We start from the raw sequence: 144,179 nt of genomic DNA, 5'->3' as shown, positions 1-144,179 counted from the left end.
TGGTGGTGTGGGCGAAAGATGTGGGAGTGGGCGGCTGGGATGGGCGGGTTGTTTTGCACGTTGTGCGCGCTGAGGCGCGGTGTGGGCGGATTGGGTGCACGGATGGTGGGTGGGGGAGGGGGGGTGGTAGTGGGTTGTGGTGAGGGTGTGGTGGCATGGGCGGAAGATGTGGGAGTGGGCGTTGAGGGGGAGGCCATGGAAGGAAGGGGTGAGGGTGAGGGAGGGGTGGTGGGGGAGGCGTCAGGTGAGGTGCTGGGGGTGGTGGCGGTCTGGGAGGTGGAGATAGTAGGGGGGACGGAATGGGAGGGTGAGGAGGAAACATAGCACTCATATGTGACTATGGAGGGTGGTCAGGAGCCGAAGGGGGCTGGGGGTGTCGGGCTGGAGCTGGGAAGGTGGACGTGCGGAAAGGCCGCACGTGCCGGTTGTAGATGTACGGGGAGTGCCGTGGTAGTTTACGACCACTTGGTATGGGTTGGGGACTTTGGTGATGGTGTGGGGCCCCGTGAAACGGGGGGCGAGCTTGTGGGGAGTGGGAAGTTGGGCGACGACGACTGTGTCGCCTGGGTTGAAAGGGTTGGTGGCTGTGTCGGGTTCAAGGTCTAAACTCTTTTGTAGGTGGTATATCCGCCCTTTTAGCAGGTGTAGCAGGTCTGTGGTGGGAGCGGAAGCGGGCAGTTGCACGTGATGGCGTAGGAGTAGTAGGAGGGGGGTTTCGCCAAAGATTCTTTCGTGGGGGGAAACCCCGTCTTCTCGGGGGCACGAATTCATGCCCCACTGGACAATTTTTACACGTGCCGGCCAATCGTCGTCTTTTGTAGCCTCGCTTCTGGTGCGTAGCTGATTGGTAAGGGTACGATGGCTACGTTCACATACCGCGTTCCCTTGGGGCCAGTATGGTGAGGAGTGGGAGATCTTGTACCCGAAATTCTGGCCAGTTCGTCCCAGACTTTTCCGGAGAACTCGGGGGCATTATTGGAATGGATGGCTTGGGGAATGCCAAAGTAAGGGAACTCGTGTCAGAGTAGGGCATCGGCGACAGCGATGGCATGATGTTCCTTAGCTGGGCAGGCTACTACGAATTTGGAGTACGTGTCTACAAAAGTGATCACATATTTATATCCAGATTTAGGGGGAAGAGGGCCTACTACGTCGATCGCCAGGAGTTGCCAGGGCTTGTGGGCGGTGATATGGCCAGATGGCCTGGCGGTCCGGATGATATCTTTACCAAGCACGCAGGCGCGGCAAGTCTGGATAATTTCCTTGGCGAGGGTGGAGGGGTTCGGGGCCCAGTAAATATCATTGAACACCTGTAGTAATTTTTTGGTGCCCAAGTGGATGCCGTTGTGAGCGTGTAGGTAGCGTAGGGTGTCACGTGCCGCATCAGGGGTCAAGAGGATGTGCCAGGACGGGGTCAGAAGGTGGTCGCCCTGTCGGCACAGCTTGGGTAATAGGTGAGCAGGGATCCAGGGGGGCCGTTCCCTGTGGTGCCAGAGTTGTAGTAGGTCGGGGTCCGGTTGTACTGCGTGGATGGGAAGGTGGGAGAGGGCATCTGCATTGGTGTGGAGCTTTCCGGGTCTGTATGAAATCTCGTACTGAAACTCCTCTAGGGTGTCACGCCACCGGACGAGTTGGCCGTTATGGGAGTCTGATTGGCGCAGCCACTGGAGTGGTTGGTGGTAGGTGATTATCGTGACTTGGGTCCCGGAAAGATAAGCCCTAAAATATTGCAGGGCCCAGATTATGCCGAGGCATTCTCGCTTGGTGGCGGCATAATTTTTTTCGGCTGGGTTCAGAGTGCGGCTGGCGCAGGCGATGATGTGCTCCCAGCCGGCCTGTACCTGGGCTAGGACGGCACCTATTGCGGTAAGGGATACATCCGTGTAGAGGTGAAAAGGGAGGGCATAGTCGGGAAGGCTACGATGGGGGCCGAGACAAGCTTGTCTTTTAGCTGATGAAAAGCAGCTAGCCGATCCTCGGTCCAGAGGAAAGGTTCCCCTTATCGTGTCAAGTCGTGAAGCGGCTTAGCGATCTGCGCGAATCCCTTCACGAAGCGATGGCAATAGGACGTGAGTCCCAGGAAGGCACGGACGCCGTGGACATCCTGCGGAGTTGGTATGTCCGCTATGGCATGAAGCTTGTTGGCATCTGGGGAAATTCCTACTTGGGAAATAGTATGTCCTATGAACAAGACAGTTTTAGCGGCCAGGACACATTTAGAAGGATGTAGCTTGAAGCCTGCCTGGTGAATTCTAGTGAAAACTCGACGGAGGCGCTGCAAGTGGTCGGCCCAGGTCTGGCTAAAAACAATGACGTCGTCAAGATAGGCTAAACATATTTCCCAAGTGAGGCCACTCAAGACAGATTCCATTAGTCTGGAGAAAGTGGCAGGGGCGTTGCAGAGGCCGAATGGCAGGACATTAAATTCGTAATATTTGCCATTACTGGTGGAAAAGGGCCATCTTGCCTCAGTGGTAAGGGTGGATGGGGACCTGCCAGTATCCAGAGTGGAGGTCGAGGGTAGAAAACCAAGACGCCCCATAGAGGGAGTCTAGGGAATCATCAATGCGGGGGAAGAGGGTGGCATCTTTAATTGTGACGTCGTTCACACGGCGGTAGTCGATGCAAAACCGCATCGTGCCGTCTTTCTTTTTTACTAGAACGACGGGCGAGGACCATGGGTTGGTTAAGGGGAAGATAACACCTGCCGATTCCATTTCGCATACCTGATGGTCCTCCTCTTCTCTCTGTTGGGGGTTCTTGCGTCGGGAAGGTTGTCGTATTGGTGGGCCTGTCGTATGGATTTCGTGCGACATGTACGTAGTATGCCCTATATCTGCTGGTCCTGTTGCAAACAAATCCTGGAAATCCAGGAGGAGGCGGCGTAAAGTGTCTGACTGCTGGTTGGAGAGATGGTCAGGGATGGGGGGTAGAGGGGCGGGGTGGTGGGAGGAGGATGGGGCACAGGGCTCGGCTTCCTCCATCTCTCCGATGATAAGCTCTTTGGGGAGGGTGAGAGGGGATGGGGCGAGATTGGCGATGCAGATGGCGGCGTGGTGGGGAGGGAGGAAGGTGGGGGACACAAGGCAGGCAGAAAGGGGTCCGGAGGGGAGGAGGGGGGAGAACAAAACGGATGGACCTGAGGGCCTGTTAAGGGGCACCCATGCCTCATGGTGGGAGGGGATGCTAACAGCGGCAGAGATGGTGGCAGGGAAAGAGGGGGCAGGAGTGGGGTGGAAAGGCATGGGAGGGGGGGAGAGGGAGGTGAAAAGGGGGGGAGAAGGGGGGCACTGGGGGGAGGAAGAGGGTGAATCCTCCGGCCGGGGCCGCGGCGTGCATGTGCAAACGGCTGGGGTGGAACGGGGTGGGGGGCGGAACAGGAGTTGTCGGTGGCAACAGTCGATCGTGGCTCCAAGTTTTTGAAGTAAGTCTAGCCCTAAATACCCGTCATAACTCCGGCAGGAGGAATAAAAAAGGATGAATGGGTGTTGGGAGGACACTGGCTGGTGGGTGTCGACCCGTAGGGCCTGAGTTTCCCCACGGATGGGCAGGGGGCCATCCCCCGTGTCCACAAGGTGAGTGGTAGTAGGGCGGAGTGGGCCAAACCGCGATTTGTAGCGGGAGAAATAGTGGCTGTAAAGGCAGGACCTGGCTGCTCCCGTATCGACTAGTAACCTGGCCTTCACACTATTCATTTTCATCTTGTGGTATACTGGGGGGCGATACTTAGGAGTGATGGCCCCTGCCACCGTGGGTTGGTGCGGGGGCGGGACTAAAAATCCAGCTGACTAGGGCTCTCGTTCTCCTGTTCCTGCTCTAGTTCTCCTGGAGGGGGTTCGTCCACGGGCGTCAGCTCGTCCCCTGGGGCCTCGCCTTCTAAGGCGGACACTTTACGCGAACCCGGGGTTGTGATCCTGCGGCGAGCAGCTTTCAGCTGGTCCCGTATGTCATGAAGGGGGCAGCGGGAGTTGCAGCCTGTGAACTCCCACGGGTTGATAGAACTAGGTTCAGGTTTTCTCGCGGGGCGGGACGCCGACGGGAAGGGTGTGCCCAGGGCGGGCTAGGCGTCGGGGTCGGGCTGGTGTGAGGCAGAGGTGGACGCAGTGTGGCTGGGGGAGCCGGGGGTCGGGTGGGGAATTTCTTAGCAACGTTAATTTGTTGTGGAGAACGGCAGGTGGTCAGGAGGCGCTGTATCAGCTGTATATCTCTATCCATGTCTCCTGTTGGGTCATGGATAGTAAAGTGTTGCTTCACAACACTTGGGAGTACTCGGAGCAGAGTATTGAATGTATGCTGATCCCGGGTTTCCTCATCTGCCTCCGGGTAGGCAGCAGTAACCAGGCGTCTTGCCTTTAACAGGGTATTATCTAAATCCCTGTCGAATGCAAAACTATCCCATTTGGATAAAGCCACTACTTTCTCTAATGATGGGGTGATGGCTTGTACAGTGAACTTGGTAAAGTTCTGCCAGGTGAGTTCTGGGACGATTTTCGGCGCTATGTTCGCCGCCGCTTTACCCAATAGTGGTAGTGTGACTGCAATTTTTTGTTGGTCATTTTCAAAGCCAATATCCAGTAAGGGTTTAATTATTGCCAGATATGTGTGTATATCATACTGGTCGGGGTCAAACTTGGGTAACTGAACGTGCAGTTTAGTTGCCATTTTGCCAAATATTTCCTGATTACCTCTCTTCTACGCCCGGGTCTAGAACCACCGCTGGCCACCAGTGTAATGCTAGGTGAAATTAGGCTCGACTTCTCGTTACTATTTCACCTAACGTGGAGCAGGGTCCTCTTTCGAGACCGGAGCTAGTGCAATAAAGAGAGGCAGGACACAAAAACTCTAGGCAACAACCTTTACACGTATATTACCACAGTCAGACACAGGACAAGTCAGCAGATATTACAACACAATATATGGCAATATAAAACCTTATCTAGGATATGTGTATCTCGCAGGATACTTGCTTCTCTGATACTAATGACAACACAAACAATCCTAGTGTATCAGGAGTGCAGTAAATATAGGCGCGCGCGCAGGGGCGCGTGGAGGGGGTTGAGACTCACTAGGAGGAGATAGGGGAGGTGCGGGGAGTGACTTGTGACGGCTAGGAGAAAGTTATGGTAATACTGGAAGGCGGCAGATATTAGCCGTGAAATTTATATGGTTTCCACTAGCCAAAATACTTTGGTAATTGATCTTATCCTTGATTTAAACTTACTTGAGATGTGGGAGTGAGAGCGAGCGGTAAACAAGATTTTATGGGTAGCGTGGGAGAAGGAGAGAATACTATTAATACTTCCTTTCACAATATTCCTTCACAGCAATGGGGATATGTCTTTATAGGCACAGGCTTATTAATTATATAACAGAGATGTCACTCACACGTATAGTCAATCAGATCTTGTTCCACAGCGTGGGGGAAAGATAGAATACTATTAATACTTCCTTTCACAATATTCCTTCACAGTAATGGGGGTATGTCTTTATAGGCACAGGCTTATTAATTATATAACAGGGATGTCACTCACATGTATAGTCAATCAGATCTTGTTCCACATTCTCGTCCTTTAACTTCTCGCTGTGATCTGATTTACCCTGATATTCACTATATGAAATCACTGCACAATACTTACACTAGGGGAGAATCACACTTGACCTAAATCACTCATATTACAATATCACACGTATTCATCAGAGGGATAGACAGGAACATGTCATCGATGATCCTGCTGGGCTAGGGGTACTGTCAATGCGGGGCGTGCCGAGAGGGCACAGGACGAATCGCAAGGGCGTCCTCTCGTGTCCTGGACTCCCCGTGGCTTCCGGACTTGGCTCCGGCGTGTGGCCCTCGGGTCTGGGTCCGAATAGCTCCTGGAACCTCTGTGACAGGTCCCGGCGTCATGGGGGCGTAGAGAGATCACGCCCGGGTGTCCTGGGGAGAACTCAGAAAGACTGTGGGCTGTGGTCTCAAGCGTCTAGGGGCGCTGACAGGGGAGGACTGCGGCAGCGACCTCCACTGGGGTCCATCAGGTGCGTCTGCTCTAGAGCCAGGCATAGGGAACAGAGACCAGGGGAGGCTGGGAGGCCTGTCTGGGTCACTCTGGGACAGGAAGCCTGGGCTTCAATCTCCTGCCGTGGGGACGTCTCTCTACTCTGCACGCCCTCGGAGCGACCGTAGATCGTCTCACGAGGGAGGGAGCGACAATAGGTCATCTCTACCACGACACTCGGAGTGACCATAGATCGTCTCACGAGGACGGGAGCGACCATAGATCGTCTCTACCGAAGCACCTTGGGAGCGACCATAGATCGTCTCTACCGGAGCACCTTGGGAGCGACCATAGATCGTCTCTACCAGAACACCTTGGGAACGACCATTGATCGTCTCTACCGGAGCACCTTGGGAGCGAACATAGATCGGCTCTACCACAACACCTTGGGACCGACCATTGATCATCTCTACCGGAACACCTTGGGAGCGACCATAGATCGGCTCTACCGGAACACCTTGGGAGCGACCATTGATCGTCTCTACCGGAACACCTTGGGAGCGACCATAGATCGTCTCTACCGGAACACCTTGGGAGCGACCATAGATTGTCCCTACCTGAACACCTTGGGAGCGACTACTGATCGTCTCTACGTGAACACCTTGGGAGCGACCATTGATCGTCTCTACGTGAACACCTTGGGAGCGACCATAGATAGTCTCTACGTGAACACCTTGGGAGCGACCATAGATCGTCTCTACCGGAACACCTTGGGTGCGACCATAGATTGTCTCTACTTGAACACCTTGGGAGCGAACATTGATCGTCTCTGCGTGAACACCTTGGGAGCGACCATAGATCGTCTCTACTGAAACACTTTGGGAGCGACCATAGATCGTCTCTACCAGAGGGGCGCCGTCTGGAGTTTGTTTTCTAACTCCACCCTTAGCTAGCTCAGCAATTCCAGTACACGAAGGTAGTGTCCTTCTCCTACGGTGGCGGCGGCGTGGTGGCTGCATGTCCCAGGGGCACACGGCCCGGGCTGACATGCTTTGCTGTTGCCCAGAGTGATGGTGGCTGGTGGCTGCTACCCCGTGGGGTCCGTGTGGGGGTGTCGGCATATTTGTGGGCACACTACGCTGTTCTTGGCTTGCCCTGTCGTCGGGGATACTATGGTATTCTTTGGGGGCACTGTTTTTCAAGCTACTCATTTTACCGCTCTCCCCCTGTAAAAACTCACGTCCCCGTGGCTGGAAGTGGAACGCTTGTGTGTTGGAGGTGGTGTAGACGGGCTTGAGGTGTTGCAGGATAGTTTGCCAGGCAATAGTGTATGAGTTCTCTTCTTGTGCTGGGTCGTAAGTGAGGAAGAGTGTGGAGGTGGCGGTGGTAGACTGGAGGAGGTTTAGCAGGTGGTGTGGCCCGCAGAGTCGGTGGTTCCTGCCAAGGGTAGGTGCCCATACGGCCCGCTCCACTCTCATGTTGCTTGGTGTGCCTGTCGGTGTGGTTGGGGGCTGAATGCTGGATACTGCGGGTGAGGGCCGGGTTTTGTGTCGTGGTAATGCGGCATTGAGTCTCTGGGGAGTTCAGGTAGAGGGGATTTGGGCCTGATGTAGTTTGACGGTGTGAAGTCGTGGAGAGGTGGGTGGTGTAGGGGTGTGTGAGTATAGGGCGGGCGGGCGTGAGAGGCGGCTCGAGCGGGTGGTGGTGGTCTTGAGGGTCGGGGTGGGGGGAGAATTGGGCATCTGGGATGGGCGGGTTGTTTTGTGTGTTGCGGGTGCGGTGGGGCGCGGTGTTGGTGGAGTGGGTGTACGGATGGTGGATGGGGGGAGGGGGGTGGTAGTGGGTTGTGGTGAGGGTGTGGTGGTGTGGGCGAAAGATGTGGGAGTGGGCGGCTGGGATGGGCGGGTTGTTTTGCACGTTGTGCGCGCTGAGGCGCGGTGTGGGCGGAGTGGGTGTACGGATGGTGGGTGGGGGAGGGGGGGTGGTAGTGGGTTGTGATGAGGGTTTGGTGGCATGGGCGGAAGATGTGGGAGTGGGCGTTGAGGGGGAGGCCATGGAAGGAAGGGGTGAGGGTGAGGGAGGTGGTGGTGGTGGGGAGGCGTCAGGTGCGGTGCTGGGGGTGGGGGCGGTCTGGGAGGTGGAGATAGTAGGGGGGACGGAATGGGAGGGTGAGGAGGAAACATAGCACTCATATGTGACTATGGAGGGTGGTCAGGAGCCGAAGGGGGCTGGGGGTGTCGGGCTGGAGCTGGGAAGGTGGACGTGCGGAAAGGCCGCACGTGCCGGTTGTAGATGTACGGGGAGTGCCGTGGTAGTTTACGACCACTTGGTATGGGTTGGGGACTTTGGTGATGGTGTGGGGCCCCGTGAAACGGGGGGCGAGCTTGTGGGGAGTGGGAAGTTGGGCGACGACGACTGTGTCGCCTGGGTTGAAAGGGTTGGTGGCTGTGTCGGGTTCAAGGTCTAAACTCTTTTGTAGGTGGTATATCCGCCCTTTTAGCAGGTGTAGCAGGTCTGTGGTGGGAGCGGAAGCGGGCAGTTGCACGTGATGGCGTAGGAGTAGTAGGAGGGGGGTTTCGCCAAAGATTCTTTCGTGGGGGGAAACCCCGTCTTCTCGGGGGCACGAATTCATGCCCCACTGGACAATTTTTACACGTGCCGGCCAATCGTCGTCTTTTGTAGCCTCGCTTCTGGTGCGTAGCTGATTGGTAAGGGTACGATGGCTACGTTCACATACCGCGTTCCCTTGGGGCCAGTATGGTGAGGAGTGGGAGATCTTGTACCCGAAATTCTGGCCAGTTTTTCCCAGACTTTTCCGGAGAACTCGGGGGCATTATTGGAATGGATGGCTTGGGGAATGCCAAAGTAAGGGAACTCGTGTCAGAGTAGGGCATCGGCGACAGCGATGGCATGATGTTCCTTAGCTGGGCAGGCTACTACGAATTTGGAGTACGTGTCTACAAAAGTGATCACATATTTATATCCAGATTTAGGGGGAAGAGGGCCTACTACGTCGATTGCCAGGAGTTGCCAGGGCTTGTGGGTGGTGATATGGCCAGATGGCCTGGCGGTCCGGATGATATCTTTACCAAGCACGCAGGCGCGGCAAGTCTGGATAATTTCCTTGGCGAGGGTGGAGGGGTTCGGGGCCCAGTAAATATCATTGAACACCTGTAGTAATTTTTTGGTGCCCAAGTGGATGCCGTTGTGAGCGTGTAGGTAGCGTAGGGTGTCACGTGCCGCATCAGGGGTCAAGAGGATGTGCCAGGACGGGGTCAGAAGGTGGTCGCCCTGTCGGCACAGCTTGGGTAATAGGTGAGCAGGGATCCAGGGGGGCCGTTCCCTGTGGTGCCAGAGTTGTAGTAGGTCGGGGTCCGGTTGTACTGCGTGGATGGGAAGGTGGGAGAGGGCATCTGCATTGGTGTGGAGCTTTCCGGGTCTGTATGAAATCTCGTACTGAAACTCCTCTAGGGTGTCACGCCACCGGACGAGTTGGCCGTTATGGGAGTCTGATTGGCGCAGCCACTGGAGTGGTTGGTGGTAGGTGATTATCGTGACTTGGGTCCCGGAAAGATAAGCCCTAAAATATTGCAGGGCCCAGATTATGCCGAGGCATTCTCGCTTGGTGGCGGCATAATTTTTTTCGGCTGGGTTCAGAGTGCGGCTGGCGCAGGCGATGATGTGCTCCCAGCCGGCCTGTACCTGGGCTAGGACGGCACCTATTGCGGTAAGGGATACATCCGTGTAGAGGTGAAAAGGGAGGGCATAGTCGGGGAAGGCTACGATGGGGGCCGAGACAAGCTTGTCTTTTAGCTGATGAAAAGCAGCTAGCCGATCCTCGGTCCAGAGGAAAGGTTCCCTTATCGTGTCAAGTCGTGAAGCGGCTTAGCGATCTGCGCGAATCCCTTCACGAAGCGATGGTAATAGGACGTGAGTCCCAGGAAGGCACGGACGCCGTGGACATCCTGCGGAGTTGGTATGTCCGCTATGGCATGAAGCTTGTTGGCATCTGGGGAAATTCCTACTTGGGAAATAGTATGTCCTATGAACAAGACAGTTTTAGCGGCCAGGACACATTTAGAAGGACGTAGCTTGAAGCCTGCCTGGTGAATTCTAGTGAAAACTCGACGGAGGCGCTGCAAGTGGTCGGCCCAGGTCTGGCTAAAAACAATGACGTCGTCAAGATAGGCTAAACATATTTCCCAAGTGAGGCCACTCAAGACAGATTCCATTAGTCTGGAGAAAGTGGCAGGGGCGTTGCAGAGGCCGAATGGCAGGACATTAAATTCGTAATATTTGCCATTACTGGTGGAAAAGGCCATCTTGCCTCAGTGGTAAGGGTGGATGGGGACCTGCCAGTATCCAGAGTGGAGGTCGAGGGTAGAAAACCAAGACGCCCCATAGAGGGAGTCTAGGGAATCATCAATGCGGGGGAAGAGGGTGGCATCTTTAATTGTGACGTCGTTCACACGGCGGTAGTCGATGCAAAACCGCATCGTGCCGTCTTTCTTTTTTACTAGAACGACGGGCGAGGACCATGGGTTGGTTAAGGGGAAGATAACACCTGCCGATTCCATTTCGCATACCTGATGGTCCTCCTCTTCTCTCTGTTGGGGGTTCTTGCGTCGGGAAGGTTGTCGTATTGGTGGGCCTGTCGTATGGATTTCGTGCGACATGTACGTAGTATGCCCTATATCTGCTGGTCCTGTTGCAAACAAATCCTGGAAATCCAGGAGGAGGCGGCGTAAAGTGTCTGACTGCTGGTTGGAGAGATGGTCAGGGATGGGGCTGCGAGGGGCGGGGTGGTGGGAGGAGGATGGGGCACAGGGCTCGGCTTCCTCCATCTCTCCGATGATAAGCTCTTTGGGGAGGGTGAGAGGGGATGGGGCGAGATTGGCGATGCAGATGGCGGCGTGGTGGGGAGGGAGGAAGGTGGGGGACACAAGGCAGGCAGAAAGGGGTCCGGAGGGGAGGAGGGGGGAGAACAAAACGGATGGACCTGAGGGCCTGTTAAGGGGCACCCATGCCTCATGGTGGGAGGGGATGCTAACAGCGGCAGAGATGGTGGCAGGGAAAGAGGGGGCAGGAGTGGGGTGGAAAGGCATGGGAGGGGGGGAGAGGGAGGTGAAAAGGGGGGGAGAAGGGGGGCACTGGGGGGAGGAAGAGGGTGAATCCTCCGGCCGGGGCACGGCGTGCATGTGCAAACGGCTGGGGTGGAACGGGGTGGGGGGCGGAACAGGAGTTGTCGGTGGCAACAGTCGATCGTGGCTCCAAGTTTTTGAAGTAAGTCTAGCCCTAAATACCCGTCATAACTCCGGCAGGAGGAATAAAAAATGATGAATGGGTGTTGGGAGGACACTGGCTGGTGGGTGTCGACCCGTAGGGCCTGAGTTTCCCCACGGATGGGCAGGGGGCCATCCCCCGTGTCCACAAGGTGAGTGGTAGTAGGGCGGAGTGGGCCAAACCGCGATTTGTAGCGGGAGAAATAGTGGCTGTAAAGGCAGGACCTGGCTGCTCCCGTATCGACTAGTAACCTGGCCTTCACACTATTTATTTTCATCTTGTGGTATACTGGGGGGCGATACTTAGGAGTGATGGCCCCTGCCACCGTGGGTTGGTGCGGGGGCGGGACTAAAAATCCAGCTGACTAGGGCTCTCGTTCTCCTGTTCCTGCTCTAGTTCTCCTGGAGGGGGTTCGTCCACGGGCGTCAGCTCGTCCCCTGGGGCCTCGCCTTCTAAGGCGGACACTTTACGCGAACCCGGGGTTGTGATCCTGCGGCGGGCAGCTTTCAGCTGGTCCCGTATGTCATGAAGGGGGCAGCGGGAGTTGCAGCCTGTGAACTCCCACGGGTTGATAGAACTAGGTTCAGGTTTTCTCGCGGGGCGGGACGCCGACGGGAAGGGTGTGCCCAGGGCGGGCTAGGCGTCGGGGTCGGGCTGGTGTGAGGCAGAGGTGGACGCAGTGTGGCTGGGGGAGCCGGGGGTCGGGTGGGGAATTTCTTAGCAACGTTAATTTGTTGTGGAGAAGGGCAGGTGGTCAGGAGGCGCTGTATCAGCTGTATATCTCTATCCATGTCTCCTGTTGGGTCATGGATAGTGAAGTGTTGCTTCACAACACTTGGGAGTACTCGGAGCAGAGTATTGAATGTATGCTGATCCCGGGTTTCCTCATCTGCCTCCGGGTAGGCAGCAGTAACCAGGCGTCTTGCCTTTAACAGGGTATTATCTAAATCCCTGTCGAATGCAAAACTATCCCATTTGGATAAAGCCACTACTTTCTCTAATGATGGGGTGATGGCTTGTACAGTGAACTTGGTAAAGTTCTGCCAGGTGAGTTCTGGGACGATTTTCGGCGCTATGTTCGCCGCCGCTTTACCCAATAGTGGTAGTGTGACTGCAATTTTTTGTTGGTCATTTTCAAAGCCAATATCCAGTAAGGGTTTAATTATTGCCAGATATGTGTGTATATCATACTGGTCGGGGTCAAACTTGGGTAACTGAACGTGCAGTTTAGTTGCCATTTTGCCAAATATTTCCTGATTACCTCTCTTCTACGCCCGGGTCTAGAACCACCGCTGGCCACCAGTGTAATGCTAGGTGAAATTAGGCTCGACTTCTCGTTACTATTTCACCTAACGTGGAGCAGGGTCCTCTTTCGAGACCGGAGCTAGTGCAATAAAGAGAGGCAGGACACAAAAACTCTAGGCAACAACCTTTACACGTATATTACCACAGTCAGACACAGGACAAGTCAGCAGATATTACAACACAATATATGGCAATATAAAACCTTATCTAGGATATGTGTATCTCGCAGGATACTTGCTTCTCTGATACTAATGACAACACAAACAATCCTAGTGTATCAGGAGTGCAGTAAATATAGGCGCGCGCGCAGGGGCGCGTGGAGGGGGTTGAGACTCACTAGGAGGAGATAGGGGAGGTGCGGGGAGTGACTTGTGACGGCTAGGAGAAAGTTATGGTAATACTGGAAGGCGGCAGATATTAGCCGTGAAATTTATATGGTTTCCACTAGCCAAAATACTTTGGTAATTGATCTTATCCTTGATTTAAACTTACTTGAGATGTGGGAGTGAGAGCGAGCGGTAAACAAGATTTTATGGGTAGCGTGGGAGAAGGAGAGAATACTATTAATACTTCCTTTCACAATATTCCTTCACAGCAATGGGGATATGTCTTTATAGGCACAGGCTTATTAATTATATAACAGAGATGTCACTCACACGTATAGTCAATCAGATCTTGTTCCACAGCGTGGGGGAAAGATAGAATACTATTAATACTTCCTTTCACAATATTCCTTCACAGTAATGGGGGTATGTCTTTATAGGCACAGGCTTATTAATTATATAACAGGGATGTCACTCACATGTATAGTCAATCAGATCTTGTTCCACATTCTCGTCCTTTAACTTCTCGCTGTGATCTGATTTACCCTGATATTCACTATATGAAATCACTGCACAATACTTACACTAGGGGAGAATCACACTTGACCTAAATCACTCATATTACAATATCACACGTATTCATCAGAGGGATAGACAGGAACATGTCATCGATGATCCTGCTGGGCTAGGGGTACTGTCAATGCGGGGCGTGCCGAGAGGGCACAGGACGAATCGCAAGGGCGTCCTCTCGTGTCCTGGACTCCCCGTGGCTTCCGGACTTGGCTCCGGCGTGTGGCCCTCGGGTCTGGGTCCGAATAGCTCCAGGAACCTCTGTGACAGGTCCCGGCGTCATGGGGGCGTAGAGAGATCACGCCCGGGTGTCCTGGGGAGAACTCAGAAAGACTGTGGGCTGTGGTCTCAAGCGTCTAGGGGCGCTGACAGGGGAGGACTGCGGCAGCGACCTCCACTGGGGTCCGTCAGGTGCGTCTGCTCTAGAGCCAGGCATAGGGAACAGAGACCAGGGGAGGCTGGGAGGCCTGTCTGGGTCACTCTGGGACAGGAAGCCTGGGCTTCAATCTCCTGCCGTGGGGACGTCTCTCTACTCTGCACGCCCTCGGAGCGACCGTAGATCGTCTCACGAGGGAGGGAGCGACAATAGGTCATCTCTACCACGACACTCGGAGTGACCATAGATCGTCTCACGAGGACGGGAGCGACCATAGATCGTCTCTACCGAAGCACCTTGGGAGCGACCATAGATCGTCTCTACCGGAGCACCTTGGGAGCGACCATAGATCGTCTCTACCAGAACACCTTGGGAGCGACCATTGATCGTCTCTACCGGAGCACCTTGGGAGCGAACATAGATCGGCTCTACCGCAACACCTTGGGACCGACCATTGATCGTCTCTACCGGAACACCTTGGGAGCGACCATAGATCGGCTCTACCGGAACACCTTGGGAGCGACCATTGATCGTCTCTACCGGAACACCTTGGGAGCGACCATAGATCGTCTCTACCGGAACACCTTGGGAGCGACCATAGATTGTCCCTACCTGAACACCTTGGGAGCGACTACTGATCGTCTCTACGTGAACACCTTGGGAGCGACCATTGATCGTCTCTACGTGAACACCTTGGGAGCGACCATAGATAGTCTCTACGTGAACACCTTGGGAGCGACCATAGATCGTCTCTACCGGAACACCTTGGGTGCGACCATAGATTGTCTCTACTTGAACACCTTGGGAGCGAACATTGATCGTCTCTGCGTGAACACCTTCGGAGCGACCATAGATCGTCTCTACTGAAACACTTTGGGAGCGACCATAGATCGTCTCTACCAGAGGGGCGCCGTCTGGAGTTTGTTTTCTAACTCCACCCTTAGCTAGCTCAGCAATTCCACTACACGAAGGTAGTGTCCTTCTCCTACGGTGGCGGCGGCGTGGTGGCTGCATGTCCCAGGGGCACACGGCCCGGGCTGACATGCTTTGCTGTTGCCCGGAGTGATGGTGGCTGGTGGCTGCTACCCCGTATTGTCCGTGTGGGGGTGTCGGCATATTTGTGGGCACACTACGCTGTTCTTGGCTTGCCCTGTCGTCGGGGATACTATGGTATTCTTTGGGGGCACTGTTTTTCAAGCTACTCATTTTACCGCTCTCCCCCTGTAAAAACTCACGTCCCCGTGGCTGGAAGTGGAACGCTTGTGTGTTGGAGGTGGTGTAGACGGGCTTGAGGTGTTGCAGCATAGTTTGCCAGGCAATAGTGTATGAGTTCTCTTCTTGTGCTGGGTCGTAAGTGAGGAAGAGTGTGGAGGTGGCGGTGGTAGACTGGAGGAGGTTTAGCAGGTGGTGTGGCCCGCAGAGTCGGTGGTTCCTGCCAAGGGTAGGTGCCCATACGGCCCGCTCCACTCTCATGTTGCTTGGTGTGCCTGTCGGTGTGGTTGGGGGCTGAATGCTGGATACTGCGGGTGAGGGCCGGGTTTTGTGTCGTGGTAATGCGGCATTGAGTCTCTGGGGAGTACAGGTAGAGGGGATTTGGGCCTGATGTAGTTTGACGGTGTGAAGTCGTGGAGAGGTGGGTGGTGTAGGGGTGTGTGAGTATAGGGAGGGCGGGCGGGCGTGAGAGGCGGCTCGAGCGGGTGGTGGTGGTCTTGAGGGTCGGGGTGGGGGGAGAATTGGGCATCTGGGATGGGCGGGTTGTTTTGTGTGTTGCGGGTGCGGTGGGGCGCGGTGTTGGTGGAGTGGGTGTACGGATGGTGGATGGGGGGAGGGGGGTGGTAGTGGGTTGTGGTGAGGGTGTGGTGGTGTGGGCGAAAGATGTGGGAGTGGGCGGCTGGGATGGGCGGGTTGTTTTGCACGTTGTGCGCGCTGAGGCGCGGTGTGGGCGGAGTGGGTGTACGGATGGTGGGTGGGGGAGGGGGGGTGGTAGTGGGTTGTGGTGAGGGTGTGGTGGCATGGGCGGAAGATGTGGGAGTGGCCGTTGAGGGGGAGGCCATGGAAGGAAGGGGTGAGGGTGAGGGAGGGGTGGTGGTGGTGGGGGAGGCATCAGGTGAGGTGCTGGGGGTGGTGGCGGTCTGGGAGGTGGAGATAGTAGGGGGGACGGAATGGGAGGGTGAGGAGGAAACATAGCACTCATATGTGACTATGGAGGGTGGTCAGGAGCCGAAGGGGGCTGGGGGTGTCGGGCTGGAGCTGGGAAGGTGGACGTGCGGAAAGGCCGCACGTGCCGGTTGTAGATGTACGGGGAGTGCCGTGGTAGTTTACGACCACTTGGTATGGGTTGGGGACTTTGGTGATGGTGTGGGGCCCCGTGAAACGGGGGGCGAGCTTGTGGGGAGTGGGAAGTTGGGCGACGACGACTGTGTCGCCTGGGTTGAAAGGGTTGGTGGCTGTGTCGGGTTCAAGGTCTAAACTCTTTTGTAGGTGGTATATCCGCCCTTTTAGCAGGTGTAGCAGGTCTGTGGTGGGAGCGGAAGCGGGCAGTTGCACGTGATGGCGTAGGAGTAGTAGGAGGGGGGTTTCGCCAAAGATTCTTTCGTGGGGGGAAACCCCGTCTTCTCGGGGGCACGAATTCATGCCCCACTGGACAATTTTTACACGTGCCGGCCAATCGTCGTCTTTTGTAGCCTCGCTTCTGGTGCGTAGCTGATTGGTAAGGGTATGATGGCTACGTTCACATACCGCGTTCCCTTGGGGCCAGTATGGTGAGGAGTGGGAGATCTTGTACCCGAAATTCTGGCCAGTTTTTCCCAGACTTTTCCGGAGAACTCGGGGGCATTATTGGAATGGATGGCTTGGGGAATGCCAAAGTAAGGGAACTCGTGTCAGAGTAGGGCATCGGCGACAGCGATGGCATGATGTTCCTTAGCTGGGCAGGCTACTACGAATTTGGAGTACGTGTCTACAAAAGTGATCACATATTTATATCCAGATTTAGGGGGAAGAGGGCCTACTACGTCGATCGCCAGGAGTTGCCAGGGCTTGTGGGCGGTGATATGGCCAGATGGCCTGGCGGTCCGGATGATATCTTTACCAAGCACGCAGGCGCGGCAAGTCTGGATAATTTCCTTGGCGAGGGTGGAGGGGTTCGGGGCCCAGTAAATATCATTGAACACCTGTAGTAATTTTTTGGTGCCCAAGTGGATGCCGTTGTGAGCGTGTAGGTAGCGTAGGGTGTCACGTGCCGCATCAGGGGTCAAGAGGATGTGCCAGGACGGGGTCAGAAGGTGGTCGCCCTGTCGGCACAGCTTGGGTAATAGGTGAGCAGGGATCCAGGGGGCCGTTCCCTGTGGTGCCAGAGTTGTAGTAGGTCGGGGTCCGGTTGTACTGCGTGGATGGGAAGGTGGGAGAGGGCATCTGCATTGGTGTGGAGCTTTCCGGGTCTGTATGAAATCTCGTACTGAAACTCCTCTAGGGTGTCACGCCACCGGACGAGTTGGCCGTTATGGGAGTCTGATTGGCGCAGCCACTGGAGTGGTTGGTGGTAGGTGATTATCGTGACTTGGGTCCCGGAAAGATAAGCCCTAAAATATTGCAGGGCCCAGATTATGCCGAGGCATTCTCGCTTGGTGGCGGCATAATTTTTTTCGGCTGGGTTCAGAGTGCGGCTGGCGCAGGCGATGATGTGCTCCCAGCCGGCCTGTACCTGGGCTAGGACGGCACCTATTGCGGTAAGGGATACATCCGTGTAGAGGTGAAAAGGGAGGGCATAGTCGGGGAAGGCTACGATGGGGGCCGAGACAAGCTTGTCTTTTAGCTGATGAAAAGCAGCTAGCCGATCCTCGGTCCAGAGGAAAGGTTCCCCTTATCGTGTCAAGTCGTGAAGCGGCTTAGCGATCTGCGCGAATCCCTTCACGAAGCGATGGTAATAGGACGTGAGTCCCAGGAAGGCACGGACGCCGTGGACATCCTGCGGAGTTGGTATGTCCGCTATGGCATGAAGCTTGTTGGCATCTGGGGAAATTCCTACTTGGGAAATAGTATGTCCTATGAACAAGACAGTTTTAGCGGCCAGGACACATTTAGAAGGATGTAGCTTGAAGCCTGCCTGGTGAATTCTAGTGAAAACTCGACGGAGGCGCTGCAAGTGGTCGGCCCAGGTCTGGCTAAAAACAATGACGTCGTCAAGATAGGCTAAACATATTTCCCAAGTGAGGCCACTCAAGACAGATTCCATTAGTCTGGAGAAAGTGGCAGGGGCGTTGCAGAGGCCGAATGGCAGGACATTAAATTCGTAATATTTGCCATTACTGGTGGAAAGGGCCATCTTGCCTCAGTGGTAAGGGTGGATGGGGACCTGCCAGTATCCAGGGTGGAGGTCGAGGGTAGAAAACCAAGACGCCCCATAGAGGGAGTCTAGGGAATCATCAATGCGGGGGAAGAGGGTGGCATCTTTAATTGTGACGTCGTTCACACGGCGGTAGTCGATGCAAAACCGCATCGTGCCGTCTTTCTTTTTTACTAGAACGACGGGCGAGGACCATGGGTTGGTTAAGGGGAAGATAACACCTGCCGATTCCATTTCGCATACCTGATGGTCCTCCTCTTCTCTCTGTTGGGGGTTCTTGCGTCGGGAAGGTTGTCGTATTGGTGGGCCTGTCGTATGGATTTCGTGCGACATGTACGTAGTATGCCCTATATCTGCTGGTCCTGTTGCAAACAAATCCTGGAAATCCAGGAGGAGGCGGCGTAAAGTGTCTGACTGCTGGTTGGAGAGATGGTCAGGGGTGGGGGTAGAGGGGCGGGGTGGTGGAAGGAGGATGGGGCACAGGGCTCGGCTTCCTCCATCTCTCCGATGATAAGCTCTTTGGGGAGGGTGAGAGGGGATGGGGCGAGATTGGCGATGCAGATGGCGGCGTGGTGGGGAGGGAGGAAGGTGGGGGACACAAGGCAGGCAGAAAGGGGTCCGGAGGGGAGGAGGGGGGAGAACAAAACGGATGGACCTGAGGGCCTGTTAAGGGGCACCCATGCCTCATGGTGGGAGGGGATGCTAACAGCGGCAGAGATGGTGGCAGGGAAAGAGGGGGCAGGAGTGGGGTGGAAAGGCATGGGAGGGGGGGAGAGGGAGGTGAAAAGGGGGGGAGAAGGGGGGCACTGGGGGGAGGAAGAGGGTGAATCCTCCGGCCGGGGCCGCGGCGTGCATGTGCAAACGGCTGGGGTGGAACGGGGTGGGGGACGGAACAGGAGTTGTCGGTGGCAACAGTCGATCGTGGCTCCAAGTTTTTGAAGTAAGTCTAGCCCTAAATACCCGTCATAACTCCGGCAGGAGGAATAAAAAATGATGAATGGGTGTTGGGAGGACACTGGCTGGTGGGTGTCGACCCGTAGGGCCTGAGTTTCCCCACGGATGGGCAGGGGGCCATCCCCCGTGTCCACAAGGTGAGTGGTAGTAGGGCGGAGTGGGCCAAACCGCGATTTGTAGCGGGAGAAATAGTGGCTGTAAAGGCAGGACCTGGCTGCTCCCGTATCGACTAGTAACCTGGCCTTCACACTATTTATTTTCATCTTGTGGTATACTGGGGGGCGATACTTAGGAGTGATGGCCCCTGCCACTGTGGGTTGGTGCGGGGGCGGGACTAAAAATCCAGCTGACTAGGGCTCTCGTTCTCCTGTTCCTGCTCTAGTTCTCCTGGAGGGGGTTCGTCCACGGGCGTCAGCTCGTCCCCTGGGGCCTCGCCTTCTAAGGCGGACACTTTACGCGAACCCGGGGTTGTGATCCTGCGGCGAGCAGCTTTCAGCTGGTCCCGTATGTCATGAAGGGGGCAGCGGAAGTTGCAGCCTGTGAACTCCCACGGGTTGATAGAACTAGGTTCAGGTTTTCTCGCGGGGCGGGACGCCGACGGGAAGGGTGTGCCCAGGGCGGGCTAGGCGTCGGGGTCGGGCTGGTGTGAGGCAGAGGTGGACGCAGTGTGGCTGGGGGAGCCGGGGGTGGGGTGGGGAATTTCTTAGCAACGTTAATTTGTTGTGGAGAAGGGCAGGTGGTCAGGAGGCGCTGTATCAGCTGTATATCTCTATCCATGTCTCCTGTTGGGTCATGGATAGTGAAGTGTTGCTTCACAACACTTGGGAGTACTCGGAGCAGAGTATTGAATGTATGCTGATCCCGGGTTTCCTCATCTGCCTCCGGGTAGGCAGCAGTAACCAGGCGTCTTGCCTTTAACAGGGTATTATCTAAATCCCTGTCGAATGCAAAACTATCCCATTTGGATAAAGCCACTACTTTCTCTAATGATGGGGTGATGGCTTGTACAGTGAACTTGGTAAAGTTCTGCCAGGTGAGTTCTGGGACGATTTTCGGCGCTATGTTCGCCGCCGCTTTACCCAATAGTGGTAGTGTGACTGCAATTTTTTGTTGGTCATTTTCAAAGCCAATATCCAGTAAGGGTTTAATTATTGCCAGATATGTGTGTATATCATACTGGTCGGGGTCAAACTTGGGTAACTGAACGTGCAGTTTAGTTGCCATTTTGCCAAATATTTCCTGATTACCTCTCTTCTACGCCCGGGTCTAGAACCACCGCTGGCCACCAGTGTAATGCTAGGTGAAATTAGGCTCGACTTCTCGTTACTATTTCACCTAACGTGGAGCAGGGTCCTCTTTCGAGACCGGAGCTAGTGCAATAAAGAGAGGCAGGACACAAAAACTCTAGGCAACAACCTTTACACGTATATTACCACAGTCAGACACAGGACAAGTCAGCAGATATTACAACACAATATATGGCAATATAAAACCTTATCTAGGATATGTGTATCTCGCAGGATACTTGCTTCTCTGATACTAATGACAACACAAACAATCCTAGTGTATCAGGAGTGCAGTAAATATAGGCGCGCGCGCAGGGGCGCGTGGAGGGGGTTGAGACTCACTAGGAGGAGATAGGGGAGGTGCGGGGAGTGACTTGTGACGGCTAGGAGAAAGTTATGGTAATACTGGAAGGCGGCAGATATTAGCCGTGAAATTTATATGGTTTCCACTAGCCAAAATACTTTGGTAATTGATCTTATCCTTGATTTAAACTTACTTGAGATGTGGGAGTGAGAGCGAGCGGTAAACAAGATTTTATGGGTAGCGTGGGAGAAGGAGAGAATACTATTAATACTTCCTTTCACAATATTCCTTCACAGCAATGGGGATATGTCTTTATAGGCACAGGCTTATTAATTATATAACAGAGATGTCACTCACACGTATAGTCAATCAGATCTTGTTCCACAGCGTGGGGGAAAGATAGAATACTATTAATACTTCCTTTCACAATATTCCTTCACAGTAATGGGGGTATGTCTTTATAGGCACAGGCTTATTAATTATATAACAGGGATGTCACTCACATGTATAGTCAATCAGATCTTGTTCCACATTCTCGTCCTTTAACTTCTCGCTGTGATCTGATTTACCCTGATATTCACTATATGAAATCACTGCACAATACTTACACTAGGGGAGAATCACACTTGACCTAAATCACTCATATTACAATATCACACGTATTCATCAGAGGGATAGACAGGAACATGTCATCGATGATCCTGCTGGGCTAGGGGTACTGTCAATGCGGGGCGTGCCGAGAGGGCACAGGACGAATCGCAAGGGCGTCCTCTCGTGTCCTGGACTCCCCGTGGCTTCCGGATTTGGCTCCGGCGTGTGGCCCTCGGGTCTGGGTCCGAATAGCTCCAGGAACCTCTGTGACAGGTCCCGGCGTCATGGGGGCGTAGAGAGATCACGCCCGGGTGTCCTGGGGAGAACTCAGAAAGACTGTGGGCTGTGGTCTCAAGCGTCTAGGGGCGCTGACAGGGGAGGACTGCGGCAGCGACCTCCACTGGGGTCCATCAGGTGCGTCTGCTCTAGAGCCAGGCATAGGGAACAGAGACCAGGGGAGGCTGGGAGGCCTGTCTGGGTCACTCTGGGACAGGAAGCCTGGGCTTCAATCTCCTGCCGTGGGGACGTCTCTCTACTCTGCACGCCCTCGGAGCGACCGTAGATCGTCTCACGAGGGAGGGAGTGACAATAGGTCATCTCTACCACGACACTCGGAGCGACCATAGATCGTCTCACGAGGAAGGGAGCGACCATAGATCGTCTCTACCTGAACACCTTGGGAGCGACCATTGATCGTCTCTACCAGAGCACCTTGGGAGCGACCATAGATCTGCTCTACCGGAACACCTTGGGAGCGACCATTGATCGTCTCTACCGGAACACCTTTGGAGCGACCATAGATCGTCTCTACGTGAACACCTTGGGAGCGACCATAGATTGTCTCTACCTGAACACCTTGGGAGCGACCATTGATCGTCTCTACCAGAGGGGCGTCGTCTGGAGTTTGTTTTCTAACTCCACCCTTAGCTAGCTCAGCAATTCCACTACGCGAAGGTAGTGTCCTTCTCCTATGGTGGCGGCGGCGTGGTGGCTGCATGTCACAGGGGCACACGGCCTGGGCTGACATGCTTCGCTGTTGCCCGGAGTGGTGGTGGATGGTGGCGGCTACCCCGTGGGGTCCGTGTGGGGGTGTCGGCATATTTGTGGGCACACTACGCTGTTCTTGGCTTGCCCTGTCGTCGGAGATACTATGGTATTCTTTGGGGGCACTGTTTTTCAAGCTACGCATTTTACCACCCTCCCCCTGTAAAAAGTCACGTCCCCGTGGCTGGAGGTGGAACGCTTGTGTGTTGGAGGTGGTGTAGACAGGCTTGAGGTGTTGCAGCATAGTTTGCCAGGCGACAGTGTAGGAGTTCTCTTCTTGTGCTGGATCGTAAGTGAGGAAGAGTGTGGAGGTGGCAGTGGTAGACTGGAGGAGGTTTAGCAGGTGGTGTGGCCCGCAGAGTCGGTGGTTCCTGCCAAGAGTAGGTGCCCATACGGCCCGCTTCACTCTCATGTTGCTTGGTGTGGCTGTCGGTGTGGTTGGGGGCTGAATGCTGGATACTGCGGGTGAGGGCCGGGTTTTGTGTCGTGGTAATGCGGCATTGAGTCTCTGGGGAGTACAGGTAGAGGGGATTTGGGCCTGATGTAGCTTGACGGTGTGAAGTCGTGGAGAGGTGGGTGGTGTAGGGGTGTGTGAGTATAAGGCGGGCGGGCGTGAGAGGCAGCCCGAGCGGGTGGTGGTGGTCTTGTGGGTCTGGGTGGGGGGAGAATTGGGCGTCTGGGATGGGCAGGTTGTTTTGTGTGTTGCGGGTGCGGTGGGGCGCGGTGTTGGTGGAGTGGGTGTACGGATGGTGGATTGGGGGAGGGGGGTGGTAGTGGGTTGTGGTGAGGGTGTGGTGGTGTGGGCGAAAGATGTGGGAGTGGGCGGTTGGGATGGGTGGGTTGTTTTGCATGTTGTGCGCGCTGAGGCACGGTGTGGGCGGAGTGGGTGTACGGATGGTGGGTGGGAGAGGGGGGGTGGTAGTGGGTTGTGGTGAGGGTGTAGTGGCATGGGCGGAAGATGTGGGAGTGGGCGTTGAGGGGGAGGCCATGGAAGGAAGGGGTGAGGGTGACCATAGATCGTCTCTACCTGAACACCTTGGGAGCGACCATTGATCGTCTCTACTGGAACACCTTGGGAGCGACCATAGATCGTCTCTAGCTGAACACCTTGGGAGCGACCATAGATCGTCTCAACTGAAACACTTTGGGAGCGACCATAGATCGTCTCTACCAGAGGGGCGCCATCTGGGGTTTGTTTTCTAACTCCACCCCTAGCTAGCTTAGCAATTCCACTACACGAAGGTAGTGTCCTTCTCCTACGGTGGCGGCGGCATGGTGGCTCGATGTCACAGGGGCGCACGGCCCGGGCTGACATGCATTGCTGTTGCCCGGAGTGGTGGTGGCTGGTGGCGGCTACCCCGTGGGGTCCGTGTGGGGGTGTCGGCATATTTGTGGGCACACTACGCTGTTCTTGGCCTGCCCTGTCATTGGGGATACTATGGTATTCTTCAGGAGCACTGTTTTTCAAGCCACACATTTTAATATATATATATATATATATATATATATATATATATATATATATATATATATATATATATATATATATATATTGTTACGGAACAGAGAGAGATAATGAACACTTCAAGTGAGAATACTAAAATCACTACTGTCCCGCAAAGTTCCAGGTTCAAAACAAAAGAGTTAGGTAAAATTACAAGTTAAAGTTTAATGCTGAAACTAACAGCTAAACATTCATTACTCATAAGGATAATATAATGGCAAAACAGGTTACATATATGGTTAACTGAAATAGCCTCTATTAACACGAATTTAGCAAGAACAAATTTATCTAAGTTAGCCCTGATCAATGAGAAAACCGGATAATGCTCAGTTAAAGCAAGATTTTTTATTACAGATACAAAATATTATTAATAATGGCTGACACCAAAACTCTACATGAGTCAAAAACCTTACCAGGCCTACGAATTAACGTCTTAGGCCATACAGTACAAGAAGAATGGTAACAATACTTATACTCAAATTATACAGCAGCTAGATGGCTGGAGACTTCCTGAGCACTCACAAAAATACACTATACAGGGGAGGACAGAGATGTGAAGGAAATGAGGAGTAGATCTAAGTGGCAATTAAGGCAGAGACTGAGCTCATTATATAGGGGCCGGCAGAGCTTGATACAACTTGTAAGAAGGACGCGCAAATGAAGCCATAGGGGAAAAAGAGTTGACACTCCTGCTCTGAACAACAGAAAGAACGAATTACTCTACTATAAGGAGTGAAGGGGGAAGTGAGGTAGAACACGCAAGCCTGGTCACTATGGAAGCCACGAGGCGAATCGTGATCAAACATGCAGCGTACTGTATGTCAGAATTATACAAAGGATGATGAAATCATAGGCTATGTAACAATATATATATATATATATATATATATATATATATATATATTGTTACATAGCTTATGATTTCATCATCCTTTGTATAATTCTAATGTACAGTATGCTGCATGTTTGATCACGATTCGCCACGTGGCTTCCATAGTGACCAGGCTTGCGTGTTCTACCTCACTCCTCCCTTCTCCCCCTTATAGTAGAGTAAGTCGTTCTTTATGTTGTTCAGAGCAGGATTGTCAACTCTTCGTCTTCTATTCCTTCATTTGCACGTCCTTCTTACAAGCTGAATCAAGCTCTGCTGGGCCCCTATATAATGAGCTCAGTCTCTGCATAAGTTGCCACTTAGATCTACTCCTCATTTTGTTCACATCTCTGTCCTGCCCTGTATAGTGTATTATTATTTTTGTGAGTGCTCAGTAAGTCTCCAGCTATCTAGCTCCTGTATAATTTGAGTATAAGTGTTATTACCATTTTTCTTGTACTGTATAGCATGAGGCGTTATTTCGTGGGCCTGTCAGCCAGAATTAATAATATTTGTTGTTGTTGTTGTTGTTGATTCTCTCCTCATTCGAGGAGACCGGGCCTTGCTGTAGCCCGGTTGGTGGTGGTTGTCTTCAATAAGGTAAGGGGGAAGACAGGGCCTGGGGAATGCCCAGCACACACGCCCTGTTTCTCTCATTTTATCAGGGCTGACTTAGATATATTTGTTCCTGCTAAATTCGTGTTAATAGAGGCTATTGCAGTTAACCATATATTTAACCTGTTTTTGCCATTACATTTTCCTTATGAGTCCTGAATGTTTAGTTGTTAGTTTGAGCATTAAACTTTAACTTGTAATTTTACCTAACTCTTTTGTTTTGAATCTGGAACGTTGCGGGACAGTAGTGATTTTAGTATTCTCACTCGAAGTGTTCATTATCTCTCTCTGTTCCGTAACATAAATTTGGCGACCTCTTATCAGAATATTCAGGATATTATCATAAGGATATTGCTTGATATTTTGTGACTGTGATTTATTCATGATGTCTACTATTACTGCTCTTGATGAAGTCAAAGATTTTTTGTCAAATGTGCAAACAGTGTGTGATGTAGAAAACAGAACAAAGAATGAACTTAAGCTTGTTGCTCAACAATTGGGAATTGCTGTTCGCTCTCATCATTCTAAGGATCAAATTGTTGGCAGGATTAATAAAAGCTTGTTTAATATATATATATATACCATCATCATCAGCCGTTTGAGTATCCACTGCAGGACCGGCCTATCCCGACCGAAGTCGGGACGATAGAGCCAATGTATCTCTTCCAAGTGGCTTAAGCTGTCTAGTAGAGATTGTATGTAGGGTGAGAAGTCCTTGTAAGTGTAATTATAGTGTTGGAGTGGTTTTGGATGTGTTTGTAGTCTGTGAACCAAGTGTAATCGGCCCGCGCAAGCCGACTGGGTGCAAGCATACTGTACTTTATAGTAGGCGACACTGGTTCAACCACAGCACCCCTTGTGTCTGCCAATGCAGTACGTGGCCGGGTGAACACTCCCAAAGTTTATTACCCTGGCGGGGCGCGAACCCTGGTTCACCCGTGTACGAAGGGCACACTCTACCACTGTATTATATATATATATAATTACAGAGAGAGAGAGAGAGAGAGAGTGTGTGTGGATAAGTGAGGTGTTCCTTCTGATGCAATTCCCCAGTGTCCTTTGACACTCCCATATACAGGGTGAGTCAGAAGTAACGGCTGATTTCTGTTTCTACTGCTATCAGTTGATTGTTTGTTTGCCATGTGTATTACAGTGTACAAGAAGATATAAATCAGCAATAACCTGGAAAACAAAAACAAAAAGAATCAACTAAGAAAATTAATAATGCAAGACAAATATTAACATGACCTCCCAGAATCTGGGCGCTACTTTTGACTCACCCTGTAGATACAGGGTTAGTGTCTCTCTCTCTCTCTCTCTCTCTCTCTCTCTCTCTCTCTCTCTCTCTGTCTCTCTCTCTCTCATTATTTATATACAGTATAAAATCAGTATACATTACATTGATAAATAGATAGATAGATAGATAGACAGACAGATAGAAAGGTTTGTATGGAATAGTTATTACAAGAAAAATGTAGCGAATATTAGCCCCCTTTATATATACGATTTCTTATATTGTATATCCACATATATGTCTACATAACATTGTATACATGTCAGTATATAATAGAGAGAGAGAGAGAGAGAGAGAGTATAAATTCAGTATATATTAGACAGAGGGATAGATAGATAAATAGACAGATTTGTATAGAAGAGTTCTTGCAAGAAAAACGTAATGAATATGTCCACCCATTTGATATTTTCATGGGTCACTTTTGAAAAGTATCTTTGATAAATATCCCTTCGTGTTTCTTTTTTTTAGTCGTGGGTCACATTCTTGCCTTTAGAATTTGGTAAAATTAGTGTTGGAAGTGCATCATCCTCTAGTCTTCTTTGACTTGGAGGTATTGGTATGTCCTGCAGTTCATGTTTGTGTGACCTTTTAAATGCTGTTAGCTCAAAATGACGACTGCATACTCGCGCCATGTCTGGTTAAAGATGTCTTTTCTTTTACCCAAATGTATCCACTTTTGATGAACTAATTCATTTCTTGGTAATCTAAAGAAGCTGACACCCTTAACTTCTTTCCAGAGTCTTAATAACACCTGAATACTGCACGGTCAGTAGGCAATGAATTGTTGTGAACAGCACGGTGACCTTAAGAGAACTAAGCGAGCCAGCACCACTGCTGGCCGCTTGACGTCATACGCAAGGATCGACGCGTTTTCGTCCAGCCGTGGTTTGACCTGTTGTATTCTTTAGGCCTTTCTTTAGGCCTTGAGTGTGAGTGCGAGTGCGAGCGCGAGCGCGAGCGTGAGCATGAGCAAGTGAGTGTGTGTGTGTGTGTGTGTGTGTGTGTGTGTGTGTGTGTGTGTGTGTGTGTGTGTGTGTGTTAATCTCTTATGCATTAATCTGCATGGAGTGTGTTGTGTGTAAATTTATTCGTATTAACCTCGAGAGAAACAGAGAGATAGATAGAGAGAGAGAGAGAGAGAGAGAGAGAGAGAGAGAGCAATCGACCTATTATATTCTCTTGAACGAATGCCTGAATGAACCATGGATTCGATTCCAGTCTGGGGAATATGTAAGTTTAATTAGAAAGAGAGAGACGACATTCTATTATGAAACGAAATAATCACGATACCTATATTATCAGATGCTGTCCTCAACCCGTCCAGTAGATATCGACATACAGGAGTGGGACGAGAACAGAGACTAGGCAGGGATGCCAGATTATCAATATACCGTAATATTTAGTCGCAAAACATATTTGGGCTACTGTACATCCAGCATACCTACCCAGACAACTAGAATAAGAAAATATGCAAACAATATCCAATCATAGAGGAGTTTGCATTTTATCTTTGTGACAAAGAAAGAACTAACTAAAATCATTAGTATATATGATACAAAAGTTTATATGGAGAGATGTTTTTTGAATTCCCTAAGTACTATATTACGAATCTGGTATCTAGTTTCACTACAGAGTCTTTATAACGTAACAAATTTAACCTTTTTTTTTTTTTTTTAACTTCAAAACATACCGTTATTATTTTTTTTTTTTTTGTCTGGTATAGAGGGATGACTAAATATTTACCAGATACTTGCATCTCATAATTATTGTTCATAAAATAATCTCTACTTGTACAAAATTCTCCATACAGAGTTATTAATTAGAAATATCTATCTATCTATCTATCTATCTAGAGAGAGAGAGAGAGAGAGAGAGAGAGAGAGAGAGAGAGAGAGAGAGATGCTTTCTTCAGGAAGATTCTAATTTAATTAAATTTTCTAAATCACAGGGAAAAAAAAAAACTATACCAGTTTAAACCTTGACCTATAGATGTCGGTTTCCCATATACCCTTGTAAACATGTAATAAACGTCCACACAAAGTGTTCGAGCGGGCGAGCGAGCAAGTCAGGCAGTGCTGAATACTGTCTCATGTGGCTCATCAACGTTCTCTGATTTCCTGACCTGAAAATACTAAAAAGAACGTATTAGGATACAACAAAAATATTCCCTCACACTTCCTAAAACCTCTTGTATTAATTTTAGGTTTAGGGTTTGGGACCTAGCAGGTTAATAATGACTTTACTTTTTGCTCTCTCACAAAAATTACTTTCACCAAATCTCTCGGTGCTCTCCGATTCGAATCAGAAATCAGAAATTCAGAGCTTCTTTAGTCTATCACGGCATTGCATTAGTTTGACTCGGATTCTGTCAAAAATTCCCCCCCCCCCAAAAAAAAAGCCAAACAGTAGGTATTATTTGTTTTGAAAAGGCAAAACCTGGTTGTTCTCAGCAATCGTCAGAAAATACTGCTGCGCTACTCATGCAACCTTAGACCGTTACTTCTTGCGCAGCCGGCTGTTACACTAATCTGCCTTATAAAGGATCGATTCTTCGATTTACTGAAAAAATTATTGGGAAGTACGGGTTGTCTATGAAATGAAAATAACTGAGGATTTTTATGCGATTTCCATATTGGTGTCTATCTTTCATGAAACTTCAAAATTGGCTGAGATATCCCAAAAAAGTTCGCTACACTATTATACAGCTTTCCTCCCGACCCTGCCCCAATTTCTTGCTGATGCAATAAATCTTTCGCTCGGGTACATATGTCGGGGGTCCAAACTGTGACTAAATTGGCGTTCTCGCTCGCTTCGCTCGCTCGAACACGTAGACCCTCATCCAACCTTTAGCTTAAGATTTGCTGCTACCCCCTGATCCAACCTTTAGCTTGAGATTTGCTGCTAGCCCCTCATCCAACCTCTAGTTTAAGATTTGCTGCTGTGTGGATTCTGACATGACAAAAATTACTAAATGGTAGCTAGAGATATGCATCTTTATATTCTTTTGTATATAAGCTATTTATTTGTTCTTACATCAGCATAGTCTGCGCCGGTGAAATACTGTGCAAGAAAATATTGACCCTCCATACGAAGATTTACGGCTAACGAGGATTTGTTAATGAGCCATATAAACTGATGAGACTATTAACTTCTGTAAATTGCTTTCTTCATTCCATATATGTTCTCTGTACCTTTGGACTGTTTCTTTAATATTAGCTTTTCAACTCATAGTATCGTCATAACTTCTAGCTACTGGTGCACGATACTATTCAGTTGAGGGTGGGTCAGAGAAGCCCGAGTGTTAATGTTGTCTCCAATAACCTTCTCAAAATTAGATCAACTCTTACTTTAGACATCACCAGACAGATTTATTCAGTTATAGCTGAGAACAGAAGCTTAAGAGTGCCAATCTATTGAACTACAGGGTCCATCATATACTGTATATAACAAGTCGGAGCATCCTGGTTCCAAGCGGACGACGATAGGCATTTTCTCTGTAAGGAAGTGATATCTGGTGGTCCACTCAAAAATTCAACATTCCCAGTCACTTTCCAAAGTTAACTGAATCAACTCCAGCCACCTCCCAAAGCTAACTGAATTAGCTTCAGCCAACACGAGGCAGGATATGCTTACTTTTCTACAGGGTGCCAATATTTATTCTCCCCCCACCTTACCTACCTCAATTTTTTTTTTTCTCTCGCGAAAAATCACTCTCTTGCTATAGCGACATCAAACACACTATAAATGATTTCTCTCCGACTACTTGTAAAGGAAAACATGATCTTCATTATGGACGCTTTAGTTCTGTATATAAATCTTTCCTTCACAGAATAACTGAGATTTGAAAATAAACATTTTGTAAAACCGCCCGACTCAGAGGAAAGCCTTGTTTGTGTAAACGAGGGTAGACTGAATTTTTTGATGTGGTGGATGACAACCAAACCCACATTACTTCTTTGAGGTATAGGACTTCCAGGCGACTATGTCGAATCACTTCTCATTTTCAACCACCACCAAGTAATAAGAACATCAAAATAATTTCAGTATGTTATTCTATATCAATTCTTTCATTACTTTCTTCTACCTTGCACTCCATTGTTAATGATAGGTGAAAATAGTATTAATAACATTTAACTTTCCATGTATTTGTGTAATGTTGCACCCGTGGCTTGGTGTTGTTAATGGTGATTAACCCCAGTCTGACTGGCCGAGTAGTCCCACTGACGGCAAGCAAGCAGCAGTCACTGCAGGACTTTCCCATGCAGTGAACAGATGTTCTCTTGCGGCTGACAGCGCCTCACCACAACGAGGCACGAGTAATACTGTGGAGGTTTGGTTCCCGGATGAACGCAGCATTTGTGTCTCTCCCAGTTAACAGGCGTTACCACATAGGGCTGTAAATGGTTTGGGGGGTTACAGTAAACCATTAAGCATATCATTCAGTGTAGACCCACCTGAAGTGGAAAATAGTTAAAAAAAATAACAGGAAGGAATGGAAGAAGTATGAAGAAAGGAGGGCAGAAACAGAATGAAAAGAGGGATGGAAGAAGTAGGTAGCAGTACATCAAGTGAGTGGATGATGGTCCCCACCACCTACCACTATGTACACGTGTGTAGTCTTCACAATAAAGATTTTTTTTTTTTAGTTAAACATTTCAGCACAAAGATGTCTTTTCTGCTTTATCTTTGGTACTGCCAGACAACATTATTGCGTTTACGGAAACCATTTCGATCACGAAGGGTTAGGCTGACTTTCCATTAACTCCTTCACTTCAAAAGATCTCTAATTATGAAAAAAAGAATGTCAGGTTGTAGCAATTATGAGAAAACATGAGAAAACATGATACTGTTGTGAAGTGGGTACAGAAGGATAAGGGTGTCTCTACGCATTTTTTTTTTTTTTTTTTTTTTTTTTTTTTTTTCAAGATGAAGCACTTACAATCATTGGGTGTATTGCAATTGGCAATTGTCGTAGTTTGATGTCTACAGTTCCGAGTATCCTTACATTTCCAAATTTCCAGTTTGACAGGCAACTCCTTACCAACTATGTTAAGCTTGAGGGCAGTGAGTATTCAATGTTAGTGGAGTTTTTGTGCACAGTGGACCAGCCTTGGTGTCTAGTATCAGCAGTCGGACTGCAGTCAGCACTACAGCATAGCACTTGAAGAACTGATCAGGGTTGCAGCAATACCTGTTCAGCTTCCTGGTGAGAAGGTTTTTTTTTTTCTGTTTTCTTTAATAAAAGCATGGCGTCACATTCTTTCAAGTCGGTATTTCAAACACTACAATTTAGAGTCCGGGGACTGTCGCTGCAAGAATCCAAAGGACTCGCCCTTTTTATTTAGAGACTATGAGGAAAGAATGACCACTGAATTTCCACAGTCTGCTGGGAGTCAAGACTACATTATGAGAAAAATCCTCCGTCAGGTACAGTACAGATCGATGGCTGATGAAGATGGTTAGTGATGAGAATGACTGTGATTCCAAAACTACTGAAAACTCGGCATAAATGATGTCTGTTCAGCCTTTCAGAGTCTCCATAAAATTGTGATTCAGTTAAGAAATGGCTTTAGTTATGAAGGTGCTGCTCTGTGGTGGTGCTAGGTGGTGCATTCACAGTTGTGCTATTAGTGACAGGTGAATTCATAGTTGGTGCTATTAGTGATTAATGTATTCACAGTTGGTGCTATTACTGATAAGTGCATTCACAGTTGGTGCTACTAGTGATAGGTGTATTTATAGTTGGTGCTATTAGCGATATGTGTATTCTTAGTTCCTGCTATTCACTAATAAGTATATTCATAATTGATGCGATTAGTGATAGGTGTATTCATAGTTGGTGTATTAGTGGTAAATGCATTAATAGTTGATTCTATTCGTGATAAGTTACAGGTCTAAATATGTGTTTCCAGTTGATGGTAGTGGCAGGTGAATTTACAGTTGGTACTAGTCACAGGCGTACTTACAACTCATGCTACTGACAGGTGCATCTGCAGTTCGTGCTAGCAACAACTGAATTAATAGTTGATGCTATTAAAATTAAATAAAATTTACAGCTAATGCTACTGCCAGATGAACTTCGGTTGATGGCGGTAGCAGCAGTTCTCTTACAGTTTATGATATTAGTGTTCATTGCATTTACAGTAGGTAGGAGTGACAGGTGCATTTACAGTTTATAATATTAGTGACAGGAGCACTTACAGTCGGTCTTAATGACAAGTACATTTACAGTTTCTCCACTAATAATGACGGACGCTTTTAAAAATAGTGTTAGGTGCTAAAAGTCACAAGAAATGAAGTAAAAAAAAAAAAAAACATTCTTTGATGGAATGTCAAGGGAGTCATTCCCTGCTGGTGATGTCAAGGTAGAACATTGTTTGCTGACATTGTCGAGGAAAACATCCTTTACCGGCACTGTCAAAGAAGACGTTCTTTGCTGGAAAAGTCGGGATAAAACATGCTTTGTTAGATGTGTCTGTCCTTTTCCATAGGCACTTTCTGTTATTTAAAGACAGATGATCCTGCTGATACTTTCAAGAGACATTACTTTGCAGATAGTATCAAATGATACCCAGGATTAGTGAGCTAGAATGATGTGGGGATGAGTGTATGGCCGAGATCATTGGGGATGCTGCGGGTAGTTATCACATTCTTACATTTTCACCTTCCTTGCTTCTGTATCGTACCTCATTCCTAGTTTTAGCTGGGACGGTTGTCAGGATGGCGATGTCAAAGTAGATGATCTGGGCAGCTGGTGCCAAGGAAAACATTATATGCTTGCTGTGTCAATTTGGATGATTCGTCTTGGTAGTGTCAAGATGGACATAATTAGCTTGTAATACAGAGTTACCTTTCTGTGTTGGGAGTGTCAAGGAAGACCCATTACTAGAAATGTCAAGGGAGAGGCTCAGTTTTACTGCTGGTGATGTCAAAGTATATGTTCTTTGCATATTCACGAGCTGAGCTTATCCATGTTGGCTCTGGTATTGTCAAACTTGAGGAACAGAAGCGGCAAGATGGGCAATGAGGATGTACTTGTCAAGATGTAGGTCATCCAGTGGTAACCTGAGGGAGGAGATGTGAAATTTTTTTTAGTTTGATATGAAGATTGTGTGTACTTTAGTTTGGCTGCAATAAATGATCAATAAAGGACTTCTTTTTTTTTTTTTTTTGTCATAAAAACGGGTCTGATTTGGAGTATTACACTTGCTTCAATTTTAGAGCAAAGATCTTGAAATGTAGACTTTAATTTGGGCAAATAAAAGTAGGATCTGGCGAGTTAATGTGTTCTAGTCTGATTGTCAGAAATGAATGGCGGCTAATTATGTCGCTTAATAACAGGCATTTATGGTAGGTGGGGGGATCCCTATCCACCATCCACTCATTCAAAATGGTGCTGCCTTCAGGTGAATCTAGACTGAATGACAAACCATAAAGTTCGCTGAAACCCGGGAAACTTTTTACTGTGTTGGGTGCTATCATACAACCAAGTAACTCCTGGTGGCCCAGGAGGTTAATTCCAACCAAATGGGACCAATAAGGGTTTTAATTTAAGACATGGTTTGGATATATTGCACATATAATGCTACTCATGGGCTTGTGAGGCTTGTTACTTTCGTCTTAAATGTCGGGACTGAGTAGCCTAGCCTCAGATACCTACGCTTCTGATGGAGGAGAAAATGAGTGGATGATGGATGGGTAATAATAGGAAAAAAAATTAACTGATATATTCAACATTCGCTGGTTTGGGAGCTCGACAGATTTAAATGTAATTTTAAATAAACGAGTATTTTTAACGACCACAATCGCAGTTTGATCTTTATTTTCCTTAAAGAAAGTGCATTGGAAGTTGTTGTTTGGGTCCATAAAAGTTTTAATTGGAGGATTTATAATGCTTTGGTTTAGGTTCAGAATGATGGTTTATGGCCATTACTATACTTTAGGCAGGACCAAAAAAGGACTGATTTTGCGACATAACCATCGTAGGTCAGGGCAAAATATTTGTTTTCCTCAGTCCGACCACGGCAGCTCAAGACGAAATTTTACATCATTCAGTATTGCACTTATTGCTGTTTTAGGTTTAAATGAAATGGCTATGTTCGAACTTGCTCCATCGTGATGTAACTTTTGAGTAAACAAGAATACTGCGCCAGGAATGCACCACTCCCCCCCTTCTTCTCCTCTCTTCCTTCCCTCCAACCCTCTCTTTGATTGCCTTCCCCCTCTCTCATTTTCTCTGTTTATCATTCCCCCCCCCCCTCTCCCTACCACCCTATAATCTAATTCTTTATTTGTGTGAGGCTTGAAATTTATCATATATTCACTGACTCAGCTTTTAGTACTACTTCCTAGGGCTCTTACTGTTTTCATTCAGCCCTTTAGTGTTTTGTTTCAACTTCTTTCTGGAACAGCAAGTACCCTAGGCAAAGGATTTAAGGGGTTGGAGGGAAGGATTTTAAAAAATGCAAAGGTTTTCAATTCCTTCAACCTAATGTGCCTCTTCTAAAATGAAAAAGTTGTATAACATTAGGCAAAAAATATAGAAACGTTCATTCTCAGGCTGGAGCTGGTATTATACTCTTGTTAAAGATTTCGTGCATCTTATCCCTCTTTTGGTTTTCGTGCACATTTTTTGCTTATGAATCTTTTCCCCCTTGTTTTTTAATTCATAAACAAATAAACAAGCAAATACAAAATTTGTCAAGTGGTTATATATAAATTTTTCTAGTGCAGGCAAGCACAATATATGATGACAAACACCCTGACCTTTCTCTATGACGCTGACTTTTGAGTGATTGTTTTAAGTATTAAGTTTTTGTTCCTGTCTAAATCTTAACCCTTCCACCAGTTTTGGTCTAAACTGGATCAGATCTACATAAATTGCCATTGACATATGTCTTCACCTTTGATCTATTGTTCTGAAATGCAATAGATCAGCCTCTTGGTGAGCACTGAACCCTTCCATCAAGTTTGGTTCAAATGAAGCCAGTTATTTTATTCAGGATCATACACACATGGTTCGAACTTTGACCTTGCCCTTTGACTGTTTTCAAAGGGACTTCCTTAGCTAACCCCTTGTCCTCAACCTTTCAACGCCATATAATTTAAAAAGATCAAATTGTTTAAGTTGATCCTGCCATGTGGCCTCGACCCTCCACCTAGTGTATTGTTCTCAAAAACAGTATTTCAGTTCCTGGACTATCTTTGAATCCTTTCACCTTGTTTGACTGAAAATGGCTCAAAACCGTTTGAGAAAAATAAAACACTATATCTCGGTCTCATAGTTACTTAGTTACTATTATGCATACATACCTACATAATCAGTTATTGTCAAAGTAATTTATTGAGATGCTTCTCAGCATCTAAGGAATTAACGTATGAAGTACCTTCAAAGTCACTATGATTTCTTATGTCTGGCAGTGCTATACACTAACAGTTTGTCTGGATATGGGTGAGTAAGCCGTATACAGAGGCTGGTGGGAGTGTAGGTGTGGATGTGTGACAGACTATAAGACACTTCAATTGCACGACCCTTGAACTGTGGTATACTTGGTAAATGGGTCATTCACTTAGTAATGACCACAGAGTGCATTTTTTTTTTAAACAACAGAACAGAGTAAAACAATCCATACACCAGATTACAGATGTTCTCCATTAAAAAAAAAAAAAAAAAAAAAAAAAAAAACTGTAAAGATTTGACTTGAACAGCGTAGGTTGAAGTCTGGGGGGAAAACCACTCTGACGAAGGGAGCTCCAAAGGGATGCAGTTCGGGGAAAAAAACGAATTCTGGCATGCAGAAGTTCTGCAATATGGCAGAGTGACAGTTTTCAGTCATATTGCACGGGGGAAGGCATGGAGAAGTAGCACAATGAATGCAACTTCGTCTGAGCATTTGTCATTAAAGTATCTGTAAAATACTGCAAGGGCGGCAACATTCATCCTTACTTGTACGGGAGGTAGTTTATTTGTAATAGCAGGGTCAGTATTAATTCTGACAGCTTTGTTCTGAATTTTGTCTAGTTGTTTTAGTGCACTCTCTTCACATCCATTTCACAAGTGTGAGCAATATTCCAGTTGAGAGTGCACATGACTTTCACAAGTTATAGCTAGCTGCTCGTCAGGGAAGAAGCTGCGGTCTCTGTACAATAATCCAAGTTTCTGTGATACAGTTTTAGCAAGTGATCTAGCATGAGAGGTCCAGCTGAGGGCACTGTAAAGTGAAACACTGAGAATTTCAATTCTTTTAGAGATAGGAATATCAGGGGCACTGAAGGTAATATAGGAACCAGACATTATCTATCTATTTGTGCATTGTATATCTTTGGTTTTACTAGCATTAAATGAGACAATATTATAGTATTTTGTTCTCATTGTAATGGCCAAACGTAACCCCTTTAATACTTGTTGGCTCACGTTTGGATTGTTAAGATAATTTGGTGACGACCAGGATATTGTTGGCCATGCCAATGTAATATACGGGTTATGCAGCTATGTACAGGTATGTTTATGTATTTTTTTTTTATTATACAACTCTGTATACGTATTTTCTAATTATACAACTCTGCATATATATTTTCTGGTGATAGAGTTATGAATGACTTATGTACGTTTTGTGTTGTTTTATTCCTTAATATACTTATTTCAAGTGTAAATGTGAATCTTGATAAATGGGTTTCCTTGATTCAGTGAAGTCTCAAGTCAGTGCAGAAGGTGCAGAAACGGAGAGGACGGTCAGTCTGCTGTAAGCTATGGATTAGTTGTTCTAGTCATCACCACCTTTAGGATCTAGTCTTAGTCAAACTGAGTCATGGAAGTCAGAATCGGGTGTGTGTGCAAGTAGTGGGGGTATTGTTGTGACTATACGGAGCCAGCAGCCACATCAGTGCTCTATGAACGTATGGGTCATAACTATTCGATGTTATGTAATTGTTTAAACTGTTTTCATTTTCTGTACAATTTTGCACACGTACCTTAGTTATAAAACAAGTGCTCGTGGGCCCATCGGGCCCTCTCGCACTTGCTCCTGCGGAGGGCTCTCGCTCTGAGCGCTCACTTTCTTGTGCTTCGCAATCGTTTCCTAGTGCTTCTCACTCGTTTCCTCACGCTTTGCGCGCGCGTTGCGATCATTTCAGGTAATCCGAGTCACTTTTATGTGCTGTTCTGGTCTAACGTTGTCATCGGCCGTCAAGGCGACATCGATATTAAGCCATCAAGAAGTCTACAGTGAACGGAATCCTGATTTCATGCACTCACGCCGACAGCGGAGTTTTTTTTTTTTGTCAAACTTTGATCGCTCATTAAATATAGTAAAAGTTTTTCAATCGTGGTGGGACCAAGTTTTTTCACATCAGCGAATTTATTGCGACTTTGTGCCAATTTTGGTGCGATTTGAATGTGTAGTTTCGGCTGCCCAAAATACACACACACACACACACACACACACACACACACACACACACACACACACACACACACACACACACACACACACACACACACACACACACACGGCTATTGCTATATTAGATGGGAGTATTAGAGTATCACTCTGTAAATATTGTATATGAGCTATGACTAATTATAGTTTACCCTTTAAACCAGTTTTCTGTTTTGAGTGTGGGTTATTCTGCATCAGTGCTGGTGTTACCATGTTAGTGTTTCATATGTATAATTTTGTTGAAGAATAACTCATGTTACTAAGTAAACACTATATGCAAGCTTAAACTGAATGTCCAGTACATTGTATACAATGTTTCCAGTTAATCATCACAATCTTCATCAACTCGAACCATCGTCTGCAAGTGTGAAAGTATAATAAAGATAATCCATTAACCGAGACCCTGCGTATAAAATACACCTTACATCATTAACGAATACTTCGGGACGCAACAATATGACTGAAAATGCAATGAAGATGGCAGGCAATGACGAGGACGAGTCACCAAAAGTAGGTGAACGTAAGCTGACTGAAAAAGGAGTAGCGCACCATACGGAAAAAGTAAAGGCTATGGACTCTGTTTGTCAAATTAAAAGGTGCCTCAGTCAAGATGAAGAGATTAATGTCGGACATGATTAGTCACGAAGAAATGAAAAATGAATACAGTGAGTGGTTACAGAATTATGAAGAATTTTTGTCGTTATGGCGAAAATAAGCAAATGTTGTCTGAGATACCACCCGATGAACGCGATGAACATATAGACACTATCTTTGACAATAAAGATGTGTTTGTACAGTTTTAAAAGCTTGACAGAGAAATGGTTTGTTAATGGAGACTCGCACCATAAAGATAACAGGTCTGAAACATCTTGTCATAAGTCTAAGGAACTCAGAAGTGGCAATTGTGAAAGGAGTTCTTGTATTTCAAGAAGGTCAATGGATTCGTTAGCTAGCAAAGTTTCAATGGCTAGGTTGAAAGAACAGCAAAGAGCAGCAGAACTGAAAGCTTGGTCCATTGCCTTGAAGAAAAAGAATGAGTTGGCTAAAGCCAAGTTAGAAATAGAAATGGAAGAAGAGAAATTAGAGGTAAATACTGAATTAGTTATAACATAGGCTAAGGTAAAGGTTTTGGAAAATTTTGATAGCAAGGAACCATTCCAATCTGCATTAAATCCAGAGGCTAATGTATTCACTCCAGCCGTCGAAAGCCTTGTAAACTATGATGCAATGAAGACTACAAGTCCTATACATTATGAGTTCTCTAGTTAAGGAGCTTAAGAAACCAACTATATCTGTAAAGTACTTTCAGGGAGATCTTTTACAATTCAAGCCTTTTATGAGACATTTTAATTTCAAAGTAGTGAATTACTCTGACAGCAATGATGAAAAGATGAACTTAGAACAATTTACCACTGGAGAGCTAACAAAATTGTGAAAAGTTATAGTTACTTAGATGAGGACCAGAGTTATCCAGGTGATGGTCGTGGTCGTGGCCGAGGTCGGACGTGTTTGAGAGAGGCTCCCGGCAGTACAGCTGTCTGCCCATTAAGTTTAAATACTGGTCAGTGGTTTGCCTAGGCAAACTCTTTCGCCTTTGTCTGTCAACTTGTACCTTTCCTTATTGCTGGAAGTTTCCTCTCATTCAGCCAGTCCCAAAGAAGGGTGACCACTCCCAACCCTCCAACTATCGTCCAATTGCTTTAACGTCCTGTATTTCAAAAGTTTTCGAGTCAATTGTCAATAGAATTATTTTAAGGCATCTTTCATATTACAACCTTCTTTCCAATCGTCAGTACGGGTTCCGTCAGGGACGCTCTACTGGCGATCTTCTCACCTACCTTTCAGACTCCTGGTCATCCTCCTTTCGGGACTTTGGTGAAAGCTTTGCCATTGCACTTGACATCTCAAAGGCTTTCGATCGAGTCTGCCATAAATCTTTAATTTCCAAACTGCCCTCCTACAGTTTCTATCCTTCTATCTGTGCCTTCAACGCTAGCTTCCTTTCTGGTCGTTCTATAGCCGCTGTTGTAGACGGCCATCGTTCTTCTAGATCTATCAACAGTGGTGTTCCTCAGGGCTCTGTCCTATCACCAGCTCTCTTCCTTTTATTCATCAATGATCTTCTAAGCTGTACATCTAACCCTATCCACTCATACGCTGATGACTCCACCCTTCACCTTTCCATTCGGTTCTCGCAACGCCCATCTCAACAGTTACTTCAACAAACAAGGGATGAGGCTATGGCACACCTAATGTCTGACTTGGCTCGTATCTCTGACTGGGGTAAAAATAATATGGTTGTTTTTAATGCATCTAAGACTCAGTTCCTACACCTATCAACCCGACAAAATCTTCCACAGGTATACCCACAAATGTTTAATAATATTCAGCTTAATCCTGCATCATCCTTGAACATGCTTGGGGTTTCATTTACTCGGGACTTATCTTCGAAAGATCATATTACATCTCTTGTAAAATCAGCTTCCAAGAGATTGGGTGTGCTAAGCCGACTCCGCTCTTTCTTTACCCCTGCACAATTGTTGACTCTATACAGGGGTTTTATTCGCCCCTGCGTGGAGTACAACTCTCATGTGTGGGAAGGCTCCCCACATACAGCTCTTCTCAATAGGGTGGAGTCAAAGGCTTTTCGTCTCATTAACTCTCCTCCTCTTACTGACTCCCTTCAACCTCTTTCTCTTCGCCGCAGTGTTGCATCTTTATCTCTTTTCTATCGCTACTTTAATGGTCACTGCTCCTCTGAACTGTCTGCTTGCATTCCTCCACCTCTACAACTGGCGCGTAGCACCCGTTTGGCAGCAAACTCTCATCTCTTTTCTGTCCAACTCTCTAATGCAAGAGTTAACCGTTACACCCAGTCTTTAATTTATGCAACAGCTCAACTCTGGAACTGTCTCCCTCTGTCTTTATTTCCTGCTGCCTATGATCTCCAGTCTCTCAAACGCAGTGTGTCCAGGCATCTCAAAATGATCGGATCTTCAATTTGGCTCTCTATTGTATTTTGTTTTTCTCTTGGAGGGAACTGTTACTGCGGGCTCATGGCCTTTGGTTCCTTCTTCTTCGCATAAAAAAAAAAAAAGGTGGAGAGTATGAATACCAAGCAAGTGACAACAAGAGGAAGGAAGACGGATACTGGACAAGAAATGGATGGTGAAGGAGGAGGTGAGACCAGTCAGCTGACTGCAAACCTAGATGGAAGGACGGCCGGTCAAGGTGAAAAAAGGAAAGGGGAATGTCCCTCATGCAAAGTTCGTTTGCGATGTTGATTTGGTCCTTGGATGTAATCTATGTGACATGTGGCACCATATAAAATGTGAGGGTATCAATGAGGCAGTGTATAAGTTCCTGATGGAAAACTAAGAGAGTACGATTCACTGATATTGTGCTAAGTGAAGCAAGTAACTAAACTCTCCAAGAGGCGGGATATGATTGAAAAACGTATGGATGCTCTGGAACATACATCTGAGGTAGGATATAACCAAGTGAAGGATGATCTGACTAAGCTGAAGGCGAGCATCAGGGATGAAATCAAAACTCAAGTGAGCAGTGAAATGATGAGTGAGATGGACGTGGTTAAAGTAAAGTTTTATAAGGAAGTTAAGGAGATTTGCGAGGAAGCAAAGGGAGAAAATAGTTGATAAACAAGGTAATTGAGAGACTGAAGTTAAGGATAATGTTTGCATTGAAGTGAAAGAAGAATTGGTAAAATCGTACAGGGATGTTCTGTCTACTAGAGACAACAAGACTATGATGCAAAAGCAGGTGGGGCTAGGCCTAAATATAGTGATCTGGGGAGTGAACTGTTGGACAAAACTACGAGGTAAGTACAGGGCAGAATGGTCAGGAAAAACATATTGTTGTTTTGCATGGCAATCCCGAGGAACTGATGAGTGGCATGAACTTAGAATTAAGGTCTGAAAAAAATTCATGATAAGTTAGTATATGCTGACTTAAATGGGTTTAACATGCTACGGTAGTGATATAGAGCAAATCAGAAGGCTTGGTGGATACCAGGGAGCAACAGGGACAGGAAAGCCGAGACCCATTTAGTGACTCTGAGAGGATCCTTAAAGGAAAGAATAATGAGAAACTTGTTCAAGTTGATGGAAAAGTTGGAGTGACACACATGACTATGGACGAGATGAAAAAAGATAAGGAGCTTAGAGAAGAGGCAGAAAAGCTGAATACGGAGGAGGAGGATTCGGGAAACTACTACGTGATCAGAGGAAGCCCGTGGAACCTTACATACTGAAGGTAAAGAGAAGGGAAACACTGAATACAACAAGAACAGCAGCGATGGAGTAGGAGCGAGCGAGTTAAGTTGTGACAGTACTAAAGATTTTATACATAGTGTTAATGACTTGAAAATATTTAGTAATGTTGATGTGTTCAATATTGACAAGATCAGTGAGTTAAGGATTAGGTTGAGCGAGGACCAGACATCTCCAAAAGTGATAGCAGTGCAAGAGGTCAAACCAAAACATTGTCGGTATGAAAGAGATATAGTTGAGTATAGGACTGAAGGATATGAAATATTTGGAAAATATCTGGCAAATTCGGAAGACGGAAGAGGACTGCTGCTGTACATTAAAAAAGGAACTCAGTATGATATTGCAGTGTTTGACAAGGAAGCCATAGAATATTCTGTATAGTAACGAAGATTAAAGGTAAAAGCGATGTTATATTGTTCGTGTCTATTTACAGAAGTCCAAACTGTGACTTTAGAAATAATGAGAAGATGTTGGAACTATTACAAGAAATTAGTGAATACAATACAAGGCAAAAAGTGATTGTCGGAGATTTAAATTTGCCTAACGTAAGATGGGAAACCTTAACATGCAAATCTGGTGATGATAACCTTAGCCAAAGTTTTATTGAAAAAGTCCGAGACTGTTATTTTATACATCATTTATCAGATAAACAGATTTAAAGGTGCTACTACAGGAAATGCATTGGATTTGTTTGTTACGGATGATGATATACTAGTGAGTAATATTAAGGTCATGAGTCCATTAGGCAAGAGCGACCATGGATGTGTGAAACTCAAATGTGACATTGAACCACAGGAAAAGAAGTGCAAAAGGCTTGTCTATTTATGTGAAAAGGCAGACTTTAAGAAATTATGCAGGATGCTATCAATAAATTGGAATGGGTATTTGGATACCCAGGATATGGGAGAAATATGGGACAGATTTAACAAGAAATTACAAGAGGCAATCAATGAGTGTATTCCTCAAAGCATCGTACACACCAAGATACAAAGTCGCGCAACATTGTCTCTGGACTGTCTCACATCTGTCTCAGAAAAATCTAAATATGTCTCGCAAAAGTCGCTAGACACTGTCTCTGGGTCATGTACACACCGAGATACTTTATCCAGCAAAAGTCGCACGACAATATCACTAGACTGTTGCGAGACTGTCTCAGGAAAATCTAAATCTGTCGCTGGACAGTCGTGCGACAGTCCAGAGACAAGATTTCGGCTGAGTCTTGTCTCCCACTAGATATGGGAGACAATATAAAAGTTGCTCGGTGCGGAGGGATTTGGCAGTGGATGACGGAGTTTTTTTTTTTTTTTTTCATTTATTTTTAAAGTTCGCATTTAAAAATGCACACCTTCTGCCATGAGGCGTCAGTATTCACATATTTTAACATTACTTATGCATAACAGTTGTACATACATTGAATAATTATATGTATATGGTTCAATCCTAAATAATTATGGAGTTGAGAGGCGGAAGAGAGAGTTATATGTAGAAAGAAAGAGAGAGGTGAAAAGATTAGTAAGAGAGAGTAAGAAGAGAGTGGATGAGGAATTTGGAAGGAACTTGAGTGTAAAGTGGAGGGACTGTAAGAAAATGTTCTGGAAAGAGGTGAAAAGAGTAATACAGGGTGGAAGTGAAGTTAGCAGGGGAGTGAAAAATAAAAATGGTAGATTACTAGTGGATAAGGGAGAAAAAGTGAGCAGATGGAGAGAACACTTTAAGGAATTGTTGAACATAGACGATGGAAGTAATGCGAATGTAAGTGGCTGGGGAATGAGTGGGAGAAGGAGGGAGGTGAGAAGACAGGAAGAAATCAGTAGAACAGAAGTTGTGGAAACAATGAAGAAAGTTAAATTGGAGAAAATCCCAGGAATTGATGGAGTGTGTGGTGAAATGCTGAAGCATGGGGGAGAGATAGTAGTAGAATGGATGTTGAAAATGTGCAGATTGGCCTGGGAGGAAGGCAGAGTCCCTGAGGATAGGAAGTCAGGTATAATTATTCCCTTGTACAAAGGAAAAGGGGAAAAAGAAGTGTGTGGTAATCATAGGGGCATCTGTCTTCTTAGTATAATAGGAAAAGTGTATGGTAGGATACTTATTGACAGAGATAGAGAAAGAACAGAGGAATTAGTTGGAGAAGAACAGGGAGACTTTAGGAAGGGAAGAAGTTGTGTAGATCAGATATTCATTCTTAGATCTTTAGTGGAAAAGTTTCTAGACAAGGGAAAGAAGTTGTATGCAGCTTTCATGGATTTGGAGAAAGCATATGACAGGTTGGATAGACAAGGATTGTGGAAAGTATTTAAAATATATGGAGTAGATGGGAAGTTGTTGAATGCTGTGAACAGTATGTATGATGGTGCTAAGGCTGCAGTGCGTGTGGATGGTGAACTGAGTGAATTTTTCTCTTTGAAGGTTGGGTTGAAACAGGGATGTGTCATGTCTCCATGGTTGTTCAATCTGTACATGGATGGGGGAATAAAAGAGGTACAAGGTAGAGTAGTGGATGTTGGAGTGGCCCTGGTGAGAGAGGGTAGTGTTTGGAAACTCCCTGTACTGTTGTTTGCAGATGATACTGTGTTGTTGAGTGAAGACAAAGGAGAGCTGCAAGGCTTGGTAGATGAGTTTGGGAGAGTGTGTAAGATACGGAATCTAAAGGTGAATGTAGGGAAGAGTAAAGTGATGGTCTTTGAGAGAGGTGAAGTCAGTGAATGTACAGCGAGGTTGGATGGTGAGGAATTGGAAAATGTGAGTATGTTTAAGTACTTGGGTAGTGTGATGAGTAAGGATGGAGGTTTAGAGGGTGAAGTGCTTGAAAGGGTACATGCTCCTCTCAAGTAATTCATTTCCACTGCTCTCACTCTTGACTTGTTCCCCTCTAGCAAGGTCCATGCCTCGCTTCCATAATTCAGGGTAGAGATCACAATACTATCATGCAGTGACTTCTCAACTTCCATACTCACCTCCCTATTTCTTATCACTGCATTCAGTGAACCAACAACCTTCCTTCCCTGCTGTGCCCTTTCAAGCACTTCATTCCCCAAAGTTCCATCCTTAATTTATCACACGACCCAAGTACTTGAATGCACTCACATTCTCCATATCCTCATCATCGAACCTCACTGTACATTCTGTGATTTCATTCCTCTCAAACAAGATAACTTTACTCTTGTTTACATTAACTTTCAGATTCCTCTTCCTACACACTGTCCCAAATTCATTCACCAAACCTTGCAACTCCCATTCATCTTCACTCAATAATACTGTATCATCAGCAAACAGCAACACCAGAATCTTCCATATCGCACCCTCATTCATTAGAGCTACCCCCACATCCACTGCCCTACCTTGCACCTCCTTTACAACCCCATCCATGTATATATTAAACAGCCAAGGAGACATCACACATCCCTGTTTCAGTCCCACATTTAGATATAAAAAAAACTTACTCAGCCCACCATCCACTCGCACCGTAGCCCTAGCTCCTTCGTACATGCTGTTCTCAGCACTCAACAATTTCACCTCCACTCCATATATTCTTAATACCTTCCGCATACCTTGCCTATCTATTCTGTCATAAGCTTTCTCCAAGTCCATGAAAGCATACACTTTCCTTCCCTTCTCTAGATACTTCTCCACTAAACATCTTAGAACAAATATCTGCTCTACACACCCTTTTCCCTTCCTAAATGCCCCCTGTTCTTCTCCAAATAGCTCCTCTGTTGTATGCCTAACCCTATCAATGAGTATTCTACCATATATTTTTCTAGTCACATTAAGAAGGCAAATACCCCTATGGTTACCATATACTTCTCTCTCCCCTTTTCCTTTCTATAAAGGAACAATTATACCTGATTTCCAGTCCCCTGGAACCCTTCCCTCTTCCCAAGCAAATCTACACAACTTCCATATCCATTACACAAAAATCTCACCCCCATACTTCAGCATTTCACCACACACTGCATCAATTCCTGGGGCCTATCCCATCTTGATCTTCTTCATTGCTTCTACTACTTCCGCCCTACTGATCTCTTCCTCCCTCCTCCCATGTCATCTCCTCCCAGCCATTCCCCTACCACTTATACTCCTACTGCTTTCACTTTCTACATTCAACAAATCCTCAAAGTGCTCCTTCCATCTTCTCAGTTTCTCTCTCTTCTCCACCAGCAATCTATTATGCCCATCTTTCACTCCCCTACTATTTCCCCTTTCACACTGTCTTACTTTCTTTACCTCTTTCCAAAACAATTTTTTACTCCCCCTCCATTTTACACTCTGGTTCCTCCCAAATTCTTCTTCCATTTTCTTCTTACAATCTCTTCACCTCCCTTCTTCTGCTCACATATACCTCTCTCTTCTCTCTCTCATTTTCTCCCCTACCTCTACTCAATAGCCATTCACTATATGCCTTCTTCTTTTGTTTCACAGCTCGTTTCACCTCATCATTCCACCATGCCGTCCCTTGCACACCCCTACATCTCCTCCTCACTCCACAAACCACCTCACACGCTGCACCTATCTCTTCCATGAATATCTTACATACATCTTCCACCCCTTCCATCTGCTCTAACTCATACCTTCCCAATCTTTCTTCTACTATGCTCTTATACTCTGCCATTTTCCCATTATCTTACAACTTCTTCACTCTTCTCACAGGGGCTGTTTCCTCCTGTCTTCCCCTTCGTTTCTTCACCTATTTTCTTTGCAACTTTACCTTGGCCATCACTAAGTGATGGTCCGAGATTCCATTCCCCCACCCTCTCCACGCTCTTGCATCCAACACTTGTCTTCTCATTTGCTCATCCACACACACGTAATCTATCATTGCCTTTCATTCAACAAGTTCACCGTCCACCCTTCTCATGACTCTCCATGTATATCTGTGGATCATCTTATGCCGAAAGAAGGTGTTGGCTATTGCCAACCCCTTACCAGCACAGATGTCCACCAGAGCACTATCATTCCCATCTACTTCAGCTGGCACACCCCACTGACCAACCACTCCATCCACTCGTACTTTCCCAACTTTGCCATTCATGTCTCCAATCAAAAACACTCTCTCACTCCTCTCAAACTTGTCCATACATGCTTCTACACTTGCCCAAAACTCATCTTTCAATCTTGCCACTCTGTCCTCTGTCGGCGCATACGCACATACAATCTCCCAACCTTGTATACCTACTTTCATCCTCACCCATACAATCCTTGCACCCACTGTTCCATACTCTCTTATATTCTCCTTCCATTTCTTGCTTATAATCAGACATACTCCCTCTCTTGCCCTCTCATTCCCATTAACTCCCGCAAATATTCCTAAACCGTATTCCCATTCTCTCACCCTTTCACCTTATCATTTAGTTTCAGTCAATGTACATACATCAACTCATGCATCTCCAAGCACCTGAACAATCTCTCTCTCCTTCACTTCATCAATCACTCCTCTCACATTCCATGTCCCCACCCATAGAAAGTCCATTGTTCGTTCTTTAGTCGTCACCGTATGGTCCGTCGAGGTCTGAGACACTTTATTTGCTTGTTTAGTTAGTTCTTTTGACGGGGTGGGGCACTAACCCACCACCAACCTTTTTAGTCGCCTCATACGACAAGCAGGGATACTGGGGGAGTAATCTTGAAATCTCCCTATCCCCAGGGGGTAGAGATATAGACATGCCTGATAATGAGTTTCAGATATCTCTACTTATAGGGAACATTGTACCTGATGCCTATGCTCCTTTCAAAGTTACAACTGGTCCTAGGAGCAGTCCACATCAGATAAAAGGTTGCTAGGATGGGTTATAATTATGGAACATGATCAGAGGAAAAGGATTGGGTGGCTTGTCTGTAAACAAGGTTGATGTCTATCTATATACCTAGGCTGCTTCCCTCAAAGAAAGGTTGATGTACTAGCTGTAAATGAACAAGAAGAGTGAAAACGATTAGACTTTATGATAAGAGATTCCACTAACATGAACTTCCCTGAAAAGATTATTGATGATGAGAAAAAGTCTTCCCGGGAAGATATTGTTTTTCAAAAGAAAACTACTGACTCTCTGAAACTCAAAGATGGTCATTATGAAATTGCTTTGCCATTTCGCAGTGATGTTAGAATGCCCAGCAATTATGATTATGCACTGAAAATATTAAGTAGCATAGATTTGAAATTCACTAGGGATCCCATGTATGCCGCAGATCATGTTCATTTCATGGAGAAGTTATTGGCTAAGAACTATATTGAAAAGGTCCCAGATCAAGAAGTTGAGAGAGATGATGGAAGGGTGTGTTACAGTCCACATCATGGGGTTTATCATCCAAAAAAGCCTGACAGTATTAGGGTGGTATTTGATTGTAGTGCTGTGTACGCGGGAATCCCCCTTAATAATCTTCTACTGCAAGAGCCAAGCCTGACTACTAACCTAACTGATGTACTGATGAGGTTCAGACAAGAAAATATTGCTATTATGAGTGATGTTGAAGCTGTTTTATCAAGTTAGGGTACCAAGAGAGGATTGTGACTCTGCGGTTTCTCTGGTGGCCAGGTGACTGTTGTAGAGAACCAACACCGTACAGAATGCTAGTTCATATATTTGGTGCTGTATCATCCCAGCTCGTGCAAACCTTGCATTAAAACAAACAGCGATTGATAACAAAGAAATATTTGGAGACCAAGTATGTAGGTGTATAGAGAAGAATTTCTATGTAGCTGATTTTCTCAAGTTTGTACCTTGCGCAGAGGAAGCCGTAGACTTAATCGAGAAGATAAGTGCACTGTGTAAGAAAGATGGATGCAATCTTAAGGACTGAGAAATCAATGATGGAGAAGTAATAGGTTCCATATCACCTCATAAAAGGGCAAAGGAGCTGAAGGAAATGGACTTAAATAGGGAAAGCCTGCCAACAGAGAGAGCCTTAGGTATTGTGTGGACAGTAGATGATGACTCATTTAGTTTTAATTAAATGTACATAATGTTTTGGCGACAAGGAGTAGAATCTTGTCTAGTTAGTTCTCTGTATGATCTCTTGGCTCTTCTAGCTCCATTCACATTACCAGCTAAAATAATTTTGCAACAGTTATGTAACAAAGAAATTGGATGGGATGAGGACATAACTGACACTGAACTACATAGCTGGAATAGGTGGGTATAAAATCTTTTGTTATTAGAGAATATCCACATTAAGTGGTGTTTGAAGCCCTGTGATATGAACCCAGCAACATGCCAGATTCATAACTTTGCTGATGCAAATGAAAGGGAATATGTAGTTGCTACTTATTTAAGCTTCGAAGATGATAAAGGTAACATACACTGCGGCTTAGTTATGGGCAAATGTAGAGTTGCTTCCATAAAAAAGATTACAATACCCAGATTGGAACTGGCAGCAGCAACACTAGCTGTATGTATTGGCTATATATATACTGTCCAGTAAAAGTGAGCATCCTATCACCAACACATTTTACTGGACAGACAGTACAGCAGTACTGAACTATATCCACACTGAATACACATGATTTCAAGTATATGTTGCTAACCGTCTTTAGTGATAATTTATGAAGGTTCATCTGTTGCCCAATGGAATTATATAGAATGCAAGACAAACTCAGCTGATGTAGCATCTCGGGGATTCCTTTTGGATGCAGAAAGTGACAAAATATTTCAGTGGTTGAATGATCCAGGCTTCTTATGGCCCATGCATAAATGGCCTCATAATTAGAATTTAAGTTTCGGCAACTTGAGCAGTAATAATGCTGATGTTAAGAATACGGTATATTTTGTGGTCACTGAGGATGATCGGTGTCACATGGATAGCATCCTGTTTCGCTTTTCAAGCTGGACAAAGTTCTATCTATCTATCTATCTATTGCCAGACGCCTCAATCCTGTTCGGGGTGGCCACAAACAAATCGCCTCCACGTCGCCCTGTCCCCCGCCATTTCACTGCCCCTCTCCCAACTCACACCCCTCTCTCTCATATACCTCTCTACTCCATCCCTCCATCTCATCCTCGGCCTCCTCCTCCCTCTTCCCCCCTCCACCTCACCCACATACACTCTCTTCGTCAGTCTTTCACCCTCCATCCTCTTCACATGGCAAAACTACCTCAGTGTATTCCTCCTAACGCTTCCTATCACATCCACATCCACACCACAACGCTCCTTCATATCCTCATTCGTCAGCCTGTCTCTCCATGTGACTCCACAGGCTCCTCTTAAATAACTCATTACCACTGCTCTCACTCTTGACTTGTGTCCCTCCAACAACGTCCAAGCTTCACTTCCATACGTTAGAGTTGTTATCACAATACTGTCATGTAGTAGCTTTTTCACTTCCATGCTCACTTCCCTGCTTCTTATCACTGCTTTCAAGGAACCAGCAACCTTTCTTCCCTGCTGTACCCTTTCAAGCACTTCACCCTCCAAACCTCCATCCTTACTCATCACACTACCCAAGTACTTAAACGTACTCACATTTTCCAATTCCTCACCATCCAACCTCGCTATACATTCACTGACTTCACCTCTCTCAAAGACCATCACTTTACTCTTCCCTACATTCGCCTTTAGATTCCGTTTCTTACACACTCTCCCAAACTCATCCACCAAGCCTTGCAGCTCTCCTTCGTCTTCACTCAACAACACAGTATCATCTGCAAACAACAGTTCAGGAAGTTTCCAAACACTACCCTCTCTCACCAGGGCCACTCCAACATCCACTACCCTACCTTGTACCTCTTTTATAACCCCGTCCATGTACAGATTAAACAACCATGGAGACATGACACATCCCTGTTTCAACCCAATCTTCAAAGAGAAAAATTCACTCAGTTCACCATCCACACGCACTACAGCCTTAGCACCATCATACATACTCTTTACAGCATTCAACAACTTCCCATCTACTCACTATACAGGTATTCTTAATACTTTCCACAATCCTTGTCTATCCACCCTATCATATGCTTTCTCCAAATCCATGAAAGCCGCATACAACTTCTTTCCCTTCTGTAGAAACTTTTCCACTAAAGATCTAAGAATGAATATCTGCTCTACACAACCTCTTCCCTTCCCAAAGCCTCCCTGTTCTTCTCCATCTAATTCCTCTCTTCTTTCTCTAACTCTGTCAATAAGTATCCTACCATACACTTTTCCTATTATACTAAGAAGACAAATGCCCCTATGATTACCACACACTTCTTTTTCCCCTTTTCCTTTGTACAAGGGAATAATTATACCTGACTTCCAATCCTCCGGGACTCTGCCTTCCTCCCAGGCCAATCTGCACATTTTCAACATCCATTCTACTACTATCTCTCCCCCATGCTTCAGCATTTCACCACACACTCCATCAATTCCTGGGATTTTCCCCAATTTAACTTTCTTCATTGCTTCCACAACTTCTATCATTCTGATTTCTTCCTGTCTTCTCACCTCCCTCCTTCTCCCACCCATTCCCCAGCCACTTATACTCGCATTACTTCCATGCTGTATGTTCAACAATTCCTTAAAGTGTTCTCTCCATCTGCTCACTTTTTCTCCCTTCTCCACTAGTAATCTACCATTTTTATCTTTCACTCCCCTGCTAACTTCACTTCCTCCCTGTCTTACTCTTTTCACCTCTTTCCAGAACATTTTCTTACAGTCCCTCCACTTTACACTCAAGTTCCTTCCAAATTCCTCATCAGCTCTCTTCTTACTCTCTCTTACTAATCCTTTCACCTCTCTCTTTCTTTCTACATATAACTCTCTCTTCTGCCTCTCAACTTCTTCCACGCCCCTATTTCTCATCCATTCATTGTATGCTTTCTTCTTTCGTGCCACAGCCTGTCTCACCTCTTCATTTCACCACGCTGTTCCTTGTACACCGCTACATCTTCTCTTCATCCCACACACCACAACACATGCTGCACATATTTCTTCTGTGAATATCCTGCACACACCTTCCACGTCCCCCATCTGCTCCAATTCATATTTGCCCAATCGTTCCTCCACGTCTCTCTTATACTCTGCCTTTTTCTCATCCTCTTGTAACTTTTCCACTCTCCTTACAAATACTCCTTCTTCCTGTCCTTCCCTTCTTCTATTTCTCCATCTTAAATGGATTTTGATTCTGGCCACCTCCAAGTAGTGGTCAGAAAGTCCACTCCCCCAACCTCTATAAGCTCTTGCATCCATTACACATTTTCGCATCCTTTTATCCACACACACATAATCAATCATTGCCTTCCTTTCATTCAGTTCACCACCCACCCTTCTCATCACTCGCCAAGTATACCTGTGGATCATTTTGTGCCTGAAGAGGGTACTTGCTATCACCAACCCCCTCCCAGCACAAATGTCCACTAACGCACTGCCATTCTCATCTGTCTCAGCAGGCACACCCCACTCACCAACTATTTCATCCACCTTCACATTCCCTACTTTACCATTCATATCATCGATCAAAAACACTCTCTCATTCCTTCCAAACTTTTCCATGCACACTTTCACATTTGTCCAGAACTCTTCTCTCACCTTGCTTGCACGATCTTGCGTTGACACATACACACACACAATCGCCCACATTTGTATTCGAACTTTCAATCTTACCGACACAATCCTTGACCCAAGTGATCCATACTCTCTTCCATCTTTTACTCACAACTATACATACTCCTTCATTTGCCCTCTCATTCTCACCTAATCCTGCACATATACCCCATCCATACTCTCATTCTCTCACACTCTCACTTCTCCATTTAGTTTCAGTTGTTCCGCATACATCAACTTTCGCACCCTCAAGCACCTGGACAATCTTTCTCTCTTTTACCTCATCATTCGCTCTCCTTACATTCCATGTTCCGATTGCCGTGTCCTTTGTCCGGTCCTTGGTCGTAATCTTTTGGTCAGTCCTTGTCCGAGGCTTATTGTTTGTCTTTTTAGTTAGTCGTTTTCCGGGGAGGGGCACTAACCCTCCGCCAACCCTTTTAGTCGCCTTTTACGACAAGCAGGGATACTGGGGGAGTATTCTTGAAAAAAAAAAAAAAAAAAAAAACCTAGCCCAAGGGGGGACGATGTTAAAGAATGTAGTTGGATAGGACATTCTAGGATGCAAAATCATGAAAAATCTAACTGCTCTGAGGCAAGATCATACTGCTGTTAAACCTGTGAGAAAGGAACTGTCTATAATTTTTTTGAAAGATGCAGAAGACGCAATCATTAAGTATGTGCAAAAGAAACATTTTGCGGAAGTAAATGTCTGAATACAGTTAATTCAGATGAACTTTCTCAAAGTAAGTACTCTGTAACAAAGAACCCCTTGCATAAGCTTGATCCAATTATAGTTCATCACGTGCTTAGAGTTGAAGGAAGACTTAATCGCTCTACCTTGTCGTAAGAAGCCAAGCACCCTGTCATTTTGCCGAAAGATTCACCAGTTTCCAAACTAATTATTCAAGAGTGTCATAAGAAGGTTTATCGTCAGGGAAAAAACGCAATGCTTGCCTTCCTAAGACAGAAATATTGGATATTTGGAGCTAGTGGGATTGTAAAGATCGTTACTTCCTAATGTATAATCTGTCGTAAATATGGTACTCAGAGATGTGCGCAAAAGGTGGCTGATTTACCAGAGGAAAGAGTAACACCAGAGGAGCCTCCTTTCACTCGAGTGGGTATGGATTAATTTGGTCCAATTGAGGTAAAGAGAAGAAGAGGTATTATGAAAAGATATGGTGTGATTTTCACTTGCCTAGCATCTAGAACAGTTCATTTGGAGTAGCTTTCTCTTTGGACACAAGCTCATGTATAAACTGTATTCGAAGATTCATAGCCCATAGAGGTTGTGAAGTTCATAAGATTGGACAATGGAACTAATATGGTAGATGCGGAAAAAGAGCTGAGAAAAGAATTTAAAAAATGAAAGCTGATCATTTGCATAATAAGTTGCTTAATGAAGGCATTCAGTGGGAATTCAATCCCCCAGCATCTTCTCATTTTGGAGGAACATGGGAAAGATTGATAAGGTCTGTCAGGAAGATTCTATACTCTTTGTTTATGGAACGTCTGGTTAATTTTGAAAATGAAGCTTTACAGACCTTCCTTTGTGAGGTAAAAGCCTTTTTTTTTTTATATGGGGAAGAAGGAACCAAAGGCCACTAGCCCCCAATAACTATTCCCTCTAAGAGAAAAACAAAATACAAGAGAGAGCCAGATTCAAGATCCGATCATTTCGAGATGCCTGGACACACTGCGTTTGAAAGACTGGAGATCGTAGGAAGCAAGAAATGCAGACAGAGGGAGACAGTTCCAGAGTTGACCTGTTGCAAAAATGAAGGACTGGGAGTAACTGTAAACTCTTGCATTAAAGAGTTGGACACAAAAGGGATGAGAGTTTGCTGCTAGACGGGTGTTACGCGCCCGTAGTAGAGGTGGAGGAATACATGCAGACAGGTCAGAGGAGCAGTGACCACTGAAGTAGCGACAGAAAAGAGATAAAGATGCAACAGTGCGGCGAAGAGACAGAGACTGAAGGGAGTCAGTAAGAGGAGGAGAGTTAATGAGACGAAGCCTTTGACTCCACCCTATTGAGGTGGGGAACCACCCCACACATGAGAGTTGTACTCCACACAGGGGAGGATAAAACCCCTGTATAGAGTCAACAATTGTGAAGGGGGAAATAAGGAACGGAGTTGGCTTAGCACATCTAATCTCTTGGAAGCAGATTGTACAAGAGATGTTATATAATCTTTCCAAGACAAGTCCAGAGAAAATGAAATCCCAAGCATGTTCAAGGATGATGCAGGATTGAGCTGAATATTATTAAACATTAGTGGGGACACCTGTGGAAGATTTTGTCGGGTTGATAGGCGTAAGAACTGAGTCTTTGATGCATGAAAAACAACAAGATTATTTTTACCCCACTCAGAGATACGAACCAAGTCAGACATTAGGTGTGCCATAGACTCATCCCTTGTTTGTTGAAGTAACTGCTGAGATGGAAGTTGAGGAAACCGAATGGAAAGGTGAAGGGTGGAATCATCAGTGTACGAGCGGATAGGGTTAGATGTACAGTTCAGATCATAGTTAAATAAAAGAGAGCTGATGATAGGACAGACCCCTGAAAAACACCACTGTTGATAGATCTAGGAGAAAAGCGATGGCCGTCAACAACAGCAGCTATAGGACGACCAGAAAGGAAACTATAGATGGAGGCACAGATGGAAGGATAGAAACCATAAGAGGGCAGTTTGGAAATTAAAGATTTATGCCAGACTCGATCGAAAACCTTTGAGATGTCAAGTGCAATGGCAAAGCTTTCGCCAAAGTCCCGAAAGGAGGATGACCAGGAGTCTGAAAGGTAGGTGAGAAGATTGCCTGTGGAGCGTCCCTGATGGAATCCATATTGGCGATCAGAAAGAAGGTTGTGATAGGAAAGATGTTTTAAAAATTTTCTATTAAGAATTGACTCGAAAACTTTCGAGATACAGGATGTTAAAGGAACTGGACAATAGTTAGAGGGCTGGGAATGGTCACCCTTCTTTGGGACTGGCTGAATGAGAGCAAACTTTCAGCAAGAAGGGAAGGTACAAGTTGAGAGACAAAGGCGAAAGAGTTTGCCTAGGCAGGGTGTAAGCACAGAAGCACAGTTCTTGAGAACAACTGGAGGGACTCCATCAGGCCCATATGCCTTGTTAGTACTGAAGCCTGTGATGGCAGAAAATAAATCAGCTGAAGAAATTTTAATGTCAGCCATGAGGAAGTCAGAGAGGGGAAGTGATCGAGGAACAGGACCGGAATCGTCTAAGGTGGAATTGGAGGAGAAAGTCTGGGCGAATAATAATCATCGGCCGGTCACAGCTTCCCATGTTGATTCTAATGATCTTGAAGCTCTGACTCCAAACCATTTATTAATGTTACGTTGTGGAGAAAATCCTCTTCGGAGACTTTAAGGATGATGGATATTCAACTGATGTCAGTGGAGAAGAAAGACTGCCATGACATATCAGCAAGGTAATTTCTGAATCCATCCCAGTCTGCCCTATTAAAGTGCCATCTGCTCACCCTAACAGCTTCAGAACGGGGAGGTTTGAGAGAACTAATTAATGAGGCTTCGATGAGAATGTGATCGGAGGATCTAAGTGGTGACAGTACTTCTGTATTCATGTTGATTATTTATCAGGAATAGATCTAAGTGACAGACACTACGGTCAGGATTATCTGGTATTCTGGTTGGTTGGTTTACCAACTGCGTGAGAATAATCAATTCTGCAAACAACTCGCACTGTACAGCAGCATCGTCAGTCCAGACAGAATGGAGCAATCACTCTAAATTATGAACGTTGAAATTACCCAAATCGGTTTGCCAAGTGTAGATATGGAGTCAAATACCCTGGGTTCTGAAGAAGCATTGGAGGTGCTATAAACTACACAGCTTTATTTGGTAATATTTAGATAATTTTGATTATGTAATGAATAATCATAATTAGCTGAGGTGAAGTTCAAAACAGTGTCAACTGCAAATTTAGATTTGATATGACGACACATGCCACCACTGTTACAGAAATTTTTTGAGGAGATGGTAACCAGGAAATCAAAATGGGGATATTTCTGTACAGGGAGAGATTTGGGGTTCTTAGAGGAACTGGGATAGAGGGGATATTGACCGGAGAAAAAAGCGAAAGGAATTTAAACTGAAACCAAGACCTCGGATGTTAGTGAAATATAAGGCAGAGCCTGCACTTCTTTGCTGGCGAGCAGGAACAGTGTTTGCAACAGCCGCTGTCGGCAAAGTCGCTTGATATCAACAAGGAAGACCATGTGAAGCCAGCCTTACCCTTCCGGTGGTGGCAATCCGAGATACCACTGGATTTGCTAACATTAATGCAGCGGCCATTGCTAAGAGGGGATGGAAATAGGTGTGATATCTAATGTGCAGGTAGTGTGGTGTAGACAACTGATGGTAGAGGTATTTTGAGAGTATGCTGGCCGACTTTTTGTGTTAATGATGGCAATGGAAATATTCAGCAATGGGAGATGGTCAGGAACAGGTCCTCAGGGCTGGTGAAAAACTCTTCTTTACTCACTCACCAACATCAGGAATATTAAAGATAAGGAGAAAGAGGAAGCTCGTAATGTTGTCAGCCGCTGTAATGATGCCTGCCACCAGGATCTCAGGAACGGGGTAAGCAAAATCCATGCCCACTTCGAAGAAGAGGGGTATGGATGCGTAGTTGAAGGAGATGGCCCCCACCACTGACACATAGACCTGCCCTGTGGGACCAGATTGGAATGATTAGAACCTTATTCTTGTGAGCTTAAACAGTTATTCATCGTTTCTTCCTTATTGATTTATTTTGCTAAAGAAAAATACTCGCCTGTAGGTCAATCATTTCTTTTCATTACTGACATAATATCCTTAGAAAACATATCACATATGTCAGTACTGACATTCTGTACGCAGAAGTGGAATCGTACAAGGAAAATGTGTTAAAGAGCCTGCTTACCTGACACAAATATTGCCGTTAGACATCTAAACTGGCAGTGACGGATGAATCTGTAGCTATGATTAACCTCTTACAACCTTTGGCATTTATTATTATATTCTGCTTTATACTGCCAGACGATTTTAATCAGTCTGGGAGAGGAATTTTGTACTGAAGAGGTATAAAAAATAAAAAGAGCTGTATCTAACCCATCCATTATGAACACGTACCGGTACAATAATTCTAGATAGGGAGCGTCAAGGCGCTTTTCTATGATGTGGTGTGGATGGCGATTTTGTGTGAAGCGGTGTGATAGGGTGGAATGGTGTGCTGTACTGTGTGGGGTGGTGCAGTGTGGTGTGATGTGGTATGGCTCTGCTAAAGTTTACAGGAGTGAAGTACCTCATTTCCGAAAAATGTTAGTGAAAGACAGTCGTATAAGAGACGCTCCTAGAGAAGATCTTTCAGCTAAAAATCCTTAAGCTTAATGAAGTCACCTGGAGACACCAAGAATAATTCATTAAAAGCGTCAGTCAGTAGGGTACAAGATGCTAAGGAATACCTACGATCTGTGCTGATGACAATACTCCACAAAGCATTTTGACGAAAGGTGAAATTAATTCTCCCTTCTGTACATTAAAATAAAAACATTTACTGTATATCCAGGCAAAGTTGAAAATTATACTTCCGGTTGGAAGGACGACATTCATAAGATGTGATGCATTTAGAAAATTCTGATTCATTGTACCTGTGTGTATTTTTAGTTACTGCTCGATCGATTGTAGTATCGTCCACAAAAGTCTCTTCCGCCAACCAAAGAACAAAATACCTTTACATCTTTCCAACAGTCTGCAGCTTAGTGAGTCCAATAGTAATCATTTGAATCTTAAACCACAAAGCATCTGTAAGAAATGCATATAGCTGTGTAATGGGATGAAAATTAGGTGATTTAGTTTCTCATTACGGATGCTTGGTGGAAGGAACTTTTGTGTACGATAGTACATCAGCTTATCTTAATTGAGTAAGAACAATGAGAGTTACTGAAATATTGTCCAAGGGTGGAAAAGCTTGCATGGTGAGTGACTGAGCACGTACTATTTTTTGTCGATGTGCCCACCATCCAATCACTTGATTTAGTCCTGCCTTCAATTGACCACAATCAGTGACAAGCAGAATCGTTTCCTGTGGCCCATGAAACCCATGTATCCAACAGCTAGTTCCCTGTTGGTTTAATGGGCGACGGTGTTCCAGCTGTATGTGATCCATTCAGGTTTAAACCTAAGAACTGGATGAGGTATGCTGCACCCACTGCCACTCAGGGAATGCGAATGGTCACTCGCCTTAGCCTGTGGAGTAACTAATGACCCGACGCAGAAAACCCCCCAGTGTGTAAATATGAAATGAAGGTTTGTTTGGCACTGCCTATCTGTGACTCGCTCCCCAACTGTATCTTTTTTACCTTAATTTGGCTTAAAATGGCAGACTGTCCGTCCTGAATACTGAGTTGTATTAACACTAGGATACGATGGTGGTTAAGAATTGCTATGGAAAAGATGGGGAGCCGTAGTAATGCTCTTTTCTGCAAATGAGTTTCGTGAAATAAGCTGCAAAAGGAGAAAAATCTTGGCCAGGTTAATGTGAAAGGACTATAGCACAGCTGCATTTGCGGTCCGCACTGCATGTGTAAATATTTGGTCTGAGTAGCCAAGCCTGTGCTCCGAAGTCTCGCTGTCTGTGACATGGCATGAAGGGTGTAATGTTGGTGTGCAGGTGAATTATTCCATGCCCTTCCTTTCAGAAAATTAAACATAAATAAATAAATAAATAAAGGAAGGAAGGAAGGAAGGAAGACACTGCTGTTCTATCTTTCTATATATTCCCAGACGCCTTAATCCCGTAAGAGATGGCTAGAAACAAATCGCCTCCATGTCGCCCTGTTCCCTGCCATTTCACTGCCCTGCTCGCAACCCGCACCCCCCTCTATCATACACCTCTCCACTCCATCCCTTCATCTCATCCTTGGCCTCCCCCTCCCTTTCTCCTCCCCCTCCACTTCACTCACATACACTCTCCTCGTTAGTCTCTTACTCTTCATCCTCTTCATATGGCCAAACCACGTCAATGTATTTCTCCTAATGCTTTCTATCACATCCACATCCACGCCGTAACGCTCCTTCGCTTCCGCATTTGTCAGTCTCTCTCTCCATGTGACTCCTCACGTTCCTCTCAAATATCTCATTTCCACTGCTTTCACTCTTGACTTGTGTCCCTCCAACAAGGTCCAAGCTCCACTTCCATACGTTAGAGTTGGTATCACAATACAGTCATGCAGCCACTTTTTTTTTTTTTTTATTATTTCCATGCTCACTCCTCTGTTTCTTATGACTACTTTCAAAGAACCTGCAACCTTTCTTCCTTGTTGTACCCTTTCTAGCACTTCACCCTCTAAACTTCCATCCTTACTCGCTACCCAAGTACTTAAACGCTTTCGCATTTTCCATTGCTCAGCATCCAGCCTCACTGTACATGCTGTGACTTCATTTCTCTCGAAGACCATAACTTTACTCTTCCCTACATTCGTCTTTAGAGTCCGTTTCTTACACACTCTTCCAAACTCATTCACCAAGCCTTCGTCTTCGCTTAACAACACAGTATCATCTGCAAACAACAGTACAGGGAGTTTCCAAACATTGCCCTCTCTCATTAGGGCCGCTTCAACATCCATTGCCCTACCTTCCATCTTTTTCATAACCCCATACATATACAGATTGAACAACCAGGGAGAAATGACACATCCCTGTTTCAGTCAAACCTTCATATAGAAAAATTCACTCAGTTCACTGTCCACACGCACTGCAGTCTTAGCACCCTCAAACATACTCTTCACGGTATTCAGCAACTTCCCATTTACTCCATAGTTTCTTAACACCTTCCACATTCTTTGTCTATCCATTCTGTATTATGTCTTCTTCAAATCCATGACTGCCTCATTTAACTTTTTTCCCTTTTCTAAAACTTTTCCACTTAAAACCTAAGAATGAATATCTGATCTACACAATCTTTTCTCTTCCTAAAACCTCCCTGTTCTTCTCCAACTAATTCCTCTGTTATTTCCCTACCTCTGTCAATAAGTATCCTACCATACACTTTTACATTAAGAAGACAAATGCCCCTATGATTACCACACACTTCTTTTTCCCTTTTTCCTTTGTACAGAGAAATAATTATACGTACTTTCCATCCTCCGGGATTCTACCTTCCTCCCAGGCTAATCTGCACATGCTCCACATCCATTCTACTACTGTCTCTTCATTCCTGGTTCAGCATTTCACCACACCCTCCAGCAATCCCTTGGTCTTTTCCCATTTTGACTTTCTTCATTGCTTCCACAGCTTCCATCCTAACGATTTCTTCCTCTTTTCTCATCCCTCCTTCTCCCGGTCATTCCTCAGCCACTTATACTCGCATTTCTTTCATTCTCTGTGTTCAACGATTCCTGAAATTGCTCTCTCCATCTAACCAGTTTTTCTCCCTTCTCCAGTAACAAACTACCACTTTTATCTTTCATTCCCCGAGTAACTTCTTTATCACCCTGTCTAACTCTCTTTACCTCTTTCTAGAACTTTTTATTACATCCCCTTCAGTCTACACTCATCCACTCTTCTCTTACTCTCTCTTACTAATCTTTTCACTTCTCTCTTCCCCCGTACATATAACTCTTTCTTCAGTCTCTCAACTTCCTCCACGCCCCTGTTCCTCATCCACTCACTATATGCTTTCTTCTTTTGTGCCACAGCCTGTCTCACCTCTTCATTCCACAATGTTGTTCCTTGCACCCCATTTCGTCTTCTCTTCACCTTACACACCACCTCACATGCTGCACAGATTTCTTCTTTGAATATCTTGCACACACCTTCCACGTCCCTCATCTGCTCCAAATTATAATTACCCAATTGCCAATCCACTTCTTTCTTATATTCTGCCTTTCTTCCGTCCTTTTGCAACCTTTCTACTCTCCTCCTGTCATTCCCTTCCTTTATTCCTCCATTTCATTTGAACCTTGACTTTCACCACTACCAAGAAGTGGCCAGAAAGTTCACTCCCCAAACCTCTATGTGCCCTAGCATCCATTACACAGCTTCGTATTCTATCATCCACACACAAATAATCAATCATTGCCTTCCGTTCATTCAGTTCATCACCCACCCTTCTCATCACTTGCCATGCATACCTCTGGATTATTTTGTGTCTAAAGAGAGTATTGGCTATCACCAACCCCTCCCTGCACAAATGTCCAATAGAGCACTGCCATTCTCATCCACCTATGCATGCACACCCCACTCACCAACTACTCTATCCACCTTCACATTCCCTACTTTTTCATTCATATTTCCAATAAAAAACACTCTCTCATTCCTTTCGAACATTTCCATCCATGCTTCAACATTTGTCCAGAGCTCTTCTTTCACTCTACTTGCACGATCATGCGTTGGTGCATACATACACACAATCTTCCACATTTGTAGTCCAACTTTCAGCCTTACCCATACAATCCTTGAGCCAAGTGCTCTATACTCTCTTATATTCTCATTCTCTCTCTCTTCCACACAACAATACACACTCCTTTTTTTGCCCTTTCATTTTCACCCACTCCCGCGCATATACCCCATTCATGCTTCCATTCTCTCACATTCTCATCTCACCATTTAGTCTTGGTTATTCCACATACATCCATTTTTGCGCCCTCAAGCACCTGGACAATCTCTCTGTCTTTCACCTCATCCTTCGCATCCCTTACATTCCATGTCGAAAGCCGTACCATGTTCTTTGTTCGGTCCTTAATCGTCGCCTGTTCGTCATTCCTGGTCCAAGGCTTCTTGTTCGTATTTTTAGTTAGCTGTTTTCCTGGGAGGGGCATTAACGCTCCGCCAACCCACTTGTCACGTAGGGAATACGTGTTGGTTGACTATAAGTTTGCCACCCAGCGCTGTCAATGATTTCCTGCTTTACAGGAAATCATTTGGCTTGCCGCTCAATGTAGTGCTCCACTAAAACAGAATGCCTCTACATGAAGTGTGTAGTAGATGGGCGACCCCACCTACCACAAAACTGCTGGTACTGGTTGAAAATTCGTGAGTCAGGTTAGCTGAATGGCTGGATGTTAAGAATTGTTATATTTAATGACAGAATTAGGTTAGTTTACTCTTGGCTTTTGAAACGTGAATGGTTACCATGAGTTTATTGGGTATAATATGTGTCTTCTGGAATCAGTTTCAGAGTTCTTTCTGTATAAATGGGTGTGGCAGCTTCATTATGGTATTGCTGAAAGTTTTTATTACATTTTAACTAGCCTTCCATTAAGTAAATTAAATTTCTGCTTTATCAGAATGTACTCTTTAGCTGTACAGTTATGATCGTCTAAATATGTAAGGAATTGTGATGCATTGATAAACCGTTTTACCTTCTATCTTTTTGGTCATGAACAAATACAAGCACTCACTTTGTTTGCTGTAGAGTGAGTTTCAACAGACCAAAAGGCGTCAGTGCTTTGGTGTAACAGATTCCCTGCAGTTAAACGGCGTGTGATCCTTCGCTCCCGTTTCATTGTTCTTTTGAAGTTTCTGATATACTATTATGTTCTTTGTCTTAGTATGACTTCATTATTCTTCAACCGGCTGTACCTGTTGTGCATAGCTGTTTTAATAATAGTTTTATCATCATAAATGGTTTTCAGGCTTGTCGTGTGTTTGCACAGCTTCTGCAAACAATATTTAAAGTATGCTTATATTCTACCTTAGAAATCGCAATGAACATTCACGACCCGCGGTCAATCAAACGGTGGCAGCAGTACACACGGGTTTCTTGGTTTTGCTGAGAATGAGTCCGCTGAATATAGACAGGTTGCTGGTTCATTTCCATAACACAGGAAATAAAAGGGAAGCTATTTTGCTTGTACGTCACAGTTCTAGAAACTTCTTGACCTTACCACATACAAACTCTAAGATCCATTTTTTTAAACAGCTGAATATGTTTTTGATGTACATATCTGAGTCTTTTGCAACATCTGCTATTGGTGTCTTTAGCATATCATGACATTAATCCTCTACATAGTCAGTCTCATCTTCATCTCACAAGCATTAAACAGTACCCGCATTTTTTTCCCCTCACCCTTAGTCGCTAAAGCATCAACTGTAAAAATGTGTAATTTCTTACCTACTTCATTTAGTAGATTTTATTTCATCTTTCCTGTCTCCAATAGATTCTATTTACCTTAGGGAAGACTTACTGAACTGGAAGATGGTAAATGTTGCCTACATTAGTTTCATTATTACAAGCTGTCTCCCCTAAGTTAAATAAAATCGTCTATTTGGAAGAATAAACCAATAGGAACATCGATGGCGGTTGAGTTTACCACTTTGCCCGGTGCCCCCTCCCTCTGTCTGTGTCTGTCTGTCTGTCTGTCTGTCTCTCTCTCTCTCTCTCTCTCTCTCTCTCTCTCTCTCTCTCTCTCTCTCTCTCTCTCTCTTAAAGGCTCATGGGTCAGTATGTTAACCCGAATTCAGATCAGTCAGAAAATCAGGTAACAAATTAGTTAAGGTTCTTTCACCTTGATTTGACGCAGACTTTTTTCTTTTATAGTTTGTTTCACGTGGCTCGGTGCCTGGTTACCTATTCAGTAGTCGACCTTCGTAATTAACGTTATATACTAGTTTCAATCAACTGTTACAACTGAGCATTCTAAAGGGAAACATGGCAGTTTTAGGCCAAGCTGACTCACTAGCAACCAAAATTCCTGTGTGTAGGATTATGCTGGAAGGGAGCTTAGCTTATTGTTCTCCGCCTATCCACCCATAGTAGCGAAGCTCATAGGTCTGAACCCTGAGATTCTCTTTCTATTAGATTTTGAAATTACCTACTTCCGTTCTTGTTGAAGGACCATAAGCACCAATGGATTAAAGCGACAAGAATATAGTATATTTTACAGTTGTGTCTGACATGCAGGTTCAGTCCAGATTTTAAATGTGTTGTTATGGTTAGAGTAACTGCTGAATGCTGATGGGACTGAACATCTGGTCCTAATCCCCTTTAATATTAATACTTTTCAAGGATGAGGAGATAATAGCAGTGTCCTATTTGCACACTTTATGAAATTAAATGTGTGTGTGTGTGTGTGTGTGTGTGTGTGTGTGTGTGTGTGTGTGTGTGTGTGTGTGTGTGTGTGTGTGTGTGTGTGTGTGTGTGTGTGTGTGTGTGTGTGTGTGTGTGTGTGTGTGCGCGCGTGTGTGTACAACAGTGCGACGAAGAGACAGGCTGAAGGTAGCCAGTAGGAGTAGGAGTGTTAATGAGACGAAAAGCAATTGACTCCACCATATTGAGAAGAGCTGTATGTGGGGAGTCTCCCCACACATGAGAGTTGTGCTCCACACAGGGGGGAATAAAACCCGTGTATAAAGTCAACAACCGTGCAGGAGTAAAGAAGGTATGGAATCCGCTTAGCACACCTAATCTCTTGGAAGCAGATTTTACAAGAGATGTAATATGATCTTTCCAAGATAAATACCGAGAGAATGAACCCCCAAGTATGTTAATGATGATTCAGGACTGAGCTGGATATTATTACACATTAGTGGAGTAGACTGTAGAACTAGTCAAGCAGGGCAGTACTTCCAAGGTGAATGGAAAGCTGATGACAAGGAGAGCTGGAGCTCCCGTTTCATCAGCCCTCGGGACTAGTTCCTGACCATCCCCCTTTGCTGAACGTTTTCAGTGTTTCAGTTACCAGAAAGTAGGCCAGCATGCTCTCCAACACAAGTCTCTCTAACTGTCAACATCAGCCTACATGCACAGTACACCACACTACACTACCTTTTCAAAATTAAGGAAAAATAGCATACTATAACCATGCCTCGGAGTCCCCGGGGGGGGGGGGAAACAAAATTCCTCCACCATCAGCCCATCTCCCAGTGATGACTCAACATGCCTGGAACCACTGTCTGACTCACTTCTTCATTTCTGCAACATTCACGGCCTTTCCTCTAACTTTTTCTCTGTTGAACACCACCTCTCCTCCTATAAACCTTTCTTTCACTTCTTAACAGAGACTCAGCTGTCTGAGGCAACTGACAGCTGATCCTTTTCTGTATCCTCTTACTTTCTCTATACTCATATCAAAGCCAAAGGTGGCTGTTGTGTATATGTATGCAACGACCTATCATGCTCTCGTGTTCCTGAACTTAATTCTTCTGAATTCTCTACTCTCTGGCTTCGGCTGTCCTGTCATTCTCTGACTAAATATATCTGCAGTGTTTACGTATCTCCTTATTCTACTGACTATCATATATTCTTCAACTATCTTACTTCTACGATGGAACACATTCTATCAATTTCTCCTTTCTCCGAAATTTCCATTCTAGGAGATTTCAATGTTCACCACCACCTTTGGCTCTCCTCTCCTTTCACTGATCCACCTGGTGAACAAGCCTACATCTTTTCTATTAACCCGTCACGTCCCGAGGTTTTCCGCACCTCCGACATCCCCCAGTCCCGAGGTATTTTCGATTTTTTTTTTTTTTGGCTAAAACCTTCGCTTTTGGTGAGAAACATCGAAAATTCATAGAGAAATCGCTCACCTGAGGTTTAAAGTGCCCAATCCAGGTAGGAGTTCCTCCTTACCTGAGTGGGTTTTCTAACATGCTGGCACCAAAGAAAACGAGTTCTATGGGAGGGTAACTATTTCATCCACTCATAAACGGTATTTATTTATTTACTTGGTACGAATGTATATGTAGTATGACAGTATATTGGTTTTCAAGCAGTAATAAAGGCATTATAAGCATTGTTTCACTCACTAACTAATCACCATACCTGACCTATTTTTGCCACACTACCTGATCATTATTTCTGGCTGTTTCTTCTTCTAATGCTATGTAAACATTGTCCTCCACATTGTCATCGATTGGGGAATCACTCTGGCCCTGAATAACTTTACTAGCCAGGTCACTGGTAACAGGTCCTTTGCCAAGACAATGGCGTGAGGGGGGGAGGGGGGAGGTTATGCAGTGTAAGGCATTGTCCCTGCTTGGTATCTTGTACAGGAATAGAGGAAGGTGTCCGGTGTATACATACGAAAAATCACGTGCGAAAATTGAAAATTGTGCAAATTAGGTACATTGCAATTGCACGACGTACTGGTACGTCGCCGGGACTGGCAAATGCAAATCGTGGTGACGTACCCATACGTCGTCGGGACGGGGCGGGTTAATGACCTAGAGCAGCTTGTACAGCATCCTACCTGTATCCCTGGCCCCCCTGGAGAGATCTCCAACATACTTGACCTCTTCCTTACAACTAATCCTTCTGCTTACACTGTCAATCTTTTCTCTCCATTGGGCTCCTCCGATCATAACCTTATCACCTTAACCTGTCCTATTGCTCAGGTATGGCTTGTGGACACTGCAGAGAAACATCGTCTGTGGCACTTTGGAGCTGCTGATTGGGAGGCCTTCAGGCAGTACTCCTTTGATTTTTCCTGGAATGATTATTGCTTCCATGGCCAGCTGCCATCTGACTGTGCCTTGTGCATTATGGAGGTATTCTCTCGGGCATAGAAGCATACATTCCTTTCTCATACCCTTCGACTAATGCAAGAAAGCCTTGGTTTAATCAGCTTGTTCTAATACTGTCCGCAATAAGGAGAGGGCCTATAAAGGGTACTGGAGCCAACCCACCTCTGAATCACATCTTTTTTATGTTTCTACCCGGAACTGTGCTAAGTCTGTTCTTCGCTCTGTTAAAATAATTTCATCAGTACTAAATGCTCTCAACTCTCCAACTCGAAATCTTCCCGCTCCTTCTGGCACCTTGCCAAAAACCTTTCTAACAACTTTACCTCATCATCCTTCCCTTCTCTTTTCTACTCTGATGGCTCTGAAGCTATTTCTTGTACTGATAATACCGATAAAGCAGATCTCTTTGCTCAGACTTTCTCCTCGAATTCCACATTAGACGATTCCGGTGCTGTTCCTCCATCACTTTCCCCGTCTGACTTCCTCACGGCTGAAATTAAAATTTCTTCGGCTGATGTACAGTATTTTCTCCCATCACTGGCCTCAGTACTAACAAGGCATATGAGCCTGATGGAGTCCCTCCTGTTGTCATCAAGAATTGTGCTTCTGTGCTTACAGTGTGCCTAGGTAAACTCTTTCGCCTTTGTCTTTCAACTTGTACCTTTCCTTCTTGCTGGAAGTTTGCTCTTACTCAGCCAGTCCCAAAGAAGGGTGATCATTTCCAACCCTCTAACTATCGTCCAGTTGCTTTAACATCTTGTGTCTCAAAAGTTTTTGGGTCTACTCTTAGCAGAAAAATTTTAAAGCATCTTTCCTATCACAACCTTCTTTCTGATCATCAGTATGGGTTCCGTCAGGGATGCTCCACTGGCAATCTTCTCACCTACCTTTCAGACTCCTGGTCATACTCCTTTAGGGACTTTGGCGAAAGCTTTGCCATTGCACTTGACATCTCAAAGGCTTTCGATCGAGTCTGGCATAAGTCTTTAATTTCCAAACTGCCCTCTTATGGTTTCTATCCTTCCATCTGTGCCTCCATCTATAGTTTCCTTTCTGGTCGTCCTATAGCTGCTGTTGTTGACGGCCATCGCTTTTCTCCTAGATCTATCAACAGTGGTGTTTCTCAGGGGTCTGTCCTATCACCAACTCTCTTTTATTTAACTATTATCTGAGCTGTACATCTAACCCTATCCGCTCGTACACTGATGATTCCACCCATCACCTTTCCATTCGGTTTCCTCAACGTTCATCTCAGTAGTTACTTCAACAAACAAGTGCTGAGGCTATGGCACACTTAATGTCTGACTTGGCTCGTATCTCTGACAGGGGTAAAAATAATCTTGTTGTTTTTCATGCATCAAAGACTCAGTTTTTACATCTATCAACCCGTAATAATCTTTCACAGAAGTACCCACTAATGTTTAATAATATCCAGCTCAACCCTGTATCATCCATGAACATGCTTGGGGTTTCATTCACTCGGGACTTATCTTGGAAAGACCATATTGCCGCTCTTGTTAAATCTGTTTTCAAGAGATTAGGTGTGCTAAGCCAACCCCGTGCCTTTCTTTACCTCTGCACGGTTGTTGATTTTATACACGGGTTTTATTTGCCCCTGTGTAGAGTACAACTCTCATGTGTGGGGAGGCTCCTCACATACAGCTCTTCTCAATAGGGTGGAGTCAGAGGCTTTTCGTCTCATCAACTCTCCTCCTCTTACTGGCTCCCTTCAACCTCTATCTCTTCACCACACTCTTGCTTCACTATCTCTTTTCTATCGTTACTTCAATGGTCACTGCTCCTCTGAACTGTCTGCTTGCATCCCTCCACCTCTACGACGGGCGCCTAGCACCAGTCTAGCAACAAACTCTCATCCTTTTTCTGTCCAACTCTCTAATGTAAGAGTTAACCGTTACTCCCAGTCCTTCATTTATCCAAAGGGTTAACTCTGGATGTGTCTCCCTCTGTCTGTATTTCCTATTTCCTACGATCTTCAGTCTTTCAAATGCAGTGTGTCCAGGCATCTTGAAATGGACAGATCTTGAATTTGGCTCTCTTTTCTGTTGTTTTTTTTCCTGGAAGGAACTCTTTTGTGGGCTCAGCCCTTGGTTCCTTCTTTCTCACATAAAAAAATATTATGTGGAAGATTTTGTCGGGTTGATAGGTGTAACAATTGAGTCTTTGATGTATTAAAAACAGAAGGATTACTTTTACTCCTGTCAAAGATACTAACCAACTCACACATTAGGTGTGCCATATTCTCATCCCGTGTTTGTTGAAATAATTGCTGAGATGGACGTTGCGGGAACCGAATGGAAAGATGAAGGGTGGAATCATCAGTGTATGAGTGGATAGGATTAGATGTACAGCTTAGAAGGTCATTGATGAATAAATGAAAGAGAGATGGTGATGGGACAGAGCCCTGAGAAACACCACTATTGATAGATCTAGGAGAAGAATGATGGCCGCCCACAACAGCAGCTGTAGAACGACCAGAGAGGAAGCTATATAAGAAGGCACAGATGGAAGGATAGAGACCATAAGAGGGCAGTTTGGAAATTAAAAATTTATGCCAGACTTGATCGAAAGCCTTTGAGATGTCAAGAGCAATGGCAAAGCTCTCGCCAAAGTCCCGAAAGGAGGATGACCAGGAGTCTGAAAGGTAGGTCAGAAGATTGCCAGTGGAGCGTTCCTGACGGAACCCACACTGACCATCAAAAAGAAGGCTGTGATGGGAAAGATGCTTCAAAATTTTTCTGTTAAGAATTGACTCGAAAACTTTTGAAACGCATGATGTTAAAGCAATTGGGCGACAGTCAGAGGAGTGGGTATGGTCACCCTGCTTTGGGACTGGCTGAATGAGAGCAAACTTCCAGCAAGAAGGAAAAGTACAAATTGATAGAAAAAGGTGAAAGAGTTTACTTAGGAAGGGTGTAAGCACAGAGGATGTTCTGGAGGACAACAGGAGGAACTCCATCAGGCCCATATGCCTTGTTAGTATTGAGATCAGTGAAGGCAGAAAATACATCAGCTAAAGAAATTTTAATGTCAGCCATGAGGAAGTTGGAGGGGGGAAGTGATGGAGCAACAACACCGGAATCATCTAAGGTGGAACTGGAGGAGAAAGTCTGAGTGAAGAGATCTGCTTTATCAGTAGAAGAAATAGCTACAGAGCCATCACAGTAGAAAAGATGAGGGAAGAATGATGAGGTAAAGACGTTAGAAAGGTTTTTGGCAAGGTGCCAGAAGGAGCGGGAAGATTTCGAGTTGAAGAGTTGATAGCATTTAGTACTGATGAAATTATTTTTAGCAAAGAACAGACTTAGCACGATTCTGGGCAGAAGCATCAAAAAGATGTGATTCAGTGGTGCGTTTGCTTTGGTATCTTTTATAGGCCTTCTCCTTGTCATTGACAACATTAGAAGAAGCAAGATTAAACCAAGGCTTTTTTGCATTAGTCAAAGGATATGAGAAAGGAATGCATACTTCCATGCCTGAGAGAATAACTTCCTTAAAGCACATGGCCCACTCAGATGGCTCCTGGCCATGTATGCAATACCTTCCAGTCAGCAGCTCCAAAGTGCCACAATCAACGTTTCTCTAGGGGGTCCACAGGCTGTTCTGGAGCGATAGGGCAGGTTAAGGTAATAAGGTTGTGATCGGAGAAGCCCAACGAAGAAGAAAGTTTAACAGTGTATGGAGAAGGATTAGTAGTAAGGAAGAGGCCAGGTATGTTGGAACTCTCTCCAAAGTGATCAGGGATACAGATAGGATGCTGTACAAGTTGCACTAGGTCATTAAGGATAGAAAAGATGTAGGTTTGTTCACCAGGTGGATCAGTGAAGGGAGAGGACAGCCAAAGGTGCTGGTGAACACCGAAATCTCCTAGAGTTGACATTTCAGAGAAAGGAGAAATGGATAGGATGTGTTCTATGGTAGAAGTAAGATAGTTGAAGAATTTTTCATGGCCAGTAGAATTAGAGGATAAGTAAACAGCGCAGATATATTTAGTCCGAGAATGACTGGAAAGCTGAAGCCAGAGAGTAGAGCATTCATTAGAATCAAGTTCAGGAACATGAGATCAAGATAAGTCATTGCATACACATACACAACAGCCACCTTTGGCTCTGAAATCTGTATGGAGAAAGTAGTAGGAGAGAGAAAAGGGTTTACTACCAGTTGCCTCAGACAGCTGATTCCCAGTTAAAAAGAGAAGGTGAGGTTTAGAGAAGGAGAGGTGGTGCTCAACAGAGAGAAAGTTAGAGGAAAGGCCGCAAATGTTGCAGAAATGAAGGGAGTCAGACTGTGGTTCCAGGCAGCTCGGTGTGTCGTCACTGGGAAAGAGGTGGATGGTGGGGGCATTTATGGTTCCCCTCCCCCCAGGGGGACTCTACGGCTTGGTTATTAGATGCTATTTTTTTATTTTAATTTTGAAAGGAAGTGTAGTGTGTACTGTGCATGTAATCTGGTGTTGACAGTTAGAGAAACTGGTATTGGAGAGCATACTGGCCTACTGTCTGTGTTACTGAAACACTGGCAGCAAAAGGGGATGGTCAGGGACTAGTCCTGAGGGCTGATGAAACGAGACCTCCAGCTCTCTCTGTCATCAGCTTTCCATTCATCTTCGAGGTACTGCCCTGCTGGACTAGTGCTACACTCTACTCCCTGGTGTGTGTACACCACCCATAATTGTTCAATAATATAATATTCCGTGCATGATACTGATGAAATAATATCGTTCATCAGGTTATCTTACATGTTGAGAGGGGGATGGCTCCATAAGTGATCAAGAGGAACCAGTAGAAGCAGGCAGTGGTGGCCAGCATGTGGAGGACCAGCAACAACTTGGTGTGACCCAGAAACCTGTCATTTAGGTGACCTGAGATGACCGGCAACACGCTGGATGCCACCACCGACACCAGACCCACCCACATAGCAGAGTCCTGGAATGTGATGACGTATTACCCCATGTATGGAAACAGTTTTACATAATTTTTCGATAACGTAGCCACTATACTGACAACCACATCTAAAGGAGGGGACAACCCAAGTAATCCAAGTAACGTCAGACAACTAGATTTAGGTAAGGAGAGTAACAGCCGTAGTCTTAAACTGTGGGCAGGCGTTCACCTTGCCCTATCCTTATCTTTTGGTAATCTTAACGCACGAAAGGGAGAGCGTTCCCCTGTAAACGGGAGAGTATTATCCCAGTGTAGTACTGAAATCTGCGGGGAGTCTCATAGCACCCCTTTGCATGCCCCTTCTTCATATTATAGGAGCCTTGTGCAATGAAAACTGTGTAGAATTTGAAGGACCTTATGGTATGTGTGATGGGAATTTTAATTTAATGATAAAAACATTGTCAAGAAAAAAATTAACGCTTAATTTTATTACCATTTTAAAAGACTTCACAGCTTCTCCGGAGATAGTTAATTTATGACGAGATAAAAACAAAGATGAGATACTGTATCCACGTCCATTTTATTTTTTATTATTTCCACTAAGCTGTTTATCAGATATTGTGCATGATACTTTTGTAATTAGTCTGATTAGTTCACTAAGTGATTCCTACAGTTAAAGAATGATCGAGTACTACCAAAACAGACGAATTGTGCATGGCCAGTTAGTTTGAATTACGAAGCCTCATGTTTGCGTTCGATAAACTTTTAGACGTCCGCACTAATTTGATTTGGTTTAGCAATATATTTCTCAGATGTATTTTGGTGTGATCTGAACGAATTATACCTTTCTTTTCGGTGTCGTGATTGGTTTTCAAATTAACCTCACCCCCTCAGGTGTTTTGGGGGACTGGTGGGATTTCGGGGTTCTGGGTGGGAAAAATGGTAAACACGAGCATTTGGGGCAGAAATGTAGTCAAAATCGGTATGACCAGCCACGGCGTATTTGCAGGGTTGTTATTGACCGCATGAACCCCTTTGAAGTTATGCCTGACCGAATTTTTCCTGCGGTACAGGTTTTCCAAAACCTGTACAGTATGCATACTCTTTTACAGAGAATTCAAGAAATGCCGGTCTTACATTAAGAGATTATATTGTATGCCAGTCTTAAAAACAGTCATACGCTTTTTTTTTTAATTTTAATATTAATCAGTGTTACCAACTACTTGCCGCGCCAACCCATAGGAAGGGGTGCGCTCTCACGCTTTCAAGATTATCACTTACGTTGAAGGTGTGAGCCTTCACCTCGAGCAGGATACGGGAAGGGTAACCCCTGCCCTCAATTTCAAGACTACGGGCATTATTGTGTTAATACTGTTGCCTTTAACCCTCTCGTGGTGTGGAAAACTCTAGCTATCAATACTAGCTAATGTCAGCCGATTTTATGTAGCTGGGAGTGAGTCAGCTGATGTCAGACGGTTGCATATACCTGTAGCTGGGAGTGAGACAGCTAGTGTCAGACGATTTTCTACAGCTGAGAGTGAGTCAGCTAATGCCAGACGATTTTATACAGGTGAGTGAGTCAGCTAATGTCAGACGATTTTAAATAGCTGAGAGTGAGTCAGCTAATGTCAAACGATTGTACGTGGCGTATACAGCTGGGAGTGAGTCAGCTAATGTCTGACGATTGCATATAACTGGGGTTGAGTCAGCTAATGTCAGACGATTCTATACAGTATAGCTGGGAGTGAGTCAACTAGTGTCAGACGGTTGTATATAGGTGAGAGCGGGTCAGCTAATGTCAGACGATTGTAAATAGCTGAGTGAGTCAGCTAATGTCGGACGATTGTATGTAGTGTATACAGCTGGAAATGAGTCAAGTAATGTTAGGCGATTGTATATAGCTGAGAGTGTCAGCTAGTCAGACGATCTGCTATAGCTGGGAGTGAGTCAGCAAATGTCAGACGAATTTGTATGGCTGAGTGAGTCAGATAATGTCAAACGATCTTTTATAGCTAGGAGTGAGTCACCTAATGTCAGACGATTTTATATAGCTGGGAGTGAGTCAGATAATGTCAGACGATTGCATATAGCGGTAAGTGACTTAGCTAATGTCAGATGGTTGTATATAGCCAGGAGTGAGTCAACTGTCAGACGATTTTATAGAGATGGGAATGAGTCTGCTAATGTCAGACGATATAGCTCGGAGTGAGTTAAAAGATCTTGAAAGCGTTAATTCTGTCGCCATCAATCCTCCTCTAGTATTTTATTATAGCTAGCGCCTGAAGATTTTATGTAGCAGAGAGAGAGAGAGAGAGAGAGAGAGAGTATGAGTCTGAGATTTTAACCCGTGGTCCGTGGACTACACCATACCTCAGATGGGGGTGTCTCGGAATGCTGCAACATGCCTCTTATGACCGAGATTTTCAGCGACGAACCACAAAGGTTCTAGGAGGATCAGCAAGATAAAATATTTATCGGGTATTAGGGTAACTGGTAGCTCTCATTCCCACCCCCTATCTTGACCCCAGTTGCTAAGCTGCATCAGCAACGATGACCCAAAAATACGCACTTCGTAATGCATAGCCCGCAATATTATCGCCAGCAAAGGCAGTCATGAGTCAAAATTGTTTAGAATAACATAAAATGATAAGGTCAATAGGAGGTAATGGAACAGAAGTAAAGTGGTATATAATGGGAGTTAAGGTAGCTCCATAAGCGCCATAAGCTCGTACTGCAGCGTGTAGAGCGAGCTGGAAACCCATCTCGCGAGCGATTAGGTTGGCGACAGCCTGTCTATAGCCTGTCTCTTCTGCCCCAATACGTATTTCTCTCTCTCTCTCTCTCTCTCTCTCTCTCTCTCTCTCTCTCTCGGCATATTTTTCATGCTCCTGCCTTAGATGTAATTTCTGACAGTTATTTCTCCAAAGCTAAGCTGATTAAAAAAAAAAAAAAATCCTTGGGTTGCAGCACAATGCAATTTGCTAGCCACTGATATACATTTCATGGAAATCAGTAAGTGACCAAGACTGCCATCTTACAGCACCACAGGGGATGTCTGCGCAACCCCTAGCCACACCCTGCATATTAATTCTGTCACCATTAGTCATTTCGCTATCAGAACAAAAGTAGCATTCTTCTACAGCTGACATCAGATTATTAAGAGCAAGGGATCGAAGTGAGTGAGCGATATTTACTCTCAGTTAAGTTTGGAAATGAGCGGCCCGGTCTGACCCGACCCGACCGTCACACTAAGCAGAAGCTAATAACTTTACTCCTATGTGGAGCGGTGTTGAAACCGTAGCTGCATGTGTTACATTGTCAATAAATTTTGTTATCAACTAAATACTCACCAAAATAGATGTAGGAATCCTTTTGAATCTCGGGTTTTTCAGGGGAGTGTTCACCTCTAATCCGTGTACATAAATACAAAATCAAATTTAAAAACATTTTCCGTTGTAACAATTTTTTTTTTCATCGTTGCCAGCAATAAAGTATCGGAGATTCTGCCTATAATTTTATAATAATGTTTTTGCTATGTTTTGATGATGAAATCACTGAGGGAAATGACCCCATTTCTGGCTGTAATCATCTCATCAGTTACATTTTCATTTCAGTTTTGTCGACACGTCAGGCTGGCAGTGCAGATCATAAAATTTCACATTGCGCATGTCATGAATGATATGGTGCCTCGTTTAACACCAGCACTCAAGTACTGTTGGAAGCTATGTTGTTCTGAGTCATATTAAGAACTTCGGAGTTCTTTACTTCATAGTACTGTATGTGCTTCACAATACTCAATGAGCGAAACTAAATTAAATTATTAGCTGAAAATCATCCAGGGAGAAATCATCCAGGGGAAAAACCGTTTCTTACTTTCATCCTGCGATTGATACTTGCGGTTCACTGAAACTACTCAGCCATTGTGAACATTCCACGTGGTTCGCATGATGCGACGCTCCTATTATGCGGGAGCAAAGCTGGAAACAACACTTGTGAGTTTCTTCCGTAGTAAGTCGATGTGCTGTTGAACATTCAAACCTCATCGACGTTACTATGGAAATGACATAACAAAAGTTCTTGAATTCGATAAATGACAGCTTTACGGTAGTATTTTACAAGTTGCCAATACGCAGTTTAGGAATATTACCACCATAAACTCATAGTATAATACTTAGGAATGGTAATGAACCCCAGAACCCCATTCACAAATCAATATTTACAGAGATAATGAATTAAATAAAAATTTCCCAAAATACCATGTCTTGGATCTTGACTCTGCCAGTCTGTGTAGAAAATCAGTGCATTCGTATGTGTGTTCCTCCTTCCGTCTACTGTTCATGCCTCTTCTAGGTCTGTTTCAGCCACTCATAGGCATATTTTTGGTCACGTGATGGTATCCTACTAATCAGTTTGAAGTACGCCCTTTGATTCCATCTGGGTAGAAAATTCAAATCCTTGGCGCTATGACTAGCAACGAAGTAGGACGTGATCTGTGCACTGGGTGTGATATTGATTATTTACGCATTATTAAGCGTTTCCACTCAGAACTGGAGAAAGCCGTTGAGTTCTTGAGAAAACATGGTGTATTACTTTCTCAAGTTACTTGCCCTGAGTGTCAGGAACCTTGCAAATTTAGAAAAGACAAACACCAGTGGAACTGTGCTCAGTACAAGAGATACACAAAAACCAAGAAATGGATCCAGTGTGGTTTTAGTGTTTCAGACCATAAAGGAACTTGTTTAGACCCCCAGGAAAATGACAATGACCCAGATGACCCTCGTCCTGGACCATCGTATCTCTAAGGTAAGCAATCCACTGCAGCAGGTTAGCTTAGGTTTGGTTAGGTTAACCGGTTGTGCAGTATATTTTTCTGGTGTTTTTTTATGTGATTTAAGTGATTTTTGCCTTCGTTTTCCTGTGGTTAGGTTAGGTTAGGTTAGGTTAGGTCTGTTTGGTTAGGTTAACCAGTTGTGCAGTACATTTTTCTGGTGGTTTCTGATGCGATTTAAGTGATTTTTGCCTTCGTTTTATGTCGAAACTGTTTCATTTCACCCCCTCATCCAAAGTTCATGATTAGAAAAGAGGCAAAATGAAGCGTTTCAGACATAAATGAAGGTCAGTATCACACAAATCTCGTCAAAAACTACCTGAAAAATATACTGCACAATCTGGGTGGTGTATTGGCAACTTGTAAAAGTTTACCAACTTTACAATCCTGTCTCCATATGTCAGAAGGAAATTGTGATGACGTGGTACTCGCTCGCTCGTTACGCTCTTACTTTACTGGTTTTATTTAGCAGAGGGTGAGTCGTTGGAACTTCCTTTTACAGCAAAATTAACATCACGTGATTATTATTGGCAATATTAACTAATGTAAAAAAGACACCCTATCTGATTTACATTTAGCTCCTTTATCTTTCAGGGAATTTTAGTTAATCTGTCTGTTATCCTTGTGTGTGTGTGTGTGTGTGTGTGTGTGTGTGTGTGTGTGTGTGTGTGTGTGTGTGTGTGTGTGTGTGTGTGTATCCAGGTATGTCCACGATCTCTTCTCCTGTTTTGTAAATGAGTGGGAGAAGAGAGATATGGAAACTGATGAAACTAGGTAAACGGCAGAGGATCAAGTTGCATGGACGAGTTATTTATGGAGATGCACATAAAAAGGTTTTGGCACTTTTTATTTTTAACTTGACGATCAATGTATAACTATCTGGTTTTCGACGGCAAATGATGTGCCTTCGATGGTTCTCCCTATTGCATATTTTTCTTTTCTTCCTGGATTCAACTTTACACCGACTTTAGGTGGGAATAAGAGTCGCGATGCTGATGGTGCCAATAGATGGTGATGATTTTTGGAAAAGGAAGGACGTCTGGCACTCATGGGGATAAGAACGATCTCCCAAAACTTCTTCACGACATAGGTCTTCCTAAAGCTGAGTAGACTACAACAATCTGGGGGCGGCAGAAACTAAATCAAAGACGTCCACATACTAAAGCGGTTAACTCTTAAGACAACTGTTGATGTAGACTGACTAAGGGAATGAGGAGGATTGATTGAATGAATGGCTGACTGAATGATTGCCTGATAGAAAGATAGACAGACAGATAGATTGATAGACAGACTGCTTGACTGACTGGCTTACTGACTGATTGACTGACTTATTATGTTGACTGATATACTGACTGGCTTACTGATTGATTGACTGATTATGCCGACTGATATACTGACTGGCTTACTGATTGATTGACTGATTATGCCGACTGATATATTGACCAAATGGGTGACTGAGTGACTGATTGATTACGTTGACTGATATAGTGACCGAAAGAGTGGTTGACTGACTGGATGATTAAGCTGACTGATATGCTGACTGAATTACTTACTGGCTTGTTAGATTGGTTTGTTAAACTGATTGATATACTGGTAATGATTAAATTAGTGATTGATTGGCTAATTAACAAAGTGAATGATTATTTGATATACTGAATGAAGAACTGCTGTCCGACTGCTTAGGTGAATGTTGGAATGAATTAAAAAGAAATGAGTGTTAAATTCTGTGAAACATGAATTATTGTCGTGGCCATAATGGATGAGGGAACGCTGGGATCGAGGCAATTATACTGTAATTATAGGCGAATTTAGAAATAATAGCGGTTATTAATGTGCAAGCCCTCCCCTCCCACACAACCCTTGTCTGACTGTCTGTCTGCCTGTCTGTTTGTCTGTCTGTCTGTCTCTATGCATGTGTGTGTGTGTGTGTGTGTGTGTGTGTGTGTGTGTGTGTGTGTGTGAGTAGTAAGCAAAGCAACTACATAGTAAACCAAACATCACACTTTACCCTTGCCAGAGCAATAACTGTCATGACAGTTGGCCTGTTGGAATTAGAATGTACTTAAGGACGGTAAACCACAAGACAGTAGCCTAGTTCAGCACTACACTGCACTACACTACATTGCACTACACTACACTACACTTCACTACACTTCACTACTGTACACTACACTACAGCACAATACAACGCTTAATACTGCACCACACAACACCACAGTGATCATTACACTGCACAACACTGCACCACACTACACTACACTAATCATTACACTGCACAATACTGCACCACACTACACTACACTGATCATTACACTACACCACACAACACCAAACTAATTATAACATTCCACAACACTACACTACACTAATCATTACACTTCAACACTGCACCAAACTAATCATTACACTGCACAACACTACACCACACTAATCATTACACTGCACAACACTGCACCACACCAATCATTACACTGCACAACACTGCACCACACTAATCATTACACTGCACCACACTGCACCACACTAATCATTACACTGCACAACACTGCACCACACTAATCATTACACTGCACAACACTGCACCACACTAATCATTACATTGCAAAACACTGCACCACACTATACTACATTAATCTTTACACTGCACGAAACTGCACCACGCTACACAAATCATTACACTGCACCACACAACACCACACTAATCATTACACTGCACAACATTACACTACACTAATCATTACACTGCACAACACTGCACCACACTAATCATTACACTGCACCACATGGCAACACACTAATCATTACACTGCAACACACTGCACCACACTAATCATTACACTGCACCACACTGCACCACACTAATCATTACACTGCACAACACTGCACCACACTAATCATTACACTGCACAACACTGCACCATACTAATCATTAAACTGCACAACACTGCACCAGTCTAATCATGACAACGTACAACACTGCACCACACTAATCATTACACTGCTCAACACTGCACCACACTAATCATTACACTGCACAACAGTGCACCATACTACACTACATCATTCATCACACTGCACAACACTGCACCACACTAGGCTACACTAAACATTACACCGCACCACAATACACTACACTTAACATTACACTGCACAACACTGCACCACACTAGTCATTACACTGCACATTTTCAGTGCACTCATTTACACAGAGAGTAGGCCTGCATGCTCTCATAATACCTCTACCTTCAACTGTCTACACTACACTACATGCGCATAACATATCACACCTTCTATTCACATCTTTAGTAATGGCCGCTGCAATTTTACTATGAAATGAGGTGGTACCTCGGATTGCCACCACCGGCAGGGTAGGGCTGGAGGCACAGGGTCCTCCCGGTCGCCATCAAGCGACTGTGCCGGCAGCGACTGTTGCTATTTCCGGGAATGCTCGTCGGCGAAGAGGTGACGGTGCGGCCTTATTCTTTACCAACATCCGCGGCCTTACCACAAATTTAAACTCAGTTCATTTTTTCCTTCAGTCCATATCCTCTTTGGCCCTTTTCCTCACAGAACCACAAATCTCACCCTCCACCGATATATCTCCATTTTGTTTTCCCGGTTACCATCTCCTTACAAACTTTCGTAACAAGGGCGGAACCTGTTGTTATATCAAATCCCAATATGCAGTTGACACTATTTTAAACTTCACTTCATCCAGTTTTGATTACTCATTATATAAATTAAATTGCCAAAACATTACCAAATATATCTGTGTAGTTTATCGTTCCCCCAGTGCTTCTTCGGAACCCAGTGTATTTGATTCCATATCCACTCAGTTGAATAACCTTGACCTTGCCCTTGGCAATGAAATTACCATTTTGGGTGATTTTAACATACACAATGTTAAATGGTTATTGCATTCTGCCCGGACTGACGACGCTAGTCGAGAATGCGAGCTGTTTGCGGAATCGTTTAATCTCACCCAGTTGCTAAAGCAACCAACCAGAGTACCTGATAATCCTGACCATAATGCCCATCTCTTGGATTTATTCTTGACTAATAATCCAGATCAATACAGGACAGAGGTACTGTCACCACTTGGATCCTCTGACCACAATCTCATCAAAGCCTCATTAGTTAACCTTCCTACACCTCCCCAGTCTGAACCTGTCGGGGTGACCCGATGGCACTTTGACAGGGCAGACTGGGATGGATTTAGAAATTATCTTGCTGATGTTCCATGGCAGTCTTTCTTCTCTAGAGATCCCAATTCTACCCAGTCCCACATTTGCAACTTAATACTAACTGGTATGGATTTATTCATACCAAGTCAACAATTCACTAAAAGATCAAACTCTCCAAAATGGTTTGATGGCAACTGTGCCAGAGCAACAGCCCAAAAGTCATTAGCATATAACTCTTAAAATCAAAAACATCTGAATCACTCTCCCAATTTAAAATTGCTAGAAATCATGCAAAAGCTGTATTAAATCTATCTAAATCAAACTTTCTTCAAAAGCAAGCATCAAAACTACTTAACAACCCTAATGACAATAGAATATTCTGGTCAACTCTTAATTCTTTCAATAATAACTTTAACAAGTCATCTTCCATTCCCCCACTAAAATCTTCAGATGGCAATATTACAAATGACCCACGTGGGAAAGCAGATATCTTTGCTAGTACCTTTGCCAGAAACTCTACCATAGATGATACCAGCCAGAATGTCTCAGTACTGGAACTTGATTCTCCCGAAATTGCCCCACTTAAAATACAGACAAGATACGTAAATTCCATCCTAGACAATTTACCTACCAACAAAGCTCCAGGCCCAGATGGATTTCCACTAATTGTTTTGAAAAAGTGTTCCCCTGAACTTGCCTCTGTCCTAGCTAAATTATTCAGACTTTGCATACGTACTTCTTTATTCCCAAATTCATGGAAAGAAGCCAATATCCACCCAGTTCCGAAGAAAGGAAGTTCGTCTGACCCCTCCAATTACAGACCAATAGCTGTCACATCTTCTCTTGGTAAGGTATTTGAAATTTTAATTAATAAGCATATTGTTAAACATCTTGAATCCAACAACTTAATTACTGATAGACAATATGGTTTTCGCCACGAAAGATCCACCATTGACATACTCAATCTCTTAACTCATACCATCCATCAATCAATTGATCTTTTTGGAGAAACTCATGCAGTAGCTCTTGATATCTCTAAAGCTTTCGACAGAGTATGGCACCGTTCCCTGCTGTCCAAACTCCCTTGCTATGGACTAACGTTTTTTGTTCCTTTGATTTCTTCTTATCTTAGTGACAGGAAAATAAGAGTAAAAGTAGATGATGTATATTCGAATTTCCAGTCAATTAACGCCGGCATGCCGCAGGGATCAGTTCTGGCGCCAACCCTATTTCTGTTTCATATTAATGATCTCTTATCTGTCACTCACAATCCCATTCACTCATATGCAGATGACTCAACACTACATAGTTCATTCACACTCAGACATCCATTTACAAAGTCTAATATCTCTACCTCTCAACTCGGTACAGCCATCTCCATAAATCAAGATCTATCTACAATCAGTGAATGGGGACAAAACAACCTTGTCTCTTTTAATGCTAGTAAAACTAAATATATACAGTTTACTAATAGACAGATATTGCCAGATTCGTACATTACCTTCAGTGCTACTAATATTCCCATCTCCAAAAGTATTGAAATTCTTGGTGTCTCACTTAACAGTGCCCTCAGCTGGACCTCTCATGTCAGATCACTTGCTAAAACCGCCTTAAAAAAACTTGGATTATTGTACAGAGTCCGTAACTTCTTCGCCGATGAGCAGTTAGCTATAATTTATAAGAGTCATGTGCGCTCTCAGCTTGAATATTGCTCACCCTTGTGGAATGGTTGTGGAGAGGTTGCATTAAGACAACTAGACAAAATTCAGAATAAAGCTGTTAGAATCATTAACAACCCTGCCATTACAAATAAACTACCTCCCCTGCAAGTAAGAAGGAATGTTGCCTCCTTTGCATTATTTTACAGATTTTTTTTTGGCAAATCCTCAGACGAAGTTGCGTCCATGGTGCCACCTCTCCATGCCTTCCCTCGTGCTACACGGGCATCTGGTAGCGCTCATGACTGGAATGTCACTCAACCATATTGCAGAACTTCTGCCTATCAGAATTCTTTCATTCCCCGAACTGCATCTCTCTGGAACTCGCTTCCCCAGAGTTGTTTTCCTCCAAATTTCAACCCACAACTGTTCAAGTCTAACTGTTACAGATATCTTATGAACAGAGGACACCAGTAATCTGGTGTATGGATTTTTTTTTTCTTTTATCCATTTGTTTTTCCTTCCTCCGTTGTTAAAAAAAACAAAAACAACAACACTGCACCATATTACACTACACTAGACATTACACTGCAAAACACTGCACCAATACACTACACTACACTACACCACATCTCTCCAGTACAAGTTTCTCTATCAACACCAAACTACATGCACAGTTCACACTACACTTCCTTTTCCCCCCCCAAAAAAAAAAAAATCATGGCAGCGCAACACGTGGCCTCAGAGTCCCCAGGGGGGGGGACCATAAACGCCCCCACCTTCTGCCCCTCTCCCGGTGACGACTCGAGCTGCTTGGAACCACTGTCTGACTCTTCTTCTTCATTTCTGCAACATTCGCGGCCTTCCTCTAACTTTCGCTCTGTTGAGCACCACCTCTCCTTCTCTAAACCTCACCTTCTTTTTCTAACTGAGACTCAGCTGTCTGGGGCAACTGACAGTAGACCCTTTTCTGTATCCTCCTACTTTCTTTATACTCATTTCAAAGCCAAAGGTGGCCGTTGTGTATATATATATATATATATATATATATATATATATATATATGCAATGACTTGTCTTGCTCTCATGTTCCTGAACTCGATTTTTCTGAATTCTCTGCACACTGGCTTCTGCTTTCCTGTCATTCTCTGACTTAATATATCTGTGCTGTTTACTTATCTCCTAATTCAACTGACTATCAAAAATTCTTCAACTATCTTACTTTTACGATGGAACACATTCTAACCATTTCTCCTTTCTGTGAAATCTCCATTCTAGGAGATTTCAATGTTCACCACCACCTTTGGCTCTCCTATCCTTTCACTGATCCACCTGGTGAACAAGCCTACACCTTTTCTATCCTTAATGACCTAGAGAAGCTTGTACAGCACTCTACCTGTATCCCTGACCGCCTTGGAGAAAGCTCCAACATACTTGACCTCTTCCTTACAACTAATCCTTCTGCTTACACTGTTAATCTTTTCTCTCTGTTGGGCTCCTCCGATCACAACCTTATCACCTTAACCTGTCCTATCGCTCCGGTACGGCCTGTGGACCCTCCAAAGAAACGTTGTCTGTGGCACTTTGGAGCTGCGGATTGGGAGGCCCTCAGGCAGTACTTCTTTGATTTTTCCTGGAATGATTATTGCTTCCAAGGTCGGGAGCCATCTGACTGTGCCTTGCGCATTACGGAGGTTATTCTCTCGAACATGGAAGCATACATTCCTTTCTCATTTCCTCTGACTAATGCAAGAAAGCCTTGGTTTAATCACGCTTGTTCTAATGCTGTCCGCAACAAGGAGAGGGCCTATAAAAGGTACCGGAGCCAACCCACCCATGAATCACATCTTTTTTACGTCTATGTCCAGAATTGTGCTAAGTCTGTTCTTCGCTCTGCTAAAAATAATTTCATCAGTACTAAATGCTCTCAACTCTCCAACTCAAATTCTTCCTGCTCCTTCTGGCACCTTGCCAAAAACCTTTCTAACAACTTTGCCTCATCATCCTTCCCTCCTCTTTTCTACTCTGCTGGCTCAGTAGCTATTTCTTCTACTGATAAAGCAGATCTCTTCACTTAGACTTTTTCCTCCAATTCCACCTTAGATGATTCCGGTGTTGTTCCTCCATCACTTCCCCCCTCCGACTTCCTAATGTCTGACATTAAAATTTCTTCAGCTGATGTATTTTCTGCCACCACAGGCCTCAATACTGATAAGGCATATGGGCCTGATGGAGTCTCTCCTGTTGTTCTCAAGAACTGTGCTTCTGTGCTTACACCCTGCCTAGGCAAACTCTTATGCCTTTTTCTATCAAATTGTACCTTTCCTTCTTGCTGGAAGTTTGGTATCATTCAGCCAGTCTCAAAGAAGGGTGACCACTCCCAACCCTCCAACTATCGTCCCATTGCTTTAACATCCTGTATCTCGAAAGTTTTCGAGTCAGTAATATTCTTAATAGAAAATTTTTGAAGGATCTTTCCTATCACAACCTTCTTTCTGATCGTTAGTATGGGTTCCATCAGGAACGCTCCACTGGCGATCTTCTCACCTACCTTTCAGACTCCTGGTCATCCTCCTTTCGGGACTTTGGTGAAAGCTTTGCCATTGCACTTGACATCTCAAAGGGTTTCGATTGAGTCTGGCATAAATCTTTAATTTCCAAAGTACCCTCTTACGGTTTCTATCCTTCTATCTGTGCCTTCATCTCTAGCTTCCTTTCTTGTCGTTCTATAGCCACTGTTGTAGACGGCCATCGTTCTTCTCCTCGATCTATCAACAGTGCTGTTCTTCAGGGCTCTGTCCTTTCCCCAACTCTCTTCATTTTATTCATCAATGACCTTGTAACCTATACACCTAACCCTATCCACTCATACGCTGATGACTCCACCCTTCACCATTCCATTCGGTTCCCGCAACGTCCAACTCAGCAGTTACTTCAACAAACAAGGGATGAGGCTATGGCACACCTAATGTTTGACTTGGCTCGTATCTCTGACTGGGGTAAAAATAATCTTTTTGTTTTCAATGCATCAAAGACAGTTTTTACGTCTATCAACCCGACAAAATCTTCCACAGGTATACCCAGTAACATTTAATAATATTCAGCTCAATCCTGCATCATCCTTGAACATGCTTGGGGTTTCATTTACTCGGGACTCATCTTGGAAAGATCATATTACGTCTCGTGTAAAATATGCTTCCAAGGGATTAGGTGTGCTAAGCCGACTCCGTTCCTTCTTTACCCCTGCACAATTTTTGACTCTATACAGGGGTTTTATCCTCCCCTGTGTGGAGTACAACTCTCATGTGTGGGGGGGCTCCCCACATACAACTCTTCTCAATAGGGTTGAGTCAAAGACTTTTCGTCTCATTAACACCTCCTTTTTCTGACTCCCTTCAACCTCTGTCTATTCGCCACACTGTCGCATCTTTATCACTTTTCTATTGCTACTTCAATGGTTACTGCTCCTCTGAACTGTCTGAATGCATTCTTCCACCTCTACGACGGGCGCGTAGCACCCGTCTAGCAGCAAACTCTCATCCCTTTTTTTGTCCAATTCTCTTATGCAAGAGTTAACCGTTACTCCCAGTCCTTCATTTATGCAACAGGTCAACTCTGGAACTGTCTCTCTCTGTCTCTATTTCCTGCTTCCTATGATCATCCAGTCTTTCAAACGCAGTGTGTCCAGGCATCTCGAAATGATCGGATCTTGAATTTGGCTCTCTCTTGTATTTTGTTTTTCTCTTGGAAGGAACAATAATTGCTGGCCCGCGGCCTTTGAGTTCCTTCTTCCTCACATAAAAAAAGAAAAAAAAAAATCATTTCACTTCAGTACAATGCACCACACTTCGCAAAACTACACTGCACACTGAATCACTCTACACTACGCTACATTTCACTAAACTACACTGCACTGCAATACACCACAGTACACTAGACTACACTGCACTGCACTGTACTGTACTGTACTGCACTGCACTGCACTTCAGTACACTACACTACACTGCAAATCACTGCACTGCACTACACTGCACTACACAACACATTACACAACACTGCACTACACGACAATACACTACACTAAGCAACACTACACTATGCTATACTATACTTGCAACACTACATTGCACTGCACTACACGACAATACACTACACTATGCTATACAATACTTGCAACACTACATTGCACTGCACTACACTACACTGCGCAACACTTTGGTACGGCACACTACACTACACTACGCTATACCACACCATATCACGCTACAATTCACTACATTACACTACACAACACTACTCTACATTACACTACACTACACTACACTGCACCACTACATTTCACCACACAACACCACACTAAACTACATTTCAGTACACTGCACACTACTACTTTACACGTCTACCTTATACTACACTACACCACACAGCACTAGAGACCCTAGGGTGTTTACACAGCACCACAATACACTTCACCATTTTACACTATACTTCAGTACATCACACCACACCAATCCAAACCACACCACAAAATTTATATTATACATTACTCTTCTCAACTACAAAGCACTACACTACACAACAGTGTACTACATTGCATCACATTAAATTACACTACATTAAACCACATTACACTACATTACACAACACCACAGAACACTCTATTCCACTATACTACATAAGTGTGCTACACTACATAATACTACATTACGCTACATTGCATTAAACCATACTGTATTACACTACACTACTGTACACTACACCACACTTCTTTATACTACACAAAACTACACTACATTAAACCATATTAAACTACACTACACCACACAACACTCCATTACACTACACAACACAATACACTACGCTACACTACATTAAACCACATTACACCACTACACTGTACCACACTACATTATACTACACTGCACTAGGCCTTGCTACGCTACATTACAGTACACTACACTACACTGTACTACATTACAGTACACTGCACTATATTAAGCAACACTGCACAACACTACACTACAGTACACTGCACAACATTAAGCAACACTGCACAACACTACACTACACTACATTAAGCAACACTACATTACACTACACTACGCTGCATTACACCACATTACATTACATTACACTACAGTAAACTAGACCACACCACGCTAGACTACACTACACTGCATTACACTACATTACATTACACTACACCACTATAGTATAATATTACACCACTAATACAGTGCTCTGCACTCCACTCCACTACACTGCACCGCTGTACTTTACTACCATACACACCACAACACTACATTACGCTACACAATACCACTATACAAACCACATCAGACATGGGGTAATCGTAATCTGTACTTGTAATCGATTACATATTTACATGTAATCGTATTCTATTACAATCTCCTTAGCAGCAAAGTAATTGCAGTCGTAATCGAATACATTCGAAATTTAATCGCGATGACTACTTTACCTGTTACACAATAACATCGTCAAGCAGTAAACTATATTAGAAATGTATCTGTACAGTAAGTTATAATTCAACCTACGTTTTATATTCATACAACTGATCTAAATTGTGTGTGTTTTGCTATTAGATATTAAGTTAACATGTCCGCAGCCAGACTTTTCGAAGGGATGGGTGCTATACCGGTCGCGTTCGCTTGGCCAGTTTCTCTTGTGCCTAGCCCCCATGGCCACGCCCACTCACCCGTCGGCCAGTCCCGTTTTGGCGAGAAATTAAATTCAAGGTGCTTTGATTTCACTTGAGTTTTGACGTCATCACCTGAGTAATCCTGTCCACGCGAGGCCCAAAAGCAAGTGAGTGACGTCATCATAAGTCAAGATCAAGAGGGAAATGTTGACTTAACTCAAGGGAGCCCTGGGGCTGCGTTGATCGGATCAAGGACGCTTTGAGTTCCACGTGTTTACAAACAGATCACAGCTGATACTAGACAAGAGGATTTGTGCTTGCTTTTCCGCATACTTTACCATGGCTGAAGCAGCTAATAATGAAAAGTAAGTAAGTAAACTATGGTCCATGGGCTCTGAAGGTATGATAAAGCAGGCACTTGTTAATTATTTCTAATCTACAGTCGGTAACAACCACCGAGTGCTACCATCACAGTCGAGGCAAGGAACAGCTGACAGTTTTCTGTCCATGCGAACATCCTCCGCTCATCAAGTTGTGCCGCTTGATTAGTCAAGTGGGAGTTCTTGATCAATTTCTCGCGAAAACCCGTCTGAGCCAGTCTTTGCCGTGCCACTGTTGGGTAGATATGTCAGGCGCTCTCGCTAATTGAAGCAACAAAACTTTTACTTAACCCCTACTGCAATGATACCTTTTCCAATTAACTAGGAAATGATTTGTAGTAAAGGATGTTGGAAAAAAGTGCCAAGGAACGTCATCGGCCTGAAAAGTCTGTAAAGTAACGAAAGTTCCCTCTATGAAAATAAAAAGGTACACAATCTACAAAGAACTTAATGTTTTGACATTTTTCCTTAAATATGGTATCCACACACACACAAAACCCTTTTCCCTCTATGAGATTTCACTGACTTCATGTGTATAGAATGAGATTTCTCATTTCGAAGAGAAGCCAGTGACAATTCGTTTTCCTACTTCTATATTCAAACCTCTGATATTAAGAAATAAATAGGGAAAATTACAATATGGTTATGATACTGTGGTAACTTACCAGCCATGACAAATAGGTAACTTAATATGTTTAACAATAATAGCGGCACAGCTGCGATGTGTTATTGCCAAGCTCCGAACTTTCTTGGCGGCAAAACTCACCTGCAGTTGCGGGCGGAGGCAGGTTGGTTCTTTTCAAACTGATTTTGATTCAGTTAACAAATTTTAGTGCTTTCTTTGTCATAAAGAAATGAATTCAAAGAAAAAGTAAATAATACGGTATTATTTCGTGGTAAGGCTCATTATTCTGTCAGTAAGAAGAATAATTATCTCAGCCAATCAGCAACGAGTAGAGCTGGAAGAGGGCGGGGCATCAGTAGGGGACGGGGCACCAGAGAAACTGGCCAACGCGACCGGTATAGTTTCTGCTGAATATGGACCTGTGTAGCAGCCGGCTGGTCAAAGGCCAGCTGCATGCATGCTATGGCGGTCTGGGTGTATGCAAATGCGACGTTGAGAAGCAGCACGAAACTTCTGAACAACGGAGGGTGACTCTTTTTGCACTAACATTAACGGTCGTCTATCTCTCTATCTATCTACTGCCAGATGCCTCAATCCCGTACGGGGTGGCCACAAACAAATCGCTTCCACGTTTTTTTTTTTTTTTAACTATTCATGAGAAGCTTCTATATTATTTTCGTCTATCTAACCAATGTAGAATTGAGGACATAATGCAACTTTCCAGTGAGATGTCAATAATACTATCGTTGCCTAATCACCGTCAGGAAGGCACTGATGAAAATAAAACTGATTTGACACTGACTAGAAGTTTACTTAATCCCACGATTGTACATAAAACTCAGTACAGTAGTATTTCACAAGAAGATGAAGAAAAGGAAAATGTAAAGGTGAATAAAACCATCGAAAGATGGAACACCAAGAATGAAATATCCGCTCCGTAAAGTTGGACAAAGGGTAGAACATTTGACTATACTCTGTTACCTTGACTTCTGATCGATTGTTCTCGACTTCGAATAACTTTATCCTTGCCTGATCATCTACCATTTTAGCAAGTTTGGTCCAAATCGGATCAAAACTATGGATCGACCTTGCCCTGTGACCTTGACCTTTGACCCATTCTTTAAATCTTACTTCTTCATTCCTAGCTGACCCCCAGTTTTTCCAACAATGAAATTGTCCTGTGACTCCAACTTATGACTGATGGTTCACGAAATTGAAGCCTTTTACCCTTACCTCAGTCACAACCCTTCCGCTAAGTCTGTTCTAAATCATATAAAATCCGTGAAGGTGATGCTGCCCAGTAACAAAATAAATAAATAAATAAATAAATAAATAAATCAGCCACATGGCTGACTCAACACCTGCAGCTGGTTTGGTTCAATTCATATCCAAACGGCATGGCTATTTTATTCACAAAATGACGCAAATACTGGTCGAAATTTGTCCCTGTCCTGTGACCTTACCTTTGTACTGGATGTTCTAAAATTCAATCCCCTCAACGCTGTCATGCCCTCAACACTTTCATCAAATTGGAACTAAAGTGGACCAAAACTGTTAGGGTGATATTGACCCGTGACCTTGACGTTTGAATTATTATTCTGAAACAATGTGCCAACCCCATGGTTGACCCTTAACATTTCCACCAAATTAGTCTAAAATCGGATCAAGACTGTTTGAATTATACGTGTACTGGTAACACACACACACACACACACACACACACACACACACACACACACACACACACCTAGTTCAACAATACACCCGCCGCTGTAATGCACGCTGTGGTGTGATAAATTTAAATGCGTGTGTCCTGTCTAAAACCTTGATTAACATCTCTGAATGAGTGATACAAGAGTCGCATAGAGTCTGGCGGCAGACAGATAATACAGCACAGTGGTTGTGTACAACAGAAGGGCGTTAGCAGAATAAGCTAAAATGAAGCCTTACTTTACTTCATCCATTTGCTCCTAGTGTCCTCGGAGTAGGATGGAACTAGGCATATTCAAAAGTCAATAATGGGGGAAACATCCAGGCCCAGAGTACGGACCTGTGAGCCTCGCGGCTATGAGCCGATAAGTGGAAGGCAGAACGCTTAGTACCCTTTCAGCAAAATCCCTCGCACAGGAACCCTGGACAATAATGGATTATTAATGGTGTTGGAACGTTAACTACAATATAGATCACCTGTTTGATTCATTACCAAAAAACCGCAAAGTTACTATACCCTCAAAGAAAGTGATTTCTTTCGTCTTAGATTGTTTATACATGAAGTAATGATGACTGCAATAATAATCAAAGGCATGCAGTCGCAATCGAATACATCTGAAGTTTGTGTAATCGTAGTTGCAGTCAAGTAGCTAGTATGTAATCATATGTATAACTGATTACATTACGTGCGTTATCGCCTCATGTGTGTTTACACTGCATCACACCACAATATTACATCACTACACACGCCACACTACATTACGAGTACATTGCACCACACCACACCATATTACTCTACACCACACCATACCACACCATACTATTCTACACCACACCAAACTACACTACATTTCACCACGCTACATTGCATAATCACTATTCGACTACATTACAATACAATATATTTCAGTACACTACACAGCTCTGTTCTAAATACACTGCTCTGTATTAAACTACATTACAGTGCAGTCCAGTCTAGTATAATACAGAACAGTACTCTAATTTATATCATTGTATACCAAGCACTAACCTGATGGAAGCCAAGTGGTATGAGGGAATAGTTTATTACAGTAAGCCACACGACAGGGGGCCCCACAAAAACCCCATACGACACCACCATCACCATGAAGTTTTTGTTGCTGTGGAGAGAGAAAGGACGTCGTTAGGCGTACTCTTTTAACTTTAACTTGGCCTTACAACTGTCATTTCTCTTTGCTATTACCATATTATTGATGTGGACAGAGGAAAGACGTCGTTCGGTGAACTCTTTTCATTTTAGCTTGACCTACAATTGCTATTCTTCCTTCCCATCACCACGAACTTTTTGTTACTCCAGCTAGTGGGAGGACTTCGTTAGGTGCTTTTTTTTTTTTTTTTTTTTTTTTTTTTTTAATTTGGCCTACAACTCCCATTTCTCCTTGCTGAATGCTGACTTGTAATAACAGATCAGCACAAGAATATGATGCTTTTCACGAAGAAGCCTGGGGAAAGATGTAGAGCCATAGCATCTTATCATTCTGCCTTTGACCTACTGTAGGTAAAATAAGCTGCAAAGGACAAAAATCTTGACCAAGTTAAGGTGAAAGAACTTTGCCTGCCTTTTCAGTTTTATAAACTTAACTTCTGGTTAGTTTTATAACATAATTTTATTTCAGCTATGAGAATATCCTTGACATTAAGAGGAATAAACGGTATCTCTCCAGAGCAGCCAGGGTTCGGGGAGCTTGAACGATGAGTAAATGGAAGTATGACCCATTCAGTAGAGCAAAATTTGGTTAATATCTCATTCTGTCATATTCCTTTTGACTCACTGGACCCTACCTCACCCAATCCTCGGGTGGGAAATAGGTCTGATGATGATATTATGTTAGCCCTTTTTGTTGCTACAGGCATACAAGTATTTTAAGTATTCAATGTAATAACACAGTCTTAAGCTGTGAGAATATGTTATGCATAAGCACCATGAACTGTTTAGTAATGTAGACTGGGGGAGGCCGTTGTCATAATAGCCACATACCATTCAACCCCTTTAGCTGCCACGAAACCCTCCAGTAAATTATTCAAACTAAAAACGGACTATTATTTTTTTCTGTGAGAACATCTAAGCTGTAACTTAGCCCTTTTCCTTGTTATGGACAAATGTGTATTTCCGTCTCTCAGATATCAAGTCTAATACCCTGCAATCCTCATTACAAATAAAATGATGTGTGCCAATTAATATCACAACTTTGTTTCGCATGTAAGTGATAGATTTTAAATAGCCAGAGAGACAGTAATGTGCCCATAATAATGCAGAAGTAAAGACATTGAAATGCGGTGCTCAGAAACTCATGTCCGGCCTGATAAATACGAACGCACACATTTACTATCTTTTTTTCACTTTAACCTGGCCTAAAACTGCCACCTCTCCATCTTGAACCCCCTGTTTCCTTGCTCGTTGCTGTCGTGGGGAGGGGGGGGGGTGCCTTCGGAGACTTCGATTGGGACTTGATGTGTAGGGGAGCTATAGCAGGGTACCTTAATGACCTCCAAAGTGTGTGGGAGCCTGATTGCTAAGTGGATGTCGCACTCGCAGCTATACTCTGCTCTCTCCTCTTTCTTTCAGTCCCTGTAGTTGCCTCAAGTAATTTTGCAAGACTCTTTTCTTCTACTATTGTTTCTTCTTTCCTTTTCTCCTATCCTCTCTGTTCTATCTTTGGCATTAAATAGAGTGGAAATTTCCACATTCATCAAAATTCTCATCATTGACCATGAGTAAGTTGCAACAGGAAGTATAAGGGTGTGCCCGTGGGCTATTGGTCTGGCCAATTGTGGGGATCATGGTGGTTCGGCACCACCCCAGTGTGTGGACCTTTTCAGAGGTAGACCTCTGCAGGGGCGGAACTGCTGCTAAGCGACAGCTTTCGAATCCGGGGATGCTGTTGCATGGCGGTAGGACTCTCGGCCAATAGCGGGTGGCCCATCATTGTGCTGGGAGACTTAGATCTCCCACACGGTGTTGCTATCTCTTCTAGGGTAGGGTAGGGAGTGCATACTTGGAGCTTGATCTCTGCTTGGGTCATTGGCTGGGCCTCTAGACTCTGCGTTCCACCCAAATAATCGTCTCTTTTTCACGAGTCACGATGAGCCTTTTCCTTCCTAAGTAAAACTATGGATACGGTTTCAGGTTCTCCCTCCCCCGGTTCTGCCGATTCTTTGACCCCGACAATGACCCCGGCTTCTCTTCCTGGTGCTGCTTCGACTCCTTCCACTGTTCCCCTGCCTGTTTCTTCCTGCTCATCTACACCAACTCCTGTCTCACAGTTCCTTCCATATACTATTCCATCTACCTGTTTTTCATCCATAGTAACCTTTGCACCTTATCTACCTCTGCACCCTCCTCCATTTATCCGCCCTGTTTCTTCAGCTTCCCCGTTCTGTCCTTATACTGCTTCATGACTCCTTACTTCTGCTTTGACCCCTTTTTGGACCCCAGAACTGGTCTCAGTATTTTAATATTACTTCCCAAAAGGATGACCTGTCTCTTCATCTTTCCCAGCTATGGCAGATTAGCTCTGATGTAATGTTCTCTGTAAGACAGAATGGCTCTCGCCTCCTAAAAGTCCAGAATGCTGCACAAGCAGAGAAGGTCAGAACATTAGTGGACTCGTCATGGAATCCAGTCCTTGTTTTTCCAGATGTTCAGTTAAATTCCTCGACTGGTACTGTCTGCCTTCCCTCGTACATCTCTTTTGGGAGTAGACCTATCTCCGAATGTGATGAGGATGTAGAACTCATCCTCTCTGAACAACATCACCAAATCCTATCTGTACAGTGTTATACAATCCCTCTCAAACATTTCAGAACATTCCCAAGATAGTGTTGAAGTTCCGTGACCTTCCTTCCTCTGCTATTATTGGAGACTCATTTCTTTCCGTCAAGGAATACGTTCCTCCTCCTCGTCAGTGCACTTCATCCTGGCGATTTGGACACCCTGCAAAATACTGCCGGGCTACAGCTATTTGCCCCAACTCCTCGCAAGCTGGACACCCAGCGTCCACCTGCATGTTTACTTTCCAGTTCTGCCCAAACTGTGGGGGGCAACATACAGCCACGTACAGGAAATGTCCCACCTACAGTTTTAAAGCAGAAGTGTCTCACATCAGGTGGAAAACGGGACTTACCCTCCGTGAAGCTCGTCATCAGGCACGTCACTTGAGGCACTCCCCTGGCATCTCCTATGCTCGCGTGACAAGATCCACTCCTATATCATAAGTTCCAAGCTCGTCTGGTGTGTCTCAGATTCTGGTCTTCTCTCAATTTTTTTTGTCACTCTTTCCTCTCTTCCTCGTTCCTCTTCTCCCTTCCCTCTCTTGTTTGTTCTGCTCTCTCCACCCCACCACCTCATACTCTATACTCCCGTTCTTCTCCTCCCTCACCTTCTTCTCCCTGAGCTAACAAACTTAAACGTGCTGTTGTATCCTTTCCATCTCATATTCCTGGTCTGTCCCCCCTTTCCTCTACTACGCAGCCTATACAACCCGTTCAGTATTCCCCCTTCCTCAAGACAACAGCACCAGAATGCTATACCACCAGATCACACTCAACCTTTATCCTCTCCTATGGAAGTAGAATCCTTGCAAAGTATCATCGGTTATCTTCACCATACCTCTTCCTTGCCTACCGTCGTCACTGCAGAAATACATTCCCCCCCTTCCTCACTTCCCCATACTCCCATTCCTCCCACCTCTCCCGAACCTTCCCCTCCCATTTCTATCTCTCCAGCACCTCCTCTTCCCTTTCTTCTGTTCTCACTCCTCTATTCAACCACCCGCCTCCACTATGATCTCTACATCCTCCCTATCTTCCCTGATCTCTTCCGTTCTTGATTTACCTATGCCTCCTGGGTACTCTCTCCCTCAATGCCGTAAGCAGTCTCTGCACTCTTCCCATACTTGATTTTCCATAGTCCTGGTACTACTTCAGCGGAATATTAGGGGCTTCCGTACTCATCGTACAAACCTTCGTTTTCTTATATTCTCCCATAATCCTCTTATTATCTCCCTTCAGGATATCTGTCTTCATACTTCCCCGGTTCCTGTTCCCGGCTATACTTTTCTTGGGCCCCCTCCTACCTATGACACTGCCCTCCTTATCCGCAATGATGTCCCCTTTGGACCTCTTCCTATTTCTTCATATATCCCTCATACTTCAGCTCGTGTCTTTCTCCGTCGGTGGATCATTGTTAGTTCTCTTTATTTCTCTCCTGTTCCTCTTGATTTTCGTAACTTTGTCACGTGCCTTCATTCCCTTCCTCCCCCAATTCTTCTTCTTGATGACTTTAATTGCAGACATTCTCTGTGATCACCACGAGGGGACGTTTATAGAAAAATTACTCTCTTCTCAAGATCTTTTTATCCTTAATACTGGCATCCCTACTCACATTGATCTCCATACTCGTTCCCTCTCTTGTTTGGATCTGTCCCTTTGCTCACCTTCAGATTCTCTCCATTTTCAATGGTCGGTATTAGAAGACACTTTTTAGTGATCACTTCCCCATTAAACTCTCTCTTGCCCCTTACTGTCCTCTTCCTCGTCCCCTTCCTTGGCAGTTCCATGCTGCTGACTTGAAGTCATTTTCTTCTTTTACAGTGCCCCCACTTCCTCCATCTTTTTCATCTCCACAAAATAAAATGTCCTTTTTCTTTTTCCAGGTTTTAAGTGCTGCCCTCACTGCCATTCCCCGCGATACGCGATTGTCAACTGCCAAACGTGTTCCTTGGTGGACTCCTGCTTGTTCACGATCTCTCCATGTGAAACTTGCTGCTTGGAAAAGCAGCCTCCTCATATTTCGCCGAGCTTCCGTTGCCTTCCGTCATACCATTCGCCAGGCTAAACGTTCTAGTTGGAGAGATTATGTTTCTTTCATCTCTGAAAATACGCTTACTGCAGCAATCTTGTCGCGACTTTGTACATTATGAGGCAAACATATCCCACCCCAAGCCCTGGTTCTTCATATCAATGGCCATTCTGTAACTGATGCTTCCTTAGTTGCAGATGCCTTAGTTAATTACTTTAGTCTCATTAGAAGTGGGTCTCATCTCTCTGAAGAATTTCGTTTCCTTAAATCTGATTCTGAATCCATACCAATTTCTTTTATGTTGTCAGCTGAGGGAGCTCTTATTGCTCCCTTTTCCCTTTGTGAATTTTCATCTTCACTTGAATCTTGTAAGAATACGAGTGAGGGGCTTGATGGTGTTCATTATGCTAAGACACCTCTCTACACGTGCCACATCCTTTCTCTTGGCCCTTTATTATAAATTCTGGAAGAAAAGTTTCTTTCCTTCTGACTGGCGTATAGCGATCATCCCCATATTTCTTAAACCTAGTAAACCTGGACACCATCCTCAAGATTACCGTCCTATAGCCCTGACTAGGTGTTTATGTAAACTGCTTGAATGGATGGCCAATACTAGGCTCATGTGGCACCCTGAATGCCGTAGTCTTCTTTCCCCGTTACAGTTTGGGTATCGCAAAGCACGCAGCACCTTAGATCCCCTTCTCAGACTCGAAAATTTCATCCGTTCCGCTTTTTCCCTCAGCCAGTCGGTCATTGCTGTCTTTTTTTTATTTAGAAAAGGCCTACGAATTGGCATGGAGGTATCATATTCTTCATTGCCTTCGCTCCCACGGTCCGCATGGTAACATGGGTGTTTTTCTTAATTTTCTTTCCCTCCGGACCTTTCGTGTCCATCTAAGAGACCACCTTTCCCTTACCTTTACCCAGCATGAAGGTGTCTCTTCTCTACCCAGTTCTGTTTCGGCCTCTTTGTATGTTGATGATGATGTTTTCGTTTTTCTACCTCTATGTCCTGTGCAGTAACGTTTACTCGTTTGCGAACCATACCACAACCTACTCTGTACTTATCGCTCTTCCCTACTGATCCTCTACCACATTTCTTGGCCTCACATTTGACTCTCGGTTAAACTGGAATGCACATATCTCTTCCCTTAAGTATTCTACTCTTCATCGTCTTAATTTGCAACAAACGCTGTCTCATCTTTCATGGGGTGCTATCGCATCACACTTGGACTTCACTCTGTCTTTTTTCTTTCCAAACCAGGTTTACTCTTCTGTCTCCACTCACACTCTTTCAAAGCTAGATCCTGTTCATCATGCTGGTCTTCATTTAGCTATTGGTGCTTTTCGGTCGACTCCTGCTACAAGTCTTTGTGCTGAGTTGGGCATTTCCCCCCCTCTCTTATCGTCGTTCTCTTCTTACTGTCAGGTCCTATTCGCGTCTCCTTCAGTTCCCTACGAATAGTTTATTCCGCCCTCCCAGCCTTCTTCAATGCTCTTTTCGCTTGGCCTCCCATCTCCTTCTTCCATTTCACCTTCGGGTCCCCATCCTTCTTCAGTCAATTGATATTACCTTTCCTCCTATTCTTCCACTACGTCCAGTTTCTTGTCCACCCTGGTTTCTGCCTCCTGCTGTGGTCTGCCCTTCTTTTCTCCCTTGTTCTATGTCTTTTCTTCCTTCAGATATCCTTCGTTCCCATTTTCTCTAATCTATGTCCTGTCACTCTGCCACACATATTTTCACTGACGGCTCTAAACTTGGGTTTGCTGTTGTGTTCCCTGACTCCTCCTTTCACAGTATGCGTCCCTCCATTGCCAATATCCTTACTGCAGAGTTGTATGCTATTCTTTTTGCTCTGAAATCTCTTCTGAGGTTCTCTCCTTCCACGTTTGTTATATTTTCCGACTCAGTGAGCTCACTTCCTTACAAACCACGCCTTTTTCTCATCCTCTAATCATCCATATTCGGGAGTGGCTGTCCAGTCTTTCTGTTAAGAAGAAGTCAGTTTGCTTCTTTTGGGTTCCTAGCCATATAGGAATTACAGGTAATGAACAGGCTGACTCGTTGGCGCGCTTTGATGCTTCCTTCTCTGCAGTAGGTCCTCACTCCGCCCCATTCCGGCTTTTGATTGTTTCCCTCTCCTAACCTGCCTCTTCCGTGATCGTTGGCAGTCCTCACGGGACTAACAGGTTCACAACGAACTTCATAGTGTTGAACCCTCTGTTCTTCCCTGGCTCACATGAACCAACCCCTATCGTCGATGGGAGACAATCCTTGCTCGTCTTCGCTTAGGTCATACCTGCCTAACTCATGGTCATTTGATGAGCCATGATCCTCAGCCCACCTGCTTACATTGTAACTGCCCTATGACTATCTGTCATCTTTTCCTTGATTGCCCATCTACATTCCAACAAAGTCTTGCAGTGTTCCCCTTCCTTTCCTCACTCCATCGGTTCCCATAACTTACTGATTTTCTAGGTGACTCCCATTGTTTCTATTTCTAACATTATCACTTTTTTATTACTACACTTCATATCACACATTTAATATAATTATATACCCCTCTCCCTTCTATCTTAGTGCCATATAGCCATAATTTGGCTTGGTGCTAGCTTTTTTTTTTTTTTCATTATTCCTTCCTTCCTTCCACTTCATCTTGATGAGTTTTAACAATAGATCAACACTAGAATATGGTGTTGGTCACAAAGAAGTGCTGTGCAAAGGATGCAGAGCCTTATCAACATCTTTTTTTTCCTGCCAGTGATGTACAAACGCCAAAAGAAGTGATGACCCAATTCCCAGTACCTTTCGCTCAGAAAGTGATATCTGGCAACTGTCATGGCCTAGTTAATAGTTATATTTCCTACGCTGCACACTGGAAGGGGCAGTATTTACATAAACAACAAACAGCAACATACTGTATAAGTGTTGTTACTGTGTATATCTCACATTATGTGAGAGGAAGCACAATATAATAAAGTTGTGATTTACCTGTATGAAAGAATGTGAAGTGCACAGCCTATTGCTCAACGGTTTCAAGGTTAGAGAAATTCTCGTGATGCGTATTTTACATCCTAGATCAGCACTACTGAAAGAAAAATGCCCCATAAAACAAAACTCACAGATAATAGTAATGTTGAAATCATGAGTGCCATTAAATAAGAAAAATAAACAAAAAATATATTGCTATCCACACTTATCTTCATGCCGGATGATATTTACTCGGGAAAACAAAGCCGTGAGCACTGTAAGCAACAAAATACATCATTGACACGAAACAACCTATCAGTGCGAGTAGATTAACCCGCCACGTGCCAGTGCCGTTTTAAAACGGTCTGACATAATTCCATGGCCAGTGCCAGTGCCATTTTAAAACGGTCTAAAATAAAAACATTCACTGTGATCGCATTTTTCAAGATTCGCGGGTAAAAACTGGCAGGCATGTAAGGTAACTGTTCCTCTACCATCCCCCAGCCTGTCAAGGCCATACACTCACTTACTCCCCCCCCTCACACTCGCACTGCCTCACTGTCTGTGTCCCTCACCTGGTGCTGTACATAGTGAAGAGATTTTGTAAATATCTTCATGTAAGTGTAAGTTGTAAATATTTTCTAGTAAGTGTAAGGACTATATAGTGAAATCAAGTTGTAAATACCTTCTTGTAAGTGCCAGGACTGTGCGTAATGAAGTCAGGTTGTACCTATCTTCAAGTAAGTGTAAGATAATGCATTCACAGTGAGAAAGACATGCATATTGTGATAGATGCTGAAGTAATAAGTGATCAGAAAAGTGTACTGAACATTGCTATACCTTCCCAGCATAAATACCTGAGTATATCTTACATAGAAAACAGCTTTCTCTCACATACGTGGTGAGTGTGAGAGAGCGGTTATACTTGTACACAAGTATGCAGGACTCAATAAAACTCATTTCCGAGCCTCGGTGAGCATTTTAATGGCAGAATTCGTTGTTTCCACATCAAAATCTATCATTTTAGCCCCCCTCCCCAAAAAGGTAGAAAAATGGCCGGCACTGGGGTGACCCATAGGACTAAAAATAACTGGCACGTTGCAGATTAGTTAGCAAATACCTGTATTCCAGTAAGACAAATATCCAGGCAGCTTAACATCAAGAAGAGGGCAGTTAGCGAATGGACAAAAGATATAGAGGCAGAATATAAAAAGCTGTCAAGTGAAGCCCGTTGTTGCACAACAGCAAAACACATATATTGCTATGCCCAAGAACAACACTAACCACCTGGGTTGTTATCAAGAAACAAATAAATCTGCCGGTATTCAGTAAGTGAAACCAGTGCAATTACTGGAGGAAAACTGGTCATTCTTAATCAAAAGATGAAATTCCAGCATGTAACATGTGGGAGTTTCATGAAAGAACTAAACAGGGAAAGGGTGACTGTCAAAAGCAAAAGTGCAACAATGAAGAGAACTAAAGACGAAAAGGATTGTAGTTAAAAACACACACACATACGCACACACACACACACACACACACACACACACACACAAATTGGGGGGGGGAGGGGAACCGTGACAAAAGCCGAAACAAATCCACTCCCATCCATGGCATGATAAGGACTATCGTAAGGCCTGGTGTGCAGTGTTGCCAAAGGAAAATATATAGAAATCTGCTAGATTGGTCTCACAAGTGGTAAAAATCCTCCAGAACAAGGGAAACTAAGGGGAAAAAATGCTAGGCAGGACTTAAAAAAACACCAGATAATTGTAAAAAAATTAAAATTATAGAAGCTAGATTGCTTTTAAAACCTCCAGATTTAGCGGTAAAATCGCTACATTGGTAACACTCCTGGTGTGAGTCGTGACGACGAATAGACACGTGCCAGATGTCACTTTTTATTTCATTATTGATTGATCTAAAAAAAAAATGCTAAGCATAACTAGTGTTTTCGCAAGATTAGTTTTTATTCATTTTTTAACAAGATAAATAATATTTCCAGGCAGGCAAAGATTGTTTCCATCTCCTAACTCCCAATCAAGTGAACGCTGCCAGACCCAGGGAGTTTTGTCTGAAACTTAACCCGCCCCGTCCCGTCGACGTATGGGTACGTTGCAACGATTTGCATTTGCCAGTCCCGGGGACATACCAGTACGTCGTGCAATTGCAATGTGCATAATTTCGACAATTTTCAAATTTTGCACTTGATTTGCGGTACGTACCCTCGCCTGACCTTCCCCTACCTGCCACCAGGCGGGGACACTCGGCGACCCCGCGCGACCCGCGCTAGCCCACCACTCGTCCACTCACCTGGTAGCCACGGTCCTGCTCAGACATGGCTAAGAGGGGTCTCTCAGACAGCGAGATTCAAGTCACCCTGGACACCTTTACCAGCAACAGTGATTCCTCACTGGACGACGAGGAGATGGACAAAGAATATGTGCAGCCAGAGGAGGAAGAAACCACCAGCAGTGACGAGGAAGTTCCGTCACCCAGGAAGCGGCAGTACGTGACTTACCATGCTGCTAGAGAGGGGCAGGAGGCTAAGAAGGCACGTGGTATATCCTATCCCTATCCCCAGCGTGATTTGGAAGCAGAATTCGAGGACGAGGACGAGGACGGAGCCGTGGGACGTGCTGCCACATGGTATGGACGGGAGGTGATTACACATCGTGGCCCAGAGCGCACACCACATCGTATGAGCAGGTATGGGCCTAGCATTCTGTTTGGGGAGCTAGGAAGTCAAGTGGAGGGAGTGGGGATTGAAAGGGAAAGTCCAGGGATTAGGGAAAGTGAGAGTGACGTGAGTGAGTCATTGCTCTTCCTACGTAGTGTGAGGCGGCATAGTGGATCACGTGGGCCAGTGCGGGTGCGTTCCTTATCACGTGGGGTTGTGAGGGAGGGGGAAGGTGGGGAGGAACCACTCCAAAGCACGTCTTATGCTCCCCAATATCCCCTAACACGTGGTCGAGCTAGATTGCGTGAGAGAGCACGTGGTGTGGTAATGGAGGGGGAAGGTGGGGAGGAACCACTCCCCAGCACGTCTTCTGCTCCCCAATATTCTCCTATTTCATCCCCACAGCCCCCTAATGTTCCTCAAGGCCGTGAGGGAAAGGGAAAGGGTAAAGGCAGAGGGAAGAGGAGTGACAGTGGGGAAGCCCTCCGTACTCCTTCTCCCCCACCTCCCCAACCAGGACCTCCTCCCCACCCAGACGAAGGCGGTGATGGGGCTGATGGGGACGAGGGATTTGTGTCGTGGGATTGGGAGGATGGGAGTGATTTTTCTCCCCTCATTCAACCCTTCACTGAGCAAGGGCGATCTGGCTGCATTGCACCAGGAATTCACAGTAATTCCACCAGGTTGGATTTTTTCCACCTGTTTTTCAGTGAAGCATTTGTTGAGCAGATTGTACGCCAAACAAACCTGTTTGCAAGCGCCCAGCGCCTAGAGAGTGAAAGATTGGGAACAAGGAGTAGGCATTCTATGATCTATGATTACCCTGTCTCCCTTCCAGAAATGTTCTTATTTTTTGCCCTGGTCCTTTTGATGGGTATTATAAGAAAGAATAGAATTCCTGCTTACTGGACTAGGGACCCTGTTATGTTTACCCCCATATTTGGTCAAGTGATGAGCCGTAATCGGTTTCAACAAATTCTAAGTCGCCTCCATTTTTATGATGCTCATGACCCTGCAAATGCAAACAACACTGACAAAATGAGACGAATTCGGTTGGTCTTTGATCACCTCAGGCAAACCTTTCGTTCCTCATTCTATCCCTATAGAGATCTCGTCATAGACGAGAGTCTCGTGTTCTGGAGAGGCAATATTTCATTCAGACAGTATATACCCAGCAAAAGGCACCGTTTTGGGTTCAAGATCTTTGTTATGTGTGACTGTAGGACTGGATACGTGCAAGACATAGTCTTGTACACCGGTGCACAGACAGACATAATAGAAGATCGAAGTATTGGACTGTTGGGAGCAGTGGTAAAGACGATGATACAAGACTACCTTCATCGCGGTCACGTTCTCTACCTCGACAATTGGTACACTAGCCCTCTTCTCGCTCGTTATCTTCACACACATGAAACGGGAGTCTGTGGAACCGTAAAGGTGAACCGGCGTCACATGGCCAAGGTAGGGTGGAAACTTGCAAGGAGTGAGGTTGTCTTCTTCAAAGCCAACAACATCCTTGCCACAATGTGGAACCACAACAGAGAAGTAAGCCTCTTGTCCACGGTTCACCGTCCCTTGATGCACCGTATTGATTCTGTAGATTACCGTAGCGAGAGCAGGCGTCGTGTTTGGAAACCTGAGTGTGTTATGGATTACAATATAAACATGCGCCTCGTGGACCAGTCAGACTCCATGATATCGACGGTAGAGTGTGCCAGGACAACGATGAAGTGGTATAAAAAACTGTTCTTTCACTTACTAGATATCACTGCTCTGAATTGCCACCACCTTCACGCCATGACCACAGGAGTTCAGGAAACATTTGAAGGGTTTGTGAGGGAGCTCACAAGAGAAATCTTTGCAAAGTATGCTGTTGAAAGGCCCCAACATCGCACCCGCACTGCCCCTATTGCCCAAACTCCCCAGAGAATATCCGGCCGCCATTTCCCCACTCCTATCCCTCCCCAGCCAAACAGACCTAGGCCCCAACGCAGGTGTCACGTGTGCAGTAATTCCCAGGTGAGACTCACGACACAGAGGAAGGACACCCGCTATGAGTGCGTGCAGTGTGACGTGGGTCTCTGTATTCACCCATGTTTTAGTGAATATCACACGTTGATGCAATTTTAGCATGGTGTGAATGCGAGAGAGGGGGGGGTGAGTTGGGAGCAGGGCAGTGAAATGGCGGGGGACAGGGCGACTTGGAGGCGATTTGTTTGTGGCCACCCCAAACGGGATTGAGGCGTCTGGCAATAGATAGATAGATAGATAGAATGCGAAAAGACGCTGAAATTATGAGGTAAATGCGACAGACAGACGCTCAGTGAAATTATCAGTCATGTTGATCTCCAAATATTAGTATAAAGTGCATACGGGTAGAACATAAGTGAAAACATTGTGTGTAAGTATATAAATCTGCCCTGAGTTGAAACTTACATAGAGAGGGTTGTATGATGCGATATTCTGTCGCTCAGTGCAATAAATACGGCCCGTAATTATATAATTATTATTATGGGACATTCTTACGGGTATAATATAAGTTCAAATTATTGTATGTGATGATATATATTCTCAGTCAAATATTCATAGCGTGTGTATAAAGATAAGATTTCCTGACGCTCAGTTGAATGAATAAGGCACGTATTAGTCAAAATAAAAGTCAGCAAGTGATAAAGTGAATAATTAGTATATAAGTGTGTGTGTGAATTAGTATATAAGTGTTTGAGTATTATGTTTGTCGAAACATTCCTTGCGAGGGTATTTTCAGGCGATATTCTCACGCTCACTTGAATAAATAATGGCAGTAAGTATGTACAGTGCATTATAGGGATGTAAATGTGTGTAATGTAAGTGGGAAATTATAATTGGAGTGAATAAATAAAGTAGATGATGAAACACTAGTGTTCGAGATCGTGGTTGCTACGTGAATATGCGCTAGCATATCGCTAAATGCCCTCGTAATGAATGAAAATAATTGAAAACCTTTATAGTGGTGGAGGAAAGGTTCTATGTAAAGGGGAAAATATTTGGAAAGTGATAAAACAATTTGGTATGTTGAAATACGAGTCATAGCGAGTGCGCTTACTAAGCTGATGTGCGCTATACTTATGCTGCATGTCATCATAATGAATGAAAACATCTGAAAACACTTACAAACAGTTGTAATTGGTAAAATGTCATTGAAACAGAAGTATACAAGTAGAAAAAATGATAGGTTGACTCATACCAGAAACTTAGCATATAGCATGTTACGACTCGGACCAAACTCGCTATGCTCGCGCGATGGTACAATGCTTATTTTTCATATATATGTGTCTGAAATCCATTATATTGTTACTGTTATTGTTTATTAGTTCAAATTCAATAAATATAGAGGTGTTGTGTGTTGTTTCTCCCATTATTCCTTACCATAGAAAACGTAAATGCATATCCAGCCCATTACAGAACACCATACCTGAGGGGGGGAACCGCACCTGTACGGACCACTTATAGACCGCGGGAACCACTCTCTTTGTGATTTTCCTTCGTTTCTCGACCTAAGCGGAAGTTTTAGCAAAAAAAAATTTTTTCCAAAAAAGCTCGGGACTGGGGGATGTCATAGGTGCGGAAAACCTCGGGACGTGATGGGTTAAAGAAACCGAATTATCACTTACTTGGGTGATCGTACATGGGATAAGAGGCATAACAACTAAAATCTTGATCAAGATAAAATGAAAGTCCTGTAGTTCTCCAATATTTTCTCTGTCACATTATGGACTGTCTATCGTGTTGTGCTAGATGTTTTAGGCCGGCTTCCCGTCCTAGCAACACCTAGAGTATGGCTGGGTTCCCTTTCTAGACCGGAGTCAAGACACAGCGTAAGAGGAACAGGGCATAAAAACACAGGGCAACAACCTTACATGTATATTACCAAATTGTATTATTACTACAGGACAGCTAGATGTTCCATAAGATTCTATACAAAGGCATAGCTCAGACTGGCAGAAATATTGTATGTATAACACAGCATACTGGCTGTCTCGAGAATAAGCAGACACTTCACTTACGTGAATCTGGGAGTACACTTAATTATTGGGCTGCCTATACTTTGTAATGATTATACACATGTCCCGTGTTTGCTGAGTGGAGCAGGAGAGCGGCATATTATTACTGTCTCAGCTTACACTGCGTGGAGTTGGAATAGTTCACCTCTGTCACTATGCTCCAATTGTCACTTTCACTTTCACCTCACGGGCATGGAAGTCACAGTCACGGCAGGGGTGCAGGGCAAGGGAGTGACTGCTCGGCGGCTCACAGGTGTCAGCTCAGGGTCGGCTGAGTCCTCTCAGATACCTTCTCATCTAGGGGGCACGGTACTACTCTTAGGGGCGTCGTCCTCCGGAGTGGGCTTCGATTGGGTGTGGTGAAGTCCCCCACACTAGAGGGGCTGGGTATTGGGGTTCGGCCCTCGGGACTGAGGCCGAAAAGCTCTTGTAGGCACTCTTGCAGACACCTGGTGTGGAAAGGGCATCACTCTTTGTCAGGACTGGAGAGGTCACACCCTGGGGTACTGGGGGTGGCGTGGAGAGCCTGTTTGCTGCGGTCCCGCTCCTGCTGCTTTGCTGTCAGGGTAGGGCTGTGGTGTTGCTGACAGTTGTTGGTTGCCCACTGGTGCTGGCTGGATTGAGTGCACCCCCAGGATCAATACAGGTCCTCTCCAGCAGTCCAAGAATGTGAGGCTCTCCTCCTGAAGGCTGCCTTGGGCTAGGGAAATAGGGGTGGGGCCTGCCTTACCACCGATAGGGTGGCTCAAGCAGGGTTCTCCCTCTGGTCATGGAATCACAGGGGGCGAGGGACTTTTGGGGCGTCCCTCCCTGGTGTGGCTACCGGCCTTTGCCGAGGTCCCGTTGGTATGGCAACCGGCTGTTACCGGGGCCCGACTCCCTGACGGGGACTGCAAACAAAGGGTGACTGCCTGCGTGGCTACAGGCTGTCGCCGATGTCCTGTATGAGGGGCGACATGTAGGCGACAGGCGGCTATGGGCCGTCCCCTGTCTACTGGCGAAGCTACGGGCTGTCGCCGCTGCCATGCCCCTGGAGGCAACTGCAAATGGAGAGAGGGCATGCCTTTTTCTCCCCATGTGCAGCAATCAGCCATCACGGGTTCTGCAGGGGGGGGTTGGACAGCACTACGAGTGGCTATAGGCTGACTCTTAGATGCTCAGCTACCAGCTGTCGCAATTGGACAGCTGCAATCCGCTGCTGACGCAGGGCTACCGGCCGTTGCTAAGGCACGGCTACAGGCCACTGCTTGCATATGGCTACGGGCCATTGCTTGAGCACGGCTATGGGCCACTGCTTGTACACGACTATAGGCCATTGCTTGTACACAGCTATGGGCCGCTGCTTGTGCATGGCTACAGACCATTGCTGGGGTGCTGTCTGGAGCTAGTTTATTAGCTCCACCCCGATCCTGGCGAGGGTTGGATTGGTTGGAGGGTAATGCACCCGGACTGAGGTGTTTGCGCTGGGTGCACTCCGTGGAAAAGGGGCGCGCGGCCGTATGGGACATATGCCCATATCGCACGGACGTTGCACGCTCCCTACCTATCCCTCCGTTGTCGCCTCCTGGGGGTGTCGTGATGCCCTCTGTTTTCACGGCTGCTATTTCATAATTATCGAGTATTCTTTCACTTTAATCGTTTCTGGAAGAGCTGTAGGGATGTAACTTCTCAACATTTATTAGTAATTTGAGTTCAGTCAATACTGTTGGCAGTAACGCAGTTTCTACCTTTTATGTGAACCATTACAAAATTAGAGTGAGTGAGCTGGGATTTAGATGGAGGAGTACTGGGTCGCTGACACAGTTAGTGAGTGACACTCTCCAGTTTCCAACTAAATCTATTTGCATATTTCTAGTTGTCTATTTAATATTTACCATTTACATATGCAGTAAATATAACAAATTAGAGGCAGCTGACATTTCTGAATTTTGGTATGTGTAAATTTATTATGGTATTTTTGTTAAAAATGCGGATTTAATATTAAATATATAAATGAATAAATAAATAAAAATAAAGAGGTGACAAACGAAGACTTAGCATACCATGTTATTTTGCTTCCCTTTGAGAATATCCCAGGAAGAAGGCTTATATTAATCCTACTGGCTGCATCAGAATAATTAAGGTAGTTCGAAGTTTTGTTAAGTCTCAGTCTCTCCTTAACACACGACCACGATAGCTTATGCTACTTTCTGATCCTCGGGTATATTGATGATTAAACATGGACATGGCGAATGTGAGAGAGAGCATAATGTAGTAAGAGGAAAAGAGTGCTAGACAGAGACTGCATTCAACGGAGCAAATAACACGACATCCAATGCTACTTCAAGGTCCTCAGTTATACTCGTATTAGTAACTCGACAGAGACAGGAGACAGGAGTTGGTGTTTAAAAAGATAGCGCCTTGGGAGCCACCCAGCTTTACAGTGGATGTCTCATGGCTCCCAGCACTAAAGGCCAAGGCGCCGGAGGCGGAGGTCCACCACTTGCATCGTAACATCATCATTCGTCACTTGGGGTTCCATCAATTGTACACCGACGGCTCCGAGTCAAGTGAATGTGTGGTCGACTGAATGTGCACTTAGGTATCGGTTGCCGACTCATACATCTGTGTTTACATTCGAACTTTTTGCTATTGACAAAGCCATAGACTATGCTCTCAATTCTAGGCATGACTCATTTGACATATTTTCAGATTCAAAATCAGCCCTTCAGGCAATTGCATCTTGTACTACGGACTCTCAGGAGATCCAGGGCCGCATCGTTAATAAGCTGCATTCATGCAACAAGTCATTCACGCTGATCTGGGTGCCTGGTCATTGTCGTATCTACGGCAATGTGCAGGCTGACTTACTTGCAAAGTCGGCTGTAAAGCTCGAGGAGACTTGGGACGTTCCTCGTGATCTACGGTGGAGTCTGTCTCTCGGAAAGAAATCAATAAATCTGTGGCAAAGTCAGTAGACCAGACTAAATATTCCGACCTGTAAGCCGTACCTGGGCTACTGGGACACCGCCAACCGCCCCAGTCGCCTGGAAGAAAAAGTGTTGGCACGGTTACGGCTCAATGCCACCATTTTAACACATATGAAACCTTATATGGAAAGACGCGCTTCCCACCGCACTGTGACATCTGTGATGCGGTGTTATCTATCAGTCATATCATCCTGCGCTGTCGGCGATTTATTCGTGAACGTGCTTCACTTATAAATTACTGCGGCGCAGCAGACGTCCCCTTCACCTTTCCATCATCCTGGGTGATGGGGACGATGTTATGACTGATAAACTGATGGCTTTCTTGAGAGAGACCAGACTGATCAGAGTGATGTGACTTTTTTACTGTGTGGTTATGGTTTTTATCAACGGTAAATATGTATATATTGTAATATTAATTAGGGTTGACAGTTGACATATTTTAAATAGTTCCTCCTCCCACTGACCTATTTCTAATATAGATGTCCCCTACATTAAGCCAAGTTCCTCGCCTGACAGTCACCAGCTGATGAGTGTAAGTGTGCAATATAGGAAGGTATTGGGCACTTGCAGTCAATGGTGGTCTGCTGGGCGAGGTTCTTCACTTTTTGTATAAATTATGTAAATACATTATACCATCTTGCTTAAGTTATTCTAATTAGGGCCGACAGCTGACGTATATGGAAATGTTCCTGACTCGTCTGGTTCCCTTTCATATTTTGATGTCCCCTGTATTAGGTTGTGCCTCGACTGACAGGCACCAGGTGATGAGTGCAGGTATGTCATGTAGAAAGCCATTACATATCTGCAGTCGATGGTGTTCTTTTGGTCGAGACTTTTTTACCATTAGTGTAGGTCTAGTTATATGTCTCTTAGGACTTAGTATAGAGTAGCGATTTGTCTGTCAGGTGATTAGTTTTAGGGTCTTTATATTAGGCATTTTTGTTTATAAGTAATATAAGATTTAAAATATAAAAATTTACCCAAAAAATAATAAAAATAAAAATACAAAAAATAATAAAATAAAAATTATTATATATATATATATATTATGTACGTGTGCATGAAAGTGTGTATGTTCATATGCATGGATGTGTGTATGTAGGTATGTATGTATATATATATATATGTTCGTATATATATGTCAATGTATATACATATATATACTTTTCCCTTAATGACCAGGGGCTCCGGCCTCAATGGTCGATAGGCAAAAAAAAATTTTGTGGTGAGGAGACAGGACGTGTGTGCTGGGCAAATCCCAGGTCCTGTACTCCCCACTTACTATTTTTTAATCAGTCCATACACCACTGACCGGGCTAATGTATGGCCTGGCCTGCACTATATGTGCAGGGAATCTTTCAACAACAACAACAAGAGAAATGTCAGACGGACAGCCTGTAATGCTGCAGGAGAGTAAGAGTGTTAGAGAGAGACTGCTTTCAAGAGAGCAAATAAGACGACAGCTAATGTTACTCCCGGGTTTTCAGTTATACTGGTGATTCAACAAGGACAGGGGAAATGTGAGACAGAGTGTAATGCAGTAAGAGAGTAAAGGTACTAGAGAGAGAGACTATTCAAGGGAGCAAATAGCATGTAGCTTTGTACATCGTAATCATGAATAACGACGAAAACGCAAAGGACTTAACTTCGCTATCACTAGACTGATTTAAACACATACATTATAGTATCAACACTTCTTCCAGCGGTTTATCCGGCACTATATTCTCTCTTCTTTTGTTCTTAAAACCGATCTTGGGTTCTCCCAAGTATGAACTGGATATGCTAACTACAGCTTCACTGGCTCTACCCATAATTTATCTATATTAAAGAGCTATTTTCTCGACTGTGGATACACCTGGATTATTTATTTAAAACCAGATGATTATGTTTAGCTAAGGTAATGTCCTAGATGGGAGTTGATGTACTGAAGGGATTATACCCTTTTTAGACTCTAGTTTGGCCTAAAATTTTCATCTCTGTCTTGAAAGCTGTGTTGTAACAATGGATTTATACCAGAATATGATGCTAGTCATGAAAGAGTGCCATTAACCTGGGATGCGCGCCCCCCTAAGGAGTGTGAATAAATTCCAGGGGGGACTCAATCCCGGGGGAAAAAGTAGGAATTTATTTATTTATATTTGTAATTCTCTTAACAAGTGCGTAGTCAATATCAAGATGATTATGAAAGAAATGTAAAAGATGCTTGGACGGTTTTATGAACTACGAAAAGTAGCAATATTTCTAGATTCCCAGCAGAAGGCAGATCTCCATGACAAGTTCCAGTCTGAAGGCTTTCTGCTATCTCTAGCTTACCTTGTGGTCAGCTTCGATGCGCTGAATGCAATCAACCTTAAACTATAAGGGAAAAACATCACCATCATCATGCACCACGACACCATTCGAGCCTTCATGGCCATAATCGACCTCTGGAAATGTCGAATTCAGGATGGAAATACAGCCAGTTTTAGTAACTTTGATTCTGCTCTCATTCACAGTTACCTTGATTCTAAGTTTTGAAAAAATAATCACTTATCTGACTGACTTGAAAGCAGAATTAATCAGATATTTCCCAGATATATTGTAGATGAGAAGCGTGAAGCCTGGAAATTCACCAGGAACCCGTTTCAATGTGAGGCACTTGATGTTTGGGATGAAGTGCAAGAGGAGTTTCTTAAGTAAAAGTTCAACTCCTCAGCTGAGGAAGACTTCAAAGAACTGGATCTTGAGACATTCTGGGTCAAGTACCTTCCTGTTTACGTTCTGATCTCAGATCAAACTCTTCGGATTCTGACAATGTTTGGATCCACGTATCTTTGTGAAGCTGCATTTTCCATGCTCGTTGCTGTCAAGACCAAGTACAGATGCCGGCTGAACGTTGAAGAGGACTTACGTTGTACACCTTCTGGCATTCGAACATGCATCCAAGATCTGGTAGCTAAGAAGCAGTGCTAGGTATATCTTGTCACGAATCAAATTCGCGACATTTCCCTTTTGTGAGAAGCCACGAACTATTAGTGGAAAACTCACTGTTTATCGTTCAGTTAACCGCTCATTCGGACGGAAGCTTTGTCAAATCAATTTTTCATTGTCATACGTGATCGTCTCTGTGTGAGACATTAGCGCTTCCGCTGAGTGATTTGTTTGGGCGCGTTTCGCTCACTTGACCATTAGAAAAATGCGGCCTACTGCTCCCCCTTTTTTCCCACGACTTATTCAGTCCAGTTGTTGCTTTGACGGAGAGAGGTCCTGTGCTCCAGAAGTGTGAGAGGAGAGGTCAGCTAGCACCCAAGCTCCACAAGATCACAGTCTCCAGTGCTCCCACCTTGGTGATACAAAGCATTCATCGACTAGTATTTCCTTCTTGTATTTTTCTAGTCTTAAGAGTTTAATTAAGGTGTTTTTCCTAGGCGTAAGTATTTAGCTTTTGTGTGAGTGAGTGAGTGCGATCTCATTAATTTGATTTTGAATTGTAACGTTAAATTTATTTTGTAATCAATAAATTTAGCAGTTCTTTTTCTTGAGCTTAATGTAAAGTAAACTCTTGTTTCATTTCTCCATAATTAAGCTTATTTTCCATATAGCTCCTAGCTTGCATAAACGTTTTGCTATTCATAACTGGTACTTAGACCAGTCTTGCTGTATTAACTTAAAATCCGTTGTGCCACCTAGGAGTTAAGCATCAGCAAGAACCTGATATTATTATTTGTATTAGTTATTTTTTGTCAGGGGTGAAGTAACTTTCTCCAGAGGCTAACAGTACTAATTCAGCATTTGTGAGTAATTAGTCTCTGCTGTGTACTGTCGAGAAAGTTTATAAATTCTCGTTCTGAGAGAATCGTGTGAAGCAGGCCAGCGTAAAGTAATCGTTGTTTGATTTAGGAAGACAATCATTGTCCCTGCTCTTCAATATTATTGAATATTATTATCAATTAAATAATATTTAGCATTTATTATTTTAAAAACCCAGTGATATTTTAAAAACCCCGTGACAATTGGCGACCTCGCCAGGATATTAACTCCTAGCTCTAAAGCTATTCACGAGATAGTGCTCACTCGTTCATATTTAGGTATTTATCATTAAAGTTTATAGGCACAAGTTTACTGGTGTTTACCGTGAATTTAGCAAGTGAATTTTGCTTGATTAATCCATAGAGTATTTAACTTATTTAGTACTTTATTTTTGGTAACGCCAGACGATTTTATTCGCTCCTGGGTAGCCCCGTACCCATTGTGTTAACTATTGAGTTCTCAGTTATTTGCATTTTTTGCTTTAATCTTTGCCAGTTAACTAGATAAGGCTAGTCACCACTAGCTTGTGTCTGTATTCTTTACTTGTGTTTATTAGTATTCGTTTGCGAAGCAGTCAGTGCTCAATTTCGGTTTGCTTAATAAATTAGCGCCATGGCTACCGCTGTATTTTTACAGGAAGCCAAAGAAATGGGTCTTACAGACCCAACCGAAATTAAAGAGTATATACTCTCATGGCATAATCAGGAGCAGCGTGAGAAAGAGCGCGAATACGAGCGCGAACAACATGAACATGAGCGAGAACAGCGCGAATACGAGCGCGAACAACATGAACGTGAGCGAGAACAGCGCGAATACGAGCGCGAACAACATGAACGTGAGCGAGAACAGCGCGAACACGAGCTAGTACAAGAGCGAGAAAAGCGCGAATACGAGCGTGAACAACGCGAGAGAGAACGAGAACACGAACGTGCCGAGCGAGAAGCACGTGAAAAACATGAATATGAAATGCTGAAGCTCAAGTGAGATTCCTTGGCTTCAGACACATCTGGTGCAGATGGTCCAAGCTCCACGAGCGTTCTCCCTGCACATGTCCTGGCGACCCCACACATCAAGCTTCCTTCATACAAGGAAAGCGAGCGAATCGAGCCGTACATAGCTCGTTTTGAGGACATGGCAGACATGTATCAACTGGATGAGGCAGCTAAGCGGCTTCAGTTTCTTAGCCTATTTGAGGGCCCTGCCCTCGATATTCTCCACAGAATTCGTGGAGACAATCTCACATATGAGATGATGAAAGCTGCACTCATTAAGGCGTATGGTCTCACAGTAGACGACGCCAAAGTTCAGTTCATGCGAGCTCATCTCCAAGACAAGGAGACAGCTGTTCAGTTCCTTGATCGTCTCACAGCTTACTTAAATGAGTGGATGGAGAAAGATGAAACTCCTTCCACGCGTGAGGGGATAACTGACCTTATGCTGCGTACACAGCTAGAGAGGTCGTGGCCTGCTGAGTTCATAGCACAGCTTAAGATCTGCCAGGTGAAAGATGCCAGCCAAATGGCAGAAAAGGCTGACGCATTCTTTACAGCATACGGGTATCAAACTCGTAAGCAAAACACCTGGAACAGAAAACCTGATAAATCTGGGAAATCGTCTCAGACTGAATCCCAGCACCAAGGCCGTTCTCAGAGTAATGGCCAAGGTCCAAAACCGCAGTGGAAGGACCAGGGGCAAAACACTCAGAAACCTGAGTGGAAGCGGTACAAGTACCCTAACCAGCAGCAGTATCAGCCACGCAACCGACCGTCGGGACAAACTTTTTCACCACCAGCTCAAAAGAGGCAGGAAGCGAACGCAGCCTTCATTCCTCAGCAGCAGCTCGGTGGTCACGTCCCTACCAGTATGGGTACTTCCCCACAGTTCGCTAGTCCCACAGTGACAGTGAACCCCCCTCCACAGATGGCCAATGTTTCATCTTCTCAAGTATATAATTCACAAGGCACAATGTTTGCCACATCAATTCAGCAGCCTCATGAGTGGCTAGCTGCTTCCTCCACAGGCCCTCCTACAGGTGACAGTACCTTCCTTGTTCAGCCAGGGTTTGTGGGAGGCATTCCTGGGAAGGTCCTGAGAGATAATGGTTCCTCAGGTTGCTCTGTTAAGCAGAGTTTAGTTCGGCCTGAGCAGTATACAGGTCGACAGATCCATGCAAACCTTATTGATGGATCAGTGAGATTGTTCCCTGAGGCATGTATCCAGGTGGCATCTCCATTTTATACTGGTATGACACTCGCAGTTGTCATGCCAGAACCTTTATTTGAACTCATCATTGGCAATATTACCGGTGTCAAGGATAATTGCACCGAACATGACGCTACTCAGACTTCGGCTGCTGCGGTAACACGAACCATGGCTGAGGCTCCAGACTGTGTCACCCCAGTGATCACTGAATCGCCGCAAGATCTGATGTGTAGTCAACTTGTTGTACAAGAACAACATTTTGACCCGACACTTGCTGCCGTGCGGAACAAACAAAAGGGTTGAGTGATTAAGTATTCACGGGGAGGTCGAGCCAAGTTCTTTCGCAAACAAGGATGGCTCTACCGTGAGTCACGAACACCCGAGGGCGAGGTTCGACTGCAGTTTGTCGTCCCCGCCAAGTACCGCCAAGCAGTGTTAGAATGGGGTTATTGTTCAGCCTCAGGAGGTCACATGGGCAAAAGGAAGACCCAGGGCCGTATCCGAGCTGACTTTTTCTGGCCAGGGATGGGACAGGACATAGATAGTTTTGTCCGTTCCTGCAGTGTGTGTCAAAGTAACACCACTAATCAGGGATATGTCCTTCCTGTGCCGTTCATAACCACACCTGTAATCTCTGAGTCAGTTGGGAGACAGGGTAGTGGTGAAGTGGGTGCAGACCTGACGTCTCGCCCATTGGCCCCATAGGACACATTATGTCCAGGGCCTGTACATACATATTATGTACCGTAAGTTAAAGGGGAAGTTGAGAGGCGACTTGAGGCTATGGAAGACCCAAGTTTGCACAAGGATTCTCAGCTCCCCAATACTAATATAAGCACTGTAGGTTAAGGGGGAAGTTCGAGAGAGAACTCCGCAGAGGCGACTCGAGGCTATGGAAGACCCGAGTTTGCACAAGGATTCTCAGCTCCCCGATATTAATATAGGTACTGTAGGTTAAGGGGGAAGTTCGAGAGAGAACTCCACAGAGGCGACTTGAGGCTATGGAAGACCCAAGTTTGCACAAGGATTCTCAGCTCCCCGATACTAATATAAGTACTGTAGGTTAAGGGGGAAGTTCGAGAGAGAACTCCACAGAGGCGACTTGAGGCTATGGAAGACCCAAGTTTGCACAAGGATTCTCAGCTCCCCGATACTAATATAAGTACTGTAGGTTAAGGGGGAAGTTCGAGAGAGAACTCCGCAGAGGCGACTTGAGGCTATGGAAGACCCGAGTTTGCACAAGGATTCTCAGCTCCCCGATATTAATATAGGTACTGTAGGTTAAGGGGGAAGTGAGAACTCCGCAGAGGCGACTTGAGGCTATGGAAGACCCGAGTTTGCACAAGGATTCTCAGCTCCCCGATATTAATATAGGTACTGTAGGTTAAGGGGGAAGTGAGAACTCCACAGAGGCGACTCGAGGCTATGGAAGACCCGAGTTTGCACAAGGATTCTCAGCTTCCCGATATTAATATAAGTACTGTAGGTTAAGGCACAGGTTGAGGACCCGTGTGCAGTTCGAGGCTATGGAAGACCCGAGTTTGCACAGGGATTCTCGACTTGCCGACCATAATCGTGTGCTATAATTAATGGCGACCTCGAATGTACATCGTAGCACTGACTGCTAGGCAGAGAGAGTAATTATAACATAATAAAATTTTGTCTCACTGACACTTTTGATGCTCCACCTTAATTGGTTTTCCAGGTACAGCAATGGGTGTAGCAGTTTTGCTGTGCGGCCCAGCTGATCGTCTGCCGCACGCTGCCACCTCTTTTCCTCTGCCTTCATCGTTGTCATATTATTATTTATTGTGTCATTTTACACGTAGGTACAGTTACACTACAACTGTCACACCTACACCATGTATTACATACACCACGCTACACAACAATTAGTTGTCAGTGTAAATGTAGCGAATTTTCGCTCAGTTTGACCTGAGTACAGGATTTTCACCGTCGTCACGGAGTTTTTCCCTCAACCTTGCTTCTATTAACGTAAATACGAGGTTTTTTTGCTCACTAGCGACTGCGACTTTCTCCTGTAGCAGGATAGCACACACACCACAGTGTGAATCTTGTGTGACTGAGTTAGGATGTGTACATATATATATATTTCACAAATTTTTTCCCATAAGGAAAAAATTTAATTTTGTAGGGGCGTAATGTCACGAATCAAATTCGTGACATTTCCCTTTTGTGAGAAGCCACGAACTATTAGTGGAAAACTCACTGTTTATCGTTCAGTTAACCGCTCATTCAGACGGAAGCTTTGTCAAATCAATTTTTCATTGTCATACGTGATCGTCTCTGTGTGAGACATTAGCGCTTCCGCTGAGCGATTTGTTTGGGCGCGTTTCGCTCACTTTACCGTTAGAAAAATGCGGCCTACTGCTCCCCCTTTTTTCCCACGACTTATTCAGTCCAGTTGTTGCTTTGACGGAGAGAGGTCCTGTGCTCCAGAAGTGTGAGAGGAGAGGTCAGCTAGCACCCAAGCTCCACAAGATCACAGTCTTCAGTGCTCCCACCTTGGTGATACAAAGCATTCATCGACTAGTATTTCCTTCTTGTATTTTTCTAGTCTTAAGAGTTTAATTAAGGTGTTTTTCCTAGGCGTAAGTATTTAGCTTTTGCGTGAGTGAGTGAGTGCGATCTCATTAATTTGATTTTGAATTGTAACGTTAAATTTATTTTGTAATCAATAAATTTAGCAGTTCTTTTTCTTGAGCTTAATGTAAAGTAAACTCTTGTTTCATTTCTCCATAATTAAGCTTATTTTCCATATAGCTCCTAGCTTGCATAAACGTTTTGCTATTCATAACTGGTACTTAGATCAGTCTTGCTGTATTAACTTAAAATCCGTTGTGCCACCTAGGAGTTAAGCATCAGCAAGAACCTGATATTATTATTAGTATTAGTTATTTATTGTCAGGGGTGAAGTAACTTTCTCCAGAGGCTAACGGTACTAATTCAGCATTTGTGAGTAATTAGTCTCTGCTGTGTACTGTCGAGAAAGTTTATAAATTCTCGTTCTGAGAGAATCGTGCGAAGCAGGCCAGAGTAAAGTAATCGTTGTTTGATTTAATAAGACAATCATTGTCCCTGCTCTTCAATATTATTGAATATTATTATCAATTAAATAATATTTAGCATTTATTATTTTAAAAACCCAGTGATATTTTAAAAACCCCGTGACATATCTTAATTAGTAAGAAAGTAACCTCATTAAATATATTGGGTATATTGTTTACACAGAATTCATGCTCAATAAAAAGACTTAAAACACGCATTTTTTTCAGTTTTTCCTTTAAGTAAGGGGCGGAACTTTATTAATTTGGATGAAGATGCGAGGGGGGCGTGAAGGGAAGGACAAACTATTTACAGGGGGAGTGATAATAAAAAGGTTAAGAACCACTGCCATAGACTTATCCTTTTCTGCCATTGGCATACGTGAAATAAGCTGAAAAACGACTGAAATCTGGGCGAAGTTAGTGTGAAAGAAGTATAGTAAGAATGGAAAAAAGATCATTACTTACTGAATGCGTAAAAAATTCCCTGTGTCAGCTGCCACCAAGTGTGTGTGAAGTGTCAGAATGTTTGGGGAATTTTTTTTTATATAATTATCATTCAAACTAAGCAAGATATGAGAGAGAGAGAGAGAGAGAGAGAGAGAGAGAGAGAGAGGGGAGAGAGAGAGAGAGAGAGAGAAAGTTTGTTTCAGTGTGTGTGTGTGTGTCTTGGTATGTTTGTGTGCGTGTCTTATCATTTGTTGAGTGAGTGTGTGTGTGTGTTTTGGTAGGTATGTATGCGAGTCTCATCATTTGTAGAGATTGTGTGTGTGTGTGTGTGTGTGTGTGTGTGTGTGTGTGTGTGTGTGTGTGTGTCTCGTGGTAAAACTAGTGAGGTACACAGAGTGGCATTTAGTCGGCTGCAGGTAATCAGTCATAATCTGGCGATTGAGACGGGCCGTTGGAATCGGCGTGGACGGGGACGTCTCCCGGTAGCAGAGCGGCTCTGTCCTTGCGGTGCAGTGCAAACAGAGTTCCATGTACTGGAGGTGTGTCCACTGACTCAGCACATACGTACAAGATATAACTTTACTTCCTGGAGTCAAATAATTGGTGACGATGCTCAGTTTCCTATTGAGGTGATAGTGTATAAGGTCCTTTCTTGTTTTGGCTAGTGTGTACTATAATGTTTATCATAACCTATGTTATTTAAAGTGTATTTAATTCATTTTGTATGCTCTTATTCTAACCATGATATATCATTGGGATTTTTTTTTTTTTTCCGTAAAAAAGGTGATTGGTCAAATTGTAGTTACTACTCAGAAGTGTAATGATTTCCATCTATCATTAAGGCTATATAGATGCACTGATCAACCCTTTAATACTTCGCTTGTTTTGTGGACCATAATTGTTTGCTAATATCTGATGTACTGTTTATCATGCTAAGGTTTATTGTTGCTTGAAATCCTCTACGTGTAACTGGATATTGTGGTCAATAAATACTTACTTACTTACTTACTGTGTGTGTGTGTGTGTGTGTGTCTTGGTATGTATGTGTGAGTGTCTCATCGTTTGTAGGTGTGTGTGTGTGTGTGTGTGTGTGTGTGTGTGTGTGTGTGTGTGTTTTGGTATGTATGTGTGAGTGTCTCATCGTTTGTAGGTGTATGTGTGTGTGTGTGTGTGTGTTTTGGTATGTATGTGTGAGTGTCTCATCGTTTGTAGGTGTATGTGTGTGTGTGTGTGTGTGTGTGTGTGTGTGTGTGTGTGTGTGTGTGTGTGTGTGTGTGTGTGTGTGTGTGTGTGTGTGTGTGTGTGTGTGTGTGTGTGTGTGTGTGTGTGTGTGTGTGTGTGTGTGTGTGTGTGTGTGTGTGCGTGCGTGTGTGTGTGTGTGTGTGTGTGTGTGTGTGTGTGTGTCTTGGTATGTATGTGTGAGTGTCTCATCGTTTGTAGGTGTGTGTGTGTGTGTGTGTGTGTGTTGGTATGTATGTGTGAGTGTCTCATCGTTTGTAGGTGTGTGTGTGTGTGTGTGTGTGTGTGTGTGTGTGTGTGTGTGTGTGTGTGTGTGTTTTGGTATGTATGTGTGAGTGTCTCATCGTTTGTAGGTGTATGTGTGTGTGTGTGTGTGTGTGTGTGTGTTTTGGTATGTATGTGTGAGTGTCTCATCGTTTGTAGGTGTATGTGTGTGTGTGTGTGTGTGTGTGTGTGTGTGTGTGTGTGTGTGTGTGTGTGTGTGTGTGTGTGTGTGTGTGTGTGTGTGCGTGTGTGTGTGTGTGTGTGTGTGTGTGTGTGTGTGTGTGCGTGCGTGCGTGTGTGTGTGTGTGTGTGTGTGTGTGTGTGTGTGTGTGTGTCTTGGTATGTATGTGTGAGTGTCTCATCGTTTGTAGGTGTGTGTGTGTGTGTGTGTGTGTGTGTGTGTGTGTGTGTGTGTTGGTATGTATGTGTGAGTGTCTCATCGTTTGTAGGTGTGTGTGTGTGTGTGTGTGTGTGTGTGTGTGTGTGTGTGTGTGTGTTTTGGTATGTATGTGTGAGTGTCTCATCGTTTGTAGGTGTATGTGTGTGTGTGTGTGTGTGTGTGTGTGTGTGTGTTTTGGTATGTATGTGTGAGTGTCTCATCGTTTGTAGGTGTGTGTGTGTGTGTGTGTGTGTGTGTGTGTGTGTGTGTGTGTGTGTGTGTGTGTGTGTGTGCGTGCGTGTGTGTGTGTGTGTGTGTGTGTGTGTGTGTGTGTGTGTGTGTGTGTGTGTGTGTGTGTGTGCGCGCGCTGCCCATATTTAGGCGTGGTTCCATATAACTAGGAAAGAAACGTTTGAGTGGAAAGCGCATGGGAGTTTTACATCTGCCTTAACAAGTAAGATGACTGCCTCAACTGATTTGCACCAACAGTCCCGAGCTTTGTTTTGTATTATTATCTTTTATAAATATACTGTATTTTATTCTTATGAGACGATTTTGTTCAGTTTAGGAGATTAGTTAGATCCTTGAATCCCAAGACGTTTATGTCTATGTATATCTATCTATCTATCTTTTTATATAAAACAGAACGGAGGAAGGAAGAACAAATGAATAAACGAATATAATCCATACACCAGATTATTGGCGTCCTCCCGTATATATATATGACCAGCTTCAGACGATTTTATGTAGCTCAGATAAGATTGTCGAGAAGTCTTCACTAAAGGCGATATCTAACCCTTCCAGTTCGAAAAGTCCATTGTACGGTGAATTACATCGTCGTATCATACCAAGAATAAAATGAATACAAAGAAAATAGCGCCGTCGGAGAAAGACCTAAAATCCTTAAGCCTTATCCTTATCAACTTAAGAGAAACAACATTTCTTTTTTCACCAAATATTTTGCATTTGACAATTTAACTCTTTTTAGGTCATATCTTGTCAATGTACTCCAACTAACGCTACACGACTCCATTAATCTGAGAGTAAATTATAAGTGCGTGACTCACCATGAACCCCCTCACCGGTGGAGCAACTGTAGCATTTTATTTCAGCTGAGACTGTTAAAAAAAATGGATGTCATTACTCTGCGGTATAATATTTAAGTTTTAATTTACCTCTAAATTCTTTGCACCGGTAACATACTTAAGGATATTAAGATGCATTGAAGTTAAACAAATTGCTGAGGGCGAGGCGTCACGAAACATCCCATTCAAATCTAAATACAGTCACTGATACTTCCAATCGACTATTGCCGCGTATACCAACTCCTTACATCACCTCTGAATGTAGTAGTACTGTGGTCGGGTGTGTATCTATGTACGTATCTATTTTATGCATTTATATAAGTTAACAAAATGTATTTGCATCAAGCTTGACATTTTCATTTTGAGTTGGGATGGAAAGAAATTACTTGATTTTGGTGAAGACTGATCCGAAGTCAAAGTCATGTGTGAAGGCTAAAGTTCGGTGCATAGAGTATTCTTATTATCGTCTGGTCCGATTTGGATCAAATTAATCATATGCATTGTGTGTGACGATGGGAAGACTGTGTGTGTGTGTGTGTGTGTGTGTGTGTGTGTGTGTGTAATTCACCGGGTCGGTCAGGATCACTTGATGGTCGTGATCGTCAGCTTTTACCCTCCCGGAAGGGAGCTGAGAGCTCATATAGTCCAATCTAAGGGCAAGGCTGTGACCTTCACACACCCACACACCCGTCCCCTTGCTCAAGGGGGACAGTAACCACCCACTTCGTCAGTGAAACTTTTCGCAACCTGAGCGAGGAGCGAACTCCCGTCTACCAGATGGCAAGCGAGAACGTTACCACTGCACCAGCGAGTGTGTGTGTGTGTGTGTGTGTGTGTGTGTGTGTGTGTGTGTGTGTGTGTGTTTATGCAAGGAAGAAGGAACCAAAGGCCAGGAGCCAGCAAACCATTCCTTCGAAGAAAAAAACAAAAACAATACAACAGAGAGCCATATTATAGATCCGTTCATTTCGAGATGCCTGGACACACTGCATTTGAAAGACTGGAGATTATAAGAAGTAGGAAATACAGACAGAGGGAGATAGTTCCAGAGCTGACCTGTTGCATAAATGAAGGACTGGGAATAACGGTTTACCCTTGCATTAGGGAGATGGACAGAAAAGGGATGAGAGTTCGTTGTTAGACGGGTGCTACTCGCCCGCCGAAGAGTTGAAGGGATGCAAGGAGACATTCCAGAGGTAGAGCGACCATTGAAGTAGCGACAGAAAACAGATACAGATGCAACAGTGCGGCGAAGACACAGAGGTTGAAGGAAGCCAGTCAGACGAGAATGGTTAACGATAGGAAAAGACTTTCACTTCACCTTGCTGAGAAGAGCTGTATGTGGGGAGCCTTCCCACACGTGAGACTTGTACTCTACACGGGGGCGAATAAAACCTGTGTATAAAGTCAACGACTGTGCAGGGGTAAAGAAAATACGTAGTCGGCTTAGCACACCTAATCTCTTGGAAGCAGAATTTACAAGAGATGTAGTATGATCTTTCCAAGATAAATACCGAGAAAATGAAACCCCATGTAAGTTTAAGGATGATGCAGGATTGAGGTGGATATTAATAAATATTAGTGGGTACTCCTGTGAAAGATTTTGCCGGGTTGATAGGTGTAAGAACTGAGTCTTTTATGCATTAGAAACAAAAGTACTTTTACCCCAGTCAGAGATACGAGCCAGGTCAGACTTTAGGTGTGTCATAGCCTCATCCCTTGTTTGTTGAAGTAACTGCTGAGATGGATGTTGCGGGAACCGAATGGAACGGTGAAGAGTGCAATTGTCAGCGTATGAGTGGATAGGGTTACATGAACAGCTTAGATTACTGAAGAATAAAAGGAAGAGAGCTGGTGATACACAGAGCCCTAAGGAACACCACTGTTGATAGATCTAGAAGAAGAATGGTGGCCGTCTACAACAGCAGCTATAGGACGAGGAGAAAGAAAGCTATAGATGATGGCACAGACAGAAGGATAGAATCAGTAAGAGGGCAATTTGGATTTAAAGATTTATGCCAGACTCGATCGAAAGCCTTTGAAATGTCACGTGCAACGGCAAAGCTCTCACCAAAGTCCCGAAAGGAGGATGACCAGGAGTTTAAAAAGTAGGTGAGAAGATCACCAGAGAAGCGTCCCTGACGGATCCCTTACTGACGATCAGAAAGAAGGTTGTGATAGGAAAGATGCTTTAAAATATTTCTGTTAAGAATAGACTCGAAAACTCTTGGGACACAGGATGTTAAAGCAATTAGGCGATAATGAGAGGGTTGGGAATGGTCACACTTGCCTAGGACTGGTTGAATGAGAGCAAACTTCCAGCGAGAAGGAAAGCTACACGTTGACAGGCAAAGGTGAAAGAGTTTACTAAGGCAGGGTAAGCATAGAGGAACAGTTCATGAGGACAACAGGAGGGACCCAATCAGACCCATATGCCTTGTTAGTATTGAGGCCAGTGATGGCAGAAAATACATCGGCTGAAGAGATTTTAATGTCAACCATGAGGAAGTCAGAAAGGGGAAGTGATGGAGGAACGGCACCAGAATCGTCTAAGGTGGAATTGGAGGAGAAAGTCTGAGCAAAGAGATCTGCTTTATCAGTAGAAGAAATAGCTACAGAGCCATCAGAGTAGAAAAGAGGAGGGAAAGATGATGAGGCAAAGTTGTCAGAAAGGTTTTTGGCAAGGTACCAGAAGAAGTGGGAAGAATTCGAGTTGGAGAGTTCAGAGCATTTCGTACGAATGAAATTATTTTTAGAAAAGCGAAGAACAGAGCACGATTCCGGGCAGAAACATAAAAATCATGTGATTCAGGGGTGGCCTGACTCCAGTATCTTTTGTAGGTCCTATCCTTGTTGTGAACAGCAGCATTTGAAGAAGCGTGCATAAACCAGTTATTTTTTTTGTATTAATCAAAGGATATGAGAAAGGAATGTAAGCTTCCAGGTCCGAGAGAATAACCTCTGTAATGGACAAGGCACACTCAGATGGCTCCCGGCCATGGAAGCAATAATCATTCCAAGGAAAATCAAAGAAGCACTGCCTGAGGGCTTCCCGATCAGCTGCTCCAAAATGCCCACAACCGACGCTTGTTGGGAGGGTCCACAGATCTTACTGGAGGGACAGGACAGGTTAAGGTGATAAGGTTGTGATCGGAGGAGTCCAATGGAGAGGAAAAATTAACAGCGTAAGCAGAAGGGTAGTTGTAAAGAAGAGATTATGTACAGTATGTCGGAACTCTTTCCAAGGCGGTCAGCGCTACAGGTAGGGTGTTGTACAAGCTGCTCTAGGTTATTAAGGACAGATAAGATGTAGGCTTGTTCACCAAGTGCATCAGTGAAAGAAAAGGAGAGCCAAAGGTGGTGGTGGTGAACACTGAAATAAAAATGTCCTAGAATGGATGTGTTCCATCTTAGAAGTAAGATAGTCAAAGAATTTTTCAGTCAGTAGAATTAGGGGATAAGTAAACAGCAGAGATATAGTTAGTCAGAGAATGACAAGAAAGCCGAAGCCAGAGTGTAGACAATTCAGAAGATTCAAGTTCAGGAACATGAGAGCAAAATATGTCGTTGTATACATACAGTATACACACACAACTGCTGCCTTTGGCTTTGAAACGAGTATAGAGAAAGTAGGAGATACAATGAAGGGTTTGCTGTCTCAGTTAAGAAGAGAAGGTGAGGTTTAGGGGAGGAGAGGTGGTGAACAAAAGAGAGAAAGTTAGAAGAAAGGCCGCGAATGTTGCAGAAATGGAGAAAAAGTGGGTCAGACAATGGTTCCAGGCACCTCACTGGGTCGTCACCGGTAGAAGGGCGAATGACAGGGGCATTTATGATCCCCCCTACACCCCGAGACCTCCGAGGCTTGGTTATTAGATGTCATTTTATTTTTTCAAATTTTAAATAGGAAGTGAAGCGTGTAATGTGCATGTAGTTTTGTGCTGACAGTACGAGGAACTTATTTTGGAGAGCATGCTGACCTTATCTCTGTGTTACTGAAACACTGAAAAGGTTCGGCAAAGGGGGATGGTCAGGAGCTACTCCCGAGGGCTGATGAAACGGGAGCTTCAGCTCTCCTTGTCATCAGCTTTCCATCCACCTTGGGAGTATCGCCTTGTTCAACTGGGGCTACAGTCTAGTCCCTGTGTGTGTGTGTGTGTGTGTGTGTGTGTGTGTGTGTGTGTGTGTGTGTGTGTGTGTGTGTGTGTGTGTGTGTGTGTGTGTGTGTGTGTGAGAGAGAGAGAGAGAGAGAGAGAGAGAGAGAGACCCGCAAAATTTTGTAGTAAATTAACATTTTCATTAATAACTAAAATTTGCTTTCTTTTTTTTTTTGGTCATTAGAAATACCTCTGGCAACATATTCGGTAAGAGAGGAGGAAAATATTACGGTCACAATGAAATACGCTTGAGACTCAATGGTTTAGATAGTTTGACAAGCACTAAGAAAAAATGATGAGATTAAATAGATAATTATCGTTTAAGCAGGCACAGATTAAGAGGACTAGACAGATCATTAAGGCAGAAACAGATTGACGAGACTGAACAGCATTATCGCTTAGGTAGTTACAGATTAAGAATACTAGACAGATAATTATTGTTGCAGTAGGAACATATTTTTGAGGCTTAACAGATAGTTATTGTTTAGGGATGAACTGATTAATGAGATCAGACACAAAATTATCCTTAAGACAGCAACAAATTAAGAAGTAACATGTTATTAAGGTTGAACAGAATTATTGCTCAGGCAATAATAGATTAATGAGACTGAACACATAATTATCGACAATAAGGGATGACATGAGACTGAATATTTATCTTTTAGTCAATAAGATAATAAAGTCTGAACAAGCAATAATTACTTTTCAAGGAACAAGTGGCTCATTAGAATAGCACAAATACTGTGATAATCCTTGAGATAGCAAGTGAGGTAAAAGTGATATGAGGTAGTAGGTTAAGATGGTTTAATCATGATAAGAGGTGCTGGGGAGAGGAGAATGGTTGAGGATGGGTATAAAGTAAGGTGCCATAGAAATGAACCGATCTTTACTTGTATGATTCACTCTGTATTATACATCTATACTCTAACGCCACTGTTTCACCCAACTACCTTATCTCACTGTACAGTCTCTTGGTTTATTTCCTACTAAGCCCATCGCTATGGAAAAATAAAAAAGTTGAGGAGGGTCACAGGAATGAATGTGGCGGAAAAAAGGTGCAGCGACAGACCGTGGAATGAGGTTGTGCGTGGAGACCTCCGGGATAGGGGAATGATGAGGGAAATTGTACAGGAACACAATGTATGGTAAGCTGCAAAGAAGAGAACAGACATGCAATGCTCGGAAGGTTAATGGTCTCCAATTGCAAATATATGAGTGTCACTGTGTAAATTATTTTCTTCCAGGCAAAAGCAATAATTGTCTTTCAGGTAGGAAATAATGACACTCCAGGCCGGAAGAATTCACTGGAGCTAATGAAGTAGAGTAATTATCTTCCAGGCAGCACTGAGATAAAATCACTATTTTTCAAATAGCGTTAGATTAATGGAACTAAAGAAATTATTGCCTTTAAGGCAAAAAGAGACTAACGGAATTAAAGTAATGAAATAAAAGCATTCGACGTCCGAATGCAAAATCGCCTGCTAAAATGTGCTGTCGGAGAAGGTACACTCACGCACCAAAGTTTCTGTACCCCCTCGGTGGAAGGAAGTGGAAGTTAGGGTTAGAGAGAGGGCAGGCGAACGGACAACCGTGAGTGGTAGTTTGAAACTGAGCTACGAGGCGAATAGTGAGAAACCTAATGAAAATGGATTCGAAACATTTCCATGTTATTCACCTGCAAAACATTATGGGTTCGTAACATACATAGCATATACAGTATTATAATATAGACTACTATGTTGTCATGGTGTCTGTGAACCTGACCCATCTGTTTCGGATCCTCATGATACAAAAAAAGCACCGAGTGAGTTGTACATCAGCTGCACCTGGTCATTATCACTGCAGTGATAATGTTTCTGACTGTTATTCCTGGATTGTCTATAGGTATACTATAGAATGATTGTGAATTTAATGCTGATTCCCACAGCAGCTGTGCGGATGGTTATATATGTTGCAGTTATTTTATGTGGACGAATAATCCACATTGTGATGGGCAGCGGAGAGCATTCGCCAATAATTTACTATAACCAGATGAAATTAGATGCAAACAACACAAAATATTATGAGACAATGAAGATATAGCTGTGATATCCTGCTCCGCCTTGTTATCCAGGCCTTAACTGTTGCTTCACCTCATACGTGCATTATTTTCCTTCAGTCTCTGCCTCTTTTATTACCTTTACTTCCCGGTATCCTCGTACTGCGAGCCTTCATATTCTTTAGGGAGTTTCTAGTCGTCCGGTCCTATAACGCCTGCTGTATTACATTATTCCTCGCATCATCATTCCCGTACAAACAACATTAGCACAAGACTGCTGAATCTGTTATTACCATTATTGGCGCTGCCACTACTAATCCCCCTTTTTCCATTGTGTCTAATTTCCCTCACAATACTACTACTGCTACTCCACTATAAATCTGTATAATAATACATGACTGTCCTTATGGCTGTGTATCTGATAATCATATTGTCCCTGTCCCACCGTCGATAACTCGTCACTTACCCCGCACCGCTACCCCAGTTGCACTCCCCTCTCTCCCATCCACCATGGACTCGACTCCTCCCCCACTCCGACACCACATTACCCCTCACCTCATCCCTGGGCCAACAGGCCTGTTGTTCACCCTTTACTGGTGGATATACATGGTATGCATTAATAATAACAAAAAAAATAAAAGGAATTTGGGAGCCGAATAAAAATAATGATAATAATAATAATAGGAATTTGGGAGTCGAATGCTAATAGCCAGCCAGAATATGCTGTTTGCCAAGTCCAAAATTTAGGCCATATTTTGATACCATTAAGGTTTTATGTTGATAGCTCAAGCCGTTGATGAGCTATAATGGTGCTAAAGGCAGGCGATAAAAACTAGTTGACCTTTGGCAGTTATTTTGATGACCTTGACCCTGACTCCCAGTGGCCATTTTCGAACTCGTCCAAGATTTTGGCCATATCTTGATACGCTGAAGGTTTCATGTTGATAGCTCAAGCCGTTCATGAGATAGGAACACACACACACACACACACACACACACACACACACACACACACACACACACACACACACACACAGAAGCAGACAAAAACATTATCGCTCCGCCTTCTAAAGGTGGGGAATAATAAAATAATACTAATAACAACAAGAATATCGATGTGTACTGTAATGTTTCTAACATTACACTTAAAAGCTGTAGACCCAAACATGCCTATATTACGGAGCACTGATATATTAACCACAGAACCGACCACAGACCGTTCTTATTATTACCACTGGACCTTCCCTATAGCACTTCACCATGGTAATACAACCCATTGTAGTCCTTTGTGCGATCACTACACGTTAGGGAAAAAATGACAGTTTACATCATGCCTACTACCCACTAAAATACGCATGTGACGTTTCAAAGAAATACATCAAGTTAGCGGACAAACAAACATACGACTGGACATAGACTGAGGCCGAATGTCTCGCATCAGTATGTGACGACCTGGCAAAACTGTTACCATCCTGCTTTGCATGTGTCATCATAGTTATAATAATAATAATAATAATAATAATAATAATAATAATAATAACAATAGTAGTAGTAGTAATAGTAGCAGTAGTAGTAGTCGTAGCATTAGTAGTAGTCGTAGTAGTAGTAGTAGTAATAGTAGTAGTAGTAGTAATCACATTCTAATATGCATGATACAGAGAAGGATAAACACCATAATCTCCCTGATAAAACACGTGGAAACAGCTGTGACATATGAAACCAACCAGTACCATAATATGCTGTAATGTTAGAGTTATAGTAATGCTAAATTAATGTTTGACAGCAGCTCAACCTTCTGTCATGGCAAACATTCTGCATTGCATCGACACATGCAATTACAGTGTTTGTCTTCCTCTGTGCCGTGCCTAATAACATGTGATGATGAAGATGATGATGATGATGATGATGATGATGATGATGATGATGATAATGATGATGATGATGATGATTCATAAAACTATGATGAAACCTGCAAAGCAGGATGGTAACAGTTTTGTCAGGTCGTCACATACTGATGCGAGACATTCGGCCTCAGTCTATGTCCAGTCGTATGTTTGTTTGTCCACTAACTTGATGGATGTCTTATTTTAGTGGGTAATAGGGGTGGTGCACACTGTCATTTTTTCCCTAACGTGTAGTGATCGCACAAAGGACTACAATGGGTTGTATTACCATGGTGAAGTGCTATAGGGAAGGTCCAGTGGTAATAATAAGAACGGTCTGTGGTCGGTTCTGTGGTTAATATATCAGTGCTCCGTAATATAGGCACGTTTGGGTCTACAGCTTTTAAGTGTAATGTTAGAAACATTACAATACACATCTATGTTCTTGTTGTTATTAGTATTATTTTATTATTCCCCACCTTTAGAAGGTGGAGCGATAATGTTTTTGTCTGCTTGTGTGTGTGTATGTGTGTGTGTGTGTGTGTGTGTGTGTGTGTGTGTGTGTGTGTGTGTGTGTGTGTGTGTGTGTGTGTGTGTGTGTGTGTGTGTGTTCCTATCTCATGAACGGCTTGAGCTATCAACATGAAACCTTCAGCGTATCAAGATATGGCCAAAATCTTGGACGAGTTCGAAAATGGCCACTGGGAGTCAGGGTCAAGGTCATCAAAATAACTGCCAAAGGTCAACTAGTTTTTATCGCCTGCCTTTAGCACCATTATAGCTCATCAACGGCTTGAGCTATCAACATAAAACCTTAATGGTATCAAAATATGGCCTAAATTTTGGACTTGGCAAACAGCATATTCTGGCTGGCTATTAGCATTCGACTCCCAAATTCCTATTATTATTATTATCATTATTTTTATTCGGCTCCCAAATTCCTTTTATTTTTTTTGTTATTATTAATGCATACCATGTATATCCACCAGTAAAGGGTGAACAACAGGCCTGTTGGCCCAGGGATGAGGTGAGGGGTAATGTGGTGTCGGAGTGGGGGAGGAGTCGAGTCCATGGTGGATGGGAGAGAGGGGAGTGCAACTGGGGTAGCGGTGCGGGGTAAGTGACGAGTTATCGACGGTGGGACAGGGACAATATGATTATCAGATACACAGCCATAAGGACAGTCATGTATTATTATACAGATTTATAGTGGAGTAGCAGTAGTAGTATTGTGAGGGAAATTAGACACAATGGAAAAAGGGGGATTAGTAGTGGCAGCGCCAATAATGGTAATAACAGATTCAGCAGTCTTGTGCTAATGTTGTTTGTACGGGAATGATGATGCGAGGAATAATGTAATACAGCAGGCGTTATAGGACCGGACGACTAGAAACCCCCTAAGGAATATGACGGCTCGCAGTACGAGGATACCGGGAAGTAAATGTAATAAAAGAGGCAGAGACTGAAGGAAAATAATGCACGTATGAGGTGAAGCAACAGTTAAGGCCTGGATAACAAGGCGGAGCAGGATATCACAGCTATATCTTCATTGTCTCATAATATTTTGTGTTGTTTGCATCTAATTTCATCTGGTTATAGTAAATTATTGGCGAATGCTCTCCGCTGCCCATCACAATGTGGATTATTCGTCCACATAAAATAACTGCAACATATATAACCATCCGCACAGCTGCTGTGGGAATCAGCATTAAATTCACAATCATTCTATAGTATACCTATAGACAATCCAGGAATAACAGTCAGAAACATTATCACTGCAGTGATAATGACCAGGTGCAGCTGATGTACAACTCACTCGGTGCTTTTTTTGTATCATGAGGATCCGAAACAGATGGGTCAGGTTCACAGACACCATGACAACATAGTAGTCTATATTATAATACTGTATATGCTATGTATGTTACGAACGCATAATGTTTTGCAGGTGAATAACATGGAAATGTTTCGAATCCACTTTCATTAGGTTTCTCACTATTCGCCTCGTAGCTCAGTTTCAAACTACCACTCACGGTTGTCCGTTCGCCTGCCCTCTCTCTAACCCTAACTTCCACTTCCTTCCACCGAGGGGGTACAGAAACTTTGGTGCGTGGGTGTACATGCTACCTACAAACCAAATTTGAAGACGAGATATTTTGGCAACACACACACACACGCACACACACACACACACACACACACACACACACACACACACACACCGATATAAACTATATAGCTTCGTCTTGCTAAAGGTGGACGATAAAAATTCGCAATACTTTGTGAGATTCAGTGCCATGTTTTACAAAAAACAAATCCATATTAAAATATCGCCTCACCTTGCTAAAGGCGGTTAATAATAATTATCTCCCAGGCTAAGGAGATAACTGGAACTATGCAGATACGTATAATTATCTTTAAGGTAGCAGGAAATTATTGGAACTATGCAAATACATAGTAATTTCCTTTACGTAGCAGTGATATATATATATATATATATATATATATATATATATATATATATATATATATATATATATATATATATATATATATATATAAAATTATCTTTCAGGAAAAAAAAATGAAATAAGCATATAATAATCTTTCAGGTTACAGGACGGAAGCTACACAAATAATCATCTAAGAGTGTAGTAAAATGGAACCAGTTATTAACCCTCAGGCAGTAGTGAAATACAAGCAATGTGTAACTTTCTGGCAACAGTGAGTTGAAAAGAATAGCTTTTAAGATGCAGTGAGATGAAAATAATGATTATCTCTCAGGAAGCAGTGAGATGAAAGTAATAATATTTTCTCAGACAGTAATGAGAAGTTAGAAATTACGTTTCATGCAGCAGTGAAATGGAAGAAATAATTTCCTTTCAGGCAGCTGTGAAATGGAATCAATAATTATCTCAATCAACTGTAACAACAGAACAAATAATTATTTCTCAGGTAACTGTGAAATAGAACCAATATTGATCACTCAGGCAGCTGTGAAATAGAACCAATAATGATCTCTCAGGCAACTGTAAACTCAGGCTGTGAAAAGGAGTCAATAATGATCTCTTAAGCAACAAAACAAAGGAAGACTGACGTAGCGAGAGCCTTGATGCCGGAAAGGACGTGGAAGCGTTCACTGGTAGAGGAGAGGGATGGCGGTGAAGGAGGCTTAGCTGGAAAATACACCAACACGGCCACCAGCAGCACACCAGACACAACCGCATCTGAGGTCGCGGAATAAACACCTTCAATGATCTGATGAGTCTTATTCTAGATGACATAGGAGGCTTCGTAGCACCTTTCCTTTAGCTATTTATTCTGTACATTCCACATCTATATCACCTTCCTTGCTATTGATGCAAACTATGTTGATATTAAAACAATACTAGTAACATACAGAAGGATGCTAAGGAGTAACGACGATAATAAATAGCTGAGGAAGAGGAGCTACGAAGCCTCCTGTGTTGCCTAGAATAAAATCACTTATCACCATCATCAGCATTGCCCTTACTCAACACCTGAAATACTAAAGCAGTAAAAAAAAATATATATATATATACGATTACAATACCTGTGTACATTAGTCTCATAACATCATTCTGGATGTCCTCTGCAGTGACATCGTCGCTGGGGAGGCGAATGAGCAGTGGTTCCAGGTAGCTGCCCAGACACCCCAGCTGACTCGCACCCAACATCACAGCTGCGGACCGAGGGAGATATGAAAAGACTAGAATGTCGATGGATAGTTTTGTGGTTTTAATTCCTTTAATGTGACAATTTAGTTGTACTGTTACCTTTTTAGACGACTTAGTAATCAGAATAGTGGATAAAGAAGGCAAAATGACTTTCCTCGAATGCTAGAAGTTGGGTCTTTTTTTTTTTTATTTAACCCCTTTCATTTTTTTTTTTTTTTAATCTTATCACCTCCAGCCGATTTTGCTAACTTTAGAGAAATCATCTGCAGTGACAAGGTCAGAAGCAATTACTGCTAACCTCTTTTAAACCTGATTTCTCTTCCTAAGCTGAATCAAATAATCTGAAAATAGCTCGAAAATAATAATTATTTGGTAGCTTATAAACATTTTCCTTATTTTTTTTTTTCCAGAGTTATAAAGACATCAACGATATCTCTCATCACTTGAAAACTGTAGCCATTTATCTTACTCTATTTTTTTTTGAAGGTATAAAGACAACTACGATATCTGTTATTGTTTGGTAGCTGTAGCCATTTATCTTGTGTTATTAAATTTTCCAGAGGTATAAAGAGTTCGTGTCCTCACCCAATGCAGTGGTTCTCTCATTTAAAGGGAACCAGTCAGAGGCGATGAGCATGGGTGCAGCCAGAACCAGCGTAGCAGCCACACCCAGGATAATGGAGGAGAGGTGACACAAGCTGCGAACATCACCAAGGACTCACGTTTACTGATAGTACTCCTATATTCAGTTAGGGTAAAATGTGCTCTGCCATATCCAAGGAACGTTTAGATTATCACAGTATGTATTTGTGTGTTCAATTCAGTGTCCTCAACTGGTCAATATGCGCATACTGAAATCTGTGTGTGTGTGTGTGTGTGTGTGTGTGTGTGTGTGTGTGTGTGTGTGTGTGTGTGTGTGTGTGTGTGTGTGTGTGTGTGTGTGTGTGTGTGCTTTGGGGGATAAATAATTTCAGTGCAATGTCGACCCTATTCAGGTCCAAGGTGGGGCATAACTAATATTTTTCACAATAAACACATTTTAGCATGTGGGCATATATCTTTCACACAGTATGAAATAACTGCAGATTTACTGCACCATGGCAATGTTTTGGTTGTGCATAAGTACCGTATGTAAGAGGTGAAAATAATTTAAGAACTAACATAGTAAAGGCAGGGGTTGTTTTGGTGAAGACCCTGATGAAACAGCTGAAAGCTGCCAAGGTAGCACAGGTAACCATGCCCACCCGCAGACCGCAGCGCTGTGTGGCCCAGGCCATGGGGCATACAAATATTACGTACATGATGGTGCCCCAGTTGATTATCATTGCCACCGTGGAGGGACCCCAGTTATCGAAGGCAGCATCCATACTCTCACTAATGGGCCCAAACGTGCTCCACAGCACAGCCTGGTGGGTAATAATCATGGTTTTTGTAATATCCATAAAAACACCACCAACAAAAACACTACTACTACTACTACTACTACTACTACTACTTTTTTTTTAACATAATACAAATCACCTCCATCCATCGAGGAATTATATTGTGAAGATCAAAACCAACCTTCCTAATACAGTTCACCATTTGGAGTTGTAATGTGAAGGTTAAACACTAACCCTTATATTACAATCCGTTGGCCCCAAGCACGCCAACAGCTGTGGTTACCAACCATCTACTATTGCTGTTATTATTTTTATTTTATATTTATTGATATTACAGTGTAAATAAAGACATTAAACTATTGGAGTCGCTGGTCTATGCGACTCTCGACCACTGTAGCTTCGTAATCCATACCCGCCAGAGAGACAGGCCTGAGGGCTGATGATCTTGTGCCCCTGAGACGTAACAGAGCAGATCTCACGAGGGAGAATGACAGTAGACATCTCATCCAGGCCATAACAGAACTCTGCGGTTGGCGTTTCTTCTCAGAAAGAACCTCTGCCAGTCTCGAGTAGAATCTCACTGCCTCTGGACCCATCCCACCTGATGTCGTGAACACAAGGGCAGTGAATCGACCGTGGTCAACATGTTGGATCCTTTCTTGATAATTTCTATTTTTTTTCCTGCTCATTCCTTTTGTGTGCAGCTTCGAGAGACAGTTCACGATGACATGCTGCCATGGAATCGAATATCCTGATGTCGAAGAACGCCTTCTGCCCACGTGTCCAGAAACCTCGAGCACTGACATCCACTCTTGCGTTATTTGATGTGTTTGCTGTTCTGTGGGTTAAGTGCTCGCCGTCCAGGGGTAGCAGAGCTGGCTCAAACGTGACATCATGGCATATTTCCTGCAGCATTTTGGCAGTGAGGTCGCGTACTTCATCGTGTCGGATGCAAACAAAGCCTCACTTCTTGCATACTATTGCATGGTTTGCATCAAAGGCAGTGCCACAGGCACAGTGTTGAGGTAGGTTCTCTATTGGCCACCCATATCTCAAGGCTACGGCGTCAATAAATTCTTGTTTGTTGATGTGGAAGCCTTTTGCCTTGAGAGGCAGGGTTGTGAGCCAGTTTGATGCCCCAACCTCCTGTCCAATTTCAACTCTTCTGCACAGGTCTGGTGTTGGATGCTCGATTAAGTTATGCAGCTGGTCTTTTTGTCTTGCTTCACGTTCCTTGCTTATCTGTGTCTTTATGTCTTCCTTTGGTGGTCGATTTCACTAGTCTCAACCTGGGCGCAGATCTTCTGTGACAAGGATTCAGTGAGCCTGAGTGAATTTCTGTGTTCAGAGCTTGCCACGGCTACTGGATTTATAATGCCAAGGCCTCCCATCCTGAGTGGTAGTGCTAGAAGGTCCCTCTCTTCTGGTGTGGGGATGTGGCCATTGGTTAGAGATGGGAGGAATGAATCCCTGATTGCATCCTCCAGTGGTTGTAGCAGCAACTCGATGTCTGGTATGGTCCTCATCACGAAGGTCCACTTGTGCTTTACACCATAGGTAAATGCACTGTATGCTGCATGGAGTTCTGTTTTTGCATGGCTGGATAGTGTATGAATTTCTTCTACCCATGTCTTTACCTTATCGCTTACATATTTGTCTGAATTCCTTAGTTCCAATCACAGCCCTTAGATGCCTCTGACCTTCCTTGGTCACTGTCACGTTTGTGCCTCTAAATGCTTCTTGTGCACCTTGATAGTAAGCTGGTTTCACGATCAAGATGGACTTACTTGCATTAGGGTAGTAACCTATTTCAGGGACATGAGATGTTACAAGGTCCCACCATTTCCTCATATCCTCAAGCCTGCCAGCATCTGTGAGATCATCGGCATAGGCTACCTGTTGTACATTGGTGGCCTCGTATTTGATCTGTTGTTGCAGCACTGCCATCGCCAAGGCGTACATACATGGCAACGGGTTCCCCTTGGGTAGTTCCTTCTGTGGACTGGATTACACCGACGTCGTGAGCAGCTGTCTTACCCACAATGTAGAGGTCTGCTTGTTCTTTGTAGGTGTTTTCCACATATTGGGAAAATGCTGGGCATTTACTACTGCTACTACTACTACTACTACTACTACTAATAATAATAATAATAACAATAATAACAATATTAACAGCAATGTTTAGAACACCGTAAAATTGTCCGAGGACAATTTTGATGAAAAACTTGCCACGGCTATTGCCTACTAGAAGTTAAGCTTTAAAGGGACCTTGAGGTCAATGTCACAGATCTTGAGCATTTCACCTTGCGTCACTAGTCTATAAGTCGGTCAAGTCTGGTGACAGTAACTGTAATCTTTAATGGAAATTATATAAAATTTGAAATTTTAGGAAAGTCCCAATTTTTTTACCTTAGGCGATCTCAGAAAATAATCAACCGATTGGAACCATACTTCTTTCAGAAATGCGTCCGCCTTAAGGTTACGTTGTGGTAAAATTTTAGCTTTCTAGCTTAAGTGGTTCTTGAAACAGTGTGGCTGACTCAATTTTCTGTGTTTCAGATAAAATTCGGAGATCTGGTTGACGGACTGCCACCATATTTAGCCAAAAGGAGCGGACAATTGTCTAAGTTGACCAAGTTTGAAGGCTCTAGGCCAAATAGCCTTTGAAATATTGTAATTTTAAAATAAGCAATATTAATAATAATAATAATAATTATTATTATTATTATTATTATTATTATAACAATAATAATAATGGCAAAAACATGCAAACTTCCTACAGGGATCTGCGAAGTATAAATAATAACAATAGCAAGAGTAACAGTAGTATAGTAGCAGTAGTAATAGTGGCAGTAGACATCGCAATCGTCCTGGCAGAAGTAGTAGTAGTAGCGGGAGCAACAGCAGCAGCAGTAATAGCGGTACAGAGTAATCCCATTTTGTTGGGAAGTTAGTAGACCTTGTAGGGTACTCACTGGACCTTGGGTATGAAGATTTCATCTCTTTGCTGTATCCTTCTGAGATATTTTAATTGTAATCTGCCACACCACAGGACACCTTTATTAGTGAAAATATGCTTTCAGTAATATTGTATATCATAATACTCTAACCTGTGAAAATAACCTTTCGTTATTAACCCGCGACGTCCCGTCGACGTTCTTTAATGTCCACACGTTTTGTCACTGCCAATCCCGTTGACGTACATAAACGTGAAAAAATTGCAAGGTCCCTAATTTGCACAATTTTCAATTTTCGCGAGTCATTTTTGGTACGTATACACGTGACACCTTCCTCAACAAGATGCCAGGCAGGGACAATGCCATACCCAGCATGACCTCCTCCCCCCCCCTGCATGCCATTGTCTCAGCAATTCACCTGTTATCAGTGACCTGGCCAGTATAGCCATGTCATGCCACGGTACGAAATTCAGGGCCAGAGTGATTCTCCAATCAATGACAATGTGGAGGACAAACTTTACATAGCATTAGAGGAAGAAACAGTTAGAAATGATGATAAGGTACTGTGGCAAAAAAAGGTCAGGTATTAGTGAGTGAAACAATGCTTATACTCTTGTACTACATATAAATTCGTACCAAGTAAATAAATAAATACCGTTTATGAGTGGTGTGAAATAGTTATCCTCCCATAGAACTCGTTTTCTTTGGTGCCAGCCTGATAGAAAACCCAGTAAGGTAAGGAGGTACTCCTACCTGTAATGAGTATTTTAAACCTCAGGTGAGCGATTTCTCTAAGAATTTTCGATGTTTCTCACCAAAAGCGAAGGTTTGAGCCAAAAAAAAAAATTCCTAAAATGGTCGGGATTGGGGCGAGTTAGTGGTGGAAAAGTGGTCGGGATGGAGCGGGTTAATATCATACCATAATACCATAACCTGGATGAAATTAAAATGCATTTATTCTAACAATCTGAAATTATCTTTAACGGTCACACTAAGCATGTCACACCAACTACCCACTTTCTGGCCTAACCTGATCACACAATTTCTTTTTCTTTACCTACGTTTCATAATACCGGGTGCCCAGAATCTATGAACACAGCTTGCTTAAGATAGCTCAGAAATCCACATGCTTGTATTAACTTAAGCAGCTGCCTGGAACCGCTCATAGCACCTATCGCCACTCCCTTTTATCACGATTATGATCACCCTAAGGATTCGGTGAAGTAGAGTCCAAAAAAAAAAAAAAAAAAAAAAAAAAAAGGGAAAGAAAGTAGAAAAGATGGAAAACTATCAATGGCATGTCCAGTAAAATGAGCCACACATTCGCACACTGTTCAAAGCTCTGAAATTCTGGCTCTATCTTACAGGACTTATCATTTGCACTTTTTTCTTTATAATGCACTTTACATTACTTGCCAGATAACCAACCCGTCAACTATCAGTTGACGCATAACTATAAAAGGGGTTGTAAGCTCTTGCCATTTTTTTGTATGTATCCAGAAATATATATATATATATATATATATATATATATATATATATATATATATATACATATATATATATATATATATATATATATATATATCTATATATATATATTGCCAGACGCCTTAATCCCGTAAGAGGTGGCCACAAACAAATCGCCTCCATGTCGCCGTCCCCCACCATTTCACTGTCTCGCTCCCAGCTCACACCTCCCTCTCATATACTTCTCCACTCCATCCCTCCATCTCATCCTTGGCCTCCCCCTCCCTCTCCCCCCTCCACCTCACTCACATATACTCTCCTCGTTAGTCTCTCACACTCCATCCTCTCCACATGGCCAAACCACCTCAGTGTGTTTAGCCTAACGCTTCCTATCACAGTAGTAGTTGCAGCAAACTCTCATCTCTTTTCTGTCCAACTCACTAATGCAAGAGTTAACAGTTACTCCCAGTCCTTCCTTTATGTAACATGTCAACTCTGGAACTGTCCCCCTCTGTCTGTATTTCCTGCTTCCTATGATCTCAAGTCTTTCAAACGCAGTGTGTCCAGGCATCTCGAAATGATCGGATCTTGAATTTGGTTCTCGCTTGTATTTTGTGTTTCTCTTGGAAGGTACAGTCACTGCGGGCTCGTGGCCTTTGGTTCCTTCTTCCTCGTATTAAAAAAAAAAATTCACATCCACACCACAAAGACCCTTCACTTCCTCATTTGTTAATCTGTCTCTCCATGTGACTCCACATGCTCCTCACAAATAACTCATTTCCACTGCTCTCACTCATGACATCTGTCTCTCCAACAAGGTCCAAGCTTCACTTCCATACGTTAGAGCTGGTATCACAATACAGTCATGTAGTAACGTTTTCACTTCCATGCTCACTTCCCTGTTTCTTATCACTGCTTTCAAAGAACCAGCAACTTGTTGTACCCTTTCAAGCACTTCACCCTCCAAACTTTCATCCTTACTCATCACACTACCCAAGCACTTAAACGCACTCACATTTTCCATTTCTTCCTCATCCAACCTCACTGTACATTCTCTGGCTTCACTTCTCTCGAAGACCATAACTTTACTCTTCCCTACATTCACCTTTAGATTCCGTTTCTTACACTCTCTCCCAGACTCATCCACCAAGCCTTGCAGCTTCCCCTCGTCTTCACTTAACAACACAGTATCATCCGCAATACATGGAGTTTCCAAACTCTGCCCTCTATCATTAGGGCCACTCCAACATCCACTGCCTTACCTTGTATCTCTTTTATAACCCCATCCATGTACGGATTGAACAACCATGGAGACATGACACATCACTGTTTCACTCCAACCTTCAAGTAGAAAATATTCACTGAGTTCACTATCCACACGCACTGCAGCTTTAGCACCCTCAAACATACTCTTCACAGCATTCAACAACTTCCCATCTACTCCATATATTCTTAATACTTTCCATAATCCTTGCCTATCCACCCTGTCATATGCTTTCTCCAAATCCATGAAGACCGCATACAACTTCTTTCCTTTCTCTAGAAACTTTTCCACTAAAGATCTACAGTAAGAATGAATATCTGATCTACACAACCTCTTCCATTCCCAAAATCTCTCTGTTCTCTTCCTACTAATTCCTCTGTTATTTCCCTAACTCTGTCAATAAGTATCCTACCATATACTTTTCCTATTACACTAAGAAGACAAATTTCCCTATGATTACCACATCTTTATCCCCTTCTCCTTTGTACAGGGGACTTCCAATCATCCGACTCTACCTCCCTCCCAGGCCAATCTGCACATCTTCCACATCCATTCTACTACTCTCTCCCCCCCATGCTTCAGCATTTCACCACACACTTCATCAATTCCTGGGGCTTTCCCCATTTTAACTTCATCGCTTCCACAACTCCCATCCTACTGATTTCTTCTTCTCTTCTCTCATCCCACCGTCTCCCAGCCATTCCCCAGCCACTTATTCGCGCATATATATATATATATATATATATATATATATATATATATATATATATATATATATATATATATATATATATACACACACACACACACACGACGTGCTACCCAAAAGTCTCCGAAATTTGAAAGCCTGACAGAAACTGCTTGTTGTACAGTCGGCCTAAGAAGTGATGGCAGAGTATCCAAAAGTTTTCGTTCAAGTGATAATATATACATTTCTCCTTGTATCATCTAAAATAAAAATTAATCTATGTATTTGTATTACAAAACAGTCAGTGAAGGTGAAAGTACATGTTCATTTCAAATTTGACAGAGTTTATTATTTAGGTCGGTAAGAAATCATCAAATGGAAGAAGGAATGTTGCCTCCCTTGCATTATTTTACAGATATTTTTTTGGCAAATGCTCAGACGAAGTTGCGTCCATGGTGCCACCTCTCCATGCCTTCCCTCGTGCTACACGGGCATCTGGTAGCGCTCATAACTGGAATGTCACTCAACCATATTGCAGAACTTCTGCCTATCAGAATTCTTTCATTCCCCGAACTGCATCTCTCTGGAACTCGCTTCCCCAGAGTTGTTTTCCTCCAAATTTCAACCTACAACTGTTCAAGTCTAACTGTTACAGATATTTTATGAACAGAGGACACCAGTAATCTGGTGTATGGATTATTTTTCTTTCTCCATTTGTTTTTCCTTCCTCCGTTCTGTTATTTATAAAAAAAAAAAAAAAAACTTGAAACTTCAGAACTATCGTTCAGGGGGAGGCAGGATTAATTTGCGGAGCTTAAATCTTTTATGGCCAAAAACAATAATTCATGAAAAGCCTAAAGCTGATATGATTAAGAAATAAATACCATTAAGATAAATAACTAATACTGATGAAATTCTTTCTTAGAACACAAGAAAATGACTTCAGTAAATGTATTTCCGTTTCTGCTGTCTCCATGAACGGCGGAAGGCGGGAAAACAAAGTAAGTAGGCTATTGGAAATGGACCAGCCACGAGCACGAAGGGAGACATCTGTTGGCCAGAGGCAAACAATTATTGCACTACATATGGCAAATATTCCAGTAAGAGAAATCTCTAGAAGACTTAACGTAAGTAAGAGAACAATACATCGCTGGATAAAGAATCGTGAAGACAGAGAGAATCTCAGAAACTTACCTAGAAGCGGAGCTCCTCGTTGCACCACTAGGCAGCAAGACGAAATGATTATTGCTACTGTTCAGGAACAGCCATTAACAAATGCAGCTGCCATCAAGCAAAGGACAGGATTACAGGCAGGCCTTCAGACAATAAGAAACAGATTGCATGAAGCTGGTATTCACCACAGAACACCTGCAACCAAGCCAGACTTAAATCAGCAGCACAAAGACGAAAGGGTAGGGTTTGCTCTCCAATATTCGGCAATGGATCAGTCATTCTGGGATGCTGTCATATTTTGTGATGAAAAAACTTTTTCATCTGACGATCACGGACAGCTTCATTGTTGGAGACCCAGTAATACAAGGTAACTAACGTTGTAATCACATCTCATCTTAATGCAGAAAACATAGGCTGGGATCCGCCTTATTTATACTGGTCATTATAATGCTTTAACGCATTATATCTCCATTTGCTGTACTTTTGAGTCATTATTTTCCGCTTTCATTAAACTGGTTATATTTAGTGAGATATAAATGTAACGGCCTTATAAGTTTTATGTCAAAAAAGCCAGCATTTATAATACATTCCTGGTTATGCTCTGCCTGATGATTAGTTACCATGATTTTCCCAGTTGAATGCTGCTTCGTTAGTAATTAAACTGTTTACTTCCTGTTCATTTTAATCTGTCGAAATCATTGTTTTATTTATGTATGTATATATTTATTTTAGGTTTGAAGAGCAGAACATATGCAAATCAAGACAAAGCGGCAGAATAACAGCAGGCTTATGGGGGTGGATGGCTGCTAGTGGTCCAGGGGAACTTATAGTCATCGAGGAAAGACTGAACAGTACCCAATATGTGAACATTTGAGAAGAGGTGTTGTTACCCACAGTTAGAGCAATGCTATTACCTCAGCCACTTCCTGTCTACATTGCAATGGACAATTCTTCTGTTCCTAATGCGCAGATAGTAAAGCAGTGGTTTATGGAACATCCTGATGTTGTGAGAATTGAGTGGCCAGCAAAATCCCTTAACCTGATGCCAATTGAAAACTTGTGGGGATGCATGACACAGAGTTGGGACAGAAACACCATCAGAACAAAGGAAAGTTTGATATCTCATGCAATGAACATATGGGAAAACCTTCGTCCAAAACG

General features: G+C 43.9%; 1 protein-coding gene across 1 annotated transcript; it reads right to left on the bottom strand.

The window, feature by feature from the left end:
* Positions 1-33,610: 33,610 nt before the first annotated feature.
* LOC145393987 (solute carrier family 49 member 4 homolog) lies at positions 33,611-137,413 on the bottom strand. The gene is made up of 9 exons (XM_080267959.1): positions 137,297-137,413; positions 135,246-135,490; positions 134,670-134,782; positions 133,961-134,089; positions 133,484-133,613; positions 92,370-92,478; positions 72,151-72,337; positions 57,434-57,616; positions 33,611-33,723 (listed from the first exon to the last, which is right to left on the bottom strand). The coding sequence occupies exons 1-9, from the start codon at positions 137,411-137,413 to the stop codon at positions 33,611-33,613; spliced, it is 1,326 nt and encodes a 441-aa protein (XP_080124085.1).
* Between the last annotated feature and the right edge of the window lie 6,766 nt (positions 137,414-144,179).

This window comes from Coenobita brevimanus, chromosome 26 (assembly GCF_032717465.1).
Source record: "Coenobita brevimanus isolate Jiangsu-jjx chromosome 26, ASM3271746v2, whole genome shotgun sequence".
Lineage (NCBI taxonomy): Eukaryota > Metazoa > Arthropoda > Malacostraca > Decapoda > Coenobitidae > Coenobita > Coenobita brevimanus.
This window is presented reverse-complemented; position numbering and strand designations above follow the sequence as displayed.

Bases quoted from the DNA above. Each gene is read 5' to 3' on its own strand.
- LOC145393987 (XM_080267959.1), bottom strand. From the start codon at position 137,413: ATGGCAGTGCTGCAACAACAGATCAAATACGAGGCCACCAATGTACAA. The intron at 135,491-137,296 runs GTAACATCTCAT...ATTACCCACCAG, and splicing joins TGAGGAAATGGTGGGACCTT to GCTGTGCTGTGGAGCACGTT. The intron at 92,479-133,483 runs GTCAGTCTTCCT...CTCTCTCCACAG, and splicing joins GGCATCAAGGCTCTCGCTAC to CAACAAAAACTTCATGGTGA.